Source organism: Plectrocnemia conspersa, unplaced genomic scaffold (assembly GCF_051122295.1).
Source record: "Plectrocnemia conspersa isolate PC_06_02 unplaced genomic scaffold, ASM5112229v1 ptg000003l, whole genome shotgun sequence".
Taxonomy (NCBI): domain Eukaryota; kingdom Metazoa; phylum Arthropoda; class Insecta; order Trichoptera; family Polycentropodidae; genus Plectrocnemia; species Plectrocnemia conspersa.
Window position 1 is genome coordinate 55,153 of NW_028277167.1, and position 144,179 is coordinate 199,331.

General features: G+C 35.0%; 8 protein-coding genes across 24 annotated transcripts; 4 read left to right on the top strand and 4 right to left on the bottom strand.

Annotated features, from left to right (window-relative positions):
- Positions 1-8,491: 8,491 nt before the first annotated feature.
- kat-60L1 (katanin p60 ATPase-containing subunit A-like 1) lies at positions 8,492-16,673 on the top strand. Of its 2 annotated transcripts, XM_088183608.1 has the most exons (5): positions 8,492-8,702; positions 14,630-14,832; positions 14,889-15,687; positions 15,749-15,858; positions 15,925-16,673. In XM_088183608.1, the coding sequence occupies exons 1-5, from the start codon at positions 8,626-8,628 to the stop codon at positions 16,248-16,250; spliced, it is 1,515 nt and encodes a 504-aa protein (XP_088039734.1). In that variant the 5' UTR covers positions 8,492-8,625; the 3' UTR covers positions 16,251-16,673. The 2 variants fall into 2 exon arrangements, with proteins under 2 accessions (XP_088039734.1, XP_088039733.1); XM_088183607.1 differs by having other exon boundaries at positions 8,511-8,702; positions 15,749-16,673.
- Positions 16,324-19,078, bottom strand: jagn (jagunal). 2 transcript variants are annotated; one of them, XM_088183615.1, is made up of 4 exons: positions 18,919-19,078; positions 18,437-18,833; positions 17,858-18,000; positions 16,324-16,619 (listed from the first exon to the last, which is right to left on the bottom strand). In XM_088183615.1, the coding sequence occupies exons 1-3, from the start codon at positions 19,002-19,004 to the stop codon at positions 17,881-17,883; spliced, it is 603 nt and encodes a 200-aa protein (XP_088039741.1). In that variant the 5' UTR covers positions 19,005-19,078; the 3' UTR covers positions 16,324-16,619; positions 17,858-17,880. The 2 variants fall into 2 exon arrangements, with proteins under 2 accessions (XP_088039741.1, XP_088039739.1); XM_088183613.1 differs by lacking the exon at positions 17,858-18,000.
- A 497-nt stretch (positions 19,079-19,575) lies between these two features.
- LOC148236264 (small G protein signaling modulator 3 homolog) lies at positions 19,576-24,843 on the bottom strand. Of its 2 annotated transcripts, none has more exons than XM_088183600.1 (11): positions 24,733-24,843; positions 24,387-24,661; positions 24,193-24,329; positions 23,902-24,112; positions 23,485-23,848; positions 23,160-23,407; positions 21,803-21,935; positions 21,413-21,560; positions 21,071-21,349; positions 20,142-20,284; positions 19,576-20,079 (listed from the first exon to the last, which is right to left on the bottom strand). In XM_088183600.1, the coding sequence occupies exons 1-11, from the start codon at positions 24,799-24,801 to the stop codon at positions 19,723-19,725; spliced, it is 2,364 nt and encodes a 787-aa protein (XP_088039726.1). In that variant the 5' UTR covers positions 24,802-24,843; the 3' UTR covers positions 19,576-19,722. The 2 variants fall into 2 exon arrangements, with proteins under 2 accessions (XP_088039726.1, XP_088039725.1); XM_088183599.1 differs by having other exon boundaries at positions 24,387-24,664.
- Positions 24,844-25,759: 916 nt separating this feature from the next.
- Positions 25,760-26,617, top strand: LOC148236265 (putative glutathione-specific gamma-glutamylcyclotransferase 2). Of its 2 annotated transcripts, none has more exons than XM_088182792.1 (3): positions 25,760-25,867; positions 26,003-26,228; positions 26,293-26,617. In XM_088182792.1, the coding sequence occupies exons 1-3, from the start codon at positions 25,805-25,807 to the stop codon at positions 26,478-26,480; spliced, it is 477 nt and encodes a 158-aa protein (XP_088038918.1). In that variant the 5' UTR covers positions 25,760-25,804; the 3' UTR covers positions 26,481-26,617. The 2 variants fall into 2 exon arrangements, with proteins under 2 accessions (XP_088038918.1, XP_088038917.1); XM_088182791.1 differs by having other exon boundaries at positions 25,763-25,939.
- Positions 26,618-43,536: 16,919 nt separating this feature from the next.
- On the bottom strand, positions 43,537-48,028 carry Rlip (Ral interacting protein). 3 transcript variants are annotated; one of them, XM_088182685.1, is made up of 9 exons: positions 47,753-48,028; positions 47,541-47,679; positions 47,273-47,471; positions 47,021-47,204; positions 46,844-46,953; positions 46,627-46,778; positions 46,256-46,552; positions 45,989-46,169; positions 43,537-44,423 (listed from the first exon to the last, which is right to left on the bottom strand). In XM_088182685.1, the coding sequence occupies exons 1-9, from the start codon at positions 47,826-47,828 to the stop codon at positions 43,710-43,712; spliced, it is 2,052 nt and encodes a 683-aa protein (XP_088038811.1). In that variant the 5' UTR covers positions 47,829-48,028; the 3' UTR covers positions 43,537-43,709. The 3 variants fall into 3 exon arrangements, with proteins under 3 accessions (XP_088038811.1, XP_088038810.1, XP_088038809.1); XM_088182684.1 differs by having other exon boundaries at positions 47,021-47,201; positions 47,273-47,474; XM_088182683.1 differs by having other exon boundaries at positions 47,273-47,474.
- A 1,676-nt stretch (positions 48,029-49,704) lies between these two features.
- Positions 49,705-88,902, top strand: loco (regulator of G protein signaling family member locomotion defects). Of its 11 annotated transcripts, none has more exons than XM_088183588.1 (11): positions 49,705-49,848; positions 49,897-50,415; positions 51,298-52,934; positions 78,593-78,712; positions 79,480-79,974; positions 80,042-80,257; positions 80,658-80,870; positions 80,942-81,178; positions 81,252-81,458; positions 87,184-87,469; positions 88,423-88,902. In XM_088183588.1, exons 2-11 carry the CDS (start codon positions 49,920-49,922, stop codon positions 88,827-88,829), a joined length of 4,314 nt encoding a protein of 1,437 aa, XP_088039714.1. In that variant the 5' UTR covers positions 49,705-49,848; positions 49,897-49,919; the 3' UTR covers positions 88,830-88,902. The 11 variants fall into 11 exon arrangements, with proteins under 11 accessions (XP_088039714.1, XP_088039716.1, XP_088039715.1 ...); XM_088183590.1 differs by having other exon boundaries at positions 51,301-52,934; XM_088183589.1 differs by having other exon boundaries at positions 49,908-50,415.
- On the bottom strand, positions 88,852-91,736 carry mRpL45 (mitochondrial ribosomal protein L45). The gene is made up of 2 exons (XM_088183612.1): positions 91,509-91,736; positions 88,852-89,870 (listed from the first exon to the last, which is right to left on the bottom strand). Exons 1-2 carry the CDS (start codon positions 91,533-91,535, stop codon positions 88,938-88,940), a joined length of 960 nt encoding a protein of 319 aa, XP_088039738.1. The 5' UTR covers positions 91,536-91,736; the 3' UTR covers positions 88,852-88,937.
- A 2,815-nt stretch (positions 91,737-94,551) lies between these two features.
- Positions 94,552-97,320, top strand: kra (basic leucine zipper and W2 domain-containing protein kra). The gene is made up of 9 exons (XM_088183610.1): positions 94,552-94,612; positions 94,851-95,099; positions 95,294-95,394; positions 95,458-95,762; positions 95,957-96,092; positions 96,163-96,270; positions 96,509-96,728; positions 96,800-96,922; positions 96,993-97,320. Exons 2-9 carry the CDS (start codon positions 94,862-94,864, stop codon positions 97,019-97,021), a joined length of 1,260 nt encoding a protein of 419 aa, XP_088039736.1. The 5' UTR covers positions 94,552-94,612; positions 94,851-94,861; the 3' UTR covers positions 97,022-97,320.
- The last annotated feature ends 46,859 nt before the right edge of the window (positions 97,321-144,179 follow it).

Here is a 144,179-nt window from a genome sequence, read left to right on the forward strand (position 1 = left end):
CATTTGTAGGTGTAGGTGATATTTTTAAATCGTTAGAAATTCATATGTTTGAACAAGCCCCTACGAGTAATCATTATTTGCATTTAATTAGAGCCGTTGCTGATAAATACGTAAATATTAGAATTCATTATTTAACTAAAATTAGCAATAGAGAAGAAAGCAAGCGATATTTACTAAGTAAGCTAATTCACTTTAAAGGACATTAGATATTCAAATTTGATTTGACTTCCTTATTTACCTGTCATATTCAAAACACACGTGGATTAGGTCTACTGGAGACACCACGTAAAAAAAAGCGCGCCATTTATTCTACCTCAATGGTGGTGCGGAAATGAATAATAAAATGTCTGTAATGATATGATAAATATTGGTGATAAAAGTGAATTAATAAAGAAAAATATTAATTAAAAAATTACAAATGTGGCAGCCCTATTCGTTTGTCAACGTCACAAGGTCATTTTGTCCGTCGGCGTTGCACACCACGGGGTTAATGGTCGAGAGACTAGCGTTCGAGCCAAAATCTTGCTTGTTTTTATCAGGGCTTCGGCGCCTCTATATATATATATATATATATATACATTTTTTACTCTATGGTCAACCTTATAAGAGGTTATTTTGATGTTGTAGAAATGTGATAATTAAAAATAAAATATATCATCTTCCTTACGTTCAATATAACGAATTTTCAGTATACCAAAATTTATTCATTGGTTCCGTGAGCTTCGCTGTATTGAAATTTCATAGTACAATTTTTAATTTATTATTATCTAGCCAAGTTTTAAACCTATTCATAAATGATATACAATATTTAGATTTATCATTAAATATCTAAGTTTCAATATAACGATAAAACCTAACGTTGTAAATCTAATAAATAATATAAAATGTTTTCTTCTTGAAATATTTAGTCAAGTTGTAAACCTATTTTCAAATGAATTGAAAATGTTAAGTAGTTTTTTATAGATTGAACTATTTTGTCTATCATTGAAAATTCTAAATAGTAATGTCCAATTTGAACCATTTAATTTTAAAAAATATTTTTTAAAATCAGAACGAAGCAAAAATTATATTTAAAACCCAAAAAGTTGAGGGTCCGGTATTCGCACACTCGCTAGCTATCGGTACCTCACGATAGTGAGGTACCGACAGCTAGTCTTATATATAATTGTTCTAAGCCGCCGTCGTCGCTTCCGGACGCGCATAACTTTCAATGAAACATTCTCCGTTCAATTCTATACTCTATAAATCGTATCGCTTTGTATGAACGGTGTGTAACAATACACGTTAACAAAGGAAATATATTTAATTAAAATAATAAATAATAATAAAAATTAAAATTGAATTTGCTCCGACTGATTTTCGAGCCGCCGGTAATGCGTTCTGTTGTTTCGACCAATCAAAAATAAGCATTCAAATATTCAAATAGCTTCGACCAATGAAAAATAAGCATTCAAATTCAAATAGATAGTACCGTGACAGTACACTTTTATTTAATAATACAATTTTGCTACGCGACAATAATTTTCATTAATTCGTCATTTGACTGAATATAAATAATCGGATTGCAAATTAACTAGGTCTGTTATAACTATGTTAACTTAAATATATACATAATGTGTTGAGAATTAGAAGAATACATTGATTAAGCTAGATAAACCATCTTCGTAATGAAATCTTCAAATTTTGAATTCCCGGCGACGGGCTCCGAGGCCGAAAAGTGAGTTTTTCCTTTTATAAATAATCGGATTGCAACTTAACTAGGTGTGTTATGACTATTAAAATTAAATATATACATAATGTGTATAGGATAAAAAGAATACATTGATTAAATTAGATAAAGAATGATAAACCTATCTTCGTAACGAAATCTTCAATTTTGAATTCCCGTCACCGGGCTCCGAGGCCGAAAAGTGAGTTTTTCCTTTTACAATACATAAAAATTATCGTTGTTTCTGATTTAATGCACATATTCGTTAGATTTTACGAATTGCAAATAAATCCTTAGTATGTATGAGGATTGAAAGTTAATGTCGATCAAATCGGCGCTGTCGGAACGCTATATCAGCCAACGGACAGCTTATAAATGTGTAGCTTCTTGGATGTTATCTAATAAACAACATTTTACAATGATTATAAATATGTGATTGCATACCTGGAATAATCGATAGCCAAAATATCTAAGAGTGGGTTATTTTTAATTCCGATGTGGCAAAATATGTTCAATTTTTGTTCTGTGCCTTCATTCCTCTTTCGGAATAGCCAAATTCAAGATATTCAGTTACATCAAACTTATGTAGTATGTTCTTTATAAAAAGATAATACTTGCTGACAGTGACTTCAACATGAGAAGATTCACTCTTTGTTTATATATACCAATTCTACGTTATAGGCATATAGGTCATCAAATTGCTCCATCATTGCTTCTGAAAAGTAATTAAAAAACAATAAGAGTAAACATTAAACACATTATTACTACTAATATAATCCATAAATTAAATTTGAACGACAACCGAAGAACAAAATTAACAGAAATTACTGTAGAGGATTAAACACGTAGATTGACATATCTTCATCTTCTTCAAAATAGTCGCAATATGTCATACATTAATTGTTTGCCATACGTAAATGTTATTAGATCTCTCATTGATTCTGAAAATTGACTGTAAACGATACTATATAGTTGGTAAAATGTAACTTTTTGTTTACACTAATATGAGATTTTTCATTATTACTACCATTGTAATATGTTTAATTAACTTTGGCATGTATATCTTCAATTGCCAAATCACTGCTGTTTGTCGTTTAATATTAGATCCTAGAAAGTCAATAGTAATTTTGTTAGAATAACCGTGATATAGTATTCATATAACCAAACACTTACTGGCACTCATAGTTTATATTTCGATATAGTCTATAATTCCAATGGTAAATCACTTTGAATCATCTTCAATTGTAACTTTGTAAGAAAAATACTTTGATTATAACATATTTCACTGTTTATTTATTCGCACTAAGCTGTATCCCGGCGCGCGCTTGACTGATGACAGAAGAACTGTCACATATAAGAAATTCCGGGGAATACCGGTAATGGTAATTCCCCGGCGCGCTTGAGAACGAACTACGAAATTGATTTTATCGATTTAAATTGTAAAACACTTATCAATATATGTATAAAAATCATCAAATTCTAAAAAAAATATTTTTTTAAATATGTTTAGTTTATACGGTATTTAAAATATAATATAAATATTGTGATTTTTTTTTAGCTTCTCTTAACAGAAAAAATGTGTACTTAAATTTTGGCAAACGTTGCCAATTTAAAGTATTAGTTATTAGAGAATTTTTAAAATTTCGCTTGAAAAAACATTTTTAACAAAAAGGGGCAAAGTTTCAAAATAAGTACTATTCATTACCAACCAACTACTAAACACATAGTGTTGTAAAAATCCCTCTTACTGACGCCTCTGAAAGGAAACTACCAAAATTGAGTAACACTAATTTAAATATTTTTTGAATTATAAAGTTTTAGAATAAAATTTCAAGATTTATTCAAAATATTTTTTTCAATTTTAAAAATATTTAATTTTATTATGGATTTTAAATATTCTTAATTTATTATAGATTTTAAATATGTTTAGTTTATTATTAATTTTAAATAATGTGAAAACTTTTTGCATTTATTAATTATTAAAATATATAATACTGCGCAGAAAAAACATTTACTTTAAAAATATATAAATCAAAATAAGTCAAAGTATTTTTTAATAAAAATAGACAAAGGTCTTAAAATTATTAATATTTTTAAAGCGCATTTTTGGTCTAAAGTAACATATTAGGTGTTTGATATTTTCAGTTTATTATTTCCTTCTAATTGGCTTATATTTACACATAAAACATATAAACAACTTTTTTTAATTATAAAGTAGCTTATGGTGTTACTAAAAAACGTTCTTATTACTAAAATTTTAATTTATGATAAAATTGTGCTATATGCAGCGTTAAAACTTGCCGCGAATTCCCAAAACACTAGCGTTAGAGCGCCATAGTGACGTCACGATGACGTTTCACGCCGGCGCCAAAATCAGTTCCACAAATACTCACAGGCGTAGATTCATACGCCGCTGCGATCGCGGGATCAGTTAGTCATAGATTGGATGATTCTGGACAATTACAAGATATAGCGAAATGAGAACAAATCAATACAATATCATTAAAAAAAAGTTAGGTTGTTTGGTTCTATAGTGAAGGTCGGCGCGAGCGGCAGCGAGGCGAAATAATGAAATTCCAGTATAACGAATCTTTAATTTGTCCCCGAAAAACTTTCATACAAAATGTTTTCATTGTAACGATCTCAGTATAACGAAATATTTTGATCCGAATTTAAGAATGACGTTATAACTTGACAAATATTTTTAAGAATTCAGTTCATCATTGACTTGGCGTGTGGCAGATGTGTTCAAAAGCGACATTACAGGTGTTTCGCTGACCCTCAAACTTTTTTATAAAACATTTTTTTCACAAATTTTATTGTTTTTTCATACATTTTCCTTAAACAAGGACAAAAAACGATCTGTCAACCTTATAAGAGGTTATTTTGATGCTGTAGTAATATAGTAATTAAAAATAAAATAAAAATATATCATCTTCCTTACATTCAATATAACGAATTTTCAGTACACCAAAATTTATTCATTGGTTCCGTGAGCTTCGCTGTATTGAAATTTCATAGTACAATTTTTAATTTATTATTATCTAGCCAAGTTTTAAACCTATTCATAAATGATATACAATATTTAGATTTATCATTAAATATCTAAGTTTCAATATAACGATAAAATCTAACGTTGTAAATCTAATAAATAATATAAAATATTTTCTTCTGGAAGTATTTAGTCAAGTTGTAAACCTATTTTCAAATGAATTGAAAATGTTAAGTAGTTTTTTATAGATTGAACTATTTTGTCTATCATTGAAAAATCAACCAACATGTGGTTGTTCAGATCTGAACAACCACATGCTGGGCTTTGCCCACACCGGATGTTCATATTCTCAATTTTCCTCTGAGGATGGCTGGGCGAATCTGGCCGAAACGTAGGGACCATGATTCCACACGGAATCAAAAAAGTATGCGGAGTAATCCGACTCCTAGAAATATTAACCAAATATTTCTCCGCGAAAACGCATTCAACCACATATATATATATATATATATATATATATATATATATATATATATATATATATATATATATATATATATATATATATATATATATATATATATATATATATATATATATATATATATATATATATATATATATATATATATATATATATATATATATATATATATATATATATATATATATATATATATATATATATATATATATATATATATATATATATATATATATATATATATATATATATATATATATATATATATATATATATATATATATATATATATATATACATATACGTACATACGAAAATATAAGTAATATTTTTTAGAAAAGAATTGAAAGATGAAAACATTATTCGGTCTAAACAAAATATAATATACATACATAAGATATATGTATATATTTACTTATCATTTGTGCATATTTAATCATAAAATATCACTTAAACAGTTTGATTTTTTTATTCAAGAATTTAAGAGAGTTATCATAAAACACTTAGGCTTAAGTCGGTAACTTTATTATAAATACCTACCTGATAAATGTTTATAGTGGGCCCTTACGCGAATTTTTTTTTATGATTTGAGCCTTGGAAACTACTGTGAGAACAAACTTTTGGAATTTCCAAAAATCGGATATTTTACAGTTATCTATTTTAAATTAGATAGGATAGTTATATATAAATATAATTATACAGAACTAGCGCTGATAAGTGTTTATCGTGGAGTTTGCCCTTTACGCGATTTTTTTATATTTTGCGACTTATAAATTACTGTGAGAACAATCTTTTGAAATTTCCAAAAATCGCATATTTTACCGTTATCTATTTTAACCTTTACGCATCTAAGCGGGGTTAATTTGTACCCCAAATTTTTTATTTGGTGAATCATTTGTAATATACTAATGATATATATTTGATATTTATAGTAATATACAAAGATATCCCAATGAATGGAATGCAAAAAAAAATAAAAAAAAATAATGAAAGATAAAAATAATATCATACTTTTAAGACTAGAAATAAAATTTTACAGGCGCAAAAACGTATGCATATACACGTATTAGCAAATGTTGAAGATCACTTGCGCGAGAGCATGTGGAAAATGCGCGCGCAACCAAAAGGCGGAGGGTCACATGTTTATATAAATATAATAACCAAGGTAGTTATATATACTGGATAAGGTAGTTATATATAAATATAATAACCAAGAAATAGCGCTGATAAATGTTTATCGTGGATTTGGCCCTTATCGCGAATTTTTTTTATGTTTTGAGCCATGGAAATTAATGTGAGAATAAACTTTGGGAATGTACAAAAATTGCATTTTACAGTTATCTATTTAAAGCTAGATAGAGTAGTTATATATAAATATAATAGCGCTCAGTATACTTTTGAATTTTGACTGAAAACGTTCTCAAAAAGTTTCGTTGCGTCTTTGAAAAGTATAAAAAAAAATACCACGAATGACTTACAACTATCTATAAGGATTAATCTTATTTATAGATAACAATCTAATCTATAACAGTTTCTAAATGTGCGTGCCACCAAATAGTTTTTGGAGCTTAACAAATATGTAACATAAGGGGGGAAAATATGATATCGATTACCAGGTAAAAAGGCAAGGAATTAGAATATTAGACAGATTACTATTTTTTTCTAACTGTTCTATTTGTATAAATACTACCCTTTTTGAAATGGACAAAGCACGAAATTCACAAAAAAAATCTTTTATCGTAATCGCGAAAAATTAAAGTCTCTATGAATAACACATTAAAACTAAATATCAGACTAAAAAAGTATTTTAAAAAAATCATACTGATTCACCAATTACTACTTTAGTTTTAATATCGTAAAAATAATTTTAAACAATTGCGTATCGTTCGTGTCATTCACCAATGTCATGCATTGTTATGCACCTGGACAGCGGTGAATTTTTTTTGTAAAGTGTTACAAATAGGTATTTAAAAAATCATAGGTAACTTCCTTTTTGATAATTATATAATATGATTCTAATGAATTTAGCAAAATTAATGTTTAATTAATTTATATTGTGCTTGTTTTCGACTTTCACGATAAAATGTAGTTGTCTAAAGTAAATGAAAAAAAGGGTCGGACGACCTTTGTATACCTGCCAAGTCGAGTTGATAATTATTTGTCAATTTAATGAAACATTACAGAACAAATTTAATAATAAATTCAAAATCAGCGTTTCATTTTAGTAAAAATATATGTATATCGTACGTATGGGGATGGGGAGCCATACTCGAGTATGTACGTAATAATTAATAAATAATAATGTTTTCATTGACTAATTATTTTATTCGTCATTACGCTCTGGCACATAAAATACTAATTTTACCACCAAATTCTATCTCGTGAATTTTTATTTTTTGAAATTTCTTACAATTTACATATATTTTGTATAACTAATTCCTAAAATATTCATTACTTGATTTTCTCAAAGTATTTTTGCGCTCTTATGACGTGCTCTCTTTTGTCAAACGCTCATATGGCTCATATGGCTGTCTGCGCATTTGACGCACGCTATTTTGTTACAGCGCTACTTTGGTAAACGCTCTTATGACGCAGCGCTTATAAGGCAGCGCACTTTTGACGCACGCCCATTTGTCCGCGCTCATTAGTGACGTTGCCGATTACGCTGTTTTTCCAAACAAAAGCTTGCGTATAATTCTTTGATCAAAGTAAATATTATATATTGAATTATCAAATTGTGTATTCGTTTTATTCATGAAAAAAAAAAACAAATAAATAAATTCGCGCTTCAATTAAATGGCCGCACTGGCCTACACAATCACCAGACTTAAACCATATAGAGCATGTATGGGGAAAGTGAAAAGGATAGGTTGCCCAGCATAATTGCAAATCCAAAATTGAGCTGCGAGTAAAATTGCAGATGGAATAAATAAAATTGTCTCCGTCCACCTGCAGGTCATTAATTGATAGTATGGCAAAAAGGGTTGCAGCTGTAATTAAAGCTATGGGTGGGCCTACTAAAAATGAAAAATATGCTTAAAATAAACATGTTTTATTTATATTTTCACGATTTTTTAAGACTTAACACATCTATTGGGGTGCCCCATTAATATGGCCAAGCCTGTATGTCTTTCCATCGATTTTCTACGAGACAAAACCCGACTTCCTAGTTGAAAAAGTTCTTCCTCTTCGCAGAACGAAACTTGTAGAACGTCGCTCAGTCGTCTATGGACGAAAAGGGCTGCACGTGGAGGTCGTCGAAAGCGAAAGGCGGTCCAAGGTCGAGGTGGAGCACAATGGCCCGATTGGGGTTGCGGTCTACTTACGAAAAGTGGCGCGAGGCGCCGACGCGTTTTTTCTCTCGTCGCGAAATGACCGCGGTCAGTGGAGACGCCGACGCCGAAGCCGACGCCCGACTCTCCATGGGGGCGAGAAGACGCGATGAGGCAGCACCGGCACATATATGCCAGCGAACACGTGGTGCTGGAGACCGCTGGCCTGCTGCTGCCTCCGGTCAAGTCAGTTTTTCCTCCTTCCTCTTTCGTTACGACGCGCTGCCTATCTACTCGAGTGTCTTCCCCGAAGTTTTGACGCGAATTTTCAACTTTTCTCAACAATTGGTCTCGTCGGCCAGCCGAAGACTTTCAGAGCGTTCGTCTTCTCTAAAGAGCCGAGTCGGTATTTTCCGCGTCGCCCATCGATCGGCGTGCGAGGGTCAGCGCCCCGCTTCTCGGAAGGGCGTCTATCGTCCGGCAATCTGACCGCGATCTTTTCCGGTCGAGCGCCGGGGGAAAGCTCGCGAACCGACGACGCTCGACCCCGCGGGTCGCCTAGGTTACGAAAAGCAAACAGCCGGGAGAGCGACGACCCTCGGTCGAGATGGACGTCGGAGACTGGTTTCCCAGCCTGGCGGCGGTCTTCGAGCCCGACCTTTTCAGGCTAGCTCCCGTCGGCCGTTCGTTCGCTTCGCACCGCCGACACCACTTTTTCTACTTGATCGCTAAAACTAAAAATTAATCGTTTTTTACAGTGTTAAAAAAGTGAAAAATTAAGCAAACTTATCAACAATTTTCATTACTATTGTAATTTGTGTTCACTCGATTTCTATTATAGATTCCTTTCAAACGCACGAATTCTCCATAGTATTCGAGAAAAGTTTGAGAATGAATCATAAAACAGGAAATTCTTCACGGTGCCCACTCACAAACGATAATTAAATTACGTCATTATATCGCTTTGTACATTTCAATTGCGGGTTTCTTCGCGACGGTCGCTTACTTTTAATCAGTGCCGTAGAAAGAGTAGTTACGACCCGGGGGCAAAAATGCTGCCCCTTATTTTATTTTTTTGATTTTCCAATACGTCCATTATGTGAAAATGTTGTTAACAAAAAAATCTAATATATTGTTGAAAACTTTGAACAGTAAAAACAATATTTATATTAAGGCAAATCATTGATAGAAAAAAAATAATAAAACAAACGGAATTAGTGATTATTATATAATTATAATTCCAATCAATCATCACAGACTAGGTTTACCTAGATTTTCCTAATCTCACGAATGAATATCGTGATGATTAATTAAAATCGAGCTAGGTCGTACATATCTAGTATTGAAAATTCTCTAATAATGAAAAATCCTCCAAGTGAATAGTAGAACGAGAACTGTTCCGAAAAAAGTGACAACCACTGGATCTTGCTTGGGTGAGTGTGTTTCAGCCAAATTTAAACTATGGTTATCATTGTTCACAAATAATGTCATGTAATTCTTGGCAAAATCAAATATATTGTTTGAATATGGAGTATGCCCTTGCCCCCCCCCCTTCTCCTGCGCTACGGCCGTGCTTTTGATCAACGATTCGACAGAACGTTCCTATGAAGTATTTGGCCGATCTTTTCTGATGATTTCTTCACTTTTGTTGATTCCATAAGTGTCAAATATATAGTATTATAAGTGTTAAAAATTACATTACAGAAAAAAAAACATTAGTTTCGCCAGTAAAAATATATATCTACTAGTGAAAATGTATTTGAACTTCACTAGTGAACATATAACTTTACTGAAAAAATACACATTCACTGTAACATTTATAAACGGTGTCGCCCAGTACTGCTCTCCTTGCAAGCTCTTGCTCTTTTGACGAAATTTAAGATAACATCGTTGCATAATTGAGTTTTTATTGTGACAATAACACGTTGGATCTCCTCTTTAAGCTCTCCGATTGTTTGTGGCTTATTGGCATTCACGTATGACTTCAAAAATACCCAAAGAAAAAAAGTCGCATGATGTCAATCAAACGATTTTGGTGGCAAATTCTGATCCGCATTTCTTGATGTTCAATCAATCAATTAACTAATTCTCTTCGCTTAAAATGATCTGCTGGTTTGAATTGTTTTAGTCGATTGGATCTTGTAGGCATGCAGCTTCAGGTCTTTTGAGAACGATGACGAATTGATGTCCTTGGGTTTTCAGTAACACTTTCTCTCACTGCGGCTATGCTTTCGAAAGAACGCCCACTATTATGACGCATGGGTGACTTATTGTCCACAATCGAACCAGTTTCCTCAAATTTTGAAATACTTATTTGGAACATAATTTCGACCGAAAATTCCACGAAGTTGACGAAATGTTTTATCAAAACTTTTTCCATTTTTGTAATGAGTTTTAACAATAATTACGCGTTGTTCTTTCGTGTATCGTTCGGCCGGTTTCACACGTGCCGGATGGATTTGCCCGGCGTCGTGTAGTGGGGGTGTTGTATGGGCAGCGTCGGGCCGGCGCACAGTGTACGATTTGACCAATCTAGCTGGACAAAACTCAGAATCAGACGTATAGGATTTTAAATGGTCTCAAATTACAATTTAGAGATGTGGCAGCAAATAAAACACAATTTTGTTAATCCTACTAAATTTATTTGGATTGTAACAAAGTTTTTATGTGAGCAAAATGTTTTATGCTGCTTTTCTTAGGCAGTTTTCGTAACAAATAAATGTAAGGATCAGATGACATTAATAAATATTTAAATAAATCATAATTTGTGCGAACACGAGAAGTTTTTAATGTGTGACCTAATCTGACCTTCCTAATTTCTTTTTTTTGCCCTTTGAAGCCTCTTCAGACATTTGTTCTATTATTTCTGCTCCGTGTATCAGGATCTTATGCAATGTAGCTGGCATGTTATACCACGGGTATAGGATGATATATAAGTCTCGTATTTCCAAACAATATTGCTTAAATTTGTCCGGGTCCATTTTATAGCCAGACGCTATGACTGTAAGAATAGTAGATAAATTAAATTTTCTTTGATACTGGTGATACGAGCCGTTGCTTTAAAATCGTGAAAAACGCCCTTGCGGTGTTCCCATCTTTGCTCGTACCAAAACCTGGTTTAACTTTGTCTACTATGAGACTGACTTCTTTGAATTTACCCTTTATTTCATCCTTCTTCTTCTTTAGCACACATTTGCACAGTGAAATTGTTTGCAATAAATAAAGCCAACACTTCTTCCGGGGTGTAAGACCATTGTTCTTTTTTCACGCTAATTCGTCTCCGAACTTTTTTATAACCAGTAGCTCGTTTTGGTAAAACTGTCTCATTTTCCACTGGCTCGCACACTTAATTGTGCAGCAAAAGATAGCTGTGCATCGTTATATTTTTCCAATTGAACTTTGCGCTTTTGAAAACGCTTTTTTGGTCTACCAATACTGAAACTTGGTTTCGGTGACTATTCGTGGAACATATTAAACACTAATTCTTAATTTAACCTTTTTTCATAGACACTTAAAAATAAGTCTAATCCTACGAAGCCATTTCACACGAATCTTCTCACATTCTTTTTTCAGAAAGGTCCATAAGGGCTTCTTCTGATCTTGTGTAAGGAGCAAATCAACAAATCTTGACTTTACAAACATAATAACTTTGTTTAATCTACCTTTGGAAGGGATAGAACGCCAAAAGTCAAATAATGACTTTCGTGAAATTTGGGCACTTATAATGAAACAAATTTAAAATCTTTAGAATTGCACAAAATAATTATGTTCTTAAAAAACTATAATGATGCGAGAATACGTTTAGAGTTTTGTCATGCCTTGACTCAACTTGACTACATACTTTAAGACCATCCAAAGTTATTTTTTGTGTTTTTTTTGTTGTTTTGAAAATGGTATATTTTAAGACAGTATTCCTAAGTATTCACGAATATTTTGGTGGATTAAAATGCAATGATAGATTGATAATTAATTACCTCTAGTTGAAGAATCCATCACTAAAAAGTACTTAAATCACACAAAACACAGTAAGACAAGCACAAACGTCAATGTTCACAGCTGCACTAAGCGGCTAATCGCGGCTACCTAGATCCAAAACGGTAACTTTGCCCATTTTTATTGAAGGGATCGCGACTCAAAAACTGTTTTGGAGTACGTTACCGGTTGTAGGGAACATTCAAGGGTATAGTAATATTAAAAAAAGCAATATCTGAACATTATAATTTTAGACTTTTGTCCACCTAGATTAGTCAAATCGTATACTGTGCGGCGCCGGATGGATTCGTCCGGCACGTCTGAAATAGTCAGTACTAGTAATCTTCAAAAAATCTTTTGAATATGTTGGCATCATTCCTCCCACCCCCGGTGATATATATTTCTATTAGCGAAAATATAATTCAACTGATAGGCGCTAGTGAAATTATATACTGCTTTAAAATGCCTATGAAACTAAATTTGACAGTCGCGAAATATCCATTTGCTGTTAAAACCTACACGAATTAACCAAACCCAACTTGACCTAATGAAAGTTTTAAAACTAATTATAGCTTTAGAACTTTTTAAGTCAAGTCCAAAATACAAACTCATCTCTCAGCTTAAAATAAACGGAAGAAGTAGAAATATTGCTTCACAGTTTAAATGCACTTCACTTCTTCTTTCTTCTTCACTTCACTTTTAAAAATATGATAGCTATTCTTACTGATATTACTACGGTTTTCTGGTATGATAATTCTGAACGAACATTCAAGTTTCAAAGCAAGCTTCCGAATTGTATATCTGGGTATCACGAATTGTACAAAAAATAGCAAAGCCATCGCAAAACTTAATCACTGATTATATTGTCAAAGTGGAAAAATCAACATGCGAAGTTGATGCTAATTTTATTTGTGAAGAACCATTATCTTCGAGATAATGACTTCTGACGCCGTGACTATTTCTTCCAGTGATGAAAGTGATTTCGAACCAGTTCGTAAATCATTCAGAACATTCATATAGTGACGATAATTCTAAAGAAAAAATGTAAAATAATGATTAACTTTTTTATAAAAATATGAATAAATATTTTCGAAGGAATATTTATTTTTCTGAAATTTAATAAAAAAAATTTATGCGATTTTTGGTATATTTTAGCTTATTGATTTAGTTTTATGCAGTTTTAGAAAATTATGGAGCGTATCCTTTATTTTTATACATGGGTCAAGTTTTTTTATGCGTTTTCCTGTGGAACGTATCTACCACATAAAAAGAATTTTGTGTGTAGTTTCAAGTGTACTATAAAATAGGCAAATTCGAATAAGACTAGTTCAGTGGCCATTGACTCTTATTTTCGTTTCGTTGCGATAACTTCTCAGAATTTCTCGGAGCTTCGGATGTATATTTTATGATGTAGATAATTCGGAAAAGAAACATCTGCGTTGCCTCAATCTATATATCGAATCATCTATCAAAGCTATCGACGCATTTCGACCGGCTTCGACAGAATAACGTACCTTTTAACAGAGTCACTGAGGTCTATCCATTTCGTCATATAATAATTGAAAAAGAGATGACAACTTTGGGTGTATGCCTCACCGATTTGCTCTAAAGTACAAGATGCAGATATACGTTTGATGTACTCATCATTACTCCTTTCTATATTTTAAACAAATTTAGAGAAATTAGAAATTTTACTATATTTTTTATGTTGAAATAGTGAGAGTTATAAACTATCAAAATCAATCATTTACGTAAATATAGCGATAACAATTTGAAGACGTCCGTGCACTGCGAGTATCGGAATAATAATGAAATAATCGGAAAGCATATGACAACTTTGCTCGGCGCAAGTGGACCAATGAAATACCATTGTGAAATATGAGATAAGCCTCAAGTGGTTCTGTTAAATGAAACGAAGTATAGATTGCTTACTTTATATATATATACTATATTATTCAAACGTCGAGACACCGATTAAAAATGAAAATTTCACGATGGTATGTTTTTTAGTTGACTGTTTAAAAAAAACGATTCTAAATAACGCCCCTATTATTTTTAATTCCATTATTATCGTTTTTATAACCGGCTCTACGGATAGAAATAAATAATGATACGCGGCAATGCGAAGCAAGTGCGAGAAAAACTATAACATAAAAACTGTCTCCCTCGCTTGCTTTTCGCTCACGGACGACCTTTCGCAGTGGCCCAACGGCCGGTCGCAGTTTCCAGCGCATGGCGCAGATGATGGACTCGCTCATCCTGGACAACTTCCAGCCGTTCTCGTTCACCAAGATCGCCGCTACCCACCGCGCGCCCAGATACGCGAGCCAGGCCGGAAAAAGAGCGGCGAACGGCCGGACCGAGAGCCATCCTCCGGTGGAGAAACTGCGCGCTCTCTATAAAGGTGAGTTTATTCCGTGTCTTTTCGAGTTTGTCTCGCTGACTTCTCGCCCTTTTCAGAGACTCGGCCGCCTGGCAGGGGTCCCGGCGACGGGCAAGAGAGCAAGGCGACGACCGCGCCCTCCAAGGACACAGTCACCGAGCGGTGGATCGCCTCGCTGCGCAGGAGAGACCCGGAGCTGCAGCCCGCCCTGCCCTCGATCGCACCCAGGTCCACGTGCCGCTCTAGCTCGATGGGCAAGTCGAGATCTGTGGAGAGGCTGCCCACGCACCGGCCGCACAGGGAGAGGAAGCCTCCCCCGATCAAGACGAAGCGGAAGCCCGCGGGCGACGACGCCTCGGGCGCCGAGCGCGACAAGGACGAGAGGAGCTTCGACGCGACGGGCTACGAGGCGCATCTCGTCGACACGCTCGAGAAGGAGATCCTGCAGAGGAACCCGAACGTGGCGTGGGACGACGTGGCCGGGCTTGCCGAAGCCAAAGCAGTGCTGCAAGAGGCCGTGATCCTGCCGAGCGTCATGCCCGACTTCTTCAAAGGCATCCGCCGGCCGTGGAAGGGCGTGCTGGTGGTCGGGCCCCCGGGCACCGGCAAGACGATGCTCGCCAAGGCCGTCGCCACCGAGTGCAAGACGACCTTCTTCAACGTGTCTTCCAGCTCGCTCACCTCCAAGTACCGAGGCGAGTCGGAGAAGCTCGTGCGGCTGCTGTTCGAAATGGCCAGGTTCTACGCGCCCAGCACCGTCTTCATCGACGAGGTGGACTCGCTGTGCGCCGCCAGGGGCAGCGACACCGAGCACGAAGCCAGCAGGAGGTTCAAGGCGGAACTGCTCATCCAGATGGACGGCCTCAACGCGACCAGGTCAGTTTAGCTCTGTTACGCCTCGAAACGGCCACACCGGCGCTCACGTTCCAATTCGCAGCGAGGAGGAGAAGGTCATAACGGTGCTAGCGGCCACCAACCACCCTTGGGACATCGACGACGCGTTCAGGCGGAGGTTCGAGAAGCGGGTGTACCTGGGTCTGCCGGACGGTGCGTACGATCCATACGGAGCGTCGTCGATTTTTTCTTATTTCACTTTCCCGGTTTCGGTTTCAGGCGAGACGCGGCTCGCTTTGCTGGAGCGCTGCATGCGGAACGTGGCGGTGGACGAGAGGCTGGACTCTAAGGCGCTCGCGGAGAAACTGCGAGGGTACACGGGCGCCGACGTGGCCAACGTGTGCCGCGACGCCTCCATGATGGCCATGCGCCGGAAGATCGCAGGCAAGACGTCCGAAGAGATCAGGCGCATCCGCAAGGAGGAGATCGACCTGCCCATCACCGAGGCCGACTTTCTGGAGGCCGTCCGGAAGTGCAAGCGGACGGTCAGCGACGAAGACGCAGCCCGCTACGAGAGGTGGATGGAGGACTTTGGTTCCTCCTAGCGCGTCGCGCGTTAATGTGATAAAAATATTGGTAACGTTTCGTTTTAATAGGATTTTATAATGAAACACTAAAAACGGTCGCCGTAACATTTATAAATATCGACATATCTCTATAAACAATAACACAACACGTTCAGCGTTACGAACACACGTACGAGAAGAACGACGCATTCCTCGTCGCGACCGATTCGGTCGAAAGCAGCGCACGTTTCGTCGGGGGAAACGAGCGTCGAACGGTCACTGGCGTTTGGACAGCGCCCCTCGCGCATTCCATGCGTTGATCAGGTTGGTCGCGAAGTACAGGTAGAAGCAGTGAACTTGAGAAGCCAGCGCCGCGAAACCGTGCCACAGCAGTCCGTACGGGTATCCCTGAAAACATTGTAAATATTTTTAGTTAAAAATAAATAAAAATTGTCAACTGTTTATTTTATTTTCTACTTAATTATTTTTTTAATATTTAAGCATATGCATCAGCGATTATGAAGTCTCGAGAAGCGAGACGTTCGACGAAAACTTTTGTTTGCTTATCGTTAAATCATGTTAAATTTATTTTAAAAAATATTTATTTTTTGTTTACATTTTATATATAATATTTATTTAAAATTTAAGTCATTTTTTTTATAATATAAATAATTTTACAGACATACTAATTATATATAATATACATGTTACTGGTTTATAACCATTTTCATGTTTACAATTAGTTATTAGCTAAATTAATAAAAAAAAAAAATAATATAAAATAAAACGTTTGTAGTTATAATTTAAGGGGGAAATATATAAAATCCTTTACAATTTAAGCGAAAGAAAAATTGAAATATAAGAAACAAATAAAAAAAACAATAAATTAAATGATAATTTGAGTATGTTTCATTGAAGAACTGGAATTATTCATATGTTGTCTTTAGTCTCTAAATCAACATGTTTTTATCGTAGTCACCGATACACGAAATTAGTGGGTTAGTGTGGTCTCGCGAGATATTTTTATAATATTTTCTGGTATGTAAATGAGAATTTGAAAGTTAATATGCATTTTCTTAAGATTAGTATAAAAATGTGTATTATGTATTATTTTTAAAACTTTGTTTTGAATGAGTTGTAATTTAGAAAAATTAATATTACTAGTTTTACTCCACACCAAACAGGCATATGCTAAAATGGGTCTAATTAATTGTTTATAAATTAAAATTTTATAAATTAAATTAAAAGATATCGGTCTGAGGGCCGCAATGGCGGCAAGCCCGTCAGAGAAAAATTCCAAAACAGGTATTTAACGCTTGTTTTCCATTTGACATTATTACCCTCTCCATTTAGGAGAGGTGGTGGCAGAGTTTTTCTACGTTTTGTGAATATAATTGCTTCTGTTTTAATTCGGTTGATTTTAATTTTCCACCTCTAAAAATATTTGTTTAATATTTCAGTTATTCATGGAGTGCTTACTCAGATACGTCATTTCAGCTTTTTCCAGGGGGGGGGGGGCAAAAGTTTGCCAGTCAATATTTTTCCCATTTGCCGCATACGAGATTTAGTGAATTATGTATTGAGTTGTTCACACGGAAGCCATGCGGTAAAAATGTTATATTCGAGAAAAAATATACTGATCGAACTTGTCATTGAAGTCCGGGAAATCTCATGATGCAATGGCACCTATTTTTATATTGTCTCGTTCACACGAACAAACTTGTCCCTCGAACTCGTGCGCAGATGCAATGCAGTGTAGTGATCTCTTATCAAAATGGAGAGTGAATTCCTGATATTGATCAAAATGTTTATTTCGCCGATTGAAAAACAAGTTGTAAATAAATATTTATCCAGATTTGGAGACTTGGGATGAAAAAATGAAATGTATTCAATTTGCCAAGGTACAGAACCCTCAAGATAATTGGTAAATGTTGAGCCAATATTATTGGTTTGTACACTTGGCTCGTTTTGCAAATTGAATACATCAAAATGAAAGCAGTGCAATTTACAATTTTACAAATTGTGGTTGTGTGAAATGGTGACTCGTATTTGATAAAACTTTGATACATTAAGAAAACATTAAGAAAATATCTAAGAGAAGTGAGAAGTGATAATTGTTTTTGCGCCCTCCTATTGACCAAAATTTAGTTTAACCCACACTTATATTAAAAGTAGAAAAAGAGTTAAAAAACATTTATACAATTTCAAGATTAAAACGATAATACCTGCCAGACGAAGACGGCGTTGTCGGGCAGGTCGTCTTGGGGGTGCTCGGCCCCGACGGGGGAGTAGTCGTCCGAGAGGTAGCGGTAGCTCTCGGGCAGGTATCGGACGAAGCAGAAGAACACGGGGGCCAGGCCGAGCAGACAGACGCCGGCCAAGGAGCGCTTCATGAGGTCGGCGCGGTTCTTCTTGGCCGCCTGCAGGCCGGCCACGGCGGCGAGGGCCGAACCGCACCACAGGTACTCCCAGCGCAGCGGCTTGGGCACGCGCAGCTCCTCGATCTCCAGCACGAACACGTCGAGCCGGTCGAGCGCGTCGGCCGACAGCTTGGCCAGCATCGCCAGCAGCAGCAGGCAGTGGAAGAACACGCAGTATCGCAGGCGGGACTTGTTGAGCGCGCTGTCCGGAAATAGCTCGAGGTTAGCTGTTGGCCGGGATAGTACACTCGGTCTCTACAGTCTCTACAGTCTTCACCCTATACTACCTCGCCTGGTAGTGCGCCGCCACGCGCTGCCTGTGCTCGAAGTCGGCGCCGTCCGTGCCCGCCACCGTCGCCCCGCGGCTAGCCATCTTGCGACCGTCGCTCCGGACGAACGTCGAAAATATTTTTTCGACGTCACCTAGCGCGCATGCGCTTTGATAACGCGATATACCTAGTTTTTAATTTCGTCAATGGCCGTGATTCATTTTTTTTCTTCTCTGATTTACAATTTGCTGCTTTTTTTATCTTGTGCTCCGTATAATATAATTATTTACATTACATGTTTTTTATTATTAACAGTGTTACAGTGTATCATATCAAAATATGACAAATATATATATATATATTATTTTGCAGGAAATATTTTTTATTCAAGTATAAACTTGTTTACATGGTGTTTTACATAAAATATTTTTAAATAAATTTAACCGACTTGGACCTTCTTGATAATATTGTATAATTTAAATAATGTCTTTATTTACCGAAACGTTAAATTTGTAAGCACTCGACAGTGTTGCCAGTCAATTAAATTAATACAAAATCATCCTAATTTAATATAAATACTGATCGTTCATTATTTACATAGTATAGTTAAAAAGCGAAAAAATATTTCATACGTTACAATACGCTAGGGTTCGATGCAGGAAATAAGAAACAGCGTTTTAATATATTAATCTTTATTTACATTATTTATAAATAACGAAAAACCAGTATAAATACGAATTATATTTCTTCACATTTCCTTGGAATAAATTAGTTCATAGAGATCGTTCCCGCCCGACTTTCTCGGTCGAGACCGTTTTGGGATTACAAGTCCCACGAGAAGAGGTGGTGCTTGACTAGCATGTCGCGTACGCCGTCTTTGAGCGGCTGGCTCTGCGTCTCCCGCTTCGCCGGCAGCTCCCAGTCGGGATTCAGGTTAAAGGCGAACTGAGAGAGCACGCGCAGCTCGCATTTGATCTGAACCCATCCGGGCGAGTTGACGAAGGACCACGGATGATACCACTTCCGCACGACGTCCGCGCAGGAGCACAGCGCCTCCAGCCACAAATGCAGCGCCTGCTCGTTCAGCCCCAGGCACACCAGCGAGCGCAGCTTCACGTCCATCTGCGCGTGGGCGTTGTCGTGCGACAGGTTGATCGCCTGCACGCACCGGTACAGCAGCTGCGGACGCAAAAGTGAGAACCCGATTCGACCGACCCTTCGCTACCGACGTCGGCGCTCACCTCCTCCGGAGCCAGCACTTTCCCGTCCTCGTCCAGCCGGTACGTCTTGCACAGCACCAGCCTACTGTACACCGAGTTGAAGTCCTTCTCCACTTCTCTGGACGCCGCCTCCTCGATAAACAGCCACGGATGGCAGGGACCCCCTGAAGAGAAAAACGGATACGGTCTTTTTTTTTCGTCTCCCGAGTCCGATCGCACCGTACGCGATATTTTCGCCGCAAAGATACGCACGTAACATTAAGTTTCGGTTGAAAAAATTCGATTATAATATATAGTATCTATTAAGTGGTCTCCAAAGTTAGGTACGCGTACCCAAAAGGGTACGCGAGTCGATTCTTAGGGGTACGCCAACTGGCAATAACATTATCGTAAACAGCAAAGAAACGATAAATTGACAACTGCAGTTTAAATATTTAAGTCAAATTCGATTATTTACAAACGTATGTTTATATTAAGGGGTACGAACTACATCTTTTGTCGTTTAAGGGGTACGCGAGTAAAATAGCTTGCCGAGCACTGTATTAACGCATTGTTTGCGGGCCTTTTTGTACTTAGGGCCAGAGTAATTATACTTCACTACCGCCAAAGTAAAAAATATAATTTAGTGAAATACTAATTTTAAAACTAACCATCTACTGCAGTATCGAACAGACAATATAAGATATTTTAGAATTTCGAATATATTTTATTATCACATTCGAATATATTTTTTGTGCTGCACACACTCGACATCTACGGACCCCCTATTTTTACAGGTCCCGCAAATAATACGTTAAATTCAATTAAAATCGAAATGTAAGTTTTAAAACTTATTTTTACCGACTGAAATTGGTAAAATTTCACTATCGCATCTTTGTGGCAAAAAATGTTAAATTTCCAAACGGAGTTATTAAATAGGTAAATTTTGTCCGAGAGCGGAAACGACGCACCCAAAAAACTCGGCCTTTTTATTCCGTGCGAGAGCACTCTGCGGAAGGCGGGCGCCAACGTCCCCCTCACCAAGTGGGTGACCCTCTGCGACACGGCGTCGTCGCCCGCCGTGCAGTACCGCTTGCTGCGCTCGTCCAGCAGCTGCACGAAGCGCGCCGGGAACCAACCCCGCAGCCCGTTCAGCTCTCCGACCCAGCAGTGCTCGTCCCTGTACGACAGGATTGTGATCACGTCGTTCTTGCGGAAGCCCAGCTCGTCGTCGTCGTGCCTCTCGAAGTCTGAAACGGATATCGAAATTTACGATCTGCCCTCTCCGGTTTCTCCTCACCGCGGCGACCGACCTAAGAGGGCCTTCGCCCGCCGCTTCCGGTCGCGGGATACGTTCGCGAAGTTGTCGTGGTCGGCGGCGTGGCTCTGCATGTCGTAGTCGGCGACCGTCGACACTTTGCTCGCCAGCTGCGGCTCCACCGTCAGAAAGTGACGTGCGACCTGAGCGACGATAACGATCACGTAAGATTGAACATCAGTAACGATGCGTATTTCGAGCATCCACTTTTTCCAATTTTCATTTTAAAGAAAAAAAATTTTTTTAGTCATTTCTTCCAATAGCAAAAAAGACAATCTCTAAATGAGATAAAAAAAACATTTCTTTCAATCGCAAATTGCTCGAAATATGCGTCTCTAAACATCACGCTCGAAAAGAGTCAAATTCGAGCGATCGTCCGCTTCACCTGCAGGATGGCTTCTCTCAAGTCGACCAAGATTTCGGTCTGCTTCACGTTTTTGCATTTGGAGTCGTCCTCGGCGTTCTCATCGCCAAACAGCAGCGTTTGAAATGCAGACTTGTTCTTCTTCACCTGTCTCCTGAGAGTGGAAAGCGAGAGGGTGAAAATTCGAGTCGCGTCTATGGTTCTAAATTATTCCTAGTTTTCAACTATGCGAATATTGAATAAAAAATGGATCAAGTATTCGAATAATCGAGTATATTCGTATTTTTTTCTCAGTTTTACCAATATTAATTTATTCAACCAATTAGTGCAAAAAATCAATTAATTGCCTGTAGATTAATTTGAATTTTAATTAACTTTTTGAATTTCAAAAGGAAAACGTTTAATTCATTATTTTACATACTTTTTGATCAGGAATGTCATTTCAGCATTTTCAAATCACCAAAATTAAGATCAGCTGCGATTGAATATAAATATTTATCACAATTGATGGAACATTTTAAACATATAAATTTATCGAATTTATTATATATACAATAGCTAATAATGTTTGAAACGAATTTGATATACATAAAGATCAGATCTATATCGGCGTTTATTTTGTGCGGATTTGTATATAAACTAAATAGCTAGAAATAAATTAACTGCGACCAAATTATTAACTGATTGAAACAAAATGTTTACGTCTTGATACACCAAAAACAAAAATGTAACACAAACTTCACAAAAATTTGCAACGCACCTGTTTTTGAGATAAGCATTAAGCTTTGTTAGGCCTTTTCAACGTTTTGTTTCGTTCAATGAACGAATTCTGCGAATTTCGGTCATAGTAAAAACGGCCAATAAACATTCTATTAACTTGTAAAGCATTTTTTTGTAAACATTGGCCGACAGGCAGTTTCGCGAGAACTTTGCACAACACAGATTTATAAGAAAAAGATATGATAACTTTTGAATTAAACAGAATTAAAAAACAAAAATTATCAAATGTTCTGCATTGTATTGGTGCATATGTTAAAATTATTTTATCAGTGGTTTTTAATCTGTGGGTTGCATAAAATAATAATTAATATCATAAAATTTAACATAATATTCATGTTACCTTTTTAAGGTTTTTAACTAACGGGTTAGAGTTAGAACGATTTCTATTTCTGTCATGGTAATTTACTTTAAGTTTATCGAAGTAATCGCGTAAAGTGTCTATTTTTAAATCTGTATGTATATTTCAGTTTCGGACAAACAATTGAGGTTACAAACATAAGGTACATGTATTTGGACAAGAAAAAAATATTTATCGAATATTCATATAGTTAAAAATTAGGCGAATAATTGGAATCCTAGTTGCGTCGGAACCCCTCACCTGGAGAGCTGCTGCTTGGGCAGGTTAGCTGCCGTCGCAGGATCCCCTCCCAGTAGCGCGCCCCGGTCGGCCATCAGGTAAGCCAGATGCCGCCTCCTCTGAGCGTCTACGGACGCTCGGGAGAGCGCCTCGCCGCCCAGCTCTTCGGCGACGGCGATCAGCCGCTCCACGTCGTCCAGACTTCCGGGCAGGTCCGACAGGGCGTTGAATATCTGAGCGGAGTTGGACAGCTCTGTCAAGCTCGGTTCCTGCGAAGGCGCGAAATCGGTCAGGGCGACTCGGAGAGCGGTCGGTCGGTGGCGGGCGCTAATCGACGGGCGCTAACCTTGATCTTCAACATGGCCATTGTGATTCGGAATATGACGACGGAGCCGTCCAAAAAGAACAGGTCCCAAATTCTGAGCAAAATTCTCATATGGACGACGTTGGCGAACAGCGCCAGGAACCACTGCAGAGTGATCAGAGAGAGTTCTATGTCGTGATTGCACAGCACTTGATCGACGGTCGGGAGGTAATTGGCGACCAGAGACCGCAGCACTCTCTGATCCGCCTGAACGCCTATGAGAGTGGAGGAGTAATACGAGGCGGGCAGGAGATCTTCGACGATGGTCGCCATCATCCAAAAGGCGTCTTCCTCTTCCATCAGCAGCAAGAGCGAGGCGGCTATCACGCCCGTTCCCTGGCAATACCTGAAATGGCAAAATAACTCCGGTGCTACAGTGCGATATTGAATTGGACGAACCCGATCTCGGGGTACAGCCAGGCCAGTCCGCGCAGCACTCTCCGCAGTCGAGGCACCCCCGTGCCGGTCGAGCGAGAGAAGCAAGCGTTGCTCGGCAGGGTCCTTATCAGGTCCTTCTCGATCTGCTTGGAAGTCATGAGGCCGTCGTCGCCGGAGGCCTTCTCTATGTCTTTGTACGTCACGTCGGACTGCAGCTTCTTTCGGAGCGCGCCTGCGAAAGAAAGCGAACAGAGTAGAGCAGAGAACGGGAGCGAAACGACATACCGAAAAGTAAAAAGAAGCGCAAGAAACCCGATAGCCTCGTCCACATTTGCGGCCTCAGCGAATGCGGGATCCCCCGTTTGACCATGCTCCTCAATTTGTCCGCTCCGTCGGAGGACGGGCTCGTTTCCTCGTCGGGGAACTCGACATAGGCCAGCCACTGCAGTCTGAAAACGAGAGAGTACAGCAAGAAAGGAATATAGAGAGATAAACCTCCATAATACCTCCGCTGGTTGTCTTCTTGTGCGCGTTCGGGCGAAGGCTCCGCCTCGTCCCGGTCCTCTTCGACCCGAAAGCCGAACTCGTCGAAGCGGTAGTCGGATCCTCCCGGATCGCCGGCGTCCTCCGGCGGAACCCGAGAATGGGGCCACATGCTGGGCGTGAGAGCGGAGAACGGGCCCCCGGGCTCGGGCCTGACCTCTTCCTCGTCGAGCTGCAGGTTTTCGACGGCGTCCGTCAGCTCCTCGGGGTCTTCCTCGCGCAGAGCGGCGTCGATGTTCTTCTGAAATGACGTTTTCGTTCAAAACGTTCAAACTTATCGATCGCATGGTCGACAGGTCGATCGCTCACTCGGTGGTCCTCCTTGCCCACGTAGCCCTCGTGGTCTCGACCCGCGAACAGAGACTTGGCGATCTCCATCTTTCCTAAAACATACTCCTACCTATTACATTTGACAACTGTGCGTGACGTCGCGCGGTGTTGCCGCACTGAAAAAACCATGTAATTGGCGTTCATGTCCTTTTACATTGCCTGTGAAGTTCAACATTCCTAGGAATTGTCGTAGTGCTTGGTGTAGGATATTTACTTATCTCGTCAACCTTTTGCGGTAAGGGTCGTGTGCCATTTTCCGAGACTGCATATTCGAGAAATTCAACTTCTGATTCTCCGAAGTTGCATTTGGACGGGTGTATGATTAGTCCGTATTGTTGCAACTGTTCGAACAATGTCTTCAGATGAAATTGGTGCTCTTGTTCTGAAATTGACTGAAGTTTCGGCATTCGAATGAGCCAAATGGTGTAACGATTGCCGTTTTTTATGTCGTCTAACTAGGTCGATCGTTGGAAATATCTTCTTGAAATCACAAAAAATAAGTAGCAATATTTTAATAATATTTTATTAATGATTAACGGTTGTTTACATTGTAAAAGGCGGAATGCGTGGAAGATTGCCAGTGTAGAGAAAAATCGTCTCGCTAGTGCAACTCAAATCTAAATGTAAATCGGCCCCCATAATATATATTACATTATGCTTTAAAAAGATGATAGCTACCCTTACATATATTACTAAGGACTTGTGATGTAAGAGTGCTGTAAGATGTAAGAGTACGCAAAAACAATTATCATTTTTCAGAAGTGAAAAATCAACAGCAAAAGCAATAAAATCAATAAGAACGCTCATGAGGGATAATTTTTTTTGTGCTCTCCTATTGGTCAAAATTCGGTTTAGTGATTCGATTTTCACTTATTGTAAGTCGTAATATTGTTATAAAGTATTAATATGAATATATAACATGGATTTCAAACAGTTAACCAACTTTTGACAGCTTTCTGATTTACAGTCATTTATTAAATATGGAGTAAAATTAATTGTAAATTGAGAGTTTTTGTTTACGGCAGCACTGGATTTGTTATGACGTTCCGAAATGTGGGTGTTCGGATACGGATCTCTCGTTTGGAAGGTGGACTTTCCGGTGCGCAGGTCGCTGGTGGGTCACATCGACGGCTACGTGCGCCGCTTCTACCAGCACAGTCTGGACCACAGAGGAGTGCCGCACAAGGTTCCGCACACTTTATATTGTATTAAAAGTAAAACGCTGCAGTCACTATTGATATATTTTTAGCCGGGGCGGGTGGTGACGCTGCTTCCGGGCGTTCCCGAAGACGCCGTCTGGGGCCGAGCGTACGAGATCGACCCCGAAGACGAGCGCCGAGTCGCAGAACACTTGGACTTCAGAGAGAAGAACGGATATTCCAAGCGAACGGTCACCTTTCGGCCTGAGGATGCGACGCTCGAACCCTTCCAACTCTGCATATACGTGGCCACACCGGACAACCCCTCCTTTGCGGGTAACCCCTCCTTCGCGCTAGCAATGTCGAAACTTTCATCGCATCCGGATTGAATTCGATTCAGGAGAAGCCGACGTAGAGAGCATCGCGCGCCAGGTGTTCCATTCGGAGGGACCTAGCGGAACGAACAGAGAGTACGTGTACAGATTGGCCGCCGCCATGAGGGAGATCGCTCCCCACGTCGACGACGACCATCTGTTTGGGCTGGAAAAAGCAGTCGAGCGGATGGAGTCGCAAAGTCGCACCGAATAAATTATTAAAATGTTTAACCAACGACATCTCTGTCAAAATATTCATGTCGTGTTTCCAAATATATCAAATTCTTAATATTTTCCTTATTATATTAAAGCTATAATACAACAACAACAAAAAATCGATTTGTTAGGCGACGTTGGATTTTATTTTTAAATTATAACAAAAAATAATGTTATTGATCACATTTTTGTTTTGGTTAATTGAAACAAAATTTTGTTCCTCTGTGAAAATGAAACCAATGAAGATTAAAAAACTCATCTTGGTGAAAATAGTGACGAAGAAGAAGAATGGTCAACAGAAGACAACGAGCCCGAGATTCCACCACCACCGCCATTGGAGAACCAGGTGAAACTTTTCGCAGCGATGTTGACGAAAATAAACTGATCAAATTTATTGTAAATAGATACCATGCACAAAACTAAAAAGTGGAAAGACACTACCGTAAATGAGTTGAAAAAATGTATGGGTCTTATATTACTCGTGGACAAGGTGAGAAACCTGAGACAATTATTGGACCGCAGATAAGTACACGGCGACAATGCCAAGAAATAGATTTCGACAGATTTGGCATTTCAGTAATAATGAAGACTACACCTTTTTCAGAACGTCTAGTGCAGTGGTTCTTAACCGGTGCACCGCGAAAAATTGGTAAAAACGAGAAAATTCGCAAAATAGTAAAAACCAAAAAAGTTGACGAAAGAGTTAATGTGATTTCGATTTAGCCGAATCGAACCTCTTAATTCTGGTGCACCGTCACTTTTTCCCATGATCAAAAGTGCACCGTGACTTCGAAAAGGTTAAGAACCACTGGTCTAGTGAAAATGGATCCAATTATAAATTACTTTAATGAAAAATTTAATACTGTTTATAAACTTACGAAAGAACTTTCATTAGACGAAGGGGTTATTCGTTAGCGAAGACGGCTTATATTTAAAACGTACAATCCAGATAAAATCGTAAAGTATGGAATTTTGATTACAATTTCGAACTTTAAAATCTACTGTGATTTTTTCTAACTTACAATCAGAAAAAATAGGAGATTGAAACTAAATTGAAATAAAAATTTAAGAAACATTAGTTTGAAAAAAGATGTAAATATATTATAATAATATCTAATATTTTATCGCAGTTTCTAGACTTAAGTCTCTCACCTGCTTGACGAGGATTGGTGTCTGTGTGTGTTAACACGCATCACCTTTTTATTTTTTTTTTATTTGTTAGAGTTTAAGAAATATTAGCTGGAATTAATCAAACAAATCAGCTATTAAGCCATTTGCATGATTTCGTATTCTTTCGCGGTGTCTATTATTAAGCCTTTCAAAATGATTCTTAACCCATACGTCACGGTGCCTCGAAATGAAAAATGACATCCGATGGGGTCGCTCAACTCCCCCAAACATTTCAAGTCAAAATATTGATGAATTCTTCATCAAATATATTTAAAAATGGATAATTCTAAGTATAAAATTTGTTATTCATGATAAGCTTCATCATCTGGTCAATATTTAGGATTTTTTAATTAATCATTACGACGCAAAAAGCGACGACGTAAACGCCGAGATTTCGCTGCAGACTAGCTTTGCAGGTATACGAATGACCGCCGCGCGCTCGGTACATAAAACTACGGAGTAACCCAAAAAAATAAACAAGTATTTCATTTATTTATTATTTCAATTTTTGAAATAAAAAATTGTTGCAACATTTATGTTGTTATTATACAAAAAAGTCAATATATAAATACTATTTTAAAATTAAAATATAAATTTGAAAAAATAAAACACATTTATTTTATAAACACAAAAAAATTCTAGTGTAACACTAAAAAACAGGGCTGTGGAGTCGGAGTCGGAGTTGGAGTCGTGGTGTTTTGGCCGGAGTTGGAGTCGGAGTCGGAGTCGTGAAAAATGAGTGACTCTGACCATTTTTTTAAATTATGAAATTGATGAATTTTTAATTGCGTAATAATGAATGTGTATAGCGTATGAAAATTAAACGTGTAGAAGAACACCAAAAATACCTGATAAAACTAAACTTTTTTGAGTCGGAGTTGAAATCGGAGTCGGAGTCGGAGTGGAGTCGTGTTGTTAGTAAATATCGGAATCGGAGTCGGAGTCGGAGTCGTGTTTTTTTTTAACGACTCCACAGCCCTGCTAAAAAATATGTTTATCTTATACATATATATATATATATATTAACATTTTATATTAATTTCAAATTTGTAAAAACTTTTTTCAAGCACACCTTTCTTTCGGATTGTGATATTTTGTGCAAATGATTATCTATAAAAGTGAGAAATGACATTTTTGCTAATACGAGTTTATTGATATATAATTCAATTGCAATCAAATATTCACTCACCATTGTAATTTTCTCCACCGTAATGGAAAATATTCCAGGCAAACTGAATTCTTATCCATAAGTTTTTATGTGTATCGTGCTAATAATTTAAAAATAATAACTCGAAAAAATTCTCATTTTCTAAAAAAATGTGTCATTTCTGAGATTCGGTACTTCCAGTGAGCCAGTAATATCTGACGGGAGATAATATTTACTCAAAAAAATATGTTATGATTTCCTTACAACAGGATAGAAAAAAATACAATATAATCTTACTAATCTGACAATCTTTAAATTCTCAGTAATCCAATATTATCTAATGGTTAATGGTAAGATAAATTTTTAGTGTTTTGTACTTTTTATATATGTACATTGTATTTTTTATTTTCTGTAATATGACTTCATTTCTAAATAAACTCTTTTACATTGGCATTCGTGTCCTTGCCAACAGTTAGAGGGCGAAATATTTCTCTGATTGCGGCTATAAAAATTGAAGGAATTGGCTAGAGAATCATTCAAATCGATTAAATTTGGTGGACGTTATGCATGTATATGTACACGAGTATGTAGCCACAGTTACTTTGGCAAATTGTAATAAATATTATATGAATACATATAAGAAATAACCTGCAGCTGCTCGGAAAAATAAACTATAAATTGTGATTATGTACACGTGAGTACAATAAAATGCATTTATTAAAAAATATCTTCTCTGGTCAAACGATCATCAAATCTGAGCATCGAAAATCTATCTCTAGTCATGGCCGCTGAATAAAAATATTGTTTGAACAGTTCGCTTGTTGTCCATAATTCTTTGAACTGTATTTTACCCCCATTCAATCCTCCAGAAGATAATAGGATGCCTATAAACGCTTCAACTTCGATACGATTTACGGGAGAAATGTCTTTTTTGAAATGTATTATCAATATCGATATCGCTATCGTATTTGCTACTACTCTCGTCAGAATCTTGCAAAATTCTTAGCAACTCTTCGTCAGTTACAAGCCGATCAGCCATTTTACAATTTCAAAAGTAACGTGAGAAATAAAATAATAACGATCGAATTTGGCGGTTCAATTCGTACTGTATGTTTTTTTGGGGAACGGTGTAGTTTGCGATAAAGCGTTGAAAGAACCGCGTGGAGGGGGCGCCGCGCAAAATTCTTAGAAGGCGAATTTCTCTAAAAACTGACTCAGGTATACAAATCACGCGGCGACAGTAGCGATTAGAGTTGATTTTTTTTTTCTCGCGATTGGAGATAATAAAGTACAATGATTATTTTTAATATTAATTCTTTAAACTATTTTTGACAAATACAAAAAGTTTGCGACAAATAGGATTTATATTAAATAAGTTATTTGAGAAAAACCAAAAAGTTGGGGGAGTCAATAGACCCCACAGGCACGGAAGGGTTAAGAGTGTCTATTTTTAGATCCTGGTGCAACATCGAATTGCGAACATACCAAGGAGCGTTTGCTGCGATTCTCAATGAAATATTCTGCTGGGCTTGTAATTTTTGAGGGTATTTGCGAGTATTTATAATATATCCCCACACAGGGGATGCATAAGACATTGCGGGTCTGATTATTGCTTTATAAATTAGCAGTTTATTTTTTATACTTAGTTTACTTTTGCGGCAAAGAAGGGGGTAAAGCTTAGCTCTTGTGTATTTAACTCGATGAATTAGAGTGTCTATGTGTGGTTTCCACGAAAGTTTAGAGTCTAAGGTAAGACCTAAGTATTTGGCCTTATTATGCCATTCTATCGGTTTATTATACATTTTAATTTTGGCTAAATTTTCTATAGCAAAAGCTTTTTTTCTTCTAAGAGAGAACATTACTGCGACGCTTTTTAGTGGATTTGCAGTGACCAGCCATTTGTCGAACCATTTTTCAATATTTTTTATTTTATTTTGAAGTTTAATTACCGCTCGATGAGGATTTTTATAGGTACACAAAATAGCTGTATCATCAGCGAATAGAGCAGTTATGTCGTTACCGCGGTGCTTGGTTGGAAAGTCGCTCGTAAAGATAGTGAATAATAAAGGACCCAGTATTGAACCTTGGGGCACTCCAGCAGTTATAGGTCTGGGATTTGACAAATGATTTTCAAGTTTTATGTTGAAATTTCTCCCATTTAAAAAAGAGTTGATTAGTTTAATTAAATTAGCAGGGAATTTGAAATGTATTAGTTTGAATATGATGCCTGTGTGCCAGACACGATCGAAGGCTTTGGCGATGTCCAGGAACACTACTCCAGTGGACATTCTCTTGTCAAAGCCCCTTTGGATATGTTTCACCACTCGATGAAGTTGATCAGTAGCAGAGTGTGCGTTTCTAAAGCCGAACTGTTCATCGGGCAAGATTTTATTTTCTTTAACATGAACTAATAATTTAGCTTGAATAATTTTTTCGTAAATTTTGCTTGCAGCGGGTAGCAAACTTATAGGTCGGTAACTAGAGGCTAATGAAGGGTCTGTTCCCGGTTTGCGAAGGATTATTACGTTTGCTTGCTTCCACACCGTCGGGAAGTATAAGCACTCGAGAGAAGAATTAATTATATTTAAAAAATAATTTATGGCACTTGGGGGGAGGATTTTGAGAGCTTTATTTGGTATGAAATCATTGCCGGGTGCTTTTCGATTAGGAAGTAGACGGATGATGTTTTCTAGTTCAGATAGTGTAATTTTTATATTTTATTTTTCGATTAAATTAAGACCATCGTGGCCTAACAGGTTACCCCAATGCGCCACGATGGTCGAAAGCAAATTATAAATTTATAAAACATAAAAAAACGTATATATATATAAATAAATATAACAAAACTTAAACATAACAAAAAAAATTATAAAATATTAAAATTAAAAGATATAAACCGGATCAGATCCTCGTAGCTAACATTAAATAAATCAATTTTCAATGCCAGCGTATTAAGGAGCCGTATGGCCACAGCTATAGGCGAGTCGGCAAGTGCGGATGTCCTAGCCCTAACTGCCATCAAAAGAGGTCTCGATCGTGATTCTCGAAAATGTTCCGGAACCCAAAACTGGAATTCCTCGAGAATAGCTGGATTGTCGACAGCACCTTTTAGTAGTTTGAAAAAATGCTTAGCGACATACAGCTTTCTGCGAGAATTCAGCGAATCATATCCCAACGCTCCTAAAAGAAAGGCGCTGGGATATAAGAACGGATAATAACCAAATGTCCTTTTGTAAAGGTATCTTAAATACCTTTTTTGAATTTTTTCTACTAAAATGGAATATTTGGCTATTCGGGGATTCCAAATTATAGATCCCGATTCAAGAATGCTACGAACTAAGGTGTCATAGAGGATGCGAATAACTGACGGATCGTCAAAGTGAAAGGCATTCCTCATAACAAAGCCGAGCATCTTGGAAGATTTATCACAGACGTCGTGTATGTGTAGAGAGAACCTCCATTTGCTCTCGAAAGTGATTCCGAGATCTTTAATGGAAGTTTCTCTAGTCAAAATGTTACCACCGAGATGGTAGAAATAAGCTGATGGCGAACGGGATCGAGAAAATGACACAGTATGGCACTTTCCGACACTAAAGGGCAGACGGTTAACGGAAGCCCATCTCCACAGAGAGTCTAAATCACTTTGTAGAGAGAAGGAGTCCGCAACAGATCGAATGCATTTATATAATTTTAAATCATCTGCGTACAGAAGAAAACTTGAATTTTTAATTGCTGTATTTATGTCATTAATAAATAACACAAAAAGCAGAGGTCCCAGATTGGATCCTTGAGGAACCCCCGAAGGGGTAAAATATTCTTTTGATAATCGGCCACCATAGGTTACAAACTGTCTACGATTGCTTAAATAACTCGAGAATAACCGAGTTAAATTATCTGAGCAACCAAGGTTCGACAATTTTTTTAATAATAACGTATGACAAACTTTGTCAAAGGCTTTCTCAAAATCTGTATACACGACGTCTACTTGAATTCCGGCATCGAGAGAAGTTGTCACCGTTTTGGTGAACAACAAAAGATTAGTAACAGTGGAACGGGCAGGACGAAACCCGTGCTGTTGGTCTAATAAAACTTGCTGAAAGTGATTGTAGAGATATTTATGAATTATTATTTCAAATAATTTAGCAGGAGCTGACAACACTGCTACTGGTCTATAATTCTTTATATATAATTTGTCACCCTTTTTATGAATAGAAGTGACTTTTGTGCATTTCCATAGATCAGGAAATGATGATGTTTTGACAATCAGATCATAAATTTATTTTAAATATTTTTTTTTTAAATATTTTTCGCGACCTCTGTGTTCGACGGACGTGTGTTGATTGAAGTGAACTGTACAACAATAATTCTTTGAACATAGTGAATAAATAATTTAAAGTGAATAACCAAGTTAAACAATTAAATACCATGTGATTAGTACTTTAAAAAAAAAATGGCAGAAGATATAATATCAGTGTTAAAAAATAAAATAAAAGAATGTTTAATTACAAATGTAATTACGAAGGACCAAAAAATAACTATTATGGACTGTTTTGATGAAATCGCAAATCTATATAAGGAATCTGTAAATAAAAAATCACTATTTGATTCTACTTTAAAAACTATAAAGGAAGATATAACGGAAATTAAAAATAAAATAAATAATGGAAAAAAGGAAGAAACCACTTATGCAGCAATCACTAACAATAAAGCTGATCTTAAAATATCAGCAATAAAAAGAAGGATCCCAACTTTACTAATTTATCCGAAAGATAAAACCAATATTAAAACATCACAAGACATCAAATCGACGCTACAATTAACTATAAAGCCATCAAAAGTTGGTATAAAAATTAATAAAATTACAAATATAAAAAACGGAGGATTAGCTATTGAAACTGAAGACATCGCCAAATGTGTTAAATTAATTAATCAAAATGAAAAAATAAACAACAAAATTGAGGCAATTATACCAAAAAAAAAATTACCTAAAGTAATTTTCAAATATGTACCAAGGACAATAAGCAATGAAGATTTTGTGGAAACAATAAAAGAATTAATGCCAAACATAACGGGAGATAAATGGTTATTTAGCCATTATGCAGGGTCAAGAACTGGTCCCTGTCATAGAATATTCATAATCAATCCGGCAGACAGACATATTCTTATCAAAAATGAAAGAATATTTATAGAATGGACTTCCTGCCGGGTAGAAGATTTTATTAGTGTAACAATATGCTCAAAATGCGGCGAATATGGACATACAGCTAAATACTGTAAAGAAGAACACTCAACTTGTCATCATTGTGCTAAACAAGGACACAGTGCACGGGACTGCCCTCAAATAAACTCACCACAAATATGTTCAAATTGTTTCAAGAAGAATATGGTTAGTGATCATAAATCAAAACATGTCGAATGTCCGATATATAATATATATTTGAAAAAGTATCTAAATTCTATAGATTATGGCTTCTAAATGTCTTAAGACGGATTTTAATTATAATACGGATATATATAGTAATGAATGTAAGTTAAATGATATAACTGAATTCACTATCAATGATACATTTCTTCGCATAGCTTATCTCAATGCACGTAGTATTAAAAACAAAATTGAAGATATTTTATACATAATTAAGAAATTAAACACTCATATTATGGCGATTACGGAGACATGGATTAATGAAGGTGAAGAATATTTTTATAATATAGAAGGTTATCGATCTGTCTTTGTAACAAGATTGAAAAGGGGCGGAGGAGTTTGTTTTTATATAAAAAATAATATTAATTATAAAATTATTAATGAAGACAATAATAACTTATTCTCTACCCTTGGAATCAAGATCACAGGAATAGACAAATCGCCATTGAATATCTATGTTGTTTATAGGGCTCCAAATTGTATACATAATGATTTCTTAGAATTATTAAAAAATAAGTTAAAATTTATAAAGGGGAAAAGTATAATTTTAGGAGATTTCAACATAGACATAACTAAAAATACATACAACGTTAATGAATACATAACAATGATACAATCATTTAACTTTAACATTGTAAACCAATACTATACTAGAATTACCTCGAATACTAATTCATTAATAGATCACATATTATCAAACTCTAATTTAATAGGAAAAATTTATAATATAAATAATTCTATAAGTGATCATAATCTACTACTTATAGAATGCATAAATAACATGAAAAATATATCAAATAATAGAGTACCAATCAAAGAGAATTATATAATTAAATATAGACAATTTTATAACATAATAAAATCTTCTAAATTTAAATTATTAGAAAACGTAAATGAAGATTTCAATAATTTTATAGATAAAATTAAAATTGCAACAAACAAAAGTAAATACAAAATCGTTAACAAAAGTTCAGATAACAAAAAATTAGCTAACGTTCCATGGTTTAATGAACATTTAAATAACTTAATTAAAAATAGAAATATTTGTCATCACAAATGGAAGTTACAACCAAGTATTATCTTAGCCCAAAAAAAAAATCTAGCTAGAAATGCTGTAACTGCTTATAGAAGAAAATTAAAAGTAGAATATTATAATAAAATATTTAGTAATGATAATAATAATCAATTTAAAATATGGAAAAATATTAAAACAATTATAAAAAATACTTCAGAAACAAAGAATGAAAAAAATGTTATCTTAAAAATTGATGGAGAATTAACTATAGATAAAAAAGAATAGCCAATGAATTTAATAAACATTTCATCTTAATTGGAACATTTCTATCAGATCTAATTAAAATTAACATTGATGACATAAACACTATCACAAGTATGGCTCAAGTTGACAGATCTATTTATTTTCACAAAATTAAATTAGAAGAAGTCATAATGTATACAAACAAATTAAAAAATAACTCGGCACCTGGTATTGAGGGTATTACAGTCAAAACAATTAAATCAATTAACAGTCTTATTGCTCCGATATTAACAAAATTATTCAATAAATGTTTAAAAGAGGAAAGATTCCCTGAGTCCCTAAAAATTGCAAAAATAATTCCAATATATAAAGATGATGATAAAAATAACACTAATAATTATCGCCCTATATCTATTCTACCAATCATATCAAAAATATTTGAATCAATTATAGCTAATAGAATTAATGAATTTTTAAAAAGTATACATTTTTTATCTCATTTACAATATGGATTTAGAAGCAAATCCAATACAAAATACGCTGCTTTTGATTTAATTAATGAAATACAACAACACCTTAATGATAAAAATAAAACTTCAGCAATATTTATAGATTTAAAAAAAGCTTTTGATACAGTAGATCATAACATATTATTAAAGAAATTAAACCATATTGGAATAGTTGGACCAACACTAAATTTATTAAGAAGCTATTTAAATAATAGACAACAAGTAGTAGTAATAAATGGTATACAAAGTGAATATGAGGTGGTCAAGTGTGGAATTCCACAGGGTTCTATTTTAGGTCCATTACTATTTAATTTGTACATTAATGATTTAACTCTATGTTAACTTACAGGAAGGATTCAACTGTATGCTGATGATACAGTGTTAATATATAACTCTAAAACATATAAAGACATGCAAAACAACATGCAGAATGATTTGATCCATATTAATGAATGGATGAGACTAAACAAATTAACAATTAATGAAAAAAAAACAAATTATATGATATTTAATGATGATTTTAATATTTCTCTTAATGTAAATAACTCTCTAATTACAAAAAGTGATAATATAAGATTCTTAGGTCTGCTGTTAGATAAAAATTTAAATTTTTATAATCATATTGATTATATAATAAAAAAAATTTTACCAATGTCAAAAATTTTATACAGGTTTCAAAATATTTTATCATATAAAACTAGATTAAGCATTTATTTTTCACACATTCATAGTCATCTAACATATATGTCTTGCGTCTGGGGATTTACAAGTAAATTTAAAATAAAATCACTTCAGGTGATACAAAATAGTGCCATAAAAAATTTATTGAATTTACCGTTTGATACTCACACTAAAGACATATATATAAAAACAAAAATTTTACCTATAACTATCCTTCCAAAATATGAATTAATAATGATAACAAAAAAAATGTTAGAGGGAAAATCAACTATAAATACTAAATTTAAAATTAGAAAAGAACAACACAAATATGAAATTAGATCTGCATATGATCTACACATCCCTCAACCATTTTCAGTAAAGTTTGGAACAAATTCTTTAAAATATATAGCTTTTAAAACATATAATGATTTACCAATATCAACCAGAAATAACTTTAAAGAAATTAAAAATTATTTTTTAAAAAAATTCATCGAACTTTAAAAAAAAAATAAAAAAAAATAAAAAAAAAAAAAAAAATGTGTGTATATGTTTATGTTTGTATATTTTTATATATGTATGCATATGTATGGATGTATGTATATGCGTATGTACATTCTTATAATTTGTTATACTTGTTATTTTGATAAGAGTTTAAATACTTTCTAATGTATAAGTTTTTATTTTTCATATTTAACATAAAACTGTTATAAAATGTAACCGTAGAATGAGTAATTTTATACTCATGCGGAATTACGTTAATAAATAAATGAAAAAAAAAAAAAAAAAAAAAAATACATTTTAGAGGAGCAGCGAGACAGACTTCGCAACCCTTCAAAATAAAATCGGGAATTAAATCAGGTCCAGAAGAACGCCCTGTCTTTAATTTATTAAATCCGTATTTAAGATCTGAGTGCTCAGTTTCTTTGATGGTCAGTACTGAAGACCAAGAACATGAAGTAGGAAGCGACTGAGCAGAAGTCGAAAAATATTCCTCGAAAACAGAACGAAAATATTGCGCAAAACCGTCAGCAATATTTTGTGAACCATCCAATGTTTTATCGTCGAGGTTCATCACTTTCGACGTCGACTGAGTAGCGCGTTTAGTGCTAATGAATTTCCAGAACGCTTTGGGATCATTAATAATTTGTTTTTGACAATTTTTGTAATGATTGCGATGACAGGAAACTATTAAACACTTAACGCGTGCTCTTAATGAACGAAATTCCTCGAGAGCAGATGGATGTCCCGATCTCTTCCATAACTTATGAAAGGCGTGCTTTCTTTTTAGCAATGAGATGATCTCATGAGAAAACCATCTAGGATATGACACGTTAAGCACTTGAGGGCGCTTTCGAATAAAGAGCTGGTCGAATGCACTATAAAGAACCTCATAGAAGGCCGCCAAGGAAGATTTAACATCAACGCACCCGCCAACTCGGCTCCAGTCCATACCTAAAAGTAAATTATTTAATAAACCAAAATCTACACAATTTCCAAACGACCATCCGAAATCATTCCGATCGCTCACGCATTCCAACTCATTCGTAGTTATGCCAATTTTATTTATATTTAATTTTATCATCAGCGCCGGGTGATAATTATCTTCCGACACCAATACGAATTCGCTCTTAATTACTATGCAATTATTTACATTTGTATAAATTAGATCTAATTTGTCACCAAAATTATTATTGACACAATTTATTTGATTTAAATTAAAAATATTACTTATTAAACTTAATTCAATATTGGCACTAATGTTCGTAGGTAAATTAAAATCACCCAAGATGATACATTTTTTCTTAAAAAAATATTCAGATTCCGACTGAATCTTACGAAAAAATGCAGCAGTGACGTCTTTTAATTGATTCGGCGGAAAATATAACACGCATATAACGATTGAAGTTCGTTTCGTCTCGACGAGGATCCAGAGATATTCTCCGTCAGCTTCGAGATGCACAAGCCTTCGCGCACGAATTGAATATCTGCGGACAGCTAAGAGCACACCTCCGCCTCTGCTGCATCGATCTCTTCTAAACACGGTGTAACGATCATCGAAGAGCTCAGCGCTCAGCACGGAATCAGTCAGCCATGTTTCCGTTAAAGCGATGATGTCATGCTCTTGTGCGTAGATAGCGGAAAGGAAGTCGACGGTCTTGGAATTTAATCCCCTTACGTTTTGATAAAAAATCGAAAGGGGATCCATCAAACTCTTCCTAGGAAGGTTTAACGCCTTTCCGAAATCTCCATTCTTTAAATGAGCATCCAGATGGCCATAACTCTGGACGCATAACCTCATTTAGTTTGGCATCAGGAACTGCAATTTTGAAAGACGCGTAACTGGTGCCCTTTGTTATGATTTTCGAGACCGACACTTCACATGAATTTAGTTTTTCTTTTAGATAAACCATAATTGCATCCTCGGTTGTATCCCGGTGTAAGTAGAGCACATGTAGATGTCTCATTTTTAAAGCTGCTCTTATTAATCCGTCCTGCAGTCCAGACCCGCGAAGAAGCTGAGTGCGCGCTTGCTTATTCCTTTTCTTGACATCGGTCCAGGCAAATGGCGAGACATCGGGCACAGGCGTTGGGGTCTTCTCTGCAACCGAAGGAGCTGAAGCGTGTCGTCGACGAGTCGGTGAGACAGCGGGTTGTATTGGTGACGACGAAATTGAGCCGCTCACCATCGCATTGCTTGGCCTAGAGTCCACGGATTTTGCGATTATTTTTTTATTTTTTCTTCTCTTTGTGAGCTGTTGCTGCTGGGTCGTAGCTTGAATCTTTAGCAGACTTTTTAGATTCGCAATTAGTGATTGCTGTTCCGCAATCAACTTCGCTTGTGCAGCGAATTTCGCGTCCATTTTTTCAACAATAATATTAATAACGTCCATTACTGGAGCTAATGTCAATATTAGTATCCGCTGTTTTTTCAAAAAAGGATTTTAGGCACTTTTCTGTTTTATTTTTAAATTTACGTTTAAGTTTATGTTATAAATATACAGATAATGTTATCACTTAAATATCCTTTTATATATATTATTATATTATTGTTCATGTTATCGTAGGATATTTCTCAATTTTTATGTAACCGTATAAATAGGCCCGACCCACTGGTAAGAAGGAGAATCAGAGTGGGATTTGTGAACGGAGGCCGAACGCTAGACGTTGCTTCGACTGTAAATAATTAGTTCAAATATTTATTAGAGACAACAAATGAAAAAAATAAAATAATTACAATAAGTGAATTAGAACATTATTTTTGCTCCTTTATGACATTTACTTAAATCGACCGAGCATTGATTTTGAAGACTGTCCGCTATAGTTTCGCACTTTTCTTCAACTATATATACAAAGTTACCCGTTATTGTTTTAATTTTACATATGCCAGTGGATTCGCAGCGAAGAATTTTTGAAGTGTTCCAAAGTGAATTATCTTCAGGTTTTAGATCTCTTAATTTGGTTTCCCAAGTATTATTATTATGTTCAGCAATAGCGATTCTAATTTCTTTTTGTAATTTGTTAAGTTGTCTTTTAACCGATTTTTCGTGATAATTTTGCCAAAGATGTCTTAAATGATTCTATTTTTTAATTAATTCTTTAATTTCTTTGGGTAAGGGGTCATGTTTAGTAATTTTGTTTTTAACGGTGCACCGTTCAATTGAAGATTTAATCACTTTGTTAAATTCGATTATTTCATCGTCGATATCAGTTTCAGTTCTTAAGATGTTGATACCAGGAAGGGATTTCTCAACGAAGTAGGGGAAGAAGTCCCATAGTATTTTATGCGATTGTGGGGCTGGATTATTATCTCTTAGATTAATTTCGAGCGCGAATATTACCGGGTTGTGGTCTGATGCGAGACTATTATGGACTTTTATTTCACACGCGGGCAGATCTTTGCAGATGGCAATGTCTAATATGTCCGAGCCTCCGCGAGTAGAGAAATGGGTTGGCACGGACGGTATTTCTAAGTGTATGTTACTATGAGAAATGTCATTAACAAAATTATTCAAAGTTCTACCGTTGCGATTGGTAGCTCGGCAATTCCAATCTTTATGTTTGGAGTTAAAATCACCTGCGGCAAATATGGGTTGTGAATAATTAAACAGTGATTCGATGGGATATTTTGGTGTGGGAGGAGTGTAAACGGAATGTATTATGACTGGAGAATGCTCATCGGTTTTAATTTCTATACTCGTTACTTCTAATTGCGTGTATGCGTTTATTTTCGTTTCATTATGTTTTATATTATTTTTAATATATACTGCTGTTCCGCCGCCAGCGCCTAATAATCTATCCGTGCGGTAAGTTGTAAAGTTGGCAAAGTTAATTTTTATCGAATTCTTTAAGTGTGTCTCGGAGATAAGAGCAATATCTATATTTTGATCTAACAAAAATTGATGGAGTTCGCATTTCTTATCACGTAGGCCATTTGCGTTCCAGGCCATTATTCTTAGTATTTTACGATTTGGGTTTTTAATGTCATTAGAATTAGTCATAGGGGCTTCTTTTTTTTTTTAAAGTTAATTTCTATATTTTTATTCGCGAGTTTACTCTCGGTCTTAGGATTATTATTATACTATTGTTATATAAGTCGTACTTCATTGATTTATGTTAATTAAGTGTTTAGTTATAAGCGCTTGTATTTGCTGCTGCATTTCAATTATAGTTTTAACTATATTAATATCTTGTAATGGTGCTGGGATATTTTCTACTGGTTCAATAGGTACGGACTGAGTGGTCGATATTTCAGAGTTTAGGGACTGTGAATATGTCTTTTGATTTTTTGTATTATCATTTTGTTTACTGTTTTTTGTTTTAAAGAATTCACTTTTTTTATTATTAGGGTTTTTAATGCATCCGCCATAGCTAGCAGGGTGTTTACCACCGCAATTACCACATAGTGGGTTATCTGTTTTATTACCGTGTGGACATTCTAATGCCACATGAGGGCCTGCACACTTAACACAAACTGGTGCTGCCCTGCAATTCACAGCAGCATGTCCAAAGACTTGACAGCGGTGGCACTGTAAAGTGTTTTTTGGTTTATTTTGAGTTTCGATTGAAACTTTTTGATGTAACAAATGGGTTAAATTATAAGTATATATTTTTATTTTGCTCACTTTTTTTTAATGAAATGGCAAACAATAACATCGGCTGGTTGGTAGTTTTATTTATTAATTGATGAACATGGAGTACATCGAAATTTAAACGAATTAATTCTTCTTTTATTTCATCTATTGTGAAGTTGGAATTTAATCCTCGAATTATAACGCGCAGAGGCTTATCTTCGGGCAATGTATAGGAGAAGAATGAGAATTTACGTTCGTCCAAGACTTTTGTAATTTTTCTAAAGAGCTCTATAGTAGGTGCAATTATTTTTACATTGTTTGGTTTTTGAACCGAGGTAAATAAAAGACCGTTGCTTAATAGGGTCTGACGAGCCGCTTTAAAGTCGGAGGGTTTATTAAGAACAATCGGAGGAATTGATTATTTTTTAGTTTCGACTGTTTGTTGAATTGTCACGGGCTCGATTGAGCGAACAATTTCGGAAACATCAGACATTTCCGGAGAATTTGGGCGTGGTCTCTTTTGATCTGGGGGCTTTTCTACTACTTTAGGAGCTGCAATTTGCGATGTAGTAGTCGCAGGATCGGATAAGTTATTTTTAATGTTAATTGGCGATTGGTTAGTACGAGTTTTAACGTTAGTTGGCGATTGGTTAGTAGGAGTTTTAACGTTAGTTGGCGATTGGTTAGTAGGAATTTTAACTTTAGTTGGCAATTGGTTAGTAGTATGTTTTTTAGTTTTAATTTTTTTTCGGAGATCTTCCATTTCCTTTTCTAAACTAATCCTAAGGCGCCGTTCCTCAAGGAGTTCGTGGCGCAAGGCTTCCATTTCCTTTTTAAGGTAATTAATCGATACACGGTCACTCACCTGCCCGGTGTCCATAATAATGGAATCGGACGATGTTTTACCGGTCGACATGTCGTAGCTTGCGAAGGCGGCTGGTGAGTCAGCGGGAATTCCCACTTTTTATCACAAACACTAGTTATCAGAGTGACAGATAGCGCGCGCGACTAACTCGGCCGAATGCCAAAGCAGGACTCTGTAAATATATTATGTATATATATATAATAGACGAAAAAATTGTGTTTATGATATCTACACCTAGATACGGCAATAATGACTAAACGTGTAGCAATATATTTAATTAATAGTACATTATTTAACTCATATAGTGTTTGTCACTTTAAATGGCAAAATAATTAGTTATAAAAAAAAATTGTGGACTGTGGCGTGGCGGTCATATGGACAGTGAACCGCAGCCTGGCCCTTCCGATGTTGCACCTGTCCCTTCTGCACGTGTGCCGAAAGATGTTTGTCGCTCGCATCAGACTACGAAGATTGTGAACGGGATTGCCGGGTTTGCAAGTCACAAAAAATATAGTCAGACTAGACTTGTGTATAAAACTCGTAACGTGCCGCTTCATTTAGGTCGTTTTGATAAATATCATGCGCTAAAAAACTATTAAATAATTGGGTTTTTTTTAAATAACTAATTATAATCGTTAGAAATAGTTGATAAAAATAATTTTATCTGTTTTGTGCGCCTATTTCGATTTTTTTGTGCCAAATTCAAAAAGTTGATAACCCCTAGGTACAAGGAAAATGAACAATATGATTTGGTAAATACCCATAGTAAATATTATAATTATTGATAACATAGTTTTAAAACTGGGTGTTTTACCATTTTTTGTGCCGGCTTTACGTGTATTTTGACCGCACGGCACATTAAATGTTAACATCTTAGGAACAATCTCGCCACCGAGGTGAGTGAAATTTCGTGCGTTTGCATATAAAATAATCGTTATCAATCCTGAATACATTTAATATATTTATTAAAAAAAGTTTAAAGTATTCGATATAAGTTTAATATATTTATTATAATTTAATTTAATAAGCGAATAAAGGATATCGGTTCGAATGAGAAATTGTCTTTGAGCGGCTTTCGCCCCGATGCCTTCTCAGTCGCGTGCGGATCTCGAACGTAAAACTTAAAGAATCTCGTTCATGGCCAGCTGGATCTTGAGCTGGACGCACGCCATCCTCTCCTGGAATATTCGGTCCGCGAGAGACAGCCGCTTTCGCTCTAGCAGGCGGTTCTCGACGACGAGACGGCGGCGCTCTTCGAGCTCGGCTTCGGCGCGCGATGGCGACTCCGCCTCGCGCGTCTCGCTCTGCCCGCCGCCGCCGCCCTCCTGCTTACTCTTGATGGCCACGTGGCTCCTCAGCTTGACGATCTCGAAGCGCTCCGAGTCGATCTTGGCTTGCAGGAGAGACTTGAGCTGCGAGTACTCGGCGCGTTCCAGCTGCAATCGCATCAGGCCGAGCTCCTCCTCGGACAGAGTCGGTCTCTCGGCTTTGGGAGGAGGGGGCGGCGGCTCCGAGTCGACCGCGTCGGGTTCGGCGGTTTCCTCCGGGTCGTCGAAGTTATCCTCGAAGCTGCCGGAAGCGAAGCCGCGTGCCGAGTCGCTCTCGGGCGTCGGCTTGTCTCTTGCGAAAGCTTTGGATTCGACGGAAGACGCGTCGGAGCCAGATTTTGCGACGGACCGGGGCTTTTCGACCTCCGAAACGGACGCTTCGGGCGTGTCGGCGCGAGGCGTCCTCTCCGCTTCCTCTTCTCGCGTCGCCTGCCTCTCGTCCGTCGACGACCGCGTTCGGGTGAAGCTCGACGAGTCGTTCGGCTTTCGCACCGCCCTCAGCTTCCGCTGAAAAAACAAATGACAAACGTCAATTTTTTTGTCAGCCGCGGACGCATCTATGTCATCGAGAAATGACACCTTGAGGTGCCATAAACCTTCGAGCCTTGTAATATGGTTATTTTATGTAATTCAAGGCTGAAAGTCACTTTAATTTATTGAACTGGAATATTCAAAGAATTTATTAGCAAAGTGCGAAATACCATCTGCAGTCCAAGAGTTAATAAATACTACCTAAATGCATAAAAATTAACGACAATTTTAAAAATTTAAGATTGGCAGAGTTGTGGTATTTTAGATGGGAGTCATAACAAATCGACTGACTCTTTTTTCTTTAATAATTTAACAATATGTAAAAGATAGGATGTTTAAAATATGATACAATATTTTTTTATCAATAATAAATTTTGAAAAAATCATAAAACGCACTCTTGAAAGTCGGTGAATATGCAATTTTTTTTTATTTACAAAAATATAATAAAATATTGATGGTTTTAAATGATTCCGAATTGTGTATGCAAAGGTAATAATAACACCGAAAGTCGAATTACACAGGACTGACTCGTATCTAATGCGTTTTGCAGTTCCTAGGAGGCTCAGTCAGTACTAGGATGGTATCTATGAAGATACTATACGTTTAACGTTTGTTGACAATATACACTTTTCACGACAAATCAAATTTTCTCGTTTTAATATTTAAATTTTATTATTTATCGTATTTTGTTATATTTATTAGAAACACTACCAACGGGTTGAGTAATATCTACAGGCTTTGTCCGCTGCTAGTAATCCACGGGACAGGAAGTGACTACCTTTTACTACTTCCTATGTTTAACGATGAGTTCAGTAGTATCTACCTGCAAAAACAAAAGCGTTTTGTGCTGCCATCTATGAATCAATGGTTATACTTTAAGAAAAAAAAAAAAAAAATTTATCGCTGCTACATGTAAATACTTCAAAACTATCTATTGTAAATAAATACGTAAATACTATCCATGTGAGGGACCATCAAAAAGGTCTTTGTTTAAACCTGAGATGCCAGTATAATTTGATCGTAAATTATTTTTAAAGAGTGACAAAGCTAAAGACAAAAAATTTAACCCACGGAAGATTGAAATATAATTTTAAATATAATAATTTATTGGGTTCGATGGTGCCCCTTAGGGCTCTAACCAAATTTTATTCAGAACCGTTTGTTTTATTGCTCGTTCAGAGAAATCCATTAAAACATTAAAAATTTATGCTGCATTTATAAAGCTAAATTTTACTTTAATTTATATTCCGATGCGGATACACAACATTTTTTGTGAAAACAAAAATCAACGCATTTCATGAACTAATGCTCAAAACCAGCATTTTAAAACTTTATTTTGATTATATTGAGTCTCAAGAATATATTAGTTTCTTTGTAATTTAATTTTTTAGACTAAAAATAAAACAGTTTTCATTGTTCTACTTCATTATAATAATACTTAATACTTATAATAATAAAAATCGTCGAGTCAAACTGATTTTTAAGGCTCATATGCACAATTTCTTATCTTCTGGTTTTGTTAAAAAGCATGCAGTTTCACCTTCAGCTGAGTGACGATCCTCTGGCCCTCCCACAGCTGCTCCTCGCGCTTCTGCGTGACGAAGCCAGCGTGCATCTCCGCGTGTATCTGGTTGAGCATGGACTCTTGCTTTCGCAGCTCCTCGGCGATCTCGTCGGCTGTCTCCGGAAGTTCCGCCGTCGACGTCAGAGGCGGCGCGTACCTGCGAAGGAAGCGCTTCACGGTTGAAAACGTCGCCCTATAGCTTATCAGTCGGACGAACGTATATACGAAACGCGGACCGCTCACTTGGAAACTTTGAGGTCGGGAAAGAGCGCTCGGCGGTTCTCGACGAGGAGGGAGAGCAGCCGGTCGGACGCCTCGAGGGCGCCTCCTAGAGGCGCGCTCGGCGTTTCGGCGATCGTTCCGTCCGCCCTATCGCGCCGCCGCGGACGGGCCATATGATCGAGGAGCCGTCCGAGGAGGGCCGCGTTGACGGTCGGCAGCCGGGAAACGAGCGAAGCCAGCTCGTCGGGTCGCTCGCTCGCCGCCGCCTCTTCGAACTGAGGGAGCAACTCGGTCGTCAGCACCGGCTCCGGCAATTCGCTGAAACGAAAGAAAAGCCGAACGGACCAGTCGACGCGCAGTCCAAATATATATATATATATGTATATCCATACCTCAAAAACGTAGCGAGCAGAAAACAAGCGGTGGGAACGTCGTAGTCTTTCTCGGCGACCGCCTCTCTGTCGTTGTACAACTTCTTCAAGAGCCGAAGCTTCTCTCTAGGCGGTTCCGCTCTAAAGACGGCGTCCGAATCGTAGACCCGTTCCTGCAACGCCAAGGAGGATTACGAGTCGATCGCAAAGGCGAGGTTGGGCGCGGACGGCGACTCGCCTGAAGAAAGTCGACGCAGTGTCGGACCACCAGCGGCAGATGGGAGTCGTCGTGGCATCCGGACCGCTCCACCGCCAGACCCAGCGGCGCTCCGAACACGGGTTGAAGGACTAAAACGGATATATAAGATAAGATACGCGTCCAAAGATCAATCAAGAATCGAGAGAATCCGCCCACCTCCCAACGTGCATATTTCCTCGAAAGGGACTCCCGAAGCGACGGAAGTCTGCTGCTTGCTCGCTTTCCTCTCCTTCTTGTCTCGGTCCTTGTCCTTGCTCTTTTCTTTTTCTTTCTCCTTCGCCTTCTCCTTCTCCTTCACCTTCTCCTTGGACTCTTTCGTCTTGTTTTTCTCTTCCTTCTCCTGAGCGTTGGGAAAAACGAACTAAGAATAACACGCAACGCGATCGACGCGTATCGATTAGACTGTACCTTCTCTTTGACCTTCTCCTTTTCGCGCTTCTCCTTCTCTTTCTTCAGCTTCTCCTTTTTCTTCTCCTTCTCGGTGTGCTCCTTCTCCTTGTCTTTGGCGTCCTTCTCGCCGACCTTCTCCTTGTCTCTGGACTTTTCCCTCTTCTCCTTGCTCTTGGAGGGGAACTTGAACGCCTTCGTCTTCTTGGATTTGGAGGGACTTCTGACAGTTTTTTGACAGTTTCGTTTAAAACGCTTTTAAGAACGAGCAAATATTTTCAAAATTTACTTGGTCTCAGTCTCCTCCTCGGGCGAACTCTCTCCCTCGAGCGCCGCGTAGCCTCGGTCCTTCTTCGAGTCCTTCTTGTCTTTCCTGCGACCGATCAGCAGCTCCTTCTTGCTCGGCTTGTCGTGATCGCCGTCGCTGTCTGGAAGAAGTGACGACGATGACGGTGACGGTGACGGCGACGACGAAGGCGGAGGTGGAAAAAAAGTACTCACAGTCACTCTCGTTGCTGCGCTTTCCGGAGTCGGCGTTGTACAGCCCCGGGAAGCCCTCGTCGTTGTCGTACTCCATCCCGTTCGAAACCTACATTCGGTCGTCCGAGTGACAGCTCTTTATTTTTCGAAGGCCGTCCTAACGCGACTCGCTCCGGCCATAGCTTTTTATTTTATTTTATTTACATCTCTTGTGCAATGCTCAATTTTTATATTTTACCCTTTTGCTGTTAAACGATGATATATCGTTGTTCGTCATTATTATAAATAAATGCTAACAAAGATCTTTGTTGACATCATGGTACTCGAAAAAGTAAATTAACATTTTTTAAATTTATTTATTGTTTTAAAAAAAAGTGAAACTTACAATTTACAATTATATTAATTCAAATGTACACTTATCCTGTGATATATATATATATATATATATATATATATATATATATATATATATATATATATATATATATATATATATATATATATATGTATATATAGATTGTCAAGGACAACTCACTACCGTTGCAATGGGTGATGGACTGTGAGTGCAGTGCTAAATAAATACTACTAATGTCTCATACTAGATATTTTATACTTCATGTGTTTTTTATACTTCAATTTAGCGTTGTATCAAATTTCAAATCTTTCAATATTTAATGTTTTTTTTATTATTAAATAATTTAACGTTGTATTAAACTTTTAATTATTTAAAGTTTTTTTATATTAAATAATATAGTGTTGTATCAAACCTTTTATTATTACATTTTTTTATTATTTAGTAATTTAACTATGTATCAAGCTTTATATGTTTCGTGTGTAACTAATTTAAATATGTATCAAACCTTTTCGTAATTTCATTTACGTTATCATGCCATATTTATAATTTATGCGTTCACTAGGGTTAAATACATACATGCTTTTAATTCATATTTACAACCTTTTTCCCGCGATTGACACGTATAGAAGTCATAGCGAACGTACTTCAGACGCTTGTATGTATTACAGTTACTTCCTAAAAAAATTGCTTGAACGTAATATTAAAACTCTTGCGGTTTGCTCGAATACATTTGTAGATATATTATTTTTTATAGGGGTGTTTCCAATTCTCGTCACCGCGGCGCTGCAATTGATTTATAATATAATTATATGGAGGGCGCGAGTGTATCCCAGTCTTTCGTATGGCAGAACGTTTTTTACAATTTATACTGAATGTTTAACACATAATCAAACTTTTATGAAATAACAGGATAGTTTATATATAATAAACTTAATTCTTAACAAAAAGTTATTCAACATATAATTTGACTGGTGCTTTTAGATAAATTATATTTTCGGTAGTATAAATATGTATTTACTGGTGAAAATGTATTTGGAAATAAAAAACTGATTAAGGTTGTTTATAGTGTTTATTTTAAGGTTATTTTTGATATTTAGTAGGCCCACCCCTAGCTTTAATTACAGCTGCAACCCTTTTTGCCAAACTGTCAACTAATGACCTGCAGATGTATGGAGACAATTTTCTCGCAGCGCAATTGGGTTGGACAACCTTTCCTTTTAATTTTTCTCGTAAATTCTCTATAGAATTTAAGTTTGGGTATACTCAAACCCTTTGCATTTGCAGCAGCAGGAGTAGAAAATCTTTACATATTTCCTACTCCTGACACAATATTTGACTTTGGATACTACACAATCAGCTAGATATTCTTTTTTCAAGGATCGAAAAATAAATTAAGTTTTTAATATATTTTTATATGAACCAATTTTAGTTTAAAATTTGTGTGGGGCTTTATAATCTCTGAGCCCCATATCGTTGAACCTTTTCATCATCTGCGAAAAAATGGGTGGCCCAGCTTTGAAAAGGTTATTTTTAACGGACTCGCGAACCAATGTTCGATCTTCAGTTTTCGGCTTTGATATTCGCCGTTCATTTGGTTGATGGTCGTCGTGAGATGCGCGTTGGGGCCGTAATCGTCGACGGCGGCGGATGTTTTGCGTCCGCTGGAAGGGGCGAATTTCGTTCGCCCCCGATGGAGCCGCTTCGTCCGGAGCGTCCTTCGCGTCCTTCGCTTCGGTAGCGCTCGCCCCCTCGGAAGTCGAAGGTACTAAGGTAGTTTGTCGTCCAAGTGGTGAAAGTTGTTTTGTGAAAGTCGTCTGTTAGTAGGTGTCCGCCATGCACCCGCATCCGCACCCGCACCGCAGGAGGAAGAAGCGGGCGAGCTACGGCGTGCGCACGGCTGACGTGCGCCGCGGCGCCGGCGGGTTCGGCTTCACCATTTCGGGCCAGAGGCCGTGCATCCTGTCGTGCGTGGCGGCCGACTCCCCGGCCGAGGCGGCCGGACTGCGCGCCGGAGACTTCCTCGTCTCCGTGGACGGCCTGGACGCGTGCAAGCTGCCGCACGACGCCGTGGTGCGGCTGATCGGCGGCTCGGTGGGCGGCGTCGTGCGCCTCACCATCGCCGAAAACTACTTCTCCGACAGCTCGGACGAGGACGCGCTCGGCAGGTCCGTCCGCAAGAACCGTCGTCGCCGCCATCGCCACCGTCGCCGCGAGTCTCGAGCGCGCAAGCTCTCTCGCCGCAGCGACGCTCCGCCCGAGCCGGCGCGGGCCGTCAAGGTGGTCAGGGATCTCAACACGGGCGCCATGTTCCAAGAGCTCGCGCAATCGGGTCATTATTTTTTACCTACCTTTTACAGTTTAGTCACATTGTAAACTTTTCTAAAAAGAAACTAGTTTGCAATTTAGTTAAAGATGAAATCGCGATTAGAAAACTTACCGAGTGGGATTGAAAACGTTTTCGTGGTTACATAGACTAGTACTAGTACTAGTTTTTATGATTGTGTGCATAAACGGTAGCTGGAAATTACCTAAAAAGCTAATTTATTACAATTATATATTAATTAGGAATTCGTTGGAATCCAAACAAATATTTATCGATAGTTTTTACAGCAAATTATCGTTCACTTAGCTAGTCAACTTCTTAGTCTCAAATTTTGTAAAAAAGTTTGCTTAGAAAGCTTTAATGATTGTATACGAATGGTAACCTTCATACGTGCAATAAATCATTTATTCGATATTTTAAGAAACCTCTATGTAAAGCAAACCATTTAGAGATTTTTAACTTTTTTCATTGTGTGTTAAAAAATACATAATATCTCAAGTAGAACAAGAAGGGGTGTTAAATTATATACAAATGTGACAGTCCTATTCGTTTGTCCGGCGATATACTTTCTCCGTTGGGATAGTCAAAAATTTGTCAAATTCTTTTATATTTTTCAGCTTCTTCCTCGTTTTCATTGTTACATTCTCATTTAACTCTTGTTGTTCAATCAAGTATTCATTTGACAAAAGTACTGAGAGAGAATTAATCGACTCATTAACATCATTGTTCTTGACGTCCAAGTTTAGTTCATTCATTAGGCTAACTATTTCATCTGTGATAGTTTCCGGAGTTTCTTCACAATTCACAATAATCACTCATCATCACTCAGCATTTATTCAGGAATTTCTCATTGTTGAAAAATTTAAAAGCCTGTTATATTTTTTTCAGAAGTCGTCCATCATAAGCCCCCGCTCGCAGTTGGAAACGAAACGCTCGCCACCAAAGAGACGCGTGCGCCCGTCGACTCCGGCGAGGATAAAATAAAATCCCTCTCCAAAATCGTTGACGAGCGATCGTCTCTGGAGTACAAGGCCGTCGTCGGTTATCTGGGAACGATCGAGATGCCCGAGCGGATCGCCGCCGGCGCCGAGCAGAGGACGGTGCGCGGGTGCATAAGGAAGATGCGCCAGGAGAAGCGCAGCCCGTGCGCCGTCCTCATGACCATATCGCCGTCGCGGATGACCCTCAAAAACGGCCCCGGAGAGACGCTCGCCGAGTACCCGGCCTCCAGGATCGACTACGCGGGCTGCGGCTCCGAAGGCGACCGCAGGTTCTTCGCGCTCGTGACTAGCGCGGGCCGCCCAGTCGATCCAGACGCGACCGTCTCCAACAGTTGTCACGCGTTCGTCGTCGACGGTCGGACGGCGGGGCACCGCGCTCACGTCCGGAAGGCCGAGATCTTCGGGATAGACTGCACGGCCGACCCAGTCACGGGGACCTGCTTGGAGTTCCCTGACGACTCGGAGTACGTGGTCAACGTCGTGCGAATAATATATTCGCTGAAGCGGCCCGAGGTCCGATCCCGCGATCCGGACGCCGAGCCGGCGTTGAGGTTTGCGAACGACGGCCGGCGCGGCGGCTCAGACTTTGTCAGGAAGATTAACCGCCCCAGGTTCGCCTTCGACCGGCGTCCGCCTCCGGGCGCGCGCGGCGAGGGCGATGCGCCGGCGGCAGACTCGCCCCAGCCGAGCGAGATGACCACCGCCTCCAGCAACAGCGACTCGGGCATAGGCTTCCACAACGACTGCCAGAACATATCGGACAGGATACTAGTCGTGGACTTTCCCGATCCGACGGCCGACGACTTCGACGAGTCGAGGGACGGAAGACCCTTGCCCGCAAGGGAGCGTCTCGGTCCCCCGAACGCAGGCGGGCGCCTCCCGAGCGCCTCGGCGCCCCTTGCGGAGGCGACGTCGGAAAGCGCCGTTGACGGTCGCGGCTTTCGCGAATCGCTCGCGAGAGCGGTCTCGCGGGAGCCCCTTTTACGCGTCCGCTCCGAGGACACTGTTCGTCGCGAAGAACACCATTATGAGACAATACGCCCAGACGAACGCGACGAGAGCCTCACCGGCGGCGAAGCTCGCTACGGAAGGACTGGCGGGTATTCAGAGAGAGCGGTGGACGTCCCGAGGCCCGAAGGCGAACGAGTCCGCCGTCGTCGAGACCGAACGTCCGACGAAGTCTCCGCAGACGACGTGTCCGCTTGCGGCTCTGCGACGCCGCGCGTCTCCGTCGACGACACGCCGGTCTTCGGATCGAAAAAGCCTAAAAGCGATTGCCGTACGTTTCTGCATCCGGGCGACGTGATAAAAGTGAAACGCGACAAGATCAAGAAGCCATTCCGGTTTCCTCGCCGAAGCGGTTCTCGCGAACAGGCGACCGGCGGTGACGATCGGAACCCGAAGGCGTTCGGAATCTCTCGCGCCAGCGCAAGCGTCGAGGACGTCCGCGGGAGTAGCGAAACCGATCGGGGGCGCCTCGAAGGCGCTGCGAGTGAACCGGACCTCAGAGATTGCAACGTTTTGGTGAGTTTTTATTTTTTATAAAATTATTAGTCTTAAATTTTTATTTAAAATTAACACTAGGTTTATCTGTATTAAACCCGTCAATTTGACGGGTGTCATTAAAAATAGGAATATAGTGACTAGATTTTCAAAAATAAGAATTTGATGGGTTTCGTAAATGTAATGTTAAATAATTTTATTATTTCCTTAATAATTTACATATTAATTTATTTAATTTTAATATTAATAGACAAAATAAATCAATCGATTAAAATAAGATATTTATACACTACTTTTTTAGATAATTTTATCAGGTTCTACAAGAATATCCGGATTAAATAATAATGTGGCAATTAATTATTTTTGAGTAAAAAATCGAAAGCATATGGATTAATTATGAAAACGTTACAAAAGCTGCTGATTTGTTAAACTAAATATATCAATGAAAGGTGATAGATATAAACATGATTATATAATAGCTGATCGTTTAAAAAAAATAAAAGGAAATAAATGCGATGTATTTAATTATCATATAGGAAATATGTTTTTTAACTCTCGCCATAATTCGCAATTACTCTGTAAAGTCTTGTGAACGATTGATTTGTGACCCATTTTCGTGAGAGAAATAAAAACATAATACTTAGTCAAAGCGCAATAACATCGTTTAATGCGTAATCATTATGTTAAGAGCACATTATGATTACGCGTCAAACGATGTTATTGCGCACTGCCTCTTAAAAATAAATATACTATAGGTATCTTTGGTTTGCACGATTTAATCATGTAAATATAATAATTTGATCGATCATTGCTATTATTTATTAACACTTTTCGTTCATAATCAACAGAATATTTTTTTACTTTGCATTGATTTCGAGGCTTACGAATTATGTATTTAACAGTATTGACATGTGTAATATACACATTTTCGTGATATTTTCTTATACACATATTGTCGAAGGTCGAAACGTTTGAGATTATAACTGATTTTTTCTTCTAGTAAATTTCTAGTAATTTAATGTGTAATAAAAAAAATATGAAAACAAAACAAATATTATCGTGTAGATTGCAATCGCAGACTTATGTGCAATAAAATAACCATACTGTAATTAAATTTTCAAAATTATAATGGCTATAAAATAAAACTTTTATTTAGAAATTGACTCGAAGAAACAAATCCATTTAGGTAAAAAAATATATATGATATATATATATATATATATATTTTAATGTTATAATATCTATCGCTTATAATCGCAAACGTTCCGACCTTTGACAATATATGTACAATAAAATAATATAATAAAGTTAAAATCAATACTGTTAAATACATATTTCGTAAACCACGTAATATCATTATACGATACTGTTAATAAAAAAGAATCTGTTGATGATGAATGGATAACACATTGGTCACGCATATATATATATATATATATATATATATATATATATATATATATATATACATAATTCTATCGACTTTTTAAAGCATTTGTAATTAACGGTTTTTGTAATATAACGTTCTTTTTTAATTTCAAGAATCCGACAATCTATACACTTTGGATTTGATTTGTTTGCCTTATTTAGGTTTAGTAATATGCAAACTTCTGTCACCCATTGATTCGTCAATTTATTAAAAAAATCATTTTGAATATTTTATTTGCGGACGTTATGCCGTTGGTCCATATGTCCGCTTTTGTCGTGGAACCGAATGAAACAGTTGCGACTGCAAAAAATACTAAAAAATCTCAGGCGCTACTTGTGAATTTTTCTTATTGAATATAAATTTAAAACTCAAAATGCCAGAGAGTAAAAAAGTTTTCTTGACTCATATTTTTATAAATGAAATGTCACAGCAATCTTATATATAATTGTTCTAAGCCGCCGTCGTCGCTTCCGGACGCGCATAACTTTCAATGAAACATTCTCCGTTCAATTCTATACTCTATAAATCGTATCGCTTTGTATGAACGGTGTGTAACAATACACATAAACAAAGGAAATATATTTAATTATAATAATAAATAATAATAAAAATTAAAATTGAATTTGTTCCGATTGATTTTCGAGCCGCCGGCAATGCGTTCTGTTGTTTCGACCAATCAAAAATAAGCATTCAAATATTCAAATAGCGTCGACCAATGAAAAATAAGCATTCAAATTCAAATAGATAGTACCGTGACAACACTTTTAAATAATTATTATTTAATAATAAAATTTTGTTACGCGACAATAATTTTCATTAATTCGTCATTTGACTGAATAAAAATGAAATATATACATAATGCGTTGAGGATTAGAAGAATACATTGATTAAACTAGATAAACAATCATAAAATAATCTTCGTAATGAAATTTTCAAATTTTGAATTCCCGGCGACGGGCTCCGAGGCCTAAAAGTGAGTTTTTACTTTTATAAATAATCGGATTGCAAATTAACTAGGTGTGTTATAACTATGAAAATTAAATATATACATAATGTGTTGAGGATAAGAAGAATACATTGATTAAATTAGATAAACAATCATAAAACAATCTTTGTAATGAAATCTTCAAATTTTGAAATCCCGTCGCCGGGCTCCGAGGCCGAAAAGTGAGTTTTACTTTTATTTTACATAAACATTATCATTGCTTTCCGATTTAATACATATATACGTTAGATTTTAAGAATTTTAAATTAACCAGTTATGTTTTAAACATGAACGTGTAATATATCCTTAGTATGTGAGGATTGAAAGTAATGTCGATCAAATCGGCGCTGTCTGACAGCTTATAAATGTGTAGTTTCTTGGATGTTATCTAATAAACGACATTTTACAATGATTATAAATATGTGATTGCATACCTGGAATAATCGATAGCCAAAATATCTAAGAGTGGGTTATTTTTAATTCCGATGTGGCAAAATATGTACAATTTTTGTTCTGTGCCATCATTCCTCTTTCTGAATAGCCAAATTTAAGATATTCAGTTACATCAAACTTATGTAGTATGTTCTTTATAAAAAGATAATACTTGCTGACAGTGACTTCAACATGAGAAGATTAACTCTTTGTTTATATATACCAATTCTACGTTGTAGCCATATAGGTCATCAAATTGTTCCATCATTGCTTCTGAAAAATAATTAAAAAACAATAAGACTCCTATCAAGAGTAAACATTGAACACATTATTACTACTAATATAATCCATAAATTAAATTTAAACGACAACCAAAGAACACAATTGATGGATGTACTGTAGAGGATTAAACACGTAGATTGGCATCTTTTCATCTTCTACAAAATTGTCACAATATGTCATATATTTTTTATTATTACTAGCATTGTAATATGTTTAATTAACTTCGGTATGTATACCTTTAATTGCCAAATCACCGCTGTTTGTCTTTTAATATTAGATCCTGGAAAGTCAATAGTAATTTTGTTAGAATAACCGTGTTATATTATTCATTTATAACTAAACACTTACTGGCACACCCGCAATTTACAGTTTTGTCTATAATTTCAAATGCTGCATCACTTGAATCATCTTCAATTGTCACTTTGTTACAAAAATGCCGCGATTATAACATATTTCTTGCCAGATCTGACAGAAGAACTGTCAAAGCAAATTTGGGAAGTCCCGCGCTTGAGAACGAACTAAATTGATTTTAACGAGCGAAATTGATTTTAACGAGCGAAATTTATTTTAACGATTTAAATTGTATAAAATTTATTAAAATATGTATAAAAATCATCAAATACAAAAAAAAATGTTTTTTAAAATATTTTTTTAGTTTATAGATTTAAAATATAATATAAATAATGTGGATATGTATTAGCTTCTCTATACAGAAAAAATATGTACCTAAATTTTGGCGAACGTTGGCAATTTAAAGTTTTAGTTTTTAGAGAATTTTTAAAACTTTGCTTTAAAAAATATTTTAAACAAAAAGGGGCAAAGTTTCAAAATAAGTACTATTCATTACCAACCAACTACTAAGCGCACAGTATTGCAAAAATCCCTCTTACTGACGCCTTTGAAAGTAAACTACACAAAAATGTATAACACTAATTTAAATATTTTTTAAATTAAAAGTTTCAGAATAAAATTTCAAGATTTATTCAAAATATTTTTTTCAACATTAAAAATATTTTTTATTTTATTATGGATTTTAAATATTATTAATTTATTATAGATTTTAAATATCATTAGTTTATTATTAATTTTAAATATAGTGAAAACTTTTTACATTCATTAATTATTAAAATATATAATGCTGCGCAGAAAAACATTTACTTTAAAAAATATGTAAATCAAAATATTTTTTAATCAAAAAAGACAAAGCTTTCAAAATTATTAATATTTTTAAAACGTACTTTTGGTCTAAAGTAACAGATTAGGTGCTTGATATCTTTAGTTTATTGTTTCTTTCTCATTAGTAAATGTAATTAAAAACTGACTTTTATATTTACACATAAAACATAGAAATATTTTTTTTAAATTATAAAGTAACTTATGGTGTCACCAAAAAACTTTTTTATTACGAAAATTTAAATTTATGATATAATTGTGTTATGCAGCGTTAAAACTGGCACTCAAACACATAAAATACGCTAAAACACAATCAATGACTTATAATCACTCACATTGCACTAAATATATATGATCGATTGTGTTGTAGCGTTAGTAAGGTGTAACAAAATATTTTTTCATATCAGTAATATTTTTGAGCGGATGTGTAACCGATGCTATTTATTATTATTATTATTTATTAAACTGTAAACCTACTTTTAAATTATACAAAATGTTACGTTTTAATATTTTTTTTATGTTGAAAACATTTTGATATTTTTAGTTTTAATAATATTTAGTAAAGTTACAAACCTATTTTAAAAAATATTACAACGAATCTCTTTGTAACGAATACCGAAATAACAAAATTCCCAGTATAACGAATCTTTAATTTGTCCCCGAAAAACTTGCATACAAAATGTTTTCATTATAACGAAGACTGATCTCAGTATAACGAAATATTTTGATCCGAATTTAAGAATGACGTTGCAACTTTACACACTATTTCTCCAAATTCAGTTCGTTCTTGACGTGGTGTGTGACAGATGCAGGGCCGGCCCTAGGTTATTGTGCGCCGCAGGCAAAAACGAAATTTGCGCCCCCCCCCCCCATATTAATACTTTATTAACTCATTACATGAGCGCAAAAATAATTTTTTTACGCGTGAAATAATCTAAAGAGTGCACAGTAGTGTATACAAAAAAATAATATCAGATTATATTTTTTAACAATATTGTTTGATAATTTTAAGTAAATATTGCGCCTTTATTTGGTATCACGGCGCCCCACAAGATCAAGCGCCCCAGGCGATCGCCTGTACTGCCTGCCCCTCGGGCCGGCCCTGGACAGATGTGTTCAAAAGCGACATTACAGGTGTTTCGCTGACCCTCAAACTTTTTTTATAGAACATTTTTTTCACAAATTTTATTGTTTCATACAGTATCCTTAAAAATGGGCAAAAAACTATCTGTCAACCTTATAAGAGGTTATTTTGATGTTGTAGTAATGTGATAATTAAAAATAAAATATATCATCTTCCTTACGTTCAATATAACGAATTTTCAGTATACCAAAATTTATTCATTGGTTCCGTGAGCTTCGCTGTATTGAAATTTCATAGTACAATTTTTAATTTATTATTATCTAGCCAAGTTTTAAACCTATTCATAAATGATATACAATATTTAGATTTATCATTAAATATCTAAGTTTCAATATAACAATAAAACCTAACGTTGTAAATCTAATAAATAATATAAAATGTTTTCTTCTGGAAATATTTAGTCAAGTTGTAAACCTATTTTCAAATGAATTGAAAATGCTAAGTAGTTTTTTATAGATTGAACTATTTTGTCTATCATTGAAAATTCTAAATAGTAATGTCCAATTTGAACCATTTAATTTTAAAAAATATTTTTAAAAATCAGAACGAAGCAAAAATTATATTTAAAACCCAAAAAGTTGAGGGTCCGGTATACGCACACTCGCTAGCTATCGGTACCTCACGATAGTGAGGTACCGACAGCTAGTTATACATAACAAGGCTTGCGAATGTTAAAATATAACATAAAGTGTTTGCATCTGATTCTCTTGTTACTCGAATCGCAATACGTATGGCTAAAAAAAACGTTCAATAATAATTAATTTAATATAAATTTACCCAGTTTCTGAACCTATTTTAGAAGATTACAGTATAGTCGTTTTATTCGTTTTCTATATACATATATAATATTTGCGCTCTATCCGAAACTGACAAATGAAAAATAGCACAATTTAAATGTAATATTTAATATATGTAAGATAAAAAGATAATATGGAATTAATTAAGTATAATTCATCGCATCCAATAATAATACTAGTTTTTTAGGAGAGATCTTACATGAGCAATATATAAAATAATTGTTCCATAAAACGAATTGTTTGTGTACAGATAGACGAATTATGAATCCTTTTCCGAAGATTTACCTTACATAAATGCACAAACAATAAACAAAGTATATATTTGAATGCACATATCTCTCAAAATAATCGCTGTTAAATAGCACCCCTTTTTTACGAATTAACCCGTTTAGGACTAAGGATATACAAAAAAATGTCGCATGATAACGAACCCTTCGCTCCTAGCAATCGAGTAGAGGGCCCGAGTAACGTCAACGCCGGTTCAGTCCCGAAGAGAAATAGATAGAAACCGATTGAAAAAGTGCGAGGCCGAAACGACTACGGTTCGATTCGTATGCGAGCTCCGCGCGGACAATTGCCGAACGTCACCCGCAGCCAATTGAGTCTAATCGAGCGATAATTCGAGCCGAGGCTCCTCCCGCTCCAGACGTCCGCCGCGATGGACTGCTTCGTCTGCGCGTTCCGCTCGACCGAGGACCTGCCCGCGTAGGGCGGTAGGGTGCGAAGGTGCAAACGACAGGTGCGCGTCGAATTTCGGAGGGTCGCGTTCGAACGACCGTTACGAGCGGAAAGAGATCCCATTGTGATCCTTCGATTCGAAAGGAAACGCCAGTTAACGTTCCTAAAATAGCGGCCATTGTGCTCGGCGGAGCGCTCCTCCTCTGAGGCGCGACTTCCGTTTCGCGATTGTCTTCGTCCGAATTCAACGCGACTAAATAGGTCGCGTTTCCCGAAAGCTCGGTTTCTCTTAGTATCGCTCGTTTTTTTCGATTTGTCCTCGCTACGGCGATCGGCAACCTTCGTTGCAAACGATCCGATATTTCGATTATTTAAACTGCCGCGGTTCGAAACTGCTATTTTTCTCTTATTCTTTCTTTAGAATCACTGTGATCATTGATATCTTCTCCATCTTCGCTAAAAAGTTGGAAAAGATGATCTTCAAAAGTTTATGTACAAAATGGTTATTTCGGGTTTACTAACCCTAAGGAGTGTAACTTAGCAGCCAAAAAGAAAGAATTTATAAGTTAATAATACATATCGCGAGAAACTATGATGGGCGAGGTTGTTATTCTCCGAGCAGTGGTGAAGAAGCTGGCGGAGTTAGTGGATGATCCTCAGAGGTCTCGTAATTGTGGCAGCGACTATAGTGAGGTTGGTTCCTATATGCCGCGGTGCTGGTCTGGTGGAGTCCCTCTCTGGTCTCGGGTCGTAGCTTACTGAGTCTGCCCCTGTATTCAATGGAGACCAGCCTTAATGGTTGACGAATCGACCATCCAGTCAATTGTTGCACTCGTTTCTTCAATAAAGGAATTATCTATACGCCTCTAGAGAGTGACATTTGCTTACTGGACATCTTTCCGAAGTCGAATTGTGCAACGGAAATATTGTGACTTTACTGTGCTTTTTGTATTCCGGTAATATAATGTTTCCCGTGACCGTTTCGCAACAAAGAAATATTTTTTCAATGCATTGGAGAATAATTGCGTAATATTTATGTGAAACCCTTTTTTCTAGACATAACGAGGGCTTTTGTGTGTTTCCATCCTTTACATCCTACCGTCTAATTCATCCTTATTATCATCCTTGGTTACAGTAATTACTGCGCTAGCTTTAAGAATAAAAAGTCCAAAATGCAAGTTAACTTAAGTTGTATTTTGTTTTTAAAACATAGTGTTGAGATAAGTTTAAGTAATACTTGAGCCAACTTATCTCTCGGGGGAAAATATACGGAAGAAAAAGTACAAACAGATATCGCATATTGCTCCATAGTTTGACTGCACTTCGATTTTACACTTTGTTTTAAAAATATGATAGCTATCCTTACCGATATTACTACTACCGACTTTTAATATGAGAGTATCGGTTAAATTATATTCAACCCGAATTTTGGTCAATAAGAGGGCGCAAAAATAATTATCACTTCTCAGAAGGCAAAAATTCAAGTCAAAAGCAGTAAAATCGTGTTGGCATAAAGAAATCCGAAAAATATTGTTCGCTTCAGTTTATTATTTATTATAAAAAATGTTGTATTCTAAACTTAGGTGACTAGACGGAATTTACGACAGAAAATTTTCAAATATCAAATTGAGTCGCTTATTTACGTTCGTTCTGGCGCGTTGCGACTTATGGTTTCGGTACGCGACAATTGGGCGACGGACAAATGGGCGATTCTGGTCAATTGGGCGACGGTCAATTGGGCGATGGTTATTTGGGCGACGGTCATATGGGCGACAGAAATTAAAAAAAACTTGCACGCTTTGCTTTATTGTGTATATTAATAAAATATACATTAAAACGAAAATGTATATTAAATGAAAAACAGTTTTATTTGCAAATTATTAACTCATATTATAATTATATGCAATACCACGTAAATATTCTATGATATTTTTCTATTGTACCTCAAAACTTTTATAAAAATTCTTTGGTCTATTCTTTTCATAAATATATCCATTACAAAAATATTTTTCCTTGTCTTTTTGACTTAATATGTCTGAATTATCCATTTATGAAGAATATTAACTGTGGTAACTCAAATTTGTCGCTCTCAACAATGATCTATAAAAAAAATTATCTATAAATAACACATAAAATATAACCCACATGTGAATATAAAGAAACATACTTATTTTCTTGCTGTACTGAATTTTTTACCAAAAACACAATGACACTGTGACAAAGTGTTTTAAAACCACGACAAAAATAATTTTCAAAGACGCAACGAAACTTTTTGCGAATGTTTTCAGTCAAAATTCAAAAGTATACTGAGCGCTAGTTATTGGTTTTTATATTTATATATAGCTACCCTATCTAATTTTAAATAGATAACTGTAAAATATGCGATTTTTGTGAATTCCCAAAGCTTATTCTCTCACTAATTTCCAAGGCGCAAAACATAAAAAAAATTCGCGGAAAGGGCAAAATCCACGATAAACATTTATCAGCGCTAGTTCTAGGTTATTATATTTATATATAACCACCCTATCCAGTTTAAAATAGATAACGGTAAAATATGCGATTTTTGGAAATTACAAAAGATTGTTCTCACAGTAATTTACAAGTCTCAAAACATAAAAAATCGCGTAAAGGGCAAAATCCACGATAAACACTTATCAGCGCTAGTTCTGTGTTATTATATTTATATATAACTATCCTATCTAATTTAAAATAGATAACTGTAAAATATGCGATTTTCGGAAATTCCAAAAGTTTGTTCTCACAGTAGTTTCCAAGGCTCAAAACATAAAAAAAATTTGCGTAAGGGCCCACTAAGAACATTTATCAGGTAGGTATTTATAATAAAATTACCGACTTAAGCCGTGTGCTTTAAGTGTTTTATGATATCGGGTAGCTCTCTCAAATTCTTGAATAAAAAAATCAAACTGTTTAAGTGATATTTTATGATTAAATAAGCACAAATAGGTAGGTATATTATATTTTGTTTAGACCGAATAATGTTTTCATCTTTTAATTCTATTCTAAAAAATATTACTTATATTTTCGTATGTACGTATATGTATATATATATTTTAATATGTATTAAATTATGTAAATTATTTAATTAATTATAAGATCATGATTTGCAACACATTTATTTGTAATGCATTATTATTGTATCGCCCAAAAGACCGTCGCCCAAAAGACCATCGCCCATTTGTCCGTCGCCCATTTTGAATCGCCCATTTGACCGTCGCCCAATCGCCGTCGCCCAATTGACCGTGTCCCTTATGGTTTGTCCCAGAGGCACTACTTCCGTTCCGCGTTTGTCTTCTTTCGCGACCGGGTCGCGTTCCCTGAACTTTCTCTAAACGTTCCTCCGGTTTCGATCGATTCGTCGCAAACGGGTCGGGTCGTCACTCGAGCGGTCGGCAACCTTCGAGCGACGTTCGATCGAAACCGCAACCGTCGACGTCGCAGTTTAATCGCACCGATCCGATTCGCAACTATGTAGGATAAAACGTGCGCTTCGTCGTTTTTTGAGACGTCGACCTTCGATTTTTTTTATCTAAGTTGTGCGAACCGTAAGTTTGCACTACAAAACTAAAGTTAGGTGCGAAAAGTTCAATTTAATCATACGAACCGAATATCGTTCTTTAGTTTCGGAAGTCGAATTCTCATAATTTCCTCTATTGCGTTATTTTTAATCGAGTCGTTCCTGACACCGATAAACCGTTTCCATATACGACTGGTTTGAAAATCTATTAATTACACGTTTAGATATTCCAAAGTCGAACGCGATCTTTTTTGTAAAAATATCGATCTGCGCATTTAGAAAATGTTTAAAATAATCTGTGACAAGTACACAACTGCGACTCAGCCGTGAAACGTTGTAGCGCGTAAATAAACCGAGTTTTATAACTTATACATTTTTATTTATCCATTACTATGGACTTTTAATATGAAAGCATTGATTAAAGTACATTCTCAGAAGTCAAAAATTCACGTCAAAAGCAATAACATCGTGTCGGTGCCGTCATGAAAATCACCCTAATCGTGGAGGAATCGTTGATTGTCATTTACACATTGTGTATTTATAATCGACTTATAAATAGCCCACCGTGCGTCGGAGGGAAAAGTGCACCTGCGGCGACGGCGGTGTCATATCGCACACCGTCGACCTTTGGCGACAGGTTGCGTCGGAATTCGCAACGGCCGCTCCTCCGGCTCAGTCGCGAGCGCGCGGCCCGTCGGGGCGGTCCGTCTCGCTCTGCGGCCCTTCGCCGCACCTGTCGGCGCGCCGGAGCGCAACGTCCTAGAGCACGATGCTCGAACGCAACGGCGCCATGGACAGGGCCTACATGTCGCTGAGGGCCAGGAAGCCGCCCAAGACCACGGTACGCCGCCTTATCTCCACCGAGACGCCGTCTATCTAATCTAATCGAGAGCGCCCGTTCGGGGAGACCGGCTGAAGTGGCGCCGCTCTCTGCGTCACTTTCCGAGAAGACAGTCGCTCGGCGAAATCGACCGCGGCAGCACCGCACCTCCGCGAGCCTCTTTCGAGATCCTCGCTGCGCGGCTCTTCCGATCGGCCGAAGATCTAATTTCCCTCGTCGGAGTTCTTCGAGATCGATCGATCGGATGACCTTAATTCGCGATCTCGCTCGCTCGACTTACGGTTCGATTCGATTCTAACGTTCGCGTCGCGCGTCGATGTCCTTTTTATAACGAGCAAATCGTGCAATTATAACACCTGCCATCGCTCCTTACGGCAATCCGAAATTTGAAACGATAATAATTTGCACATTTTATCTCGCGAAGATAAGATTAAAATTAAATCGATATCGTTCCGTTTTTGTAAAATTCCTAAAAAATATTCGTTTTTCAACACGGCGATGCAGAACACCGTGCGTGCATATATCGCACAGTAGTAAGTATCATACAAATTTCTCTTTTCGACGTTTAACACTCTAATTGTCGCGCACTCGTTACGTTCTAAGGGCCGATCAAACTCGTATTCTGTCGACGATGGATTATCGAGTGTGGGTGACAGGAACGTCATTTACGGGGGGCAGGTGGGGGGGGGGGCATTTCCCTCTTGAATTTGGCCAGAAAAATGCATGTCATTTAATGAAATACTATAATTCTTTATGAAATCAAAACATTAAATAAACGATCACAGATTGGCAAATTTTTGCCCCCTCCCCGGAAAAGCTGAAATTACTTTATTGATTCTAAACCAAAAATATCGGGTTATCCCTCAAAGAACAGTCGAATCAATCTCGAAATTTTTCGAATTGACAATACTTTTTCCGGCGTTTGCCATGAATAGACTGACGCCAGAATAACGCTTGCAAATTGTGGTTCAGTTTGCGAAATTTACTGTGCGCTACGTCCATTTTACGATCGACGTAAACGTCCATCCGAGCAAGTAATTTGAATAACCGTGGATCTTTTCCGCTAATTAATAATACGCATCTGCAGAGACGTTGTACAGTGCGAACCGAAGAAGTTGCTTTTGTTGTGTAGCGTAGTATTGAGAAGGACCTGAATGAGTCGATTCGCCATCGTGCACAGCAATTGGAGCTGTGTCCGTCCACTTTATGGAAGATTTTGTGGAATGATCTTGGTTTACGAGCTTACACGATCCATCTCGTGCAAGAATTGAATCCGCTTGACCATCGTGTGCGTCGTACGTTCGGTGAACGGGCCGGAAACGAGATTACTCTTGATCTTCATTTTCACCACAAAATTTTGTTTAGCGATGAGGCTCATTTTTGGTTGAGTGGCTACGTCAAAGAGCGAAATTGCCGCATTTGAAGTGAAGAAATACAAGCCATTATTGAGACGCCGTTACATCCACAAAAGTCACTGTTTGGTGTGCTTTATGTTACGATTTGGAAGCCAACATTGCCGATATGTATACTGCCCCAGCTGCTTGTAAAAGTGATCGATAATTGGACCTTCAAATTGCGCTTTATTCGAGCCAGCCGCGGCGCCCATATGCCCGAAATCATATCTAAACACTAATTGGCATAAAATTATCTTTCCAATAATTTTCAAGTGTTTTATTTCATTTTAAAGTTTTATACCTTTAAAAAAACACTATATTTCAAATACTGCCATAAATACTCAATTGGATTTAAATCTGGGCTGCACGATTGCCACTCCAAAACATCCATAATGTTGTCTTTGAACCACTTTTTTGCGCCTCGGGTCATTGTTCTGTAGAAAAACTCATTTATTTAATAGGTTTTCTTTAGCGTATTGTAACATTATGCGGTCCATAATATCCACATACACTTCCTAGTTCTTAATTCCTTCAATTAAATGTATGGGTCTAACACCACTCCAAGACACCCTCAGCTCCCTTAATTGTTTTTATAGTATATCTCTAGTTAAACTCTTCATGCACATATTGCTATTAAATGTACACTCACTACTAAACAAAATAGCATTCTAGTCTAAGATCCAATTAATATGATTTTTGACAAAATTAACTCGTTTTAGCAATTGTCTTTTTTGACGAATTGTTTACGCCGAGCTAAATGACCGCGTTCTTCAGACTGCTTCACACAATCTTCTCCGAATAGTACTGCCTAATATCACCTCCATGCTAAGTATGTACTTCCTTTCTTATATCTAAATCGGTTTTAAATGTATTTTCTTTAAAAATTGTTATTATTTTTCGATCCAAATGCACGGAAGTTTTTTTGCATTCTTGTTTTGGTAGACGTTTTAACATGTTTTATATTTTTCAAATTATGTTAAGCCATTTTAAACTTTGATATACTTTTAATTAGCTGCTGCTTGTTATGTTTTAAGTTCACTATTAATTTCCGTTTTATAGGATCACAATGAGTAACCCATGTTCAATTTTATTTTCTTCTTAATAACTAAACTTAATCACAATTACAACTGGTAAGGCATCGTTAAAAGCAGAACTAAACCGATATATTTTAGATAGACAAAGACTCGTGTCATGTGATATTTATAGGATATCACTCGAAATATGCAATAAATTTCGAGTTTATGAATACCGTTCGGAGTGAGCCTCAGACGCTCAGACCTGTTAGGTGAATATGTCCTCTAGTAGTCTCAACAATTATTTTATAAATTTGAGATTTTATAACGCATTAGCTTATTAGCTTTTATGAACAAAAATGTCCTGTTCGTTTGACTGCCACTGTATTTTTACCAGTAAAAATATAATTTATCTGGCAGGTGATATTAAAATTATATGATTACAACTTTTCCGTGTGTAGTAATATATACATTTACATACTTATCATTATTTATTTACATGCGTTGTATTTTTCAGTGAAGTTATATTTTCACTAGTGAAGTCCAAATACATTTTCACCAGTAGATATATTTCTACTAATAAAAATATAATTTAACTGGTAGGCGCTAGTGAAATTATACGAAGCTCTAAAATGTCTATGAAACTAAATTTGACAGTTGCGAACCGTCCATTTGCTGTTCAAACCCAAACCTAACCTACGTATAGTTCTCATTCACGCAGTCTATACGCAGATTATTTAAAATTGTGTAAATGCATTCGATATGTTGTGGAGTGATTTAGATTCTATGGAGATGGGCTTCCGTTAACCGTGTTTACCTTAGTGTCGGATAGTGCAATACTGTGTCATTTTCTTGACAAAATAGAAATGCCTTTTTACTAAGTCTGTTGATTCGTCAAGTTGAATTGAATAAAATAGCGAATTATTCACCATTTTTATAACATGATTTTTAATATCTAGCTATGTCTTCAATTCTACGCTTGGCGGTGTTAGCAGACATAGAAATTGCTTTCAATTGCCAAACAGCTTGTTTTCTCAAAACCTCTTCACAGGTTTGAAACATGCTCAATTAAGTATTCTTCAATTGTATACAGATTTTTATTTTTCGAGATCTAAAGTGCTATCAGATAAGAAGCTATCAATTAGGGCTTATCTTCAAGTCATTTTTGATAAAGCAAATGCTTGGTTTTTTGCATATTATCATGCATTTTTTGAAAACACTAAAAGTGTTTTTTAGTTAAATTCGAGTGTTTTGATTGCAAGTGCCTTCTCGATGTTTTCTTGGCTTCATTGGATACGCTCTCATGCTTGCACTACACTCTCTGGAAGTTGTCCGAACCGAAGTTCAACTGATTTCGGCTGCGGTCGCCGACTTCCGAGTAGCGGCCACACTGCCACAAATTTCATATGCCGTCCGGACGGCGGTCGTGAATGACGTCCGCACGGCGGCTGCTGTCACGTACAGCTTGCATATTTGCGCGCAATCAAAAAATGTGCCAAATAATCGCAATTTTTAAATTGTCATATTATTAAAACTACGCTACTGATAATTATAAAAGTTTGTGTGGGCACTCATCAATACAATATCAGTGAACACTTTTCGGTCGTAAATATTCAATTTACGCAAAATCTTTGTCGGCTTTTGCAAAATGCCATAAGGCATAAAAATGATACTTCAGAATACGAATACCACATCTGTAACTATTCTAGAATTTGTCGCCATCGATTCTAAATAAGAATTCGTCATGGTGTGACATTTATATAAACCGATCTAGGAAAATACATAAGGATATTCGTAACGATTTTTTTTAACAAAATCAAGTACTACTAATATTTTTTATTTTTTTAATTTTATATGAAAAAATATAATAACGATATATGTTAGAAGAATATACTATCAAAATTATAATTAATCCCTTTTGGTGCCCTAAAATATTCAAAGATGTCAGTAAGAGTCTGTTGAAGTCCCCGATAAGCATGTGGTATTATAACTTGACCACGATTCAGCGCTCGACATGCGTGTTAACCATAGGATGACTACGCGCATACTGAAATTGAAGCGAGTTATTCGTTCTATCTCAGTTTGCGAGAAACCATATCATTATCTCTCTCACTCTCGTCACTTAACACGTGAGAGAGCGAAAGGGGAAGTATCTCACCGCTCGCGCTCGAAAGGGCAGCTCCGACTTCGGTCCGTTTGCCGACAATGTTCGGAAGATTTTAGAGCGGGCAGAACCGAACTCGACCGAATTAACCCACTATATTCTCCGTCCTTGGCCAACCATGGCCAACTTCCAGAGAGTGTAGTGCAGGCATCAGAACACACAATACAAAGCGGTCGTAGATCCAAGTCACCGAATAAAACACTTTTCTTTTCGCCGTCTTCAGTTTGAATGTTCTTTATAATGGTGCCTGACGAGACGGTGAGATTGATTCATTGACTGATCATGTTGAGGATTATTATAAAGGCGATAATTGTCATTCAGAATCGAGGAGTTTTCAGAATGTAATTTTCGTTTTATTACGAATAAGCCGTAAAAAGGTAAATTATATCTAGATTTTCTTGCGGACCACCAGTTGGCAACAGCTGATTTAAAAGTAAAAAATAGAAAATATATTGGGTATGGCATATAAGATGCCTTTGGACTATAATGGTAAAACCATTTCTGGCAAAACATACATATGATACATGACCTTTTAGACTTTTGGACAATTAACTTGTAGATCTAGTTATGTAATATATTTAGCATATGTAATAATCCAGTGGTTTCCAAACTTTTTGAATTTTCGACGCCCTGTATCAAATTCTATCGAGCACATTTTGCAAAATAGTGAATATTTTTTTAATTAGTAACCATTTGCAGATGCTTCTGCGAATAATTATTACTGGTTGCATGCTTTAATACGCTAGAATTTTTATATAATTAAATATTCGATCGTGCATCAGTGCGACTCTTCCTTCCTCGACAGTAATAAGAAGACGCGTCCCGAATTAATTTCTCGATTGGTGTAGTATGTAGAAGAAAGGGGAGTTTGATTAGTTCTCTTCTCTCGTATTTTATTAGTCAGCGCGTCCATTCTACTGCGATTGCCCACTTTTCATTCGCCATGATAAAACTATTTATTTTTGAAAGAAATCTTTTCAGTCGCACTGTTAGATCGAGTTATAATTGTTGATTTTTTTGTTGAAGGACTCCTACAAAAATGTTTATTATTTTTTTCCTCGTACTTGTTCACGTTTACTGTAATTTTTATTGTATATATATAATAGTATTTAGGTAGTATATTGCTTTACTATGTGACGCATAGTACGTTCGCTGTTACTCTGTGACGCATAGCTGTATCATTATTTCGCTGGGATTACGTTTTATTTTGACGCAAATATTCGATTATCTTATACATGTAAATATGTAAAGTTTTATTTTTTAAAGATACTATTTAATAGTGTAATTTATAATACAGCACTTAAACTGAATAAGTTATAAAAAATAACTATAATATAAATACACTCATCCCGGTACGCGACAATTGGGCGACGGACAAATGGGCGATTTCGGTCAATTGGGCGACGGTCAATTGGGCGATGGTTATTTGGGCGACGGTCATATGGGCGACAGAAATTTAAAAAAACTTGCACGCTTTGCTTTATTGTGAATATTAATAAAATATACATTAAAACGAAAATGTATATTAAATGAAAAACAATTTTATTTTTAAATTATTAACTCATATTATAATTATATGCAATACCACGTAAATATTCTATGATATTTTTTCTATTGTACCTCAAAACTTTTATAAAAATTCTTTGGTCTATTCTTTTCATAAAGATATCCATTCCAAAAATATTTTTCCTTGTCTTTTTGACTTAATATGCCTGAATTATCCATTTATGAAGAATATAAACTGTGGTAACTCAAATTAGTCACTCTCAACAATGATCTATAAAAAACAATTATCTATAAATAACACATAAAATATAACCCACATGTGAATATAAAGACACATACTTATTTTCTTGCTGTACTGAATTTTTTACCAAAAACACAATGACACTGTGACAAAGTGTTTTAAAACCACGACAAAAATAATTTTCAAAGACGCAACGAAACTTTTTGCGAATGTTTTCAGTCAAAATTCAAAAGTATACTGAGCCCTAGTTATGGGTTTTATATTTATATATAACTACCTTATTTAATTTTAAATAGATAACTGTAAAATATGCAATTTTTGTGAATTCCCAAAGCTTATTCTCACACTAATTTCCATGGCTCAAAACATAAAAAAATTCGCGTTAAGGGCAAAATCCACGATAAACATTTATCAGCGCTAGTTCTAGGTTATTATATTTATATATAACCACCCTATTCAGTTTAAAATAGATAACGGTAAAATATGCGATTTTTGGAAATTCCAAAAGATTGTTCTCACAGTAATTTATGTCTCAAAACATAAAAAAATCGCGTAAAGGGCAAAATCCACGATAAACACTTATCAGCGCTAGTTCTGTGTTATTATATTTATATATAACTATCCTATCTAATTTAAAATAGATAACTGTAAAATATGCGATTTTCGGAAATTCCAAAAGTTTGTTCTCACAGTAGTTTCCAAGGCTCAAAACATAAAAAAAATTCGCGTAAGGGCCCACTAAGAACATTTATCAGGTAGGTATTTATAATAAAATTACCGACTTAAGCCGTGTGCTTTAAGTGTTTTATGATATCGGGTAACTCTCTTAAATTCTTGAATAAAAAAAATCAAACTGTTTAAGTGATATTTTATGATTAAATAAGCCAGTGGTTCTTAACCGGTGCACCGCGGTGCACCAGTGCACCGCGAGCTTATTGCTAGTGCACCGCGAGAAAATTAGTAAAAACAAAAAATCCGCAAAATAGTAAAATCCTAATGTTTCAATCAATTTATATTTTATTATAGTCGTGATACCCCACAATGGATAAATTTATTACTAAACGAAATTGTGAATGAGACTAAAATATTAATGACACTGGGAGTACAAGTGGAAGAAGTAGTGACGATGTTACTAGACATCATACGTCTCATACAAAAGAAAATATATCCAGTAAAATAAAAAAAAATAATGGACAGTATTTTGAAGAATATTTACGTTTCAGTTTTACTAGCATCAACGAGGAAGGATATCACATTCCACTATGTGTTGTATTTGGAGAAAAACTGTCCAATAGCGCGATGGATACTGACAAGTTAAATCGCCTCTTCACTACGAAGCACGCCGATCTTGCGTCAAAAAGTAAAGATTACTTCAAAAGATTGTTAAGCATGCAAAATAAACAAGCGAAATATTTTGTAAAAACTGTTAAAATTTCCGATAAGGCACAACTGGCGTCATACAAGATTGCTGAATTGATTGCTGTACAATTAAAACCACATACTATAGCAGAGTCTCTAATTTTACCTGCATATTGTGAAATAGGAAAAATTATGTTTGGTGATGAAGCAAAAAGGAAATTATGAGAATTCGTCTTTCAAACGATACAATAAAAAAAAATTAAATATGTCGGATGATACTGAGAAAACAGTTAACGATAAACTTTCCAAGCGATATTTTGTTTTACAAGTCGACGAATCTACTGACATTAGCGGTAAGGCACAAATACTAGGATTCGTTCGTTTCATAAATGAAAACAAAATAGTGAATCAATATCTATGCTGCAAAGAACTTACCGAGCATACGACAGGACAAGATGTTTTTGATCCTTTTTATTCATATTTAGAACAATTTAAAATATCATGGGAGTTATGTGCAGGAATTTGTATGTATGGTGCTCCTTCAATGGCAGGCTCATTTAAAGAATTTGTAACCCTTGCAAAGACAAGAACACCTAATATTATATCTACTCACTGTTTTTTACATAGAGAATCTTTAGTTTCGAAAACATTACCAGCAGCACTAAAACCTGTACTAGATCAAGTTGTAAATATAGTGAATTTCATAAAATCAAGACCTTTAAAACACGCATGTTTAAAAAACTTTGCATTTCTATGGAAGCTATATACGAGTGTTTGCCTTTTCACACTGAAGTCAGGTGGTTATCTAAGGGTAAAGTTTTATGCCGATTCATAGAACTTAAGAATGAATTGTTAATCTTTTTTCGAAATGAAGGTATGGATGATTTTGTAAAATGTCTTCAGAATAATGATTGGTATGCTAAAGTGGCATATTCAGCAGATATTTTTAATTACTTAAATAACGTTAACACAAGCATTCAAAGAAAAAACGAAAAATTCATGACATCCATTGACAAATTGACAGGATTTCGGAAAAAAATAACTCTTTCGAAAAATCGAATAATAGAAAAAAAAGTAGATATGTTTCCTTCACTTAACGAAAACATTCCCAAGGGAGTTATTTCCGCAATAATAGAACATTTAACTTCATTGGAAGAAAAGATTGCACATTATTTTCCATTCTTAAATATAGAAAATTATGACCGGATACAAAATCATCAAATTAGTCTCATTGTCGACTGATCGTACTCTAAAAATTAAATTTTCCGAAATAACTATGAAGAATTTTTGGATTACTGTCCAAGAGGAATATTCAGTTCTTAACATGAAGGCACTGAAAATTTTGTTACAGTTTTCAACATCATATTTGTGTGAGCTTGGTTTTTCAACAACAACTAATATGAAAACTAAAAAACGAGAAAGACAGAAAAAAAATTAAACGAAGAATTCAGGGTAACTACATAAAATATTCGACCTAATATTTTTGATATCTGCAAAAGCCAACAAGCTCAGGTATCACATTAATTAATTTTTGATTGATCATATAAATTCTATTACGTTAAGCAGGAACGTCATTTTGGGTAAACAAAGGGTGGAAAATGCACCACTTAGATTTGCCACCCAAAGAGCACCTTAAAATATTAATACAAATATTTTTAATAAAACACGTAATTAAAAATCGGTTCTAGGGAAAAATTAACTATCTAAATTTATTTTCAATACTAAACTTTTTAATATATTTTTTTTTTAAATATGTAAAAAATTTGTATGTAATTTTGTATGTAACTATTATTTTTTTTAAATATGTAAGAAAAATTATGTCCACATATTTTTTTCGACCTCTTAATTCTGGTGCACCGCCATTTTTTCCCATGATCAAAAGTGCACCGTGACTTTGAAAAGGTTAAGAACCACTGAAATAAGCACAGATGATAAGTAAATATATACATACTATATCTTATGTAGGTATATTATATTTTGTTTAGACCGAATAATGTTTTCATCTTTTAATTCTATTCTAAAAAATATTACTTATATTTTCGTATGTACGTATATGTATGTATATATTTTAATATGTATTAAATTATGTTAATTATTTAATTAATTATAAGATCATGATTTGCAACACATTTATTTGTAATGCATTATTATTGTATCGCCCAAAAGACCGTCGCCCAAAAGACCATCGCCCATTTGTCCGTCGCCCATTTTGAATCGCCCATTTGACCGTCGCCCAATCGCCGTCGCCCAATTGACCGTGTCCCACTCATCCTACAGTTATATTTTCTACCTGGGCAAAAAGTCATTAACTCAATTATCGTTTTATTTCTTCATAACCGTTTGTGTAAATTACGAATGTTTATTTATTATTCATTCGACAGTCATTTGAGGCGGGATAAAAAAATGATTTTCCTGTTTACTTTGTTTGGAATTTCTGGATTATGTATTTTTTCCGACAACTTGATGCGCGATTGTGTTCGCTCATACGACGCGCGTGATTAATTAATAGTAATTTAAACGAGACCGTTCGCAGTGGAATCGTAGGATTCGAGCGAAGGCTTCGCTTCGTCGGCGCTCGTTAACTATTTTCGGAAATCGGTATGTCAAAAGTTTCATTGCCGTTTTAACACATTGAATACCGTGTGCACAAATTTGTGCGCTTCAGAAAACTTGCTTTGAAAAATCGATATCCAAACTCCAGAGACTCAAAACTAGGGTAAAAAAATTGTTTTATGAATATATCCTACATATCATGTAATATATTCGTAATAATTAAATCAGTTATCCTAAAACCAAAATTCTGTCTAAATATACTTTAATCAGTCTTCTTATATTAGAAGCCCATAAGAATATCGGTAAGGATAGCTATCTTATTTTTTAAATATTGTGTAATATCAAGGCAGACAAAATATGGAGCAATATGCGAGATGCGACGTCTGTCTGTACTTCTGCTTATTTTCCTCTTAAAACTTCTGTGACTAGATAAAATTCGAGTCCCTATTTTATTACTCACGGCCTTCGAACGTATTCATTAATCCCTAATATTAGGTTTTCCGCCAATACTTGAACCTACGCATTATTGATATGGTGCATGAAAGTATCGATGTAACGATGTATCGACATTTTTTCGCTGTCAACAGTATCAAAGTTGAACGGTCGTGCAAATATCGCCGCGTAAATCAACCGTAAAGTGTTAAAAATAAAAAAATTGTTGTAGAAGTCACAAAGTTTAATATTTGTTGTTTTATAAATGAGTAAATATATTTGATCATCATTTGTATAGATTTTATTTTTTAAATGTGTGTTTTGTGATTCTAAACTAACGTTTATTTATTTTTTTATTGGTACGCGATCCGCAGTTTGACGTTTACTGATTTTACCATTGTGAATATAAAGAGACGAACAGTACGAAACTGTATTTTAAATTTGATGTTAAAACGTTTACTAATCAAAAAGTTATCATGGTTTAAAAAATAAGTTTATGTTCTAATTTTCGCAAATAATCCCGGCCGCATTTTTAGGAATAATTCCCAGTATGCAATGTGTTAATTACGCATCGACTTGTTATTCGCTTGCGACGTTTTCCGGTCGATTTTATGCGCCGCGCGCTTACTTGCGCGCATCGCAGCGTCGACGTCTCGACTGCGCGAGTGTCATCAAGAAGAGCGCAGACAACGCCCTGCGGCGCAGCGCGACAAAGATGACGATTCGGTGGGAATCCGCCGCTAGAAAGTATCGTCGCGCTGTTCGAATTTTAAATTAATCGTTTCGAATGCGCATAAGTCGGTTAACTTTCGCGACGAAAGAACCATAAAAAAAATTGGATATATCTCAAAAACTGTTATTTTGAGGTTGTTTATTTAATAGCGAAAATCAAGTTACTGTTTTTTTTTAATTAATTAGATTAATTCAGTCTTACAGTTTGATTTTTTTCTTAAACTTCTATCGAATCTATTAAGTTTTCGCCGTTGTACAAAGTTATTTGCGCGAAAGTTTGAATCGCGTTCAACATTCTCGGTGTTGCAAAATGTCTCGGAAGTTGCGATAGAACCGTGCGTTCCGTTCGCGTTTTAACTCGGACTGTTGCCGTTTCAGCGATCTATTATATATATTTCCGAATAGCCGCGCGTCTCGAACTCGGCGTTCGTTAGAAAGCGAGTTCCCTTTCGAGAAAAACGCTTCGCGTTTACATTTAGAAGTCCCTCTCGGTCGGTTTTCCCTCGGTACGACATGCGATACGACATGCAACCGCAGCTCCCGCCGACTTCTTGCGGTGGCGATAAGCCGACCAGTCGCTCGTCGGGACCTGGGCGTAGATGTCGCGCCATGACGTTCTTCAGCTCGAGGAAGAGCGTGGACTCCGTTCTGGTGCCTGCCGCCCTTTCGACCGCACTCTCCTTTTTCCTCCCGGTCTCTGGAAACGCGGCCGAGTTCGCGATTTCCCTTCGCGACAAAACTGAACGAAAAACAATCCTTACGGCGTTGACCGCAAGGATCGAGTCGTTTTCGCCCGCGTCGGAAAAATAGCAATATTATTATACTCGAGACGTCGGGAGATTATGTTGCATCGATATAAGTTTGAGCGTACTACTTTTTCGCGGTTTCATGAAACTAGTTATGACCCCTGACGTCATCAGGACGGAATAGTTGCGGCACTCGAATTTTTATTTATAAAAAAATGTATTATTAAACCGACACCAGCTTCATTACACATAATAATTTATAATTATTCATATATGTCACCGATTCCCAGACTTTTATGTTTTATTAGATCTGATTGATTTACTCACTTGGTACAGATTTACCCCGTTGTAACGCATTGGGCATACGCCTGTCAAGTTACAATAGAAGATTTAATTAAAATTAAAATTAAATGGGGGGGGGGGCAGGTGATGGCATTTACCCGCCCCCCTCCCTTGAATTTGACCAGCAAAATGCATGTCATGTAATGAAATCAAAATACTAAAAAACGACCACTGACTGTACAATTAAATTTACTATCTGTCAAATATGCAACTTCGCATTTATATTTCCTTAATTTTTCTCATAATGAATCATCTTTGTTTTCCAAAAACTGTACAACTGAGTCAATGAGATTATAAAACCGATTTAAACATGAACCCTTTGACAATCAGCGTACTCCTGTGTAGAGAAATAAAGATTGTACTCTGTCGTTTTCAATACAAAGCTGACCAAACAATCTATCATTGAGTGCATGGCTTCTGATTTTGTTTACTGAGCGATGCAGGCGATCACTTAGATTTTTTTCTATATGATGTCGATGCACTGTGATTATATTTGATACTGACTTTTTCAAGTCTTCCACGTCCAGGACTGTTTTTAATATAGAAATCTATCTGAATTTTTGTAATAAATCCTCCAATACATCACAAATGTTTTTTGTTACAGTAATTATAGATTTTTTAAAAACTCAAATAGCATGCAATTATCGGTATAAATTCTGCCATCGCGAATCGATGGGTTTTTTTTGCTAAAATGGATGCTCCGAGTGTTAATGAACCAAAAACAACAAAACACGTGTTGGCACAACGATAGGCAGAGCGCAACTAATTCCGAATAACCTAATATATACATTTATATACTTATTATTATTCATTTACATGTGATGTATAAATGTTACCGTAAATGTGTATTTTTCAGTGATGTTATATTTTTACTAGTGAAGTCCAAATACATATCACCAGTAGATACTAGTGAGAAATTATATGCTGCTCTAAAATGTCCATGATGCTCAATTTGATAGTTGCGAAATGTACATTTCCTGTTCAAACCCAAACCTAACTTAACGGAAGTTCTAAGCTGTTTATAGATTTAGAATTTTCATTACGTCAAGGCCAAAATACAAACTAATAAAGTCAAATCTCAGTACAGACAGACATTGCATCTTGCATATTTCTCTATAGATATAAGTGTGTTGGTCAAAGTATATTCAAACCGAATTTTGGTCAATAGGAGGGCGCAAAAACAATTATCACTTCTCAGAAGTCAAAAATTCACATCAAAAGCAATAAAATCGTGTCGGTGCCGTTGCCGTTGCAGTGCGAATGTTCTATCAAGCGTTCCCACTGCGACAGCAACGGCATGCTTTTGTTGCTTTTGACGTGAATTTTTGACTTCTGTGAAGGAATGATTGTTTTTTGCGCTCTCCTATTGGTCAAAATTCGGTTTAGATATGCCTCCTTCATTCGAATCTCACATATTGTAAGACGTAATATTGTTATAAATAGACTTAGTCAACGTGGATTTTAAACAAGGACCTCCTTGAATTTGGCCAGAAAATTGCATATCCTTTAATGAAATACTATGAGTCTTAATAAAATGGAAATATTAAAAAACGACCTCTGATTGGCCAACTTTTGCCTCTCACTGGAAATAGCTGAAATGCTGTCCCTGCCTGACATAGAAATTTCTTCGTATTTATAATCTTCTCCTTGTGCATCGTGGATACCGAAGTATGCGAATTTTCTCGATAAGAGACTAAATTTAGCGGTTTTTGTCGCCTTTCGTACCGGATTTGTCGTTAAAGGATAAATATTTATTATTTAGAGCCATCTTTTCTTCATATTTTATAATAAGAACTCGATAACTTTAAGTTACTGATCCAGCTGTAGCGTTTCTAATCTCGCGTATATTACCGAAAACCTTTATCCACTGACCCTATTATAAATATTGTCCTTCGTTTCAGACCGACTCCGGATCTCCGTTCGGCCGGTGGGCAGGAGGCGGTTCCGGGAGACTTCCGACGCACCGCTCCTACCGCAGGCCCGGAAGCCTCGTCGCCTCCGAGCATGACATGTACACCGAGGTGAGACTTCCTCCGTTCGGTCTAAGAACGTCTTTCGCTGAATTTCGAAATTACTATGTGTTATTGCGATATTTGTCGTATACCATATTTAACACTTAATGCGCCAGATTCCGATTAACACAATTTTTGGGGACGCGACCGTACAGCCGGTCACAAGCTAACACCATTTTATAAAACTCGATCTTTAACAGACTTTAACATTGAATATTTAAGGGCACCAAAATGGATTAATTATATTTTAAATATAATATTCTTCTAACGGATGTCATTATTATAAATCTTTTCAAATATCCTTATATATTATCCTAAATAGGTTTATATAAATGTAACACCGTAACGAATTTTCATTTAGAATCGATGCCGACAAATACTAAGATAGTCACACATGTGGTGTTCGTAGATTTTTCTCTTTTGCTTAGATGATTGAATATTTACGACCGAAAAGTTCTCATTGTTATTGTATTTGGTGAGTGCTCACACCAATTTTTATAATTATCAGTAGTGTATTTTTAATAATATGACAATTTGATTCCTATTATTTGTCACTTTTTTCGATTGTGCGCAAATATGCAGGCTGTACGTGTGTTTTTTCGTTAATTTCAGTGGATATTTAGTTTACTTTATTCATATGGAGTATTTAATTTTTTAATAAATATAAGATACGCTCAAAGTCTTAAAAGTATTACGCGCATCGTTTAAGATGCGTTTTGATGAAGGACGTCAGTACGTCCTCTCTTTTCCATTAGGTGACGTTTATGCAATTTCAGTGCGAAAGCGACGACAAGAGCGCAGGCTCGGAGAAGCAACAGGGAGGTGCCGCCTCGTGGTCCGTCTCTCTGGAGCGATTGTTGAGCGAGCCGGCCGGAGTGCACGCGCTGGCCGCGTTTCTGGAGCGGGAGTTCTCCGCCGAGAACATCAGGTTTTGGACGGCCTGCGAGCGCTGGAGTCGCTCGCCTCCGGGCGTCAGGCCCGCCCTGGCCGTCGCCCTTCACGCTCGCCACCTGGCGGATGGGGCCCCCGATCCTGTCAACGTGGACGCCTCGGCCAGACATCTAGCCGCCGAGCGCTTGCCGCTCGCGCCTCTCGATCTCTTTCTACAAGCGCAGAAGCAGATATTCAACCTAATGAAGTTCGACAGCTATCCGAGGTTCATCAAGTCCGATGTGTACAAGGAGTGCCTGCTGGCCGAGTTGCAGGGGCGACCGCAACCGTATCCGGGCGATCCCGACCTGGCGGTGGGCTCCTTCTCCGGCTCCTCCAAAGTGAGCGTCCGACTTCTCGTACCTCTCTCCACAAAGTCAAAGGTTAAACTGAAGCTTCTCTTTTCAGTTAAAAAAGTCCCTCAGCAACGCGGAAGACAGGCGGCGAAAGTCTCTACTCCCATGGCACAGAAAGTCTAGGAGCAAATCCCGAGACAGATGTTGCGACGACGACGAGGAAGTCGACGATCCGAAGAGCGATCGCCAAGCCGACGGCGACCTCAAAGGATCGAACTCGTCGCTTCTCGCCGGCTGGGACGTGACGAGGGGTTTCAACCGCAAGCAGGTAATTCACGAATAGAGCAAATCGTGCTAAAAAATATTTTAACCTTTTATGTGCTAGGTGCAGATAAATCCGAATTACAGTGTACGGCTCTTTAATTGCGATTTATCCAATAAAAAAATATAGAATTTTTAAGTGCTGAATTAATTTTCTTAATATAAGTCGGTAATTTTTATTAGATTAAAAGTCTTATTTAGTTTGTCGACTTTTTATAAAGATCTTCATTTAATTCATTAGTATTTTTTTTGCCTTAGTTATTTAATTAAACATTAATTGCTAAAAAGTTCCGTTATTAAATTAAATTTTATTTTTTGAATCATCAAAAGTCCCTCAACGTAGCAATGAAAATACATTATTAATCGTAGATCTATTACAAGCGGCAAAGTGTATTCTGTCTTTTCAGTGTGATTCGCCCGGAGGGTGTGGAGGTTCGGGTTCCTGCTGTGGAGGGCCAGTCGTCGGACTCTGCCGAGTCGTAGTGCCGGGTCTGGCTGCCACTTCCGTCGTAGCGGCGGCCGGAGGCGAAGAGACGGTGCGGCTCCTGCTTGACAAGCTCTTGGAGAAGCGCGCCGTGCGCTTCCAGTCGTACGAAGCGTATGCGGCTGACAGCAGCAAGGTGAGCGGTCGTTTGCTCGCTACGTTCCGTTTCGTCCCGTAGAACTTCCTCTCACTCTTTCTTTCTCTCAGCCGATCGACATCAACCGGAGCTCGTCGATACTGGTGGGCAAGGAGGTGACGGTGGAGCAGAGGGTGATATTTAAGTTGGACCTCCCCAACCACAAAGTCGTGTCGGTGAAGGCTAAGCCCGACAAGGCGCTCGCCGACGTCCTGAAGCCCGTCCTCCGCAAGTACGGCGTCGATGGCTCGGAGGGACTGCGCGTCTCGCTGGACGACAAAACGGTGGAGCTGTCGCGACCCGTCCAGGTGTCTGTTTTTCCATTCGCTCCGGCTAGTTTCGCTTCGAAAGTTCTAACTTAGTCCGCCGTCGAACTTACAGAGCGTAGACGGCCAGAGACTGCTAGTCCGCGTCGATCCCATTCGACAAACTGACCCAGCGTCGCTACGCCAAAACGGCAAGAATCCTGTTTACAATCCGGCATCTAACGTTCCGTCTTTAGACGAAATCACCAATCGAGTGTTTGAAGAGTTACTGCAGGGGAAATCGGAGAAGATACAAGAAAACATCGAGGGAGAGTCCATCAGAGTGAGTATCTCGGCTACGTTTACTTTTAATAATAATTATACGATAATATATGATTTCGATAAGTTGAGTCGTACAGATTCCAAATCTCCTATTTATATATGTAGTATAAATCCAGTTTGAGATATGTCAGTAATAAATATATTTTCAAATGAGTATGCGCAGTCCGCAAAAACGTTAGAAAGTACAAAAAGTAAAAAATTCACTCGCAAGTTTTTATACTAATTAACCAAATCCCGGTCACAGCACTATTTTAAAAATGACTCAAAAAATTATTGCACGGACCTAACCTTTCTTATGCAGCCGTTGTAAAACATTTAAAAATATTCATATGAATTTAATTTTTAACAAAAAATTCTATGTTTTCTCGAAAATTTTGCTGATTTTTTGTTATCCAAATAGTAAATATTGGCACATGTCCTCCGAATCTTTCTTCTTTTCCTACGTTATTGTTAAGATACCATTATACATTAACCACTTCATCCTCGGGTTTATTTTAAAAAAATGGTCAAAAATAATCACCTTTTTTTATTGCGATTTATTATGTGATGTGTTATGAGAATGATGAAAAAAATCAGTTTAAAATTATTTATTCATAATTATTATTATTATTACACTTTTAAAATTTTTTTTTTTAAATTAATAAAAATTTTAAGTTGCCTCCTTTGCTGTTTCTTTTCATCCAAACTCTAAACATTACATAGAAATACATATGTATGTGTGTATGTTACGTAATGTTTGTTGTCAAATAAAAAAAAATACCTTATAATACAGTATAGTGATTTTTGAAACAATGTGTAACGCATAAAGCAACCATGCATTCTGGACAATGGAATTGCGCGTCTCTTTTAATTTTTTCCCCATTCGCGTCAAACAAACTAAATTTTGGTTCTGATTTTTGTGGATTTTACACGAATATATTTTACCATCTGGTTATAATACGCAGTTCTGAATGAATATATCTTCTGAGAAAATATTTGAAACTTTTTTTTTCTGTTTTGTTACCTAATTTATGATTACATCCTGAAATAAAGTAAATATATTCCAATTGTCTGATAATTTCCGCATTCCATGTAAGTGGGTGAAATGAAAGCAATCTAAATGAAAGCAACCTGATCGTGTAAAATAAATACTAGCATCATAAAGTGTCAGTTTTTTTATTTGATTTATGAGGGGTAAATGTCTTCAATATAAATGCACATGTGAGAGAATGCATAGATAGAAACGCGTAAAAAAATACTAGCATCGTAAAGCAGGGGTAGCCAACCCAAATGATCTTGCTACCACTTTGGAAATGCATCATAACGGAAATGCGAGCCACATATAAAATTATATATCCCCATATTAGATTTTGATACACTATAGACATTTTTTGGAGTGAAAAATTAAAACGTAATGAGTTATTATTATTGTGTTTAGTATTATTCTTACATGAAAACATAGATAATATAATAATAATGATACTAAACGTTAATTGTAAAAAAATATATAATACTAAAAATGAAATATAAAAAATATATAAATAAAAATGTTCAAAGCAAGCCGCGGGTTGGCTACCCCTGTCGTAAAGTGTCATTTTTTAAATTTAATTTATGAGGATCAAATGTCTTCGATACAAACGCACATATGAGAGAATGCGTAGTAACGCAAGGTATTATGCAGAACGATTTTTTTTTAATATAGAGTTCACACGCGCCCGTGCGTGTATGCGTCTAACGCCAAAAACATTTTGAACGCGCCCGTGCGTGTAAAAGGGTGAAGTGGTTAATGGTAAATCATTAGAAAGACACGAAATACTATAAAGTAGATAGGTGTTGTAGTATTTTCGAGTACTTTATTATTTCTGTTTATATTATTATTTTATATTGCATTTATAGTAAATTATAGAAAAAATAGTGATTATCAACATTTTATTGCGTTGATTTATTTTACTACTTTTTTGTATTAGTAGGTTTATTTTAATAATTTATTATAACGCTTATTATTTAATTTCGTTAATTTATTTTGTATAATTATATACAGCCGACTCCCCTATAGTGGAGAGATTGGGACTTCCTTATAGGAATACTATGTTATAGGGGGGGGGGGACTAGGGACCCATACAAAATTTGAGGTTAGGTTCTTTCAACTGTATTTTGTAAATTTAACGAAATCAGCAAATCATTTCCCATTTTTATGTATTAAATGACCTTGAGTCAAACGCAACAGTTTTTTGAGTTATTTTTTAAAATGCGTAAGCCTACAATGAATAAAAATAAAAAGTAAATATGAATTATTAAACTTTTTCTGCAGTATGTTTTATCTTAGGATATTAATAAAAACCTATTAATTATATTAAAAACTAACAATAATGGTAGAAATGAAAAAATTAAACATCTAAATTATCGTGTAATTATGCATTTAATTACTGTCAGTGTCATCTAATATCACTTTCCATCGAGACGTTTTTAATACCTTAATTTCATTTATAACAGGATAATTTTCTTATCTTCTGTCTGCAGTCTTCTCGAATTTTATAATATGGTGCTTGACATTTTTCTAATTGTTTTTTTTAATTCGGCAGATCGCTCTGTGGAACAATCGTATTGAATAAATTATTATATTTACATGGGTTTTGCATTTCAATTTTGAAATAAAAATTTAGCTCAGTTTAGAAAGATTACGTATTATTTTAAATGCACTAAAATTTTAATGTCGTATATCTTATATCTAAATATATTATATGATTCCTTAATACTTGTTTAGATTTATAATAGATATGTATTACATAATTAAATAATTTTATTATAAAAAATTAGAATGGTTGAAACCCCCTGGATAGTGTATACATAATGTATTAAAAAAACGTGTACATTAAATTGCTTGATCATAATTTTTTCCATAGCTCCATACAAAAATAAATATTTTCCTATTATATTGTGATGAATATCACCGGAATGTTATAGCGCGGCGACGTTTCACCTATCACAGAATATGTCTAGCGAAGTCAAGGGTCAAACAGTAACAAAAAGTACCCTATATAGGATGATTTAGCTTTTGTGGTAACCTTTTCACCGCGGCTGATATTTTTGTGCGCCATTTCGAAATTTGTTAATATATGGAGGGCACCTATTCCTGCCATATTTTAAAAAATATGATTCAATAAATTCAAGTGATTTACAGTCTTAACCACTTCATCCTCGGGTTTATTTTAAAAAAATGGTCAAAAATAATCACCTTTTTTTATTGCGATTTATTATGTGATGTGTTATGAGAATGATGAAAAAATTCAGTTTAAAATTATTTATTCATAATTATTATTATTATTACACTTTTAAATTTTTTTTTTTTTAAATTAATAAAATTTTTAAGTTGCCTCCTTTGCTGTTTCTTTTCATCCAAACTCTAAACATCACATAGAAATACATATGTATGTGTGTGTATGTTACGTAATGTTTGTTGTCAAATAAAAAAAAAATACCTTATAATACAGTATGGTGATTTTTGAAACAATGTGTAACGCATAAAGCAACCATGCATTCTGGACAATGGTATTGCGCGTCTCTTCTAATTTTTTTCCCCATTCGCGTCAAACAAACTAAATTTTGGTTCTGATATTTGTGGATTTTACACGAATATATTTTACCATCTGGTTATAATACGCAGTTCTGAATGAATAGATCATCTGAGAAAATATTTGAAACTTTTGAAATATTTGAAACGAAGTTTCTGTTTTGTTACCTAATTTATGATGACATCCAGAAATAAAGCAAATATATTCGAATTGTCTTTGATAATTTCCGCAGTCCATGGAAGTGGGTGAAATGAAAGCAATCTGATCGTGTAAAATAAATACTAGCATCATAAAGTGTCAGTTTTTTTATTTGATTTATGAGGGGTAAATGTCTTCAATATAAATGCACATGTGAGAGAATGCATAGATAGAAACGTGTAAAAAAATACTAGCATCGTAAAGCAGGGGTAGCCAACCCAAATGATCTTGCTACTACTTTGGAAATGCATCATAACGGAAATGAGAGCCACATATAAAATTATATATCCCCATATTAGATTTTGATACACTATAGACATTTTTGGGAGTGAAAAATTAAAACGCAATGAGTTATTATTATTGTGTTTAGTATTATTCTTACATGTAAATATAGATAATATAATAATAATGATACTAAACGTTAATTGTAAAAAAATATATAATACTAAAAATGAAATATAAAAAATATATAAATAAAAATGTTCAAAGCAAGCCGCGGGTTGGCCACCCCTGTCGTAAAGTGTCATTTTTTTAATTTAATTTATGAGGATTAAATGTCTTCGATACAAACGCACATATGAGAGAATGCGTAGTAACGCAAGGTATTATGCAGAACGATTTTTTTTTAATATAGAGTTCACACGCGCCCGTGCGTGTATGCGTCTAACGCCAAAAACATTTTGAACGCGCCCGTGCGTATAAAAGGGTAAAGTGGTTAAATTATATTAAATAACCATATTATTTGGCTCAAAGGTTTATCCACCTTTAGGTGCCTAAGCATACTGGCGATTTTCTTGACAACTTCTATAGAAGCCATCCATATCAAACAGTTGTAAGGCTATTTTAATGACAAAAGATTACCCTACAGAATATTAATCGTATTATTTTTAATATCTTTTTTTTCACTGTTAAACGAAACGTTAAACTTAAATATTTTTCGATTACAGGCGATTACAGGTACCAATGTTATTGCTTTAATTTCATATGAAGAATAAATATTTAATAAATGAATAGTTTTAATCGTGTTTATATATATATATATTACTTATAATTACAATTTTAGAGTAATTTTTTCCTAAATTTAAACTTAATATGGCGTTTCACAATAATTTTGCAAATGTCTTATTCATTTGACTGTCGTGTATGTAAATATTATAACTATCTGGGGTTTTCCAAAACAGTGAAAGATCGACCACTGTACACGTATGGCGATACCTCTCAAAGGGTTAATATCTGTCCAGTTTGACATGTTTGTTTTCATTTTTTTAAATTTATTTAACCTCCGAATATCAATAGGCGAGAGAGTAACAGTTGACACGTCCACCATCTTGCCTCAGATCGTCAATCCGAGTAGGATATTTTAACATGCTGTAACTTCTGACTATTCAAACACGTGCATAGTACAACGTAAATCAACACTGCATACTTAGCTCAACATAGCCCAAATGTGTCGTAGTTCATGGATTTTACTTGTTGATTTTGTCTTTAATTTTAATGATTTTCTAAAACGTTATATTAGTTTTATTTTTTCATCTGTACAAATAATATTCGTAAATACCGGACGATATTTGTTTCCAGCGTGAATAAACATACGTTATGAAGTGGAAGGTGAAAAATATGTTTTTTATTAATAAATAGTACCAAAAAATAAATCAAAATAAGTAGTGTGCAATAAAAAAGTTGAAGGTAAAAATATGGGCATCACGCTTTAAAAAAAAAAACTATTTGCAGTTTTTACTGTTTTACTCAATATCATTCGGCAGTAATCCGATCGAAAGAAACTGTAGCCGCACCGAACTCTGAATAATCGTTTTCTTTACTTGAGAGGGATTAGTTTGCGTTTCTCTCAAAAGATAATTGATCACTTTTGTACGGGTTATGAGATTTTTGAAATTATTACAGTTGTTTTGTTGGTCGATACACAACTCGATTTTATAAAAAACATGACATTACATGACCATTCTTATCCGCTTTCAGTCGGACAACTGCAGCTCGGAACACTCCTCGGGAATATTCGGCAGGTTCATGCGGCGCGACGACCACCGATCCAAAGGAGTGAAGATCAAGAAGCCGCTCTCCAACGCTCTGGCCGAGCGCGCTTTCGCCAAATCGATACCCCGGTCGGCTTCGAGCGAAGGCGGTTCCAGCTGCTGCGCGGATGACGCAGAGTGCGAACTCCGCAGAAAACCACTCATCGCGAAGCTGAGGGCCGGAGTCAACATCCAGAACGCAGTTGGGACCCAAGGCGCGGCGGATAATGCAGGTAATGCTCACTTACAAGCGACCGTTTAAATTAAAGTTCTTATTAATTATTTTAGATGAAATTATTTTAGGTCAACTTTGATTTAATTAATTTCATCAAGTACAATGATTCGAAATCATATGTCGATCCAAAAATTGATAGTAAACGTAAAGCTGCATTTTTTAAATTGTTATAATTAATTGTTGGTATACATTTCCAAAATTCGTTGATTGATTTTGCCGATTTATGTAACATTTGTAGACCTTGATCTTCTTGCATCTCAATTAATTATAATTCTCCTGATACCATTACAGGAAGTAAACATTTTAATAATGTAAAACCATTACTAATCATATTGATTTCAAACGGATTTAATAAAAATGCAATCGATGGTTTTAATGTTACTAAATCTGCAAATTGCTCAACAGGTTTTTTAATTTTGTTTGATAGTTAATGATTGCTGCAGGAGGAATATCAGATTTTGAAATGTATTTTTTAAGCGATGAAAGTGATTCAATGTCTTTCTATTATATCCTTTTGGAAAAGTTGTATTTTTCTTTTAAAACTGAAAATACTTTGACTTAATTTAAAAATATTCTTGTAAGTAATAAATTCAAATTTGAATCACAATGTTTTAACCGAAAAATGACAAACGATCGATTGAACTGACCAAAAATACTTAACAGCATTTTATGACCGACTGGATCATAAAATCACTATTTGTTGAACTGTTGTTGATAAAATTACATTAGGTTAGGTTTGTGTTTGAACAGCAAATAGTCGTTTCACAACTGTCAAACTGTGTTTCATAGACATTTTAGAGCAGCTATTTATCCATAAAAAATATGTAGCGAAACGTCTGGATGTTAACACATCGACAGCTGCAATGTTACGAAAAATTTTGTTCAACGGTTTCTCGATTAATTCGCTTTATTTCTTAAAATTGGTTAACAAAATCAAATTTGACGTTTCAGAGTTTTTAGAAAATCTCAAGCAAATTCAGAGGGCCAGGTTAAAAGACCGCATCGCTGACTCCGACTGGGAGCCGCAGAAGGGCAAAGAGAACGTCGATGGATACGGCTTCGGGAACGCAGCCCAGATAACCGTAGCGCCGCCCCCGACGGCGACTCCCAGCCCGGCGCCGCGACTCTCGCTCAACCGAACGAGCGCCGACTCCGGAGACTCCAACGGCGACAAGAACCCCGAGGGACAGCGCGTCTCCGACGACGGCTGGGGCGAGGAGGGCCGGCGGCGGACGAGCGACCCCCCGCCGCTGCCTCCCAAACCCAAGGTGCTGCCCATCAAACCGTCCAACTGGGGCCACGGCCTCCGCCCCGACAAGAGTCCGTACCTGGACCGGCCTGGCGGTAGTTTCGTGTGATATTTCTAAATAAAGAACTGAGTTTATGTATTTATATAAAATGTATTCTATTTAATAAAAGCGTTGCGTCTGACGATGTTTATTTACAAAAGTTAACAAAACTAATAACTACGCGGGGGTCGTCGCGACTCTAGACACGCCCTCTTCTTGCGAAGACGCCGGCTCGTCCGGAGCGACGAACGTCTTGAAGGCGGGCTGACGTTCTGGCATCCAGTCGGGCACTATCTTTGAGTGCATGCGCCATGTCCCGTAGACGTTGGACAGGTGCTTTTCGAACACGACGTACTCCAGTACGTCCTTGGCGAGGATCTCGCTGCCGTGCATCAGCCGCCCGAAGCGGTCGTACACCGCCAGCGTCTGCTGCGAGTGAAAGCGCACCGTCACTTGCCCGAAGAGGTTATCCTTGGAGATCATCTCTCCGGTGCGGGCGTGCACCACCTTTGGCGGCTCCAGCGACTCGATGAACTTCCACCTCACCGTCTTCTGCTTCACGTTGTGGATCATCTCGGGATAACAGCGCTCCGTGACGAACTCCTGCAGACGCTGGAAGTCTTTCTGCACGAGGTACGTGTGCGCCTGTACGTATATATCTTTGGCCACGGGCGCGAAGGCTTTAAAGCCGAAGTCTTCTTCGTACTGGCGAATCTTGCGGTAAGCCATGAGACTCTTGCCCTTCTTCTCGACGAAAGCCGCCTTCTGCTTGACACCGCCCAAGCTAACTACGGACAGCTTGCCGTCGCCTTCCGGCGGCACGTACGGCTCTATGATGGCGCCGGTAGACGATATGTAGAAGCCTCGCTCCATCCACGGACGCGGCGGCTGCATGCCCATCTCCTTGAGCCGCTTCATGTAGTCGGCTTCTTCGGGGGCCTCCGATCGCTCCTTCTCCTTCTGGTAGTCGGGCAGCTCTATCTTGATCACTTTGGCGGTACGAAACTTTTTCCACTTGGGCAGCCAGTGCTTGCTGCCGCGCGCGTGCTGCAGAAGAGGCGTTGTCGCCCCATGCCGCATAAGAGGCGCCGTCGCCCCCAGCTGCGGCAGCTGAAACCGAAGAACGAGTAAAATTAAAGCAAGAAAAGACGTTCCAAATTAGAATAAATGGAATTCCAATTCAGTTATGAAAAAAAAATAATAATTGTCCCACAATATGAGCGGCGAGTCTAATAGAGTGTGGGATATATTTTATTGGTTTGTTGAATAACAAAAATAATTTTCGATATACATATAATGTAATTCGAATAAGATTACGGTAAACCTCTGAAAACTTCTTTATATTGCGAGTTCCCGATGTAAATCAGTACAGCTATTGTCGTATCTATCGGATGGGTCTTTTAACCTTTAAATGCCCAGCGGAATGTCGTCATTCGCTGCCCAGCAGACCAGCGAGTATGGTAAATTTCGCAATTTTAAAATCAGATTACATTGATTTACAATAACAGTAACCAAAATATTGGTATTAGATTACGTGAATAATGAACCATAATTTTATTTTGGATTTTAACAAATATTTACATCAAAATTACTGTGGTAATGTACTTTATTGGCAGACCCTTATAAATGGGTTATTTTTTTTCACATCATTATTAGACAACGAGGATACTAATTATTTTCAACTCTTTCTTGTCAGTGTAGCTATGATTGAAATGATTTTTGCCTTTACGGCTTAGTTTTGACAATATAAACTATTATCGGGCATGATAAAAGGTATAATGTGATTTTTTGGATACTGAGGGTTGTGCTCCTTCCATTCGATCAATGAACAATCATCTGAGCTGATCGGTTGTCTTTGCATTCCTATTCGCAGGCTTTCCTCAATTTTGTTGTTATATTTACACAGAATATGACAATTAAAAATGTATGTAGGAGAATAATAGTTTTCCATAAATTATATATGGATAATTTCTTTCTTCTCCTGTATTATTTAAAGACATTTCTTGCTGTGAACAGTAAGAATAAATCTAAAAAATTAACTTAGACAACGGACCATCAAAATAAAAAGGGGGGACTACCAGTAAAAGGAAATTTCTGTGATGAACAAGGTAATGGTATTTGTCAAGTCTACTCGTTAAATGTGGTTATTCTAAATAGTTACATAATATAAAAATCCCTAGACAATATACCTAGAAGCTTTCCGCTTGTTGTTAGTTGGTGGGACAGTCTGCAGAAAAATCCATTGTAAGATTTTAGGTAAATTATTCGGAACTTTGGCCAGAAAAGATCAAAAGCAAACTTATATGTTATACATATGTTAAAAATATAAGCAAATTACACATTCAATGTGTTGATAAATGTTTCAAGAATTGGCACACTTAAAAAAAATATGTAAATATATAAATTTTAATTTTGTAATTTTTATATAAAATAAAAAGAACCTCAATGTGAGGTGTTATACATATTTAAAACAATCTTTTTATTTTACCCAAATACATTTAATGCTTTTTGAGATATAGGTAGTTATTTTTATGACTGACAAATTTCCAACATCGACAATCCGAAAACTACTCCCAATAAAGAGCGGATAAGGGTTAAACGAGTAAGAGCAACCGTGCGAAAAAAATTTAGGTTAGGCGTCGGCCGGGCGAAGGAGGAGACTCGAAACTCCGCCTGCTCCTAAGCTCGATTCCTTTGCCTTTTCGGCTTTTATTTATTCAGGTTTTGCTACGAATATAAGTAACTTACAAATCGAGCCAGTTGCGCGACGGCCATCGCGAAGGTCTAAGCGATAAATTTAGCGGTCATCAAACTTTGACGTTTGCGAATAGTCTCGGGGTAATATCGAACGATCTACAAATTTTTACATAAATCGGTACTTGTTATTATATCGGCGCCACGATCAGAAACCATATTTTTATGAATATCTTTTTTGGGGAGTGTCGTAACGCATCAGCATAATATCGAAACTATACTAAATGTATGGTTAGAATTACATTATTATGTCGTGTCGGCGATCACATGGTTCCGATCGCCGCCAGAGCGGCGGTGGTAGTGATCATAGATCACCACCAGATCTGCGGTGGTGGAGGTCATATGGCGCAAACGTTCTAGTCTAGAAGCATCCTCTCGCATATCACAGTGGTCGGACGTGTAAGAAGATGTCGGAGGAATTCATTGAACTTGTTCAGCAATACGAAGCTATGTATAGTCAGAAATGTAAGGAGTACAAGGATCAGTTAATAAGAACTGCAATTTGGGAAGAAATTTCTCAAAAAAGAAAAGAACCAGGTTAGTTTTCAATATTTATAATTTGTTTAGATAATTATGAATCTATTTCACCTCTCTGATTTATTATTTAAAGAAATGCTGATTTTATGACCCTGCAAAAAATGTATGGGGGGGGGGGGCTGTAATTTTAAGGATCGCTCTGGGCGGCACATACCCTAGCTACGCCACTGCCTTCTGGGCTAATAAAATATTATTTATATTTTTCTCGTGTATAAACAACGTCTCGAGATGGATTTCTTGAAATTGACAAACGATATTAAACAAACCGTCTGAGGAACTGCTGTTTTCGGTTTAAACTTTCTTCATCGAATAATTTATGAATGTTTTGGGTACATACGTAGTTATGAAGGCAGCAAGCATAGGGTGACCATTCGTCCCGGATCCTGTGGGACAGTACCGGCTTCTAACTCCATGTCCCGCATGAATATATGTCCCGGAAAATGTCCCGGAATTAAAAATTCGTATATTATCTAAAAAAATAGTTTATGTTATATTTTCACATACAGATCGAATTATTTTCAGAGCTTTATATTGACAACATTGTAAACCGACATTATTTTGCATTAGATGTCTGAGTTCCCAACTTCCATTCATTATTTACTAGTTTATGACTTTTTGCCTGAACGCCGATGCTTTTTGTTTAAGTTAATTCTAAGCACATGTTCGAAAGTTCAGTCAACAATTTTTTTTTGTACTTTTCGTTTTCATTCCATCCTTTGACGTGAAAACTTTCGAAATTTTAATTAACCAACAAAGTAAATCTAATTTAAAATTGGGAGATTTGCAGCCCAGTGACGGCTAACATTGACAGAATTTGTTACCCCTTATCATTGTTGAATTTAATAAAAGTGTTTATTGCACGAATATCAAGTAAACTTTAATTTATGTTAAATTACAAAATTATAAATTAATTGTTATCAAGAGAAAATATTTATTGCATGGTTAATTTTATAAGAGAATATTAAGTGGCGGCTTATGGCACAGCGAAATTGGCACATATCTGTGGCTAAAAATAATATATTTCCTTGACGATAATAATGGTTTTTCAAGAAAAATTTGTATTTTTTTTGGATGAGTAACATTTTTTATATTAAAGGCATGGGGTTGGGGAGCGTCCCGTTTTGAATCCTGAAAAATATGGTCAGCCTAAGCAAGCAGCTAGTACTACATTGCCCGCCATGTCCGGTTGTACTTGCAAAGGTCCTTGGAAAACTCAAAATCATTCTTATAAAATTTTAAATGCATTTTTGATAAGCGATAAATAAATACTTTATTTTGATCATTATTCATCAGTTTAGATTTACTGTAAGATTTTTTTAGTATGAGTAAATCAATAAAAAAGCTCCGAAAACTCAACCAAACCAAAATTAAGTTGGGTTTACGCACTGCTGTTTCTCAAGCAGAAATCAGACAATTTCAATAAAAAAAAGCATTAAAGCGACAAATATAAAGGTAATATACCTAAAAGTTATTTCCTCGCCGCAATGCTATCATTGGTCTACCTAAAACCCACGTTCAACCAGTCATCTATCAATTCACTCCCACTTACATTGCCGCCCAAAAACCTGGCAACTTATTATAGCAATGCAAATTTTGAAACATTTTTATTTTATGTATGTTACAGTTTTTTTTATATATTTTATATATGTATGTATGCTACTTTTTATTTTATGTATGCGTGCTAACTAAAAGTAAATAAAAAAAATTACCTTAAGTAGACAGCAAGATTTTCTTTTGTCCCTAGCGGTCGATGAAATTTCATATGTATTTTTTTAAATAATTTTCAATCATATAATGTATTTCCTCAAACTATATTTTGATCACTCTGAAATAAAGATAGAATCTTTCTTCGACGCTCCCTAGTTCTTTCGCTAGACCATGGAATTCGCCTCTATTTCCTCTTAACTTATTAATTGGATGAACCCAATATTTTTTAGTAAATAAATTTATATATGTATATTTGTACATACATAATTGAGCAATAAATGATATTTTTGTAACAGTATTTGTTTAATTATTTTAAAATAAAATTACTTTCAAGATACGTATGTCCAAAACGGTCAATGGTCGATATATTAACCGGTAGACATTTTGATATTCGCAAAATAATAACAAATATTTTTTATGTGCATAATTCTAGTTCCAAAACATTATAGTTTAACCTTTAATTCTAAAATAATTAATTTTTACTATAAAGAGTTTACGTAACATAACAATTAAATGCGCAAATATTTTTTATTACGTTTGTTTTTTAATTTATTTTGAACAATTTTGTTTTTTAATAATTATTGGCCGCTATTACCGCTATTGGTGATTATTACCACTGGTCTAGCATGAAAAACATTATGTTAATTTGATATTATTTAAAATGAAATTAAGTGCTTCTGGAATTAAAACTGAGTGGTAGCACTGTCGATTTAGCGTCGAAGTTAGCCTCGGCGGCGCTAACAAAGTGGAGTATTTTTGCCGTCTTCCGCTCTGCTGCGCGTGTGCGACGGCCACTTTGCCCGGAGACTCGCCGGACGCCACTCGCCTCTCGTCGCTCGCCCCAGCGCCTGTCCGTGAGTATCATTTTCTTCGACTCGCCGTCCCTCGACCTCCGGTTCCGCTTCCCAAGCGTCGTCGTCGCCGCCGCCGCCGCCGCCGCCGCCGCCGTCGTCTCCGCGCCTCCCAACCTCGCAGCTAACGCGTGGCGGCGCGACATCGCCCCCTCCCTCCTCCCCTCCATTCCCGTCGACGCCGCCGTGCGCGTGCGCACTGGCCGTTTTTAACCTTAAATTTGACTTGGTTCGGTTGCAGTAATATATTGTATGAGTCAAAAGACAGAAAAACCAATACTATCGGGTCAACGCATCAAGACCAGAAAAAGAGATGAAAAGGAAAAATATGATCCCACCGGATTCCGCGACCTCGTCATCGCCGGCCTCGACAAGACGGGCCACGACACGGAGGCCATCATAAAGTTCCTGGACGGCTTCGGCTCCAAGCAGGACTACCGCCGATATGGAGAGGCCCTTTTCGACATTCTCATAGCCGGAGGTCTTCTGGGTGCGTATTTTCACTACTCCCCCCCCACCACCGCCTCGGTCACGTGGCGCCCTATATGATGATACACTGGCTAGAGTCCCGATTCACCGTGACGACCCGCCTTACGTTCGTTTTATCTGATAATGAATTTCGTCGTCGCACCGTCCCTTTCGTCATTATCGCCATCGTCTTTTCTGATAAGCGTGTCTTTTCAGTCCCCGGAGGATCTATCGCCCTCGATGGCGAGAAACCGCACACGGACGCGTGCATATTCTGCGCTAGCGCGGATATGGAATCCATGCGAAACCACGAACAGGTAATTCGATCGCGTCTAATACAATAGTCGAACGAATTCGCATTCACGCGTTCCACTCTGCAGATATTCGTCAAGATGATGAGGCGCTACAAATATTTGGAGAAGATGTTCGAGGACGAGATGAAGAAGGTGTTGGTGTTCCTCAAAGGATTCCAACCGGAGCACAGGGTGAAGCTGGCGCGCATGACGGCTCTGTGGATCGGCAACGGTTCGGTTCCGCCCTCCGTCCTGCTGGTGCTCATAAACGACCACCTGATCAAAGACAACATGGCTCTGGACTTCATGGTCGAAGTGTTCACCACGTACAAACAGGAGAAAGGCATATCCAGTCTTATGACCGCCCTCAAGAAAGGTCAAATAGAAGGAAGGTGAGAGTGTGACTTATTCTGCGCCCCTGTTCGGCTCGCTCCGTTTGTTCCGTAGAAACGGGGGGAACCGTTGCGGGGCAAAAGCGAACGTGACCTTACTGGCGATATTTCACTTTGAAATATTCGTTATCGAACGTCGCCACAGACTGAAGGTCGACTCTAGACGTTTATGTCAACGAGCTCTTTCCTTTCAGGCTGATGGAGTTCTTCCCCAGCAACAAACGCACCGAGGAATACTTCACCAATCTGTTCAACGAGAAAGAGCTGTCCGAAGTGGTGAAGCTGCACAAGGCTCAGGCCAGTCAGAAGGCCCGCAAATATCTCACCTTGGTAAATATTTCGTTATCTCTGTACTTTTCGACCCCTCATAAAACATTTTTTTTTTTTGTGTATTTTTCAGCATTTGGAGCACAATCTCGCTGATAACAAGCCTCTAAAGGAGACCATCACCGACCTGAAAGATATGGCGCAGAAAAATAACATTCCCGACCACGAAGTCGTAGCTCTGGTGAGTAAAACTTGAGAAACGAGCGTTTGTACCCCGATTACATGATGAAACCGATGACGAGACTGATCTGCGAACCGAAGCAATCGATCGCGGTTTTCTGTAAGTATTTTGTGGATCATCGCGGTGGTTTGCACAACGGTTCGCGGCAGTAGATGATACGGCAGCCTGATCATATCCCTCTCGGAAAACGTTCGGACGAAACTGTCGGGTCGGATTCAAAGTTAGATCTGCGTTTCAGATATGGACGACCGTCATGTCGCACACGGAATGGAACAAGAAAGAGGAGCTGGTCGCCGAGCAGGCGGTCAAGCACCTCAAGGGCGTGACTCAACTCCTCGGCGCCTTCACGACCACGCCCAGAGCCGAACTGGCTCTGCTGCTCAAAGTGCAGGAGTTCTGCTACGAAAACATGAACTTCATGAAGGCCTTTCAAAAGATTGTCGTACTAATGTATAAGAGTGAGTATCGGACGTTAGAGCGTAACTTTCGATTCCCGTTCGATTCCTCTAAATATAAATTGGCATTGCAGCTGAAGTAGTCTCCGAGGAAGTGATTCTTAAATGGTACAACGAAGCTCACTCCGCCAAGGGCAAGATGATGTTTGTGGAACAAATGAAAAAATTCGTCGAATGGCTGCAGAACGCGGAGGAAGGTAAACGTCCAATAATTTTTGGCGAAAATCACTCTAGTATCTTTTACTGATGAACTTTCTCTCTCCCCAGAATCTGAAAGCGGAGAAGAAGAAGATTAACTGTGTCCGACAGTCGAAATTTTAATCTGGCATTTTTATAATCGAACGTTGAATTTATTTAATAATATATATGTGTAACGTGTTTTTTTTTTAAATTATTCACTCGATCTACGGAGAGCGCGGCGATATTAATTTAACGAATATATACCTGTACGCGGCATCGGAGCCGTAGTAGAGTATCCGACAGTATTAGGCGGAAAAGAGCGCTTTTTATTTTTTATATTTTTTTAACGAAACACTCGGGCGTTCGACTTCCATTTTCCAAAGTGACGAGTAATAAACGTAAAATTGGACCTTTTTATTTTGTTTTTTTAGTTTACCATCCTTTCCTCTCGACGCCGACTGCCTTAATTCGTAAAGTAGCGAGTGCCGTAAGTTTTTACGATGACTTAGTCGTAAGGTTCGCTTTGTACATAGTCAATTTAGCCGACGACCGGGGGGGCGTCCCGCCGCCCCTACGGCCGCACCGTCGTCTGTACTATATGCGGTATTTTTATAAGGGTCCCGAGTCTTGTACATATTTATTACGCATGTATGTATATTACGCATAGAGAATAAATGTAACGTTACTCGAGCTGTGTGGATTCAATTAGTGACCTTTCTGCGGAGAGCGGTTGTCCGAACTCCGTCGACATTATAGAAACGTTTTTACATACTGTCCTTGAAATAAATCTAAGATTAATAATATTTATATATCTATCCTATTTCGACGATATATGAGCTGTTTTAATTGGTGTAAGTCTTTGGAAATCGGATAACATCCTCTTTTTATATTTATAATCAATGGTGCACAATATTGTCATAAATTAATCGAAACAAGTGTTTGTATTAATAATTATAATTGAGTTTTCCTCCTATTCACTGCTAAGTATAAATGAGAAGTAAGATTGTTATCATTAATTATCACAATGAAGTTGTTTACTTTTCATGCTTGTTTATTTAAAAATTCATTATAGTATAACTGCAATTATTTCTTAATAAACCTGATTATTTGTTTACTGTGTGTGTTCATCTTAATTGATATTTTTTACATTTTTACACAAATTTAAAATAAGTCCATTTGTAATAATTATTATTACATAATAAAATTTACATAGCTTCTGGTTTTAAAAGTCAATAATTTTAGTTCGATTCAAATGCAGCCTTGAATATATCAATGTATGAATAAGTAGACTTATACCACTTTCAAAAACAACGGCTCGTATGTCAACTTAAAAGTGGTAAAAAAATAATGTCTTGTTTTTGGTTAAAACAAGATTCAATAATGTAAACAAATTATTAACATGTGAAATGCTTCTAAAGTAATTTTCAATAAAGAAACATTGAAAATTCGGCGATTTTTTACCCTAGTTTTTTTTATCTGTAAGCTGCGCCATGATTCGTAAGATGAGTAAGTATTTAGATTATTTTATTAATTAAGTTTACAATCGATAGGTGTCGCTTTGCAGCTCAAGTCCGCTTTTTAAATAATGCATTTTTATATTTCAAAATGCAGTTACTAATTGTTCTTTATTTTCGAATATTGCTTGTTCTATTATATTAATGAATATAACTTATTTTCGGTAAAAATCGTACTCGTCTTGCTTGAAAATTTAAATTTTTCACAAAAAAGACACCATATATTTTGTATGAATTAGACCAGTGAGCGTCACATTTTCCACTTTTTATACAAAACGCACAGACGCTGGAACTAACAACGATACGGTAGGAGTTGACAACCAGTTATTGTGATATTACATATGTATATATTATTTTTTATTTATTTTGTGCGAAATGTAAATTGTGTGTGCAAAACTTAATATAACAAAAGCACGTAAAACTGCGTATTTAGTTACGCTTTCAGATTTTTCCAGAGATGGGGGGGGGGGGGGTAAGTTGCCCAGTCAGTGGTCGTTTAGGGCCCATACGCACTGTCGGCTAGCCGCCGACGACTGTACTTTATATGGTTTTAAATGGGTGCAGAGGTGATGCACAGGCGACTTGCCTGTCGCGGCAACCTATAAAAGCATGGGTTTAGATGAGTGCATTCGCACGAGGAGCGACTTTCGAGGCAACTTATACATCATTCACACAAAATGGTTTCGACACAGAAAAGCTCATCGTAGAAATTGAATCCCGAATTGTTTACAATAATTTTATATGAATATTGATAAACAAAAAAAAAATATTGTGAAATAATATGTATAATTATTTTATACTAGCTGTCGGTACCTCACTATTGTGAGGTACCGATAGCTAGCGAGTGTGCGAATACCGGACCCTCAACTTTTTGGGTTTTAAATATAATTTTTGCTTCGTTCTGATTTTTAAAAATATTTTTTTAAATTAAATGGTTCAAATTGGACATTACTATTTAGAATTTTCAATGATAGACAAAATAGTTCAATCTATAAAAAAACTACTTAACATTTTCAATTCATTTGAAAATAGGTTTACAACTTGACTAAATATTTCCAGAAGAAAACATTTTATATTATTTATTAGATTTACAACGTTAGATTTTATCGTTATATTGAAACTTAGATATTTAATGATAAATCTAAATATTGTATATCATTTATGAATAGGTTTAAAACTTGGCTAGATAATAATAAATTAAAAATTGTACTATGAAATTTCAATACAGCAAAGCTCACGGAACCAATGAATAAATTTTGGTATACTGAAAATTCGTTATATTGAACGTAAGGAAGATGATATATTTTATTTTTAATTATCACATTACTACAACATCAAAATAACCTCTTATAAGGTTGACAGATAGTTTTTTGCCCATTTTTAAGGATACTGTATGAAACAATAAAATTTGTGAAAAAAATGTTTTATAAAAAAAGTTTCAGGGTCAGCGAAACACCTGTAATGTCGCTTTTGAACACATCTGTCACACACCACGTCAAGAACGAACTGAATTTGGAGAAATATTGTGTAAAGTTGCAACGTCATTCTTAAATTCGGATCAAAATATTTCGTTATACTGAGATCAGTCTTCGTTATAATGAATACATTTTGTATGCAAGTTTTTCGGGGACAAATTAAAGATTCGTTATACTGGGAATTTTGTTATTTCGGTATTCGTTACAAAGAGATTTCGTTGTAATATTTTTTAAAATAGGTTTGTAACTTTACTAAATATTATTAAAACTAAAAATATCAAAATGTTTTCAACATAAAAAATAATATTAAAACGTAACATTTTGTATCATTTAAAAGTAGGTTCACAGTTTAATAAATAATAATAATAATAAATAGCATCGGTTACACATCCGCTCAAAAATATTACTGATATGATAAAATATTTTGTTACACCTTACTAACGCTACAACACAATCGATCATATATAGTTAGTGCAATGTGAGTGATTATAAGTCATTGATTGTGTTTTAGCGTATTTTATGTGTTTGAGTGCCAGTTTTTACGCTGCATAACACAATTATATCATAAATTTAAATTTTCGTAATAAAAAAGTTCTTTGGTGACACCATAAGTTACTTTATAATTAAAAAAAAATATTTCTATGTTTTATGTGTAAATATAAAAGTCAGTTTTTAATTACATTTACTAATGAGAAAGAACCAATAAACTAAAGATATCAAGCACCTAATCTGTTACTTTAGACCAAAAGTGCGTTTTAAAAATATTAATAATTTTGAAACCTTTGTCTTTTTTGATTAAAAAATATTTTGATTTACATCTCTTTTAAAGTAAATGTTTTTCTGCGCAGCATTATATATTTTAATAATTAATGAGTGTAAAAAGTTTTCACTATATTTAAAATTAATAATAAACTAATGATATTTAAAATCTATAATAAATTATTAATATTTAAAATCCATAATAAAATAAAAAATATTTTTAATGTTGAAAAAAATATTTTGAATAAATCTTGAAATTTTATTCTGAAACTTTTAATTTAAAAAATATTTAAATTAGTGGTATACATTTTTGTGTAGTTTACTTTCAAAGGCGTCAGTAAGAGGGATTTTTTCAATACCGTGCGCTTAGTAGGTGGTTGGTAATGAATAGTACTTAATATGAAACTTTGCCCCTTTTTGTTTAAAATATTTTTTAAAGCAAAGTTTTAAAAATTCTCTAAAAACTAAAACTTTAAATTGCCAACGTTCGCCAAAATTTAGGTACATATTTTTTCTGTATAGAGAAGCTAATACATATCCACATTATTTATATTATATTTTAAATCTATAAACTAAAAAAATATTTTAAAAAACATTTTTTTTTGTATTTGATGATTTTTATACATATTTTAATAAATTTTATACAATTTAAATCGTTAAAATAAATTTCGCTCGTTAAAATCAATTTCGCTCGTTAAAATCAATTTAGTTCGTTCTCAAGCGCGGGACTTCCCAAATTTGCTTTGACAGTTCTTCTGTCAGATCTGGCAAGAAATATGTTATAATCGCGGCATTTTTGTAACAAAGTGACAATTGAATATGATTCAAGTGATGCAGCATTTGAAATTATAGACAAAACTATAAATTGCGGGTGTGCCAGTAAGTGTTTAGTTATAAATGAATAATATAACACAAAATTACTATTGACTTTCCAGGATCTAATATTAAAAGACAAACAGCGGTGATTTGGCAATTAAAGGTATACATACCGAAGTTAATTAAACATATTACAATGCTAGTAATAATAAAAAATATATGACATATTGTGACAATTTTGTAGAAGATGAAGATATGCCAATCTACGTGTTTAATCCTCTACAGTACATCCATCAATATTGTTCTTCGGTTGTTGTTTAAATTTAATTTATGGATTATATTAGTAGTAATAATGTGTTTAATGTTTACTTTTGATAAGAGTCTTATTGTTTCTTAATTATTTTTCAGAAGCAATGATGGAACAATTTGATGACCTATATGGCTACAACGTAGAATTGGTATATATAAACAAAGAGTTAATCTTCTCATGTTGAAGTCACTGTCAGCAAGTATTATCTTTTTATAAAGAACATACTACATAAGTTTGATGTAACTGAATATCTTAAATTTGGCTATTCAGAAAGAGGAATGATGGCACAGAACAAAAATTGTACATATTTTGCCACAATAAAAATAACCCACTCTTAGATATTTTGGCTATCGATTATTCCAGGTATGCAATCACATATTTATAATCATTGTAAAATGTCGTTTATTAGATAACATCCAAGAAACTACACATTTATAAGCTGTCCGACAGCGCCGATTTGATCGACATTAACTTTCAATCCTCACATACTAAGGATATATTACACGTTCATGTTTAAAACATAACTGGTTAATTTAAAATTCTTGAAATCTAACGTATATGTGTATTAAATCGGAAAGCAATGATAATGTTTATGTAATATAAAAGAAAAACTCACTTTCCGGCCTCGGAGCCCGGCGACGGGATTTCAAAATTTGAAGATTTCATTACAAAGATTGTTTTATGATTGTTTATCTAATTTAATCAATGTATTCTTCTTATCCTAAACACATTATGTATATATTTAATTTTCATAGTTATATAACACACCTAGTTAATTTGCAATCCGATTATTTATAAAAGCAAAAACTCACTTTTAGGCCTCGGAGCCCGTCGCCGGGAATTCAAAATTTGAAAATTTCATTACGAAGATTATTTTATGATTGTTTATCTAGTTTAATCAATGTATTCTTCTAATCCTCAACACATTATGTATATATTTAATTTTTATTCAGTCAAATGACGAATTAATGAAAATTATTGTCGCGTAGCAAAATTTTATTATCTTATATATAATTGTTCTAAGCCGTCGCTTCCGGACGCGCATAACTTTAAACGAAACCTTCTCCGTTCAATTCTATACTCTATAAATCGTATCGCTTTGTATGAACGGTGTGTAACAATACACGTAAACAAAGGAATTATAATAATAAATAATAATAAAAATAAAAATTGAATTTGCTCCGATTGATTTTCGAGCCGCCGGCAATGCGTTCTGTTGTTTCGACCAATCAAAAATAAGCATTCAAATATTCAAATAGCTTCGACCAATGAAAAATAAGCATTCAAATTCAAATAGACAGTACCGTGACAACACTTTTATTTAATAATAAAATTTTGCTACACGACAATAATTTTCATTAATTCGTCATTTGACTGAATATAAATAATCGGATTGCAAATTAACTAGGTGTGTTATAATTATGTTAACTTAAATATATACATAATGTGTTGAGGATTAGAAGAATACATTGATTAAACTAGATAAACAATCTTCGTAATGAAATCTTTAAATTTTGAATTCCCGGCGACGGGCTCCGAGGCCGAAAAGTGAGTTTTTCCTTTTATAAATAATCGGATTACAAATTACCTAGGTGTATTATAACTATGAAAATGAAATATATACATAATGTGTATAGGACAAGAAGAATACATTGATTAAATTAGATAAAGAATGATAAAACTATCTTCGTAATGAAATCCTCAAATTTTGAATTCCCGTCACCGGGCTCCGAGATCGAAAAGTGAGTTTTTCCTTTTACAATACATAAAAATTATCGTTGTTTCTGATTTAATGCACATATTCGTTAGATTTTATGAATTGCAAATAAATCCTTAGTATGTATGAGGATTGAAAGTTAATGTCGATCAAATCGGCGCTGTCGGAACGCTATATATATATATATATATCAGCCAACGGACAGCTTATAAATGTGTAGTGTCTTGGATGTTATCTAATAAACAACATTTTACAATGATTATAAATATGTGATTGCATACCTGGAATAATCAATAGCCAAAATATGTAAGAGTGGATTATTTTTAATTCCGATGTGGCAAAATATGTTCAATTTTTGTTCTATGCCTTCTTCCTCTTTTGGAATAGCCAAATTCAAGATATTCAGTTACATTAAACTTATGTAGTATGTTCTTTATAAAAAGATAATACTTGCTGGCAGTGACTTCAACATGAGAAGATTCACTCTTTGTTTATATATACCAATTCTACGTTGTGGCCATATAAGTCATCAAATTGCTCCCTCATTGCTTCTGAAAAATAATTAAAAACACCTTTAGCAAGAGTTAAGCATTGAACACATTATTACTACTAATATAATCCATAAATTAAATTTAAACAACAAGCGAAAAACAAAATTGACGGAAGATACTGTAGAGGATTAAACACATAGATTGACATATCTTCATCTTATTCAAAATAGTCGCAATATGTCATATATTAATTGTTTGCCATACGTAAATGTTATTAGATCTATCATTGCTTCTGAAAATTAACTGTAAACGATACTATATAGTGGGTAAAATGTTACTTTGTTTAATTAACTTTGGTATGTATACCTTTAATTGGCCAATCACCGCTGTTTGTCTTTTAATATTAGATCCTGGAAAGTCAATGGTAATTTTGTTAGAATAACCGTGACATATTATTCATATAACCAAACACTTACTGGCACACTCATAATTTATAGTTTTAATTATGTTATACACTTTAAATCATTTTCAATTGACACTTTGTATGAAAAATGCTTTGTTTAATTAACATATTTTACTGTTTATTGAATCGCACTAAGCGGTATCCCGGCGCGCGCTTGACTGATGACAGAACTGTCAAATGTAAGCAACTGAGGGGATATCCCGATACATGATCGGGATATCACCGCGCGCTTAACCCGCCGTTGGTCGCACGGCGGCGCAGCGCTCACCCTATCGTTTTTTTTGATGCCGTTTTTTTTGTATGAAACATATTAACTTGCGGGTCACTCTACTTTTCAAGAATTATGTTTTCTTCAATATTGCAGGCTCAAACACGTGTTTACTAATTTGATATACATTTGGTTTTGCGTATTAGTTGTGTTATATCAAGGATCGAGAGAGAACGTTATTTACGCGGGTTAGATTCGTGCTGGAAATTTTATTTTTTGGTAGTTTCTTTTTATTATTATTTACTTTTTTGTTGTTATTATTATGTTTTTAATTTATTTTATAAATATATTTTATTAAACTCTTTTGATACATAGTATAAAAAAACTTTTTTGAATTTTTTTTTCGATTCCTTAGATAATTTAAAAAATTAAACAAATTTATCGCAAAGTTTGCAAATAAAAATATAGCAGTATTTAGGAGAGAAACCTGACACTACGATAATTCATCACCCAGAACCGAGTGAATAGAATCGTCAAAAATGTAATTTTTGCCCTAGGAAAAAAATCGCAAAATCACCATCAAATGCCACATGTGCTATAACCCAATATGCAAAGAACATTCATCGGCATTATGTCCAGATTGCTTAACTAAGTATTCAAGTAATCAAGATCAAAAATAATATATATTTTTTCATGTTATTTTTAAAGTTTTAGGCATATTTCTAAAAAAATTATATTTTACTTTTAAAATATTTATTATTTTATTTTTCTTCTTTCGTTATGTAAATAAAAGTTTTAAAGAATTTATTTATTTTATATATACAACACTAAAATAAACCAAAAATAAAAAAAATAATAAATATTCAATATTTAAACTTAAAAACAGAAAAAACTGAGAGGCGGCTATTCGCTCAGGCGCGACCAACGGCGTATGCAACACTCGCGCGACCAACGGCGGGTTAAGAACGAACTACGAAATTGATTTTAACGATTTAAATTGTAAAACACTTATCAATATATGTTTAAAAATCATCAAATTCTAAAAAAAATTTTTTTTTAAATATTTTTAGTTTATACGGTATTTAAAATATAATATAAATAATGTGGATTTTTATTAGCTTCTCTTAACAAAAAAAAAGATGTACTTGAATTTTGGCGAACGTTGGCAATTTAAATTAATAGTTTTTGGAGAATTTTTAAAATTTCGCTTGAAAAAACATTTTAAAAAAAAGGGGGAAAATTTCAAAATAAGTACTATTCATTACCAACCAACTACTAAACACATAGTGTTGCAAGAATCTCTCTTACTGACTCCTTTGAAAGGAAACTACACAAAATTGTAAAATATTTTATAACTAATTTAATTTTTTTAACTTATTTGAATATTTTTTAAATTATAAAGTTTTAAAATAAATTTTCAAGATTTATTCAAAATATTTTTTTCAACCTTAAAAATATTTTTTATTTTATTATGGATTTTAAATATTTATAATTTATTATAGATTTTAAATATGTTTAGTTTATTATTAATTTTAAATAATGTGAAAATTTTTTGCACTTATTGATTATTAAAATTAATAATGCTGCGCAGATAAATCATTTACTTTTAAAAATATATAAATATAATTATTTTTTATAAAAATTGACAAAGGTCTCAAAATTATTATTATTTTTAAAGCACACTTTTGGTCTAAAGTAACAGATTAAGTGCTTGATATTTTCAGTTTATTATTTCTTTCTAATTGGCTTTTATATTTACACATAAAACATATAAACAACTTTTTTAAATTATAAATCAACTTATGGTGTAACTAAAAAAAGTTCTTATTGCTAAGATTTACATTTATGATAAAATTGTGTAATATGCAATTTATTCATTGGTTCCGTAAGCTTCGCTGTATTGAGATTTCACTGTACAATTTTTAATTTATTATTATCTAGCCAAGTTCTAAACCTATTTATAAATTATATGCAATATTTAGATTTATCATTAAATATCTAAGTTTCAAATATAACGATAAAATTTAACGTTTCAAATCTAATAAATAATATAAAATGTTTTCTTCTGGAAATATTTAGTCAAGTTGTAAACCTATTTTCAAATGAATTGAAAATGTTAGTAGTTTTTTATAGATTAAACCATTTTGTCTATTATTGAAAATCCTAAATAATAATGTCTAATTTGAACCATTAATTTTTTTTAAATATTTAAAAAAATCAGAACGAAGCAAAAATTATATTTAAAACTCAAAAAGTTGAGGGTCCGGTATACGCACACTCGCTAGCTTTCGGTACCTCACGATAGTGAGGTACCGACAGCTAGTTAAATAATAATTATTTAAAAGTGTTGTCACGGTACTGTCTATTTGAATTTGAATGCTTATTTTTCATTGGTCGACGCTATTTGAATATTTGAATGCTTATTTTTGATTGGTCGAAACAACAGAACGCATTACCGGCGGCTCGAAAATCAATCGGAACAAATTCAATTTTAATTTTTATTATTATTTATTATTATAATTAAATATATTTCCTTTGTTTACGTGTATTGTTACACACCGTTAATACAAAGCGATACGATTTACAGAGTAGATAATTGAACGGAGAATGTTTCGTTTAAAGTTATGCGCGTCCGGAAGCGGAAGCGACGGCGGAAGCGGATTAGAACAATTATATATAAGATATAAGATATATAAGATTAAAATATTATTTTTTTCTCTTTAAAATTAATATTGCAATTTCTTCGCGAATGTACTACCCGACCTCGAGTCGCTCGGCTTAGCCGCCTAGCCTAGCTACCTGCGTTTTTGGGCCGGCGGCCGCTAGTCGCTGGCGGCTAGCCGACAGTGCGTATAGGCCCTTAAAAATATTTCCATTTCATTAAATGTCATGCATTTTTCTGGGCTAATTCAATGAGATCCCTGTTTAGAATTCACGTCAAAAACAATAAAATCGTGCCGTCGTAGTGAAAACGCTCGGTTATCTAGCGTTCATATTAAGATTTTTTACAACAATATTATGACTTATAATAAGTATCAAATTAAGCATATCTAAACCAGATTGTGACCAATAGAAAAGCGCAAAAAACAATTTTTACTTCTCGGAAAACAAAAATCCACATCAAAAGTTGCAGTAGGAACGCTCAATATCGAGCGTTCGATTAAAAAAATATCAGTTATTCGTGGATAAATATTTTTCGCATTCATATTAAAAACCACACTAAACGAACAGGTCTTTCCATCGCGAAAATGCCATCCCCAAGCAAGTGCTACCCAGGGGATTCGCCCTTCACACTGCGCCACTGCTTATATCATAACACAGGAACGTCATTTCAGATTTTTCCAAAAGGGGGAGAGGCAAAAGTTTGCAAGTCAGTGGTCGTTTTTTTAATATTAAGACTTCATTGATTAGTATTTCATTAAATGACATGCATTTTTTGGTCAAATATTCAAGGGGAGAGAGAAAGATGCCCATAACTACCCCCCCCCGAATTAGGTACATGTTTAGAATCTAACAGTGAATGTGTATTTTTCAGTGAATTTATATTTTCACTAGTGAAGTCTAAACCTCAGAGCGAAATTTTTGAACATTTTCTTAATTAACCTATAAATTTTCCGCCGAAGTGAAAAATCTAAAAAAAATCGATTTATGTTATGTTTTAGAACGAAGTGACGTCAGTCGAGTTGTTTGCGAATTGCAGGCGAGAGAAGGAAAGGGCCGTACCTGCAATTAGCGTTCGGGGCCAGCTGTTACGCCGCGTGGCGAGCGAGTGCAGCGTTTCGGCATTGACCTTGTGTGCGCGTCCAGGTGCCCCCTCTGGAACATCTGCCTGGACTCCTCCGTACCTCGCCAGCTTACTCCCTTGGCTGACTATTCGATTCGCCGCGTACCGATCGCTATTCTTTCCTATTAGCATCTTATAATGTCATGAAATTTTACGACATACGGATAAAAACAATATACACTTATCCCTCAATTTACATGTTTTTAAATACTTTGGTTTCTCGCGTGTAACTTGGCGATTTTTAAACACATGAGCAATGGCTTACTCCCACTTGTCCTACATCTGGAACATCTCCCGCTGCCCATGCAGTGTATCCTGAGTAGCTCTTTGGAGTGCACGCGGGTCGCTGAATAATTTGCTCGTTTATTTTATAATTTAAAGAAACGTTAAAAGATGTTCGGTGTTTATTGGTCACACGAAAATTGGTTAAATAAATTAATATCGGTAAAAACCGATATTAATTTGTCATATCCTTTAACCACGTTCAAAGGATATGACAGAAAATATACAATTTTTGAGAATTCTCTGAGGAAAATAAAAATGTATATATCCTCATTTATACAAAATTGCAATGATGGTTTTAGGAGCTCCAGCAACACAAGTTAGTGTTGAGAGGGCCCTCTCTGGTTTTAAGTTTATTTTACGAGTCAATAGAAATAGTTAAAATCAGTGAATGTCACACCTTCCAATTTTACACACATACATTCGTGCGTGCTAGAACCGAGTCACAAGAATAAAGTTGTATACGTCTCACGAAAATACGATTATGTGTTGTTTTTGTTTCTACCTGCGCTGCAATAACGGTTATTATCGTGATACAAATTACATACATATGTAAATTTAATACATAGAAAATATATTTAATTAATAATTAATTATTATTATTTATATTATATTATTGTATCAATACATGTAGTATGCTTATTACACAAGAAGAAATAAAATGTTCTAAGTTATGATAGAAAATATTTTTTTATACAAATTAAAACATTTATGAAATTAAAAGTCGTACACTCGGAACTGAACCGAAAACGGGAACCGAACTGATATATGTATATATAGTTTTTAATTGAACTGGATCGAAAACCGAAATAAAAAAATAACGATTTGAAGTCCTGCTTAAAATTAATATTGCTAAAAATATTTCCAAATTTGTTGGAAAATTATGTACTGCGCGGCCAATAAAATTGTCATTTTCAGAGCTAAAATGAAAAAATTTTCATTACGCATTAAAATAAAAACAATAGGCATATATTTTTTCATGTGTTGTCTCTTAAATATATTCAATAAAACTTTTATCTATCGCGATAGAAAGACATATGACGATGCGTTATTGTTAAACGAAAATAAGGACATGTTTTGTATATTTTCTCGGGAGATTCGTCCGAATTTAGTACGGATAGGTTTATTTCGAGGTCAACCGTCGTCTCGAAAGATGTAATCTTTTCCGAGAACGAATATCTTCAACTTTGGCCCGATTCTGCCGGAAAACCAGTTTGACCGAACGTTTTCTCGACTGCGACCGTCGATTAGATCAGATTTACGAAGCGCCGATTGTCGTGAGAACCGTTTCCTTTGTTCGGAAAAGTAGCCGACCAATTAACGCATAATCGATTAACACTTTTTTATACTTTTGCGCGCTTTTTTGGGACCGCACGGTGGCCGAGGAGGTTTCGAATTTCGAGAATTCAAAACGATCGAAGGCAAGAAGAAAAAAATCGGCCTCGGTGTCGAGTTTCTTCGTTTCGGACAGTCTATCGATCCTTCTTCGCCCGAATCCTGAAATTTCGAACGCGGCTTAGATCACGTTTCAAATTTGAGAAAGCTCGAAATTCTCGCTTTCGATAGATAGATATCGTCTTGTTTTCGGTCGATGACTTATTTATTGGCATTTTTCAAGAACAGATAAGATGTCTTTTGGAACAAAAACAAAATCTCTTTTAAGCCCGATTCGCACGCATCGCCAGCCGAAGGGCGCGTGCCACGCAACCCATAACAGTGATGCGAGCATTATCTCGGATTCTGACAAAGGGCATCGATTTTAGCTACTAGGATAACGTTTCAAACGCCAGAATCAAAACCGAACGTTCGACGGGTTATAGAACTTAAATCGAAAGATCCTCTACGACGATCGGTCAACTCCGAAGTGACGGATCTACAAAGTAGCGATTGACCGAAAAAGCGCGTCGAATCCGTAGACAAGGACAAGACGGCGACGACGTGATGCAGGTCAGTTTAAAATAGATGGCGACCTTTAGGATCCTATTTCGCTTGAAAAAAAAAACGAGCGCAAAATATTATATGAACTGGTTTTCGGGGCGTAATCGGTAAACGGAAATAATTGGCCGTCTGGCGCAAAAAGAACGACATGCAAATGCTCCAGCTCCTTCATTAACCTGTCTCGCGTCTCGTAGATGACACGACGTCGAGCCTTTGTTTCCTTATCGCGTGACTGCCGTCAAATCCGCACTCTATGAGACGGTCGTTTCGCCGAAATCCGACTTATTTGCACCCTAAAAACAAAAATGAATCACGCGAGTGCCGTATGAGTACAATCCATTGGGGGGGGGGGGGTATTTTAAAGGCCAAACAGCTTAAACGCAGTTTTCTCATGACGTCATAAGCGTAGGGGCAAACGAGAGGCTTTAGAATGCTCTATTGTTTTGTTATATACTCTGATTTATAATATATGTATTCCTAATATTTTTATATATTCGCGGGTACTCGATGAAAATCGGTATTTATCGATCAGACGACTGACCGTATGGTTTAAAGTTATTTATCGGAATGCTGACGAACAAATGAGATTCCCCTATTTATATAATTATGCTAATTAGAAGTGAGAAAAGGGGTAACCGCGTCGTCTTACAGTCTAAAAATAGGCATGATGGATCAAAACTCGTACGAAGGGCGTTAATCTTACAAACAAATAATATATTATATAATTCAATATGATTGAGACGCAAATGCTTTGCTGCGACGTAATTTCTTAATCGCCAGAATCGAGTTATATGAGCGTTTGTTTATAGTGAAGCAATCAATTGATTTTTATGTCATTCGTTTGATCGAAACGACGAATCGATGGTGTACTCGTTATCAAAAACGGTACGGTACTTGTTACCTAATGGAATGTGTCACAGGTTGAATGTGTATTAATATAGGAAGGAAATAAAAAGACAGTACTTGATCTTGAACTCGGAGTGAGCCAATACAAAAGTCTACTCATTTAATAAATTGTTCATCCAGCCGATTCCTCTTCCGGGTCATTAACAGTTTTTTTAATATCGATTATCATGTTGTGTTGTTCATATACGAACAGATTTTTACTGTCAAAATAAGCTTTTCTCTGTTGTAATCTATTATATATAAAAAATAAAATAAGTCAGCGATTATTGTAAACATTGAATAAATATAATAGAGAAACGTCTTGAATGTTTTATTATAAATTATATTTTTGAAACTCATTTATTTCTTATAATAACAAAATATTCTGATTTTATTTATAATATACAGAACAATTTCAATTGAGTGAATAAACCATTAATATAAAATTTATCTTACTATATTTAATTGTCATGTTAATAAAGAGAGGTCGAAAAAGTAGTCTAAACTGAAAGACGTAGTACTCACACAAGGTAGATTATTTTATATACACGACGCGATTGGTATTCCTTTTTTTGATGACGTCATAAGCGAATTGTTTAACATTGTATAATAATAGTAGGTGATGCTGAAGTGGGAGCAATTCAGTCGACTTGGCTAGCTTTGAACGCTTCCGACCATTGTCGGCAAAAGGACCGGAGTCAAAGGGACCGAAGTCGGAGCTGCTCTTTCAAGCGCGAGCGGTGAGATACTTCCCCTTTCGCTCTCTCGCGTGTTAAGTGACGAGAGTGAGAGAAATAATGATATGGTTTTTTCTCAAACTGAGATAGAACGAGTAACTCGGTTCAATTTCAATATGCGCGTAGGCGTCCTATGGTTAACACGCATGACGAGAGCTGTATCGTGGTCACGTGGTCAAGTAATAATACCACATGCTTATCGGGGACTTCAACAGACTCTTACTGACATATTTGAATATTTTAGGGCAACAAAAGGGATTAATTATATTTTTGATAGTATATTCTTCTAACAGATATCGTTATTATATTTTTTTCATATAAAATTAAATAATTAAAATATAATTAGTGGTACTTGATTTTGTTAAAAAAAATCGTTTCGAATATCCTTATGTATTTTCCTAGATCGGTTTATATAAATGTCACACCATAACGAATTCTTATTTAGAATCGATGGCGACAAATTCTAGGATAGTCACAGATGTGGTGTTCGTATTCTGAAGTATCATTTTAATGCCTTATGGCATTTTGCAAAAGCCGACAAAGATTTTGCGTAAATTGAATATTTACGACCGAAAAGTTTTCATTGATATTGTATTGGTGAGTGCCCACATAAACTTTTATAATTATCAATAGCGTACTTTTAATAATATGACAATTTAAAAATTGCGATTATTTGCCACATTTTTCGATCGCGCGCAAATATGCCAGCTGTACATGACAGCAGCCGCCGTGCGGACGACATATAAAATGTGTGGCAATGTGGCCGCTACTCGGAAGTCGGTGACCTCGGCCGACTTCAGTTGAACTTCGGTTCGGACAACTCCCAGAGTAAATTTAAAAATTACTCGATTTATTACATTATTTTTAATTACTTACTGTCCAAAATATCGCAGTGAAAAATAAGGCACAACTATATTTATCCAGTCGAATAACGAAACTAAGAACGGATAATGAACGACACTGAATATAAATTTTCTATACAAATCATAACGATGTTGCTGAGGTTTAATATAAATCTTATCTGTCAGTAATCGAGTAAATGGTCTTCGCGACAAGCAAAACAGCGAGAGTGAACTGTAAATATATTTAACCCTTTCGCCGCCACCTGTTTTTTCTTGAACACGCGTTTGAGTGATTTTTAATATTTCAAGCGTTTCATGTGATTAAATCCTGATCATGGCTAAAACATTTATAGATTTTAAAATCACGATCTAAGTAATATATAAACAAATGATATTGTTCTTATTTTCAGTAATATAAAATTAATAAAAAATCTCGCGGATTCGGTGACGAATTTCGTACATAGCACATACAAAACACGCACAGTGTTGCCGCCTACACAATTTACTAATATAATTAAAAAAGCGTATAATAAATAAATTACATAAAAAGTAGGTTCACGATTAATTGTTTGTTCACATCCGCAGTATGAATTACAGAAATCAAAAACATTTTTTAGATCTACAAAATAATTACAAATTCAGATGTAAAAATAATCACCCAACTCTCGGCAAAGCAACGCATGTATTCATGCGCGTGGCGGTGAACAGGTTAAATACTTAATGAAGTAAAATATAAAACAGAATCAGAAAAAAACGGAATAACTCGGATATTAATTCCCAGGAAGAGTCGGGATACAAATTTGTGACGTTTTCACCGTCATTTGCATATATTCGAAACGGCAGTCGTTCCTTTGGAATATCGGCAAAGAGCGCTCATCTTTCATACCGTCGGAGCGTCAACCTTCGGTTCCGTCCCAGCGGCGGCGCACCTTTCCATTCACAGCTAAAATTGTAATAATGGCCGCCGGAAATTGAATCGCATCTATATTGCCAGCGCCGATATGCAACTGACGCGATGCTTCTTTAGTCCGAAACTACTGTTAGCTAATAAACATAATGAGGAATTCCCGGAAGTTTCTAGGATTCAATACGCTTTTTACTTCAGTTTTCGGAAACGGCAGAAGCGATTATTATTGCTAATATGCAGAAGAGTTTATGGGAGTTTTAAAAAATGACAAATATAAACACAAAGCACTGTTTATTTTTAATCGGAGTGTTAAAACTGAATTTTATCCAATAGTAGAGCGCAATTTTCAGAAATGAAAAATGTTACGTCAAAAGCAATAATATATTAGGCAAAATTCGGTTTTGATTAATTTGTTCAAATCTCACTTCTTAAGTGGGAACGAGGGCCTGACTATATTGTACATATGTATATATTTGAGAAGTAAACATATTACATATATTGAAAAATAACGACGGTACTTCACACGCGGTGCAAAAAATCTGACCCAATTGACTCACACGAAAACACAGCTGTGACGCTAAATTGCGTAATTCCATAGTAAATCATAGATGTGAAACGAAAGGCGTACACAGGGCCGGCGCTAGGAAACTAGGGATCTGAGTGAGGCAAGAAATCAGGTGCGGAACAGGGACGTCATTTAGAAGGTGTAGGGCAGGTAGGGGATTTTGCCCCCTCCCCTTGAGTTTGGTTAGATTTTTTTCTTATTTAATTAAATACTATAGATATAAATGAAATAGGTATATTAAACAAATCTGAAATGACGTTCCTGGTTCTCGGGTTAACTTTCGAGTAAAATATAAAAAAACAGTCTCGAATCTATCCCGAAAATATTTTTTCATATTTATTTAATTAAAGATAAATCAAGGTTGATGTAAAAAAACACCTGTCAAAACATTTTAATTATGTCGTCTAGTACAACCTATTTTTAGTTAGTAACAAAAACATTAATAACATTGCAGTATTTTACAATGAAAATTAAAAAAAATATATAAAGCAAATATGAGTAAATTTTTCAAAAACGTTTTTTATTCAAACATAATTATTTCTAATATTAAACATGAAGCATATTCCGTGGACTATTTGGGTAAAAATATGTCTGAATGGAGAGCAAAATGTACAAATAGTAGAAGAAATATCGTGTATGCAATACATGCTTTTGTTTTAACTTCGCCAGCCACCCCTATGATAAAAAGGGGCCGGCAGGTCGCGGTCATTTCTCTGTTATATAATAGAATTACTGGAAACTGCTATGTACCGTTAGATTTGCATGAGATAAAGCAAATGTATTCATTTTATGTTGACGCGTCACGCATAACGTTAAAAAATATCGAACATATTCTACTTTGATATCCTACCCCTATAAAACTTTTATTCTCAGCTTCTGCTCTCAAGCATTATGGACATCATATTCATAGTTCTAAGCTATGAAGATATCGCTTTCAACAAAAAATATGTACGGATTTAAAAAAAAAATATTTTCGCTACCACCGGTATTTCATTCAAAGGACAATGTTGTCCTAATACCGGTATTGAAATCTAGTCAGACTGTTTCGTGTATTAGTCTTGACAGATTAGCGAAAAAATTATAGTATAATAGAGAATAATATTGAATTAAGGAATTTTAATCAGGGACGTAATTTTAGGGAGAGCATTTGCCCACTCTTGAATTTGGACAGAAAAATGCATGGCATTTAATAATAATATAATGTCGCCAGAGGCGCGCCAAAAATTTAAAATAAATAGGCACTTAGTGAGTGTACATTGTACAGGCAATCGCGCGCACACGATCAGAGACAACGAAGAATCAGAGAACACTTAAAATTATTTCGTAGAGCTAGTGATATATATTTAAACTTATAAATGCTATAATACACCTAATTTTTTAATGTTGAACTTACTTATAAATTATTGACAGCATGTCAATTGCAAAATATATTCTATATTTTTTTTTAAATAAATATGTAGATAATAATCTTACGTTCATTAAAAAGGAATTGCACTGAAAGTTAATGCTATGTTTTAATAGTAGCATACCAAAGGGTTAAACAATATTTTTTTAGCTCACTTAATAATAGATCGACTCAATGATATCCATATATTTTACTTTTTGCACCAGCTAATATTATATTCCTTATTCTGTGGTTACCATACGGTTGTTTCCGCCGTGTTTACCATTTTTTAGTCGCAAATGCGTAAGTTTATTAAATAATTATAATTAAATAAACAACCACTATGTATAATAATTATGTTGATTTATAGTAAATTTGAAAATGCTTGTATTAAATTGTAATTACTATAAATTTCAAAATCCTTGCGATGTAGTATTGGTGTACGATATTTAAATGTAAATCAGCTTATGCTTTATTCTTTATGTGTTGATAATACGCGGGGGGAGCAAGTTAGTTTTTGATTGAGTAGTTAAAATCGTTACAGATTAAAAGAAAGATACAAATGTTATACTCTATAACTCTGTAGCCTTTCAAAAATAACGCTATATTTGAAAAAATCAGTACATAGGGGATTCTATATAACGGTACTATCCAGTAGAAAACGACAATAAAAAAAGATGCTCTACCAAACAAAAACGCATCGTTTTATTCAGTATACTTTATCATCGCCATGAAGCGGCTTCACTCATAAAAGGCCACACGGGAACTATACTATTGTTTCATTGTGGGTTTCGTATAAAAGACTCGACATTTGAAGCGAGTCAGACCAGCGCTATGAGATCAGAGACCAGAGAGACGTGCCATTTTTAGCTTTTATTTATTGAAGTCTTCACTATTGCGAGAATTCTACGTTGATCTCGACCGCCTGTTGCGACCCTTTCAGATCAACCTGGATCGCCGCTCGATAGTGACTTCTGCATTTTATCTGCATGTATAGCTAATATTTAGGCGATATTTTTTTTAATAATTTTCCTGAACGACTTCTGTTTATTTAGTAACTGCGTGGCTTCAACTGTATAGAGAAATTGACAAGAACAATGTGACTGCGCAGCGAGAGTTTAGAGTATTCTCGTAGCAGAATCATAGGGTTCTTCTGAATAAATAATCGTATCGTTACGATAGGTCAAGAGAGATAGAGAGAGAGAGAGAGAGAGAGAGAGAGAGCGAGCGAGAGATAGAAGTGTCGATATTCTAATGAAATAAATTCGAACGCAGGGTCAAGCTGCAAACCGGTAAGCTAACTGTACGCCGAGATGACTCCCACCTGCCGCTGAAACTGGTCGCCGTCTTCCAAACTTCTCTTCGCGCAAATCTCTCTCTACCTTCCGCCGAGGAAACGTGACTGACTGAAAGAGCTATTATAACGGGCGATCGCCTCCGTTATCCGAGCCGAACCGAACGCGTTTCGATACTAATTAACTACTCGCTACGGAGCTTTTTGCTCTATTCTATTCGTCTATAAGCGACGTAACTATAAACATAACCAGCGGCTTAGAGTGGCTCGTACCTAAAATCGACAATAAAAGGCAAAAAGGTAAAAGGTTTTATCAGGTAACTCATTATAATCAAACTAATTCTTACGATTGCTTTTGTTCTTAAATTCTTATTAATTCTAGACAAAAGTAAGCGACGAAATTATTGAAAAAAAGCACACTTCATTTCTCTTCTCGACAGATTATATTTCTAATAAAATGTACGTGAATTTTAAATACTATCAAGTACTAAATTGTATCGTCTAATTTTTATCATACGTTTACAATCAATCTTCGCACTAACGTACTTTTCGATAATATTAATTCGCTTAGTTTTGTATTTTACTATCGTTTATATTTTGTCTGTCAGCAAAAATCAACCATCAGCTAAATCAGAATATTTTAAAATGCATTTTGAATTGATGACTGGCCGGGTCTTTTTATATTGTTTTCACATATTCAACTTAGCTCTTAGCTATTCGTGAATATATATGTTTTTAGTGCATTCATATTAAAAACCACTAGTCCTACCATCGCGAAAATGCCGCCTCCAAGCAAGTGCTACCCGGGGCGGTCCGTCCTCCCCCGCCCCCTAGCTACGTCACTGCTTTTATAATCTCAGCGGATATATTCTAAACACAGGGACGTCATTTTAGGCGAGGGGGGCAAAAGTTTGTCAACCAGTGGTCATTTTTTTAATATTTCGATTTTATTAAAATTAGTATTTCATTGAATGACTTGCATTTTTCTGGCCAAATATTCAAAGGGGGGGTATGATGCACTAGAGTACGCTCGGGATAAGGATTCCGGTTTGTTATTGTGTGCGTGAACTGTGTGGCTAAAAACAATTTCGCTCAGAATATTTAATTTTTTTATTTTAAAAGAAAATATATGTTTATTTAACATACATACATCTGAGCTAAGTTGGAAATTTCAACGGACAATAAAAATATATTATATAATCGAAGAAACCAGACATTGATGTCATTAATTAAATATTTGCAAAATTCAAAATCTTTCACTAGTCAAAAAAATAATGAAGTCTTTAGCTATTCTTCAAAAGCAAAAAGATATAAAATGGGGAAAGAAATTATTCGCAGATTGTTTAATGGCTCAACGACTCTATTAAATCATTAGAATCCATTGAATAAATTAAAAAAATAGCATTTTTCGCCACGATAAGAATAATAACTTTTTTAAGCCTTACAGAGAATAGTGTAAAAAAACCAACGACGTACGGATTAATGGAAAAATAATTAAAATATTTTAATCCACGGGTAAGAGAACGAATAACTTACAGTGTATATTTGAAGCCTTGATATCAATTAACCCAGTTATGCCCTCTTAAAATTTCATTTATAAATAAAAATCAGTGGCACGAGTTTAGTGACCTACCCATGGGACAGTGGGCAAATCCAATATCAACACAAAATTATTTAAAATAAATCACTAGAGAAGATCGAACTTCTGTGCCACACTGCACTTTAATGACGAATACCAGCGCTGACGAATCAGCGACTGTCCTTAAAGGAGAAAGCGAGACAACGAGTACACGCTACATCGCTTCTCCCTTCCATATACATGTACACGCACACAATAACAAACCGGCATCCTTATCCCGAGCGTACTCTACCCCCCTCAAATTAGGTACCTGTTTAGAATCCACGCCAAATGCAATAAAATCGTTCCGTTGTCGTCACAGTAAGAATCCTCGGTTTTATATAGTGTTCATATTAAATTAATAGCACTGATTTTTTTCTATAATTTATTATAAATGCAATATAAAATAATTATGAAAAAAACGTAAAATTAATTGACTAACGAATTAAAAAATGTGTATAAATTAACTCACCACTCAAAGGGTTAATATTTCTATTTGTTATTAACATTATTGCTATTTGTACGTAATTGTACACATAAAAAGATAAGTCGTACGAATTAATATTCATTCAAAAAAACATATAAAATGATATTTTTGTCATGGGGCCCGGAATCATTATCGCAATTTATGGCAATCGCAAATCATGAACGGCAATAACCTCTTTCGAGAACCATTTTGGATCAATTATATCTTCTTGAAAAACATTCATCAAAAATACTATAAATTATCTCATAAAAAGCACCGAGAGCAGAAACAACATCAACTGTTTGATACAATCTGTATCGAGCTGGACAAAATCAACGTCCCTGAACTTCTACCCATGCGGTGTATTCTTACATACTTATTCATTCATAAATGATCTTGATTTTAGCTGCTTGAATTGCAAGCGCTGGATGATAATCATCCCAGGATATTATAATAAAAGTTTTTAAAATATTCTTCGTATACCATTTTTGTTCCATTCGTAACAAAACAGGAGCAGGTAATGGAGCCTTAGATTTTTTCCTCGGACCTTTTGCTTTTGAAGTCGAATCTGTGCGTAGGAGGGATAATCCGGTGAAGTTGCAGACGGTCGGTCCGTCAGATTTGCAACGAATCACCTGGCGACGAGCCGAAATTCGCCCTTGTATATCCATTCGAACGTTTAATTATAATACCTAGTAACGTATAATAGCCTCAACCCTGATTTGGGCTTATCTGTTTACGAACGACAGCTGCCGGCGACAGTTGTGGAAAATAACACAAGCAGTCGGGATCGAACAAAGAGAGCCAGATGCTCGGTACGCCACGTGTTACAATGACACTTTCGTTGCTCTCCGGCTCTAACGGAACGTATCTCGAAAACAACCGTAACGTTCGTTCGAGTTCCGTTAACGACCGCTGCCCGCCGACGCCCAAAGGTCGATCTTTCGAAAATATCAAACGAAAACATTACGTTCCTTCAGCAAAAGACGGAGCGCCGTCTAGAAGCCAATAAATTGTACAGTCCGTCCAAGATATGAACGCTCATCGTCACAGTATTGGTGAGAAAATATAATAGGGTGACCAAGTGAAATTACAAGTGAAATTAATTTTTACTTTTTTAATTTAATTTATTGAGGAAAGTGTAAAATATCACTTTCTTACTTATTTTGTTTATTTATATACATATTTAACTCAAAAACATGATAGCAGTTATGGATGGTTGAATATCTATTTAATATAATATTTTTTAAAATACTAATAGAATATTACAGGAATTGTTTTATTGATTATAAAATTACACAACATGACAATAATTTATAATAAAAATATAACACATTATAATTTTTAATTCAATTTCAACATATGGTCACCCTACCCTTAAAACAACCCTGATTTAGTATTAGTAACGTTCTCCTATCGGTGTAAAAAAATTCGCAGAAAACTGTATATGTATGCATGCCTGCGTACACGCACCCTTATTTCCAACAAAACGATGATGAGCGTTAACATCTTGGATGGACTATACCTGGGTCAAGGTAAAACTTTTATATTTTCGCTTGCCAAGGATTTTTTTACTGATTTTACCGTGATGCATCTTGCATAAATATAGATATTGTTCATCATGAATTTGTCAATAATGAGACACGTTGAATTTTTGGGTTATAATTCTTCACCAAGTAAAGAATAAATAGCAATTTTCATTTGAACAGAAATATTTTTTAGGTCATTTTATAAAAATCACTGTTTTTTGCAAAAAAAATAAAAAAATAATATTATTGAATCAATCCAATAATGGTTCAGAGAGAGATTAGGAAAAAAACGTAATTATTTTATCCTAATGATTTGACAGAAGCACAAATTGCTGCACACTGAGTACATTCTCCTTTGTTCAACCTTTCAAGTATACATCTATTCATTATTTTGTTGTTGAAAATCATCGTTTACTAACGAGCTTCAAATATTTTAACGCACACTATTTATTTCCTACATTAGTTGCTTGAAAAATATTAAAATATGTGATATTTTGGAGTGGTCCAATTATTTTGTCACACTCCTATATGCCCCTCTCTTATCAGACACTCTACACATTAATTGTATGTTAATAATACAAAACTTAAGAGTGCAATTGGTAGATGTTTAAACTAAAACTGACTAAACGAAGCCTCGAAATAATAACAAATACGGTTTAAAGGCTCCACAGACCAATCGTATTATTCAAATGTAATTCATAATCAATCGAAAGAGCCGGACGATACGGGTCGTCGATAATTGCAGCAAGGGTGGTTCTAATCGAAGCGATCCATTTTGCGGTCGACCGCAGCAGCCCTTTTGTTGTCCTATGTGCGCTTTTGCAACAATTGCGGATTAACAAAAGGGGAGTTGGACGTGACGAAAAGTCTGCGCGAGGAATTATCGAATACGAAACCGCGCTCGTGTCGATCGTATTCCGCGACAATACAGTATCGACTCTAGTTGAAAAGGAGCGCTTAATTGAGGTCAAGATCCCTCCTTCGCTTTCCTATTAAATTCAATCAATCCATAGTCATCTAGTGTCGTCTACGATGGGAATCTAGGAACGAATTAAGCGGCCGATTAGATTATTCTTTCTCGAAGTCCCTCTCGTATCGTAATATAATTATTCCCGACATTTTCTTCCGCATTCTGATCAATTACCTTAGTTTAAAATCTGACATTCGCGGCTTGAACCTGAAGCGCCACGGCAGGCCGATGACACAGCACGTGTGCCACGTTTTCGTCAAGCATTATTGGTCTATGGCTCGACCCATTTATCATTAATTGTTTACTAAAATTGAAGATACTATAAAGATTTTTTTAATTTTTTTATTCCTTTTTAAAACAAGATAGTCATTGCTAAGGATTGCAATAATACATAGATTTTCAACACCGGTATTACCAAAAGAAAAACGGAAAACGAAAAAAGAGAAAAAACATTTTGTTTTGTTGAAATTTGCTACTTGTAGATTTTTTGTTTGATTTTGTATTGTTTTTTTTTATTTATTTAAATTACAATTAAACCTAATTATCATTTTTAGTATCTTTAACCCGTTGAGTAGTGAGTTAATTTATACACATTTGTTAAATTGTTACTATACACCTGGGAGTGAGTTATTTTTACGTATCTTTCCATAATTATTTCTATTGTTGTTTATTCATTATTATTTTATATTGCATTAAAATGATTCTCAACGTTTTATTGCTTTGATTTATTTTACTACTTTTTTATATTAGTATGTTTTAATAATTTATTTTAGCACTTATTATTAAATTTCGAAAAGAAAAATGCATGTCATTTAATGAAATATTATGAATTTAATCAAATCGAAATATTAAAAAAGAACGACCACTTCCTGGAAAAAGGTATAATGACGTCCTTGAATCTAAACCAGAAATTCTCGGTTTGTCCATAAAATAATATCATATTGGAATACATACGTTGTGTAGATTAAAACATAACTGATAGTATACATGAAAATGCCATAAAGATTGTATTTCACTTTAATTTTTACGACGATGAATCAGAAAAGATATGAGATTTGTTACGAAAACGCGATATTTCACATGACTGCTTAACGCATAATTTTTAGCTACTTGACTCTTAAATCTGTAGTTAGTAGAATAAGAAAATGACATTTAGTCTGAATGATTCACAATTTCACCACAGAATAAATACAAAAATAAATCACGATTATAGATTAGCGGTAGTTATTAAATTGGGTTCAATTTTCTATTCTTTTGAAAGCTTAGATTCAACAGGATTTTTAAAATACCATTGCCTAATATTAACTAGTTAAAAATAAATTAAAAAAACTACAAAGCAAAATTTAGGTAAAAACACACGCATTAAATTTCACACTGAAATAATTTCAACTTTTAAGGTAAAATGTTTTAACTCGCATATAAAATATAAAAAGTAGAACCAAAAATGTACATGCTTTCATAAATACATACATATTTTCTATTGGTGATGGAAAAGGATTTTAATTAATTAATAAATATTTTAAAATTTTAGAATACAATTTTTTTTTATAAATATGTACCATAATAATGTAAATTATATTGATATTATTTAAAATCATTTTCTATATTTATGAAAAAAATACACATTTTTAATTCCGCTTTTATTTTTTTATATGCACACCGAAAGGGTTAAACATATTAATATTAATATTAGATTTTATTGCGTGTCTAATTTTTGTTGTGTAATATTTTTATCACTTTTACTGTTTAATTTAATTCTGGCATCTCACTAGTGATGCAATATGAAATTTTTATGTAATTTACTAATTTGCAGAAATTAGTAAAATAATTACGTAACGCAAATATAAACGAAGTAATACATATTTTTTTTGCCCCACTAAGAAGTTATGAAAAATATTTATTTCTTCGCAATATATTCGATACGACATATTTTTATTCAAAATCTGACCATCGTGACATGACAGGTTACCCCAATGTGCCATAATGGCCATTATACAATAAAGATTAAAAAATAAAAATCAATCATGATGAGCACCATTTCAAATGTTTTTTTCTAGCTATCATAGTAATTACCGAAAACATTACTGTGTTTACGTTATCAAACGCTGATGTCCTGGCCGCGGTGGGTAAGAATAAGGGACGCGATTGCGACTCTCTAATGCACTCCAAAGCTTGCAATCACCCTTCCGTTCAACAATTGAACCACTCAATGGATGGATTAAAATAACAGGTCTTAAAATAGTTTAAACATTTTTAGACTAATTTACAGGCGTGATAATCTGAATAGTATCAGTATAGAATAGTAAGACAAAAATAGTTGTAAATATTTTTACTTACCGCAACTCAAATAAAATATGTTTTAATTTTTTGTTAAAATAGAATACCACCATGAGAAAACTTTTTTGCAAAATAAGTCAAAGTACCCGCCGTGAAACGAAAATATTAATAGAATCCCTCGCAAATGAATCAAGAAAGGATAACACGTGCGTTCAAAAACGACCGATCGTAATCTGTTCTAGTGCTCAACGATCTCTCTTTTGTAGTTGACCGTCCCACCGAAAGGGGCCGAAGCAAAAAAGGCACCGAAACATATGGAAGTTATATAAATACCAGAATACTGCATCAGAGACTTTATGTAACACTTCGCTTGGTGGCCGGGCGATTTCGCAGAATAATGGCAAACAATTATATGTTTTAGTAAATTTCCAATAACCTGTAAACAAATTAAGATATATTATTGAATTTTTATATGTAGATTCCTTATGATTTTTTGCATAAATATATTGAGACATACCTTTTGAAAACTATTCTATTAGAGTATATGACGCACCCCGAATTCAGGAATTCCACACATATAAAAAAATACATTTTATAATCGAAGGAAAGCAGAATATTTAGTCGCTTCTGAACTATCGACCGAAACGTAACTCAGTGCTTTTTTGTGATTATGATTTTAATTTAAAAATAATATTTTTAATGACCTGAAAATGAACGAAAGAGATGAAACTTTTTTGGAACAATTTTAAGACGCGTTGCCCAACGTCCCCAGTGATTGTAAATATAGTGATATGTGCGAAAGTGATTCTAATTCAAGTTTACGTAAACATAGACCGTGTGTGATGAATTTACTTTCATTCAGTGATAGTGATTTTATCCCAGAAGACTGGAATGAATTTGATCTAACAAGCGATAGTAGTCCAGGGAAACAAATTTTTCCCAATAAAGTGAAAGTGAAAATAAATTGTTGATTACTTTTTATGCAAATTCAATATTTATAAGTCAAAGCAAAACCTTTCTCTGGATGAGGGAATGATTCCATGGTTATGTCATCAGATACCGGTTATATTTGTAATTTCAAATTATACACCGGAAATGCAGGTAGATTAGTAAACACTGCGATGAAAGTACTAAACTCATATCTGGACAAGTGGCACCGTGTTTATGCTGACAATAGTGTTTTACTCGCAAAATATTATTTTTTCGGAAAACAGAACTTTGTGGAACAATCTGGAAAAATAGCAAGATTTAAAAAAATATAAAACTAAGACCCGTACAGATGAATCATGGCAGAAAAGGTAAAACGCTTATCCGAATTTGGAAAACAAATAAGAAAAGAGATTTTAGATTCTATTTTACATAGCAGATAAATGATAGACACGAGAAAAAACAGAACGACCGGCCTTACAATATCTAAGCCTCAATGTACAATATAATGGACTGTTGATTGTGACGTCACTACCTAGTTACCTAATATTTTGAAAAACAATAGAATAAACAAAAAATGTTGTTGTTTATTTATTTTATTCGTTCAGTGTCTATCAAAATTTGAATCGTAACAGCAAAATTAAATTCAAAGATTTTCTTTTGAGTATGGCTAAAGGATGGGTGCAGAATACAGTGGAATCTATCGATTCTGAAGACATTTCACCAGTTTCTATCACATCTTGCCGTGCCCGTGTTGTCAATCCACCAGAAAGGCTTTCGGATAAGCTGAAAAAATAAAAAGTAGCGAGAAATATGTGAGAAAAAAAATGTGATTGTTCTGCACATGGATAAGGAAAGATACAGCATACATGTGCAGAAGTTGTGAAATTCCTCTTCATTTTAACGAATGTTTTTAAACGTATCCAAAAATATTAAAATAGATAAAAAAGTGTAAATAATAAAAATAAATATAAATAGTGATATAGTGTGGTGTATAAGTGTAATGACGAAAATAAATGTGTTAGTGATAGTTGTGAGCAGAAAAAGGATGCCGAAAAATTTGGTGAGTGCAAATTATATTATATTATAAACGAATATTTTTTTTTAAGCATTTAAACATACATATTATTAAATTATAAATAACTGGTTAGTAACCGTCGCTACTATTTTCAATATACACAAAATATTAGAAATGAAAAATACATATTTATTCGTTCATGATTTTATTCCTCAGAGATGCTTTTAAATGCAATAATATTATTATTTTACTATAAACTAATACGAGGATAATTTCTCCGAATTGTGGCTTTTTTCCCCCATGGTTTCTTAATCTGTGAATCATTGCGGTTTTGCAAATGATGAGGAAATTTCAAAATAACAAACACCCGGTAAAAATGTTCGTAAGTGAACGAATGCTATTTTTTGGAAGTTCTTTGAATACTGTGTTATTTAATTTATCTACACATACCGTAATGCCTGCACTACACTCTCTGGAAGTTGTCCGAATCGAAGTTACAACTGAAGTCGGCCTACGACTTCGAGTAAGCGACCACACTGCCCCAAATTTCATATGTCGTCCGGACGGCAACTTCTGTCACGTACAGCTAGCATATTTACGCGCGATCAAAAAATGTACCAAATAATCGCAATTTTTAAATTGTCTTATTATTAAAATTACGCAACTGATAACTTGTTTTCACTGGTATTGTATTGGCACTCGCCAATACAATACCAGTGAAAACTTTTCGGTCGTAAATATTCAATTTACGCAAAATCTTTGTCGGCTTTTGCAAAATGCCATAAGACATGAAAATGATACTTCAGAATACGAACATCACATCTGTGACTATCCTAGAATTTGTCGCCATCGATTCTAAATAAGAATTCGTTATGGTGTGACATTTATATAAACCGATCTAGGAAAAATTCATAAGGATATTCAAAACGATTTTTTTTAACAAAATCAAGTACCACTAATTATTTTATATTTATTTAATTTTATATGAAAAAAAATATAATAGCGATATTTGTTAGAAGAATATACTATTAAAAATATAATTAATCCCTTTTGGTGCCCTAAAATATTCAAAGATGTCAGAAAGAGTCTGTTGAAGTCCCCTTTTACATATTTTTATAATTAATAAACATAAAATTAGTTCTATTCTCATTTATTTTAAGTACATTATTTTTTAACCATATTTATATTATAATTAAATAATTATTTAAATTATCTACAACTTCTTTAACATTATCACTTATATGTCGTCCGTAAACATATATATTTTACATTTTTTTATATTATTAATTATATAATTAGTATATGATATACACAGGAATGGTCCCAATTCAGACCCCTGTGGTAAACCGTGAGATAATATTTTCTCTTTGTTTTTTCTTTTTTTTTACTTTTTTGAAAAATAATTGTTAAACCATCTAAAACTATTTTACTTATACCGATATTTCTCATTTGCTCAACCTTTTCATCTTTAAATTATCAGATATTTCTCCTTCGGGACGTGTTTTATTTTATTTACTAAATAATGTAATTTAGTTCCAAGTTTCTTTCATTATATTTACATCTGATTCATCAGTATTGGTTCCTTTTTTTAATTTACAAATAATGTTGTGAATTTTGGTCTAAGGATACTGATTTAAATTTACTAAATTTTGCATTCAATGTTTCGTTATTGTATTGTACTAAATTATTAAACTGAGGTATTGAATTCACAATCTCTTCTATACTCTCAATGTAGTATGTATTCATTTTTTATGCTATTATATGTGAACATTTTCCATTTTTCATTAAAGGCTTTATATTCTACTCGTTATGTTTTTATTATTTTAAATATTTTGTATGCTTTATGACTTTTCTTTAAAGAATTTTTAACATCATTATTAAACCACGGTTTTGGGTTGTACCGATATTCTGTTTAAAAATTATATTGACTTCTTATTTTACTATCTTCCATATTCTTTTAAATATTATTCTATATCATATTAACATCCATGTTATCTACATTCCAGTCACATTTTTGTAGTTCTAATCTTAATTTGATACAATTATTTTAATTACATCATTATTTTTTACCTTAATAACATCATGATTTTTCTATAAAAATGTATGCAATAAAATGATCCGTAATTATTGAAGTTGTCTTAACTTTATATTGTACTCTTTTATATATTTTCCATTTTTCTATTATAAAGTATAACGATCCTCACATTTGTTCCAATTAAAATTCCAGTCTCTAATTAAAATTTCTGATTACAAACATAGAGTTAATCAGGGTTTGTATTGTTCTAAATTCATCTAAATTTCTTGCAAAGGTTTACAGACGACCCTCGACTTTCGCACATAATTGGTTCCTGAAAATTCGGTACGCGACAATTGGGCGACGGACAAATGGGCGATTTCGGTCAACTGGGCGACGGTCAATTGGGCGATGGTTATTTGGGCGACGGTCATATGGGCGACAGAAATTTAAAAAAACTTGCACGCTTTGCTTTATTTTGAATATTAATAAAATATACATTAAAACGAAAATGTATATTAAATGAAAAACAATTTTATTTTCAAATTAAAAAGTCTGAATTATCCATTTATGAAGAATATAAACCGTGGTAACTCAAATTAGTCGCTCTCAACAATAATCTATAAAATACAATTATCTATAAATAACACTTAAAATATAACCCACATGTGAATATAAAGACACGTACTTATTTTCTTGCTGTACTGAATTTTTTACCAAAAACACAATGACACTGTGATAAAGTGTTTTAAAACCACGACAAAAATAATTTTCAAGGACGCAACGAAACTTTTTGCGAATGTTTTCAGTCAAAATTCAAAAGTATACTGAGCGCTAGTTATGGGTTTTTATATTTATATATAACTACCCTATCTAATTTTAAATAGATAGCTGTAAACTATGCGATTTTTGTGAATTCCCAAAGTTTATTCTCACACTAATTTCCAAGGCTCAAAACATAAAAAAAATCGCGGAAAGGGCAAAATCCACGATTAACATTTATCAGCGCTAGTTCTAGCTTATTATATTTATATATAACCACTCTATCCAGTTTAAAATAGATAACGGTAAAATATGCGATTTTTGGAAATTCCAAAAGATTGTTCTCACATTAATTTATAAGTCTCAAAACATAAAAAAAATCTCGTAAAGGGTAAAATCCACGATAAACACTTATCAGCGCTAGTTCTGTGTTAATATATTTTTATATACCTATCCTATCTAATTTAAAATAGATAACTGTAAAATATGCGATTTTTGGAAATTCCAAAAGCTTGTTCTCACAGTAGTTTCCAAGGCTCAAAACATAAAAAAAAATTCGCGTAAGGGCCCACTAAGAACATTTATCAGGTAGGTATTTATAATAAAATTACCGACTTAAGCCGTGTGCTTTAAGTGTTTTATGATATCGGGTAACTCTCTTAAATTCTTGAATGAAAAAATCAAACTGTTTAAGTGATATTTTATGATTAAATAAGTATATATATATATATATATATATATATATATATATATATATATATATATATATATATATATATATATATATATATATATATATATATATATATATATATATATATATATATATATATATATATATATATATATATATATATATATATATATATATATATATATATATATATATATATATATATATATATATATATATATATATATATATATATATATATATATATATATATATATATATATATATATATATATATATATATATATATATATATATATATATATAAAATTGAACATATCGTAGACCTGTTTGTATCATACAAACGTCCGATTGAAGCAAAAGATTCACCGCTATCAGAACGTCTAATAATTTCCATCTATGTCTCGAATTGTGTGAAGTTTATGAGTCCTTGATTTCTTTTTGTTCGTATCAACACAACGTTTCTCACACATATTTATAATTTTTAATAAAAAAAATTAAATTAAAAAAAAAAATGTGCGAAAGTCGAGCGCCGCCTGTACTTGCTATGAAATGGTATTAAAACCTATAAAATATATTTAAATTATCTATAATTCCGTTCGGAGAATATTCTCGAGATTACTTATTACATCTTCACACTATTATGCGCTTATTGAATTAAAGACAGCCTTGTATTCGAATTGATTACTTAAAAACCGACCGTATGAAATATTTAAACGAAGCGAAAGCCGCGTCGTCTTCACTCGGCAAACAAACCTCGCAGAGATAAGCCATAAATCGCATTTAAGCGTAAACAGTCATCCGCTTTGATCTTCGAAGAGCTCATAATCGAGACCGATAAATTTGACTCTATTTGTCGACTGATACGTGCTGATGCGTCAATACGCACGAGTCACGCAACGAAGGAAAATTCCCAACTCATAAATTTTACAGGCTCGTGCCGTCGTCATAATCGGACAGGTGCTCCGATATGTGGACAGAGGTGCTTTCGTATTCGGGTAAATGTACACTTATGCTTTCCCCTTGCCTTTTGGAAATAATCCCAATAATTTATTAGATAACATTCAACCGATTTTCTGACTATACAGCTAACGAAGAGATTTAAAAGATAACTAAAAAGGTTTTTCTATAAGACCGTAATTGTAAATTTTATCAATTCACCCTATCATACAATAGCAGAAAATCAGGTATACCCGAGTAACTGATATAAATTTAAAGACAGCACTCCAACATACATTAGCAATTCAAGATAAAAACTGTTTTAAATATTCATTTCTATTCCAAAAAATATTAATTTTATGGTTACATTAGACGCTTTAGAAATAACTAGAAAAATATATTTAAATATGTATTATACGTTTCGGCAAATTCGTAGGATGAAATTCCAAATAGAAATTTGAAGGCAAATAATTTTTATTAATTTGTGAAAGATTAACGCTTTAGCACTGGCGTAGACTTCAGCCAACAACCGGCTAATATATTATAATAGGTAAAATACTATTAGTTAAATTAAATTTATTAAATAAGCCTATTAGTTAAATTAAATTTGGTGAAAATGTATTTAGACTAGTGAAAATATAACTTTACCAAAAAATACACATTCATATATCGGATGTAAATAAATAATGATAATAATGTAAATATATATGTATATTAGACTACATAAAATAAAGTTGAAATCATATAATTGCACTAGCACCTGCCAGATTATTTATATTTTCACTGGTAAAAATATATATCTACTGGCGAAAATGTATTCCGATATGATTTTACTAAAATGACATATTTTAAAAAATATTTTCGGGATAGATTCGAGACTGTTTTCTTTTAGGAATATCCACATGAAACTTAATGTATTATTTATTTATTTTGCTGCATTAAATCTAGATAAATCAGCTTGTGTTGTTGATTTTTCGTTATTTCTTTGCAAATGACTCAGTTTAGCTTTTTCCGACAATAAAGGGACGATTGACGAAAGCATATCTGCATAGTGAATCTATCATCTGCATACAAAAAAAAAATTGAAGTTGTAACTGTTGTATTTATGTCATTAATAAATAACGTGAAAAGCAGAGAGCGCAGGTTGGACCCTTGAGAATTCCCGAAGGGGTGATATTTCGACAATCGACCACTATAGGTCACAAACTATATGATCGTTTATATAACTCGAGTTAAATCATCCGAGCAACCGAGCTCCGAATTTTTTTAAATAATAACCCATGACAAACCTTGTCAAAAGCCTTCTCAAAATCTTTGTATACGCCGTCTACTTATCTAAGAATAAAATGGCTATTAAAAATATATATATATATAATGAATTAGTAACACGTTATTTTTTCCGTCCACATAATTTTACGCGCTGCGCAGTGTGAAAATTTACAAATTAAAATATTTTTTCTTCAAAGCACAGGAATGAATTTAAATAAAAGATTTTTTCAGTGTTTTAACAGTCAATTAAAAATAGTATTTGCATTCTGTCGTCGATTAATAGCGTTCACCTGTTGGCAAAAAAGGAGCAAAAGGATTTTAGTGCACGTATTAAAAAAAATACATAAACTGGCGATTCCCGATGCGATAATGTAGAGTATTCGGGGGGCAGATGTTATTTTTTGGGCACATGACTCGACTTCCGGCGGTCAAATTGGACCTCGGGCAGGTGGCGGACGAAATTCACATTACCTCCGCCTCTGGTAGTGTAACGCCACTTTTCCGTTTTACGTAACTCTGATTTTCAGCTGCGTTATCTCGTCGCTCTGTCGTTTGTTTAGTCCTTATCTTGGTTCGTAATTGTCGATTGATTATTCAATCGACGCTATCGTTCGCGATGCGAGTTGTTTACCATAATTTTATAACGACATCGGACGCCATGGAAATCGAAGGAGAAACGACGCTTAATTCGGGAACCTCGAATGCGATCTACTGCTATCTTATCTTCAATAAATAAACACGCGTCAAAGGATTCTTTACACGCATTCATATGCGCTTCAATACGAACAGTGTCGTCTTATCGTCGTACGTAATTTCAACGACATGTAAATTTCTCTATGCGAGTTACAGCTGAGCGTCAGCGTGATAAGTTTATAAGATTCTGAAAAAAAATCCTTCCAAAGGAATTTTTACGTTTTCAAGTTCAATCAAGTCCAAAATTAAATTAATCGGTGAATTCATTCCAACGCTTTCGATACAGCATCAAACATACACAATGATGGTGGTTCAGCAATTATTGATGAAATTAAATTTTCCGATTTTAATACATTATTTCTCATTTCATCACTGATATGATTCACAATATGCGTTTGTTGAATGAAGAATACGAGCCACTTCAATTCCTCAGTTCTTTCAGATAAATTTAACTTTTAAAAGAATGATTGATTTTCCTCCGCTACTTTATTATCCCAAAATAAAAAAAAAAATCAGCTTCAGAAATATTTTTTAACGCTGCTTTGTATGCAGCAGATTCTCTGTGAGCGAATTTTTTTTCTAAGTAAGTCCAATTGTAGCTTTATATCTTTCCCAGCATATGTGTTTTTAATCTTTTTATTGTTGGCCCATTTTTTGGAAATGTTCATTCTCGTTATTGATTCAGTCTTAAGAGTTCCAACAATACTGCAAGGCTGCCAAGCTTCATTTTGTGTATGTTCAACTATTCATTTTTTGGTCTAATGATCAAAAAATTCGGCCATGCTTTGAGGAGCTTCAGCTTGAGATGATTCAGAATTACTATTTTTTCTGTAGTCGTTTCTGTTATTGTTTTAGACTTTTTTAGTGTGGCTGGCGGTTGAGAAGTAACTGGAATTTTCTTTCATTTTTAAACTTCAACTAAAAAATAAAGAAAATTAAAATAATGGCGTGACATTTTTGTGAAAAATAAAGAAATATAATGTTCCGCACATTGTCAATCACTACGCACATAAATTCAGTGAGAATTGCTTTTGAAACATAAAAATACCACCGCGTTACATGACAAAAAAAGCCATGAATATAACGGTTGCGAAGATATAACGATATGTGCATAGAATGCCAGATAAATAAATGTAATAAGAGTATTTACAGTATATGTATGTACAAACTTTGCACAAACCATTTTGCACTAAAATTACATAAAAAATCCTTAAATCTGGGATTATTACAAAATTAATTTTGATTCTAGATTTTAATAAGTGGCAATAATCAAAAATCTATATAGATATAAATTCTATCATATTTTTATAACTGTAACGCATGTTTGGAGGGATGAAGATCAAACTATTTGGTCGAGCATCGAGATTTTTTTTCTTGATTGTGACAAAAATAGTAGCGTCTCTTTTAATGGTCGTTCATGTGATCGTTAAGAACGCTTTCAATTAACACTGTAATTTATTATTAATTATATGAAACATAATTAACGAGAATTGTCACAATTGCGATAAAATATTTTAAGAAATACTATTATATTATATTAAAATAAATAGAAAGCCTGTTCATATTCGCTAAAAATCGACACTATCTTTGATCGCTTGCGTATTTTTTGATATTATAAAGCCATCGGAAGGAGTTTCAGTTTACGAAGTAATTAGTAAATTATCATCCCGAATATTGAGAGACACTGGATTAGGGTCCGTTTGAGAGCCGGCGCTTGCGATTTGGCGCGTGGCATCCCCGGGGCGGCGGTCGTTTTGTTTTTTGTTCGACTTGTAATGGGGCGCGTTCGCCATATGCTTCGATTCGATTCGATGCAGGGCTATCTAATCTAAAAGAAGAAGAAGAAAGCTTCGAAGAAAAGTTTCGAAGGCGCGGGTGTTGCCAGTTTTCGCGCATCCTGCAAAACGGATAAACTCGGGGAGTTCTCGGAAAGCGACCGCAAGCATGCAGCCCATACACGTCGCTAAAAATAATTTTACTATATAATTAAATTTGTATTTAAGAGCAATGCGTTCCGATGTGTGATATATTAAGGACTTTGAAATTCTGCGGGTATCCAGATTAATATTTAAACTTGCTAAACTAAAAAAATAGTTTTTTTAGTTAGTAAAAAAATAAGTAAAAAAATAGTTTTTTTAGTTCCCAGACTCACAAGCGGGGCCTGTTTTAAATAAAGTAACAACTTACAAACTGTTAATTTGTAAGTCGTTACTTTATTTAAAACAGACTGAAAACGAGTCAGACTATCCAATTTTATGCTTAATTTTAAAAATAAATTGCTGTTGCACTTTATGACTTCTTATAGATTTTCTATATTTTCACAAGAATCGATATCAAATCATGCTTCCGCAACAATCCGTCCTTCTTTATCCTCATCGCACACACATTTCCGAGATGAATTTTGAACAAAATTCTGAAATGACTCCTTCCTCCTTCCATATTTAAAAATCTGATCACCTCTTTTTAGGATAATTTTGTAACTTAATTGCTTTTAGATGGTAAGAACTAGTTATGACTAGTTTTGCAGTCAGCATACATGGATAAGTCAGTATTTTTAAAATACGTATGTCCCTAGTATATATAAATAAGAGGACCCTGTGGGACTCCAGCTGGATTTTTCCGCGGTATTGATAGTTATTTATTTAGCAAAAACCATAACTTTGACCTTTATTACGTATTAAAGATCATCTATAGATTAATCCGTCTTTCAAACGGCGTCGAATAATTTTTATATATCTAGCATTAGTAATCACATACTCTTTTTCATGTTGAAATTAGTGGAAATTTGTTATTGTAGCTTTTTAACAAGAGTGTCTTCACACCATCAATTTTATGGTATATATTTTAATGAATTTGTGCCAAACTTCACAGAAAATGCTTGAGGGATGAGTAAATTTCCGAATTATGTAGCTGTTTTTTGTGAAGTAATAATTGTGTAGTGGTAACTACGACGGCACCGACACGATTTTATTGCTTTTGGCGTGAATTTTTGCCTTCTGAGAAGTGATAATTGTTTTTGCGCCCTCCTATTGACCAAAATTCGATTTTAATATACTTTGACTAATGCTCTAATAAAATAAGTCCGTAGTAATATCGGTAAGGATAGCTATCATTTTTTTGATATTGTAATATCCAAGAGCATACATCAAACATCTTATGAGAGATTAATAGGCTTACTTTATATTTTGGACTCGACCTAATTAAAGTTCTAAAACTATAATTAGTTTTAGAACGTTGGGTTTATGCAAGTTGGGTTTGAGTTTGAACAGCAAATGGAGGTTTCGCAACTGTCAAATTGAGTTTTATAGACATTTTAGAGCAGCGTATACTTTCACTAGCCCTTTTCAGTTAAATAATATTTTCGCTAGTAGAAACATGTGAAAATGTATTTGGACTTAATAAAAATACATATTCACAGTAACATTTATGGAAAAGTTGAAATCAAATAATTTTACTAGCACCTCCCAAATAATTATATTTTTACCGGTGAAAATGTATTCCGATATGATTTCACTCAAATATATATAGTATTTTTTTAAATATTTTGGGAATTTGAGACCTGTTGTTATATTTTTTTGAGTTTATGAAATGACATACATTTTACTAGCTAAATTCAAGGGAGGTCAAATGCACTCATCTGCCCCCTCCCTAAATGACGTTCCTGTATTTAGGGTTAGAATAAATATCAAATGGTTAGAATAAAACTAGGTTTAAATACACTTCGCCTTTTGGAATGTGAATTTGTATTATAATATTCCTAGGACAATCTGCAAAAATATAAATGTAGCCGGTTTCAAATAAATTAATTAATTGCGAAAATAATAATAAGGTTTAAGGGTTATGGTTGCTGGGAGAAGATGAATTCGAGACTTTTTATTTTAGATTATCTTTAACCAGAGAATATATGGTTTAGAATCTTAGATTCTTAGCCATTTAAGTAGTGAATTAATTTGTATACATTTGGGAGCTAATTAATTTTACGTATTTTTCTATATATATTTCTGTTCTTATGTATTTATTATTATTTTATATTACATTTATGTAAATTATCAAAAATATGAGCGATTTTCAACGTATTATTGCTTTAATTTATATTACTACTTGTTTGTATTAGTATGTATCAATAATTTCGTTCAACCCTTTTTTATTATTAAATTTCGTTAATTTATTTTACATATTTTTATTACATATTATTCGGCTGTTGTGGATTTTCAGAAGCTCTTAATTTTTTTTATAAAATTAATGTAAAATATATTTTGTAATGTTTAATTATTCCATACTCTTTAATTACACGATATTATTTTCTATAGAAATTTGCATTAAGTCAAATTAAAAAAATATATATACATATAATGGTTTTTGTACATGTACGGCGATACCGTTCAAATGGTTAATATTTATATTTTATTAAGATTCATAGTATTTAATTAAATGATAAAAATATTTTTTTATTGACCAAATCTAATATTTTCAATATTTGGTCACCTTACTTTCGTACATCATCGCGTACATGTCGAAAGTTATAAAAAAATGTTATTTTGTTTAATCGTTTAGTTTTGCACGAGTCCGTTATGTCGCGCGTGTATGGGCGCACGAGTACCGCCGACGCTCGCCGGCAGCTGCCGTTGAGCCATCACTCGTCTGCCGGACGTCGGCGAGGACGGTTGCTGCGTTCGGGTGCGCTCGTCGCTTTTCGCGCCAATTCGCCGCGTCGTCGTCGACGACGACGACAGTGCGTACGCCGCGAGTGAAGTAGCAGCGTCGATAGTGACCCGTCGCGTGTCGGCCGCGACGGATGCAAATTTGTGTGTTTTGGGCTAAAATTGCACTTGTCCCGGCCTATGCGCGGCGGGAACCGAAACTGCAGGCGGACTAAATTGCGGAAACTGCAGACGAACGATCGAGGACCTCTTTGCCGACGCTCCTAGACCTAGTTTTTGCGCAACTATGTCTCCCATTACGTCGTATTGCACATTAACTGGCCTACGCGCGAGCATTGCTGCTACCCCTTGCTACCATTGCGAGCAACGGTGAAACGACTCGTTTCGTGCGGAGGTATGTTTTACTGTTAGCCGACCGGGTGACTATTGCGAGCTGCGCGCCGACCATCTCGCATACTACATATACTCCTTTCGGAGCGACTCTTCGATGTTCTGACGTACTTGCAGATCCTCCGCATCGAACACGGAAGACAATAATATTCGGTTTCAAAACGACGACACGGTAACATATCGAGCTCGTCACTTTCAAGGAATCCAAAGGCTACGATCATTTTGGATGCCTTCGATAAGGGTTAATTATTAGAGCGAGGTCTGCTATAATCCTCCAAAAGCATATATGTGGGTGATCATCAATGCTGTGAGAATCACCGAAATATTTCCTTTCGAGGGTTTTTCTGGATCGTTACACAATTAAATTTGCAGTAGATTTTTTATCATAGTGACGTCATTTGGGGGCAAATTTTCTTTAAAAAAATATTGCAAGTTTAAAGATTTTATAGAGGTTATTATATTTTTGCATCTTTGTCTTGTAATTAAAAATTGAAATCACTGAATTTTGAACTAAAGTCAATGTTTGTTAACCTATAGAAATCCAAAGGCGTGCATGTCATACCCAATATATTTTCTGAAGCCATTTTGAATGATTTGATGATAAAATTTCCAGTATTTTATTTCATTAGTTACTCAGATGCATTACGTCGTCAATATATTACGGTAAAAAGATTTAGTAATTCTTTACCATTCAACCTGGAATTGTCAAATTACTAAAATTCGTCGATCGATGGATTTTGAAAACAATTTTTTGACCAGTCAGTGCCAACCGCTCAAAACCTAGGCGTGTGATTTGTTATCTACGGTTCTCAATGTATAAAGTTTTGTTTTTACATATGCGTACATATTTTCTTAAAATAAATAAAAATTACTTTTTCAATATTTAAATATAAATATATTTTGAGAGCATTAAATTCCGAATCGTGAAGTTGATGTTGACGAATCAATTGGGAGTATGTTTTATTTTAACCTAGAGTAGTTCTCCAGTTGTACCATAGATTTTTGCGATACATTGTTCATGCTGAAGGATATCATATATAAATGTTAATCCAAATTCAGTTTCTGAACTATTTAAAAAAAACTTATAGATATCTTCGGCTTTTATTATTATTTTTTTATTATCATTATTCGAACATTTGATGTAATTCATCAATTATGAAAAATAATGACCGTCTCTGGATATTTTGCAGCAGCCGATTTTTTCGTCAATTTCGGGGGTTTTAGGTGCTCCAACGGCATTAAATCGCATGATATTGGCGGCTAGTTGCCCCTCCCCCCCTCTTGAATTTGTCCAGAAAAATGTATGTTATTAAATGAAATATTACGAATTTTGTTGGAAAAGAAATATATAAGAAACGACCATTGACTGGCCAACTCTTGCCCCCCTCCCTTAAAAAATTACGTCCCTGATTATCCGGGCTATCCCTAAAAAAAAAACAATCCTGAAAATATTTTTTAAAATATGCTATTTTAATGAAATTATAAAATAATATATTTTCACCGGTAGATATATATTTTTTACCAGTTCAAATATAATTTATAGATGTAAAATCATATGGTTTTGGCTTTTCCGTTCGTAGTAATATATACATTAAGCACTTGTTATTTATTCACATGCGATGTATAAATGTTACAGTGGAGTTATATTTTCACTAGTATATATTTCTACTAGCGAAAATATAATTTAACTGTGAAATTATATGCTCCTCTAAAATGTTCATGAAACCATTTGACAGTTGCGAAACGTTTATTTTCTGTTTAAACTCAGTTTTAGAACTTTCATTATGTCAAGGTCAAAATATTTCTCTCAGGGATAAATAAACTGAAGAAGAGGTACAGACAGACGTCACATCGCGCATATTACTCCATAGTTTGTTATTTTAAAATAGGATGCCTATTCTTACCGATATTACTACTGACTTTCGATTCGAGAGTATTGGCCGAAATATATTTAAATCGAATTTTGGTCAATAGTAGGGCGCAAAATCAATTATTGTTTTTGACGTGACGCAAAATCAATTATTGTTTTTGACGTGAATTTTTTACTTCTGAGAAGGGATAATTGTTTTTTGCCCTCTCCTTTTTGGTCAAGATTCGATTTAGGTATGCTTCCTTCGTTCGATTTTCACATAATATTGTTACATCTGGAGCTATCCAAGTCAGTTCAAGCATGCATGAAAATGTTATTTGCACAACGCTAAGTTTGCGATAGGGCGTTGAGGATGCTCAGTTTCGTTATGCGGAGCGTGTCATTTGCGTTCTGTATGATACGCTAGTTCGTAGTTTCCTTGAATATGGCTCCATTGTCTAGAATCCCAACGAATCAAAGTACACCATGTTGCTGGAGAGGAATTAAATAAAATTTCGATACGCTCAAAAACCACATTTGCCCACTTTTCCGTCGCCCTTCGTGGCTAGTCAATCGCCTTGGAGCCAGCATTGCCCACTTTAACTCATTGCGTACGGTGTGCACAAATTTGTGCGTTTCAGAAACCTTCCGTTGCGTCGGTGTGCACAAATTTGTGCGTTTCGTCATTTTAACTTCATACGAAAAAAAACCACGTAAACTGCGTATTTACTGTAACGTATTTATTTAGGGATTTACCTACAGATGTTACTAATATCATATTAACTAAAAATAGTTCAAAAAAATAGAAATTCTAAATTCCAGAGGCTCAAAACTCAAGTAAAATAAATTCGTTTCAAGATGTATGTTTACATATATATATACAATTTTTTTCTATGGAATTATCTCACATATTATTTATTAGAAATAGTGAAATCACTCAATACCAAATTGCGAATCAAATATCAATAATATATAAATATATTTAATTAATTTTTAACACTTAACGGTCGATTTACGCGGCGATATTCGCAAGACACCCAACCGTCCAATTTCGAACAAATGTAACGTTTCCGTTAGGCTAAGCGCACGCTGTTAAAAAAAAATGTTAACGAAAAACCCCACCTTATCGGTTTGATTCAGGTAAATATGTTAATTTTTTAGAGATATGTTTCTTGAAATTCTTATCTACAAAATTACAAAAAACCCAAAATATTCAAAGGTAACCGCATAAAAAAAAGAAATGTTGAGCTAGACCTAATATCTAAGTACATATTATCAACCCGAAGCATTATAACAAAATAATCAGTGATTCTCAACTTTTAATTGCGTTAATTTATTTTACAACTTTTTGCATTATTATATTTTGTTAGGTTTACAATATATTTTTGTAATTTATTTCGTACTCCTTCATTTATTGATACTATTTTCTAAGAAATAAATTACAGTAAATCAAATTCATATTTTTATAATATAAAATATAATGTTTTTTATTTATCATTATTTTCTGTTATATATATGTATGTAGAGGTATCGTGGGCATTTAAATGCAGATTCACCAATCCCAAATGTGATATTCTATAATATTTAGACCTGAAATGATCCTGATCTGTTCAAATTAAATAAACTGTTCTCAACATGTTTTCAATTACCAACACATTGAATACCGGGCATTATTCCTAAAAATGGAGCGTGCGGCGGGGATTATTTGCAAAAATAAGGACTTTAATTTGTGTAACTATCCAAGCTAATTGGTGGTTCGAGTCTTTATTGGATGCGAAGTATACAGTAAGTGCGCGTTTTTCATTATTTTAACACATTGCGTACCGTGTGGTAAAAATACAAAAAGTGGTAAATATATAATATTAAAGCAATAAAATGTTTAGAATCACTGATAATTTTTAATTATATTAAATATACTATATAAAATAATAATACATAAATTATAACAGAAATATAAAATAATAATACATAAACAATAAAAGACTACATTTAGCCATAGGCAAACGTTACGTTTGTTCGAAATTGGACAGTTGGGTGTCGTGCAAATATCGCTGCGTAGCTTGACCGTCAAGTGTTAAAAATTTTGAATTGATTGTATAGGTCACAAAATTAGATATTTTCGGTTTTTATTATATACAACAGTATTTTATCATCATTTTATTATTATCTTTATTGTTTTTATTCAAAAATATATATATTTGGTTATTCTAAACTAAAAATTATATTTTATTTTATTGGTACGCGATCCACAGTTTGACGTTTACTGATTTTATCATTGCGACTACAAAAAACCGATCATCATAAATCTGTTTTTAAAATTTGACGTTAAAACGTTGACTAATTAAAGAGTTACGATGTTTTAAAAAAAATAAGTTTGTATCCTAATTTTCGCAAATAATCCCCGCCGCACGGCTCCATTTTTAGGAATAATACCCAGTATTCAATGTGTTAAGAACCTGTAATATTGTCTTTAGCTAAGTATGTGTCACTTATCTTTTAAAAAAATCAATATCATCTTCTTTGTGTATCTTTTTCGCACGTTCATCAATCCTTAACTTATCTCAAAGGTCTGCCCAAGTTTTGCTGGTAATTTTTAGCCCAACCTGGTGGCCGGATTGAAACGAAAATTGCGCACATGAAAATTCTAATATATTTAAAAAAGTCAAATATATTTTACTTTTAATTCCAACTGCTTTATATTTTTCTATATTATTTTTAAATGTGTAATTATAAGAAACGTAAGTGTATTTTTTATTATTAATTTATTTAGCTTAATAGCTAATTTTTACATCAAACAAATTTTAACTAAACATACATATAAATAACATAAACAGAAAATAAAAATATACTTAATTATTTCTTGATGCACGAAGGTGTTTTTCTATTCCATTTTGGTTTCAGTTTTATTTTTGCGGATTGTCTTAGCAATATTATTATAGAAATTTACACCTTCGTACATAATTCCCCTAGCCGTACTCATTGTCTTTAATTTTTCTCTATTTCTAGTATTAAATATATGTACGTCTTTATTTCTTATTAAATACTAAAACATGTTTCTTCAATATTTCTTGAACATTTAACCATTCCAATCTTATCAATTATAATTCTACAACTAGTAAATCTATTTTTAATTAAGACTACTCTCTAAATTATTTATTTATTTATTAATTTATTTAGCTTAATAGCTAATCTTTACATCAAACAACTTTAAGTATATAAAAAATATACAATAGAAAATAAAAATATACACTAATAAGACTTAATATTATAATTTATTTCTATATGGCTAGGGGAATTATGTACGGAGGTTTTGATTTATATAATAGTCTTCCAAGAGAAATCCGAAACAGCAAAAATATAACGGGTTTCATAAATGGAATAAAAAAACACCTTCGTACATATAGAAATAAATTATAATATTAAGACTTTATTATTGTATATTTTTATTTTTTCTTTCTGTTATGTATTTTTTTATATATTTTTATATATGTTTACTAAATTTGTTAGATGTAAAGATTAGCTATTAAGCTAAATAAATTAATAAAATAAATAATAATGTACGATGGTGTTTTTTAATTCCATTTATGAAACCCGTTATATTTTTGCTTTTTCAGATTATTCTTGGAACACTATTATATAAATCAAAACCTCCGTACATAACTCCCGTACTCGTTTTCTTATACTTATCTATCTTTAAATTTTCTTTATTTTTTATTTATTACTAATATAATTATAAAATATTCTCAAATATACATATACACCTCGATTATCCGCACTAATTGGAGATGAGGTAATATGGATAATTAAAAAAATATTTATAATCAAAATGAGAAAAAAAATCTACATATAGTGAATATTTTTATTGAAATATGTATACAATTAGACTTCTGCTTAAAATTAGCTTTTCTTTTAGAATCCGACAAATTTCGTATATTTGTGTGAACATTGTGATGGGTTACATTCTTCCTGTAAAGCTTCAGAATGCTTAGGTTCACTATTTTCCTCCTAGACAATCTCCTCATTGTCTTCTTCTGAGGGTATGTCAAATATTTCTTCTTTATTTTAAATTTGGAATCCAGGATCGTTCGCATCATAATTTCGCTGCATATTGAGATTTGTCTTCTATGTGAGTTTGGATTCTATAGGATTTTTAATGTCGACACATCTATAGAATCCCAACTCTCTGCTACCATATTGCAACAGTCCCTCATATTAATCTTCTTGATGAAACTGATAATCGATTCTCTATCATTTTCGTCTACAACACAGTTTTCGATATAAGTGCTTTAATTATTACTTCCTGCTCCATTGGTTGTACTACATACGTGACATTTGGTGGAAGAAATTTTATCGAAAATATTTCGTCAATCTATTGACGGATGCGTTTTTTCACATATGCCAAATTTTAAAACATTTTTCTATACACAAACCAGCTTTGCATTTTTGCCAACTTATTAGATTTTATCATGAACTGTTTTATCATTATTTAAACATACGCACCAAAGTTTGCTCTTGATTTTTCCTGACCAATGTTCCGAATGCTTGACTTTTAATCTAACAATGGATTGTTCCACTTAAATCCATTAGGTCACGAACCGACAACAAACGGAAAGCTCTGTGATGTATTAAAAAATTGCCTTGAAATAATGTAACTGTTCAGAATGGCCACTTTTAAAGGTTAAAGTAGACTAAATATTGCTACGCAAATCACGGTTAGACGTTTACTGATTTTACCATTGCGAATACAAAAAACAATCGTTCACCAATTCCACATTAAAACGTTGACTAATAAAATAATTGTCGCTTATAAATCGCGGTATTTAATGT

Bases quoted from the DNA above. Each gene is read 5' to 3' on its own strand.
- kat-60L1 (XM_088183607.1), top strand. From the start codon at position 8,626: ATGAGGCAGCACCGGCACATATATGCCAGCGAACACGTGGTGCTGGAG. The intron at 14,833-14,888 runs GTGAGTTTATTC...CGCCCTTTTCAG, and splicing joins ACTGCGCGCTCTCTATAAAG to AGACTCGGCCGCCTGGCAGG. The intron at 15,688-15,748 runs GTCAGTTTAGCT...TCCAATTCGCAG, and splicing joins GACGGCCTCAACGCGACCAG to CGAGGAGGAGAAGGTCATAA.
- jagn (XM_088183613.1), bottom strand. From the start codon at position 19,004: ATGGCTAGCCGCGGGGCGACGGTGGCGGGCACGGACGGCGCCGACTTC. The intron at 18,834-18,918 runs GTAGTATAGGGT...ATTTCCGGACAG, and splicing joins GCGGCGCACTACCAGGCGAG to CGCGCTCAACAAGTCCCGCC. The intron at 16,620-18,436 runs GTATTATCGTTT...CAATGTTTTCAG, and splicing joins ACGCCGTCTTCGTCTGGCAG to GGATACCCGTACGGACTGCT.
- LOC148236264 (XM_088183599.1), bottom strand. From the start codon at position 24,801: ATGGAGATCGCCAAGTCTCTGTTCGCGGGTCGAGACCACGAGGGCTAC. The intron at 23,849-23,901 runs GTTCGTCCAATT...TTGCCATTTCAG, and splicing joins TGGCTGTACCCCGAGATCGG to GTATTGCCAGGGAACGGGCG. The intron at 21,350-21,412 runs GTCGGTCGCCGC...TATCCGTTTCAG, and splicing joins GCGGGCGAAGGCCCTCTTAG to ACTTCGAGAGGCACGACGAC.
- LOC148236265 (XM_088182791.1), top strand. From the start codon at position 25,805: ATGTGGGTGTTCGGATACGGATCTCTCGTTTGGAAGGTGGACTTTCCG. The intron at 25,940-26,002 runs GTTCCGCACACT...ATATATTTTTAG, and splicing joins ACAGAGGAGTGCCGCACAAG to CCGGGGCGGGTGGTGACGCT. The intron at 26,229-26,292 runs GTAACCCCTCCT...AATTCGATTCAG, and splicing joins GGACAACCCCTCCTTTGCGG to GAGAAGCCGACGTAGAGAGC.
- Rlip (XM_088182683.1), bottom strand. From the start codon at position 47,828: ATGGAGTACGACAACGACGAGGGCTTCCCGGGGCTGTACAACGCCGAC. The intron at 47,475-47,540 runs GTAAATTTTGAA...AAAAACTGTCAG, and splicing joins GAGGAGGAGACTGAGACCAA to AAGTCCCTCCAAATCCAAGA. The intron at 46,954-47,020 runs GTGGGCGGATTC...TATCCGTTTTAG, and splicing joins GGAAATATGCACGTTGGGAG to TCCTTCAACCCGTGTTCGGA.
- loco (XM_088183588.1), top strand. From the start codon at position 49,920: ATGCACCCGCATCCGCACCCGCACCGCAGGAGGAAGAAGCGGGCGAGC. The intron at 81,459-87,183 runs GTGAGTATCTCG...ATCCGCTTTCAG, and splicing joins TCGAGGGAGAGTCCATCAGA to TCGGACAACTGCAGCTCGGA. The intron at 87,470-88,422 runs GTAATGCTCACT...TTGACGTTTCAG, and splicing joins AGGCGCGGCGGATAATGCAG to AGTTTTTAGAAAATCTCAAG.
- mRpL45 (XM_088183612.1), bottom strand. From the start codon at position 91,535: ATGGCCGTCGCGCAACTGGCTCGATTT. The intron at 89,871-91,508 runs GTAAGTTACTTA...CTTCGGTTTCAG, and splicing joins TCGCGCAACTGGCTCGATTT to CTGCCGCAGCTGGGGGCGAC.
- kra (XM_088183610.1), top strand. From the start codon at position 94,862: ATGAGTCAAAAGACAGAAAAACCAATACTATCGGGTCAACGCATCAAG. The intron at 95,100-95,293 runs GTGCGTATTTTC...GTGTCTTTTCAG, and splicing joins CATAGCCGGAGGTCTTCTGG to TCCCCGGAGGATCTATCGCC. The intron at 96,093-96,162 runs GTAAATATTTCG...TGTATTTTTCAG, and splicing joins CCCGCAAATATCTCACCTTG to CATTTGGAGCACAATCTCGC.